Source organism: Ornithodoros turicata, unplaced genomic scaffold (genome assembly GCF_037126465.1).
Source record: "Ornithodoros turicata isolate Travis unplaced genomic scaffold, ASM3712646v1 ctg00001071.1, whole genome shotgun sequence".
Taxonomy (NCBI): Eukaryota; Metazoa; Arthropoda; class Arachnida; order Ixodida; family Argasidae; genus Ornithodoros; species Ornithodoros turicata.
Genome location: NW_026999459.1, coordinates 1 through 143,024, shown reverse-complemented (window position 1 = coordinate 143,024; position 143,024 = coordinate 1). Strand labels below are relative to the sequence as shown.

Here is a 143,024-nt window from a genome sequence, read left to right as displayed (position 1 = left end):
GACAAACTTTTGCAATCTCTTCCTTAGTTGTCCACGCCTTGTTCTGAGTTGATATGGTAAACTTCGCAAGATGAGTTTGAAGTCACTTTCAGGTCCATTGCAATTCAAGTACGAGTTTAATTTTAAAAGGTCCTTGTACATCATCCACTGTATAGTCAAGTGAAATCTCTCAGCTGAGTTCATGCTGATTCCGAGTTTGGGTGGCACCCAAGATATGGCCTGATATTACGATCTAACCAGTCTGATGATTTTGTTGAAATCAATCCACCGCAGCGACATCTTCTCAGATGGTCACCATTTTGTATAAAGAAGCGTCTGGGTGGTGTCTTCAATGTTTGAACAATAGGCAAATCGCCTGTCAGGAGGCACTCGTAATCTAAAACAAAAAATATCCTTAGAGTAAGTGGAATAAGATAAGAAAGCCGTAAACTCACAGTCCTCCAGGGAGAGTGAATAGCACACGTCTGTTTCCATTGTTGACAATAGAGAGAATGCGATGGAAAGGATGCCTATTGGTTATCTGTGGTATGCCATTGGTTATCGATTGTCTATACACAATTTTCGAGTCCGCCCACACTTACTATAAAATAGTGGCTGATGGCTTGTTTTTCCCACCAAGTTCTACTGCCCTGGCTGTTTCATTTGTGCTGCTGTCGAAATCTTCTTGCGTATTATTCCTATTTTAATTTTGGAATATCTGTTCTAGTGCCTCGCTGTGGAATCTGTGGGTACGATTGCGTTGAGGAGGTAATTCGTCGTATGGAGGATGAAGCTAACGTTCCAAATTTAGATCCTGCTTTGTTTTACGAAGAGTGGGGTTTAGAATTTGATCAGGTTTTGATGGATGGAGTTTTTGATGATAATACGCCGGCAGATGCCGTGCAAAATCCGGATACTCCAGAGCCTGTTGTGAACAATCTCGCGGAACATGTTTCGGTGGCTCATCCTGGTGTTAACGTACCATACTTTCCATTCTTTGAAACGGCTGCGGCCTTTGAAGCGTACCTTGGACGTTACGTCCTGTTGGCGTCACCATATGACGACTTTGTCGAAGATCCGTTCGAATACCTGATACATTACCAACACGATATAGTTTCCATATTACAACAACATCCCATACCATTTAAATTTTATATGCGCGTGAAAGTATTGATGGTGAAGCAAGTTGGCGATTCGATGAGCAGCCACTTTGCTTTTCTAAGTGCCGTGTCGCGAGAAATTCATAGTCTCGCGGATATAATGGTTGCGCTAAATGAAATGATTAGCGAGTTAGCGCGCAACCTTGAAAATTATCAGGGTGAAGGTAGCGGTTATGTCTCCCGAGACGTATCCGAAATCGAATTGAATATAAGCATGATTGGAAAAAAGAAGATTGGATGTGACACTGTAATTCCTGCCGAATTGAAAAAAAGAAAGAAAACATTCACAAATGTAAAATGCCCAGACAACGAGTGTTTCAAATACAATACTTTAGCATTGTTGCATCCTCAAAAAAAAAAGGAAATGATTGGAAAACATATCGCAAATATCTAATTGATCTCGAATCGAATCCAGCAGCTAGAGTCAAATGGTGGCCCAACGGTCCGGTATCATATTCGGAGATTGCGGAATTTGAAGAACGAAACCAAATTGAAGTGTATGGGTACTCATATCAGGATGGGAGTATCCACACTTCCCGTGTTCCGCGTCTCGCATTTGACGATAAAGTGCAATTATTAGAATTTGATAATCACTTTTTTGGGATAAGGGATTTCAGTACCTTGTTTGGTTACAACAATAGATTTTTTTGTGAAAAGTGTACGAGGGGATTTAGAACGCAGGAAAACCTAGTGTCACATAGGAGAGTGTGCAGGAATTTTGAGGAGCTTTTTTTGGAGTTCCCTGAGCCAGGTAAGAATGTTCTAAAATTTGACAAGTTTGGTCACATGTTTGCATTTCCATATATTATCGGACTCGATACAGAGTCTGTCCTCGATCCTAATACGAATGTGAAAAGTGCCGTGCAGAAGCATGTTATGAGTTCCTTCTGCTGCATTCTAATCAGAACTTATGATTCGAAAATACTGGCAGATGAAAAATATTTAGGCCCCGATGCCGCTTCCAGATGTGTCGACTGCCTGCTACGCTTTCATAACAAAGTGGTCGATATCAGTCGTTGCCCTGCCCCCATTAAACTCACAGACGAAGAGACTCGTAAACATATGGCTGCAACGCACTGCGAGTATTGTGGTGTGTTATTTAGTGTTCGCAGGAAAAAGGTGCGTCATCACGATCACAGTCGTGAAAGCAGTGTCAGCAACTTTTTTGGCTACCATTTGTAACGAATGTAACATCAGTTGCAGCAATCATGGCAAAATTCCCGTGCTCTTCCACAACCTTCAGTACGACATCAGCTCCTTGTTGCATTGTTTCCATGCTTTGAAGTGGAAATCCCCGCCCAAACTCATCGCGACGAGTTCGGAGAAGATTCGTAATTTTGAATATGGAAATCTCTTATTCAGGGACACCACACAATTTTTAAAAGGTTCTCTTTCTTGTTTGGTGGATAGTTTGAAAGTGTCGGAAGGAATTGATGCATTTAAGTGTCTACAGTGTCTACAGAAAGTGTATGGTAATGATTTTGCACGATTAGCTAGGAAAGGTGTGTACCCTTATTCCTGGGTCAAAAGCTTTGAAGTCTACAATGAAGAATGCCTGCCAGCAAAGGATGGTTTTTATGATGATTTGAATGGAACACATATTAGCGACGATGACTATGCTTTTGCTCGGGAAACATATGATCACTTTGATTGCAAATCGCTGAAAGATTATACTTTGATCTATTTGGAATGTGATGTCCTGCTCCTGTTAGATGTTATGCAGCATTTTAGACAGCTTTCTATGAAGACATATGGCTTGGAAGTGCTGCACTTTGTCAGTCTACCTGGATTCAGTTGGCAGGCTGCTCACAAGTATACAAAGGCCGAGATCGAGCTGCTTACAGATGAAGATATGTATCGAACCATCGAGTCTTCTATTAGAGGAGGTATTTGCCAACAAGGATTGAGGTATGCTGCTGCCAATAACAAATATTGTACAAACTTTGACCCGGAGAAACCGCAAAGTTACATCTCCTATTGGGATGCAAACAGTCTGTATGCCAGTTGCCAAACATTGCCATTGCCTATTGGAAGATTCGAGTGGGTGCCCGAATCCGAATTTTCGAGTTTGGACATCATTAACCATCCTCAGGATGCAGAGTATGGCTACATTTACGTGTGCGACCTCGTCTACCCACCGGAGCTACACCAGAAGACCAGGTATTTCCCACTAGCTCCAATGAAGCAAAAGGTTGACGAGAGCTGGTTGTCTGAGTATCAGTTGACTCTAAAAGACCAATTGAATTACAAACCTGCGGCACAGGGTAAGTTACTTCTCACTTGTAATGATAAAACAGAGTATGTTGTACATTATCGTTTGCTGAGTCTATATTGTAGGTTAGGTATGCGGGTGAGCAAAATTCATAGAGTGTTGAAATTTCGTCAGGGTATGGTCTTTGGTCCGTACATTGAAATGAACATTAAGCGACGCATTGCAGCTCAAACGGACTTTGAGAAGAAGATACTGAAGCTAAGCTGTAATGCCCTTTATGGCAGGACGCTCCTTTCCCCCAGGCGATTTAGATCAATTAAGATAGTATTCAGCAAAGAAGAGGCCCAAAGATATAGCTCCTCAAACGACTGCATTCGATTTGAAATTTTGTCAGAGAATTGTGTGTTGTATGAAATGAAGAAAAGGAAGGTAAAGTGTAGCTTTCCAATACAGATTGGTTTTTGTATTTTAGATTATAGTAAGTTGGTAATGTATGAATTTGTCTATTGCACTCTCTTGGAAAAATTGAATTGTCCTATCACCATCATGTATTCGGATACCGATTCTATCATTGGTGTGTTTCATACGTCAGAGTATGAAGAAGAAATCAAAAATATTGCAGATGATCACCTCGACCTTTCATCCTATCCCACTGATCATCCACTCTATAGCAATAAAAATAAAGGGGCTCTGTTCCGATTCAAGGATGAGACTGGAGGTAGAATAATTGAAGAGGTAGTTGCTCTGAAAGCAAAAATGTATTCTATCCGATTGAGTGACGATAGTCAAATTGCTAGAGCAAAAGGTGTTAAGAAAAGTATTGCTCGTAGGGAATTGCATCACGATGTATATAAAGATGTTTTGTTTAATAGTGTGAAGGTAAGTCACCCCCAAAGGACCATATGTAGTAAGCGCCAATGCATGTATACAGTGGAAACAACCAAGCTTGCACTTATGCCCTAAAGCAATCCACAGACCGACCGCTGTGGCGTCGCTCATGATCTCAGTTGTCTCGCGACGTAAACACCCAATTATAAAAAAAAATTATATAAAATATACTTATGCCCTATGATGATAAGAGATACCTCTTTAATGCTATTGAATCATATCCATATGGAAGCTGTAAAATTGGTAATGAGTAAGTATATTCTTTATTATGTGTCTTGTGTTTCTTCTATTACAGGTGGTGAAGGTTTTTCGGCTAGGTTTTTCTCCTTCACCTGATTGGCATCACAATTGGCAGACATCACAATTGGCAGAATTCCCAGCACTATTGGCTTTACAATTGGCATTACAATTGGCATTAATAAATATATTTTTTCACTCGTACTTTTTGTGTATGACCCTTCTTTGCATGTCTCTGCATGTTATAATCGCGCGGACAAGCCTCCTCACGCGCGCCGCGCAGGGAAAAATACGCGCAGGGCTCAGGGCAGGGGGGGTCGTAGTTTCGCCTGGGGCTTGTTTCTGCCAGACTGAATACTACTCGACTGGACTTCCGAGAGAACGGTACATTGAGGGAGAGCGGTGACAATGGCCTTGAGCGCCGCGAAGAGGACCCGAAGGATGATAGTTGGCACGTGCGCGCCGTGTGATTGGTCCCAAGATGCGCGGTAGGAGGGCCGTGGGTAAGTGCGGACACAGGGGTAAGGGGCTGCTTAGGTGCGGCGGGGGTGGAGGGCGGGTTGGGGGCTTCATCCTGGCGACCGTGGCCCGGTGATGGTAGGGGCGGGAAGTCGCTCTCTGTCCTGGCGGGCTGCTTGCATGGGTCTGGTCCAGACGCATTACCGGATGCGCGCGAGCCAGCTCTCGTGGAGCGGCCACGTGTAACGCTTTTCCTTCGGCTTTTCCGGCGTTCGACGTTCCGCACCTTTTCAAGCGCAACTCTGCAACTGCTGTCCGAGCGAGAGCGCTCCCTGGTGACGCGACGCTGTTCCTTGAACTCCGGACAGTCTCTAGAAGTGGCGGGGTGGCCAGCTCTACAGTTTGCACAGACCGGTTCCGTACCTGGACATTCAGCGTTGTGGTGGGATGATCCGCGTTTCTTTACGGGTGCAGCAGGCAGCGACATGACCGTACCGCAGGCACTTGCCGCATTGGGTGGTGCGGGACAGGAAATCACGGACTTGCATAGTAAGGAGGTGAAAGGTGATTTGTCTTCGTGCCTTCGATCCGAAGAACGTGAGCCTAACAGCTCCCGCGTCCTTCCGTATTCGTCGCACTCCAACGGTTGGCGGATCCGACTTGATGGCCTCCAAAATCTGTTGGTCCGATAGCGAGGAGTCGATGTCAGTAATGACGCCATAGCACGAGTTTGGCGGACGTGGCTCGTAGGACCGTACCGGAACAGAGCAGATTCTGGTGAGTTGCAGCAGCGACGCTTTAGCGGAAGGCGCAACAGCGTCTACTGCAATAATATTCTTAGAGTAGTTTGGGCGGATCTCTTTAATACGCCTGGGCAGCTCGGAGGTGAGGAACTGGGAGACCTTCAGGTGGTTGAGCCGTGCAAGGTTCAAGGTTCTGTCGACTGGGGCAAAAATCACGGTCGTGCCCTCAAGGGGAGGGTAGTGACCGGTGACGCGGCAGCCAGCTTTCCGGGGACGCTTCAAGACATCTTGGAACGGTTCGTCGTCGGATGAGGAGCTACCGCTCGTTGAGGGTACGCTTCTCTTCCCCAGAAGTATGGTGCTGCAGCTCGAGGCGGAATCACTGTCAGTATTACTCGCCTCCTCTGTGGAGGAGGGGTGGCCGGGGGATGCCGCTGCCTCCATCCTGGGGAGGCGGGCGAGTTGCTCCCTACGCCGCCGTTCGGGGGGCTTACGGGGGTTGCAGTACAGGGTGTGGGAGGAACAAAACGCTCTGGACTCTCAAAAGATTTAGAAAAAGAAACAAAATCGGCGGAGCAGCAAAATCGTACGTGTGGACAATTCAGCTTTGTCGTCGTCGCAAAAAACGGAAGCAACATCATGCTCAGTCTCTTCGTGTGACACGAGCGATAATTTTATGTACTATTGCGTGAATTGTTTGTTTACTAAAATATCGCGGGTAATCGCGTTTGCATTACAACCTGCAGGATGGGCCGAGCGTTTTAATGGAATTCCCTCGCGAACCTGGTGAAGTCCTTGTTTTGTGTAGGCTATTTATCACCTCCCGACGCCGCGGTCCTGTTGCGCCCATTTGATATGCTTTCCTGAAGTGGTGTGCTTTGTTCTTATCGTGTAGTTTCACGTCTTTAACTCCAATTCTAGCAGTAGAAGTGAATAGGAGTGTTTGTTTGTTTGTTGTTCGTTAGTATGTGTCTGCCACGCATGTAGCGGTGTCCAAGCCTAGTTTTCTTGGTAAAAATTCATACGTAATCGTATTAAGTGACTTCCCCTGCTCGCTTAAGATAAGTTGTGTGTCCCTCTCCTGTCTTTCTTTGCCTATGGACAATGCGATTGTGTATGTAGCATTATGCAATAATTATCCGATAACAGAATTGAGTGTCTTTTTCTCAGTTTATTAGCGTGTGCTTCGTTTTTTTTCTTTTTTTTGCAGTTACGGCTATTCGAGCACAAGTGCGTCTAATTTTTTGCTGCTCTTTCCTTCTTTCACTGCTTGTACGCAGAAGAAAGCCGCTTGGTGCAGCTGAATAGTGTTCTCTCAGAAGGAGTTGGCTTGTTTGTTTGTTAGATGTTGTCGGCTGCTCGATATGTTCATGAAATAAGCCGTTTGCAGGTACGGGTATTTGAGGAGAACTGCTGCTATTTGAGTGTGGAGTGCAAATTCCTATAAACCACGTCTCCTTGTGCACTCCTGAGCTGCCGTGTGTGTGTTCTTTTTCTCTCTTTTTTTCCAATTTGTGACGTAATCATAGCATGTCTGGGCTTATTTGGGAGTACCTTTGTTGCAATTTTTACCCGTCGCTAGTATCTTCTTGTTGTCACCTTGTGTTAGCCGCTGAGTTTCGTAACGATGTGCGGTGACGCTGCGATTATTCCTCAGCCCTCCGTCTTAAAGCCATTTCCCTGCCGTTTTTCGTATGTGCTGTTGTATGTGTGGACTCGCTTAGCAGTACCTTTGTTATTGCAATTTTCACCCGTCAAATTTCAGCGTCCATCGTATAATGCTGCCCGAGTAGAAGTGATTTTGCGTCATCGCTTACGGGAATTTGTGTACCCTTGTCCTCTATTCTTTTTACTAGGCGACAATGGAGCTGTGTATCGCATTATGCAATCATTTTCAAGCACATGAAGAACATAATTTTCAAGAACATAATTTTCAAGCACAACTGAAGCACGTGAGTTTCTTAGCACGTGCTTCAGTTTTTTGCAGTCATAGCTTTTCGGGCAAAAGTGTGTGGAATTCTTCGCTGCTCTTACCTCCTTTCACGGCTTTTACGCAGAAGAAAGCCGCTTGCTACAGCTGAATAGTGTTTTATCAGGAGAATCGGGTTTGTTTGTTCGACGTTATTGGGTGCTCGATACGTTGATGAAGTAAGTTGATTGCAGGTATGCGTATTTGAGCAGAAATGCTGGTATCCAAGCGCAGGGTAGAAATTCTTAGCACTGCACCCTCAGTGTAAATTAATTACTTTGGATGTGAGTCTGCTTCATTGGATGACAGGAACCGGTAGGCTGAAATGGGAAGAGAGAAAAACTCGGAGCTCTTGATCGACAGTGGTTTAAGTAAGTATAGAACAGTTTCCATAATGAGTAGAATTTTAAGGCTCCTAAAATAGAATTGAGCTTAGTAAGAGTAGTACGGGTTTTTTGTGATAGTTTTTCTAAACTGCAATGCAAGAGTGACAATTAATATAGTTGGAATGCAATCACACCATATATCGGTTCCCGTAACGGCGTTCTGTCTAGTCCCGTCGAGCGCGAACTGAACTTTGCCCCCCGGCTTTTGCGCCGTTTTGCTCGCAGTCTTGCAGGTGTAGCCTCAGACATTGAGTATATGAGCATAGAAAAGGTTGTGCATTACATAAGCCTGGTGATGATGTTGAGTACTCTACAGCCGTACAGCCGCGCGCATCCTTGAGTCATGCAGCTGCATGCCTGGGTAATGCCGCCATGCCACGGCTCTATTATTTCAGGTGGACCTTGTCCATAGTAGTTGCATTGGGCATTAGTAGAAAAAAAAACAGTGTAGCCTTGAGACAATGGGATGACGTCACGACCAATGAGAAAGGCCCAAAGGGGGCAAGGATTCACTTCTCCTTGGCCTCTTGCGAGTATGGTGGTGGCACGCGTTGCTTCCTAGCAATTGCATTGCCCGTTAGTGGAAAAGTGTAGCCTCGGTGCGATTCAGTTTGCCTCTGACGGGGTACGCATCTGTGGCTCGTTGCTGGTGAATTATGTGCGATGATTATCGTGGGTTTTGTGTCAAGCTGATTTACAACGAGGGAGTGCAATCTGAGTGAAAACACTCCGATGCCTTGTGAGTGTTCTTCCACTCTGTTCATGTGTCTTTCTGTGTGTGCTTTCCTCTGTTGCCCAGCAGTCGTGCGATCTTTCCTCGTGTAACAACGCTCGTTGAGCAGTGTCCTGGCGTGCTCTGACCTACATGTTTTCCTTTGTTGACGCATCTAGCCGTGTGTTTTTTTTTCTTTGATGGATAAAACAGATTCTTGTTAATTGTTCTTGTCTTGAGCATTACGCTGGCGCTGCCGCACCCTTGATCTGAATGGGAATAGTGCCAGAACGATTCCTAATAATTTTGGGATTAAAAATTAGTTCATAAAACAACCGCGAGAGGGACAGATGCATGACTTTATAGAGAAGAACAAAGCATTATGATTCCGTTCTGCGCCTGGCTGTCGGAAGGAATGGACGCAGCGTTCTGCGCTCCTCGTGACAGCTTTTGTGGGGGCCACTGGGCGCATTTGTTGCGTAACTAATTCTTTCGCACGTGATGACTTTTGCCCGCTTTGTCTGCGATTAGCAGTGATGTTTCTGTGCATGTCTGGTTGTTGTTGTTGTCTGGGCATTCGCGCCATTTTCTATCTTCCGCAAAAGCCTTGGGAAGGAAAGTAGCGCTGGCGTGATTCTTAATAATTTCGTCAGGAACTTATCTCAAAAAGTAACCACTAGGGGGTGCAGATGCGTGACTTTATACAGGAGAAAAATGCATTACGATTCAGTTCTGTGCCTGGCTGTCGGATGAAGCGGTCGCATCGTTCTGCGCTCCCTGTGACCGCTGTTGTGGTAATTTGTTGTTTGCCATGATGGCGTCCCTCGTTAGCATATTCACTCTTGCTTTCGCAGTAGTTTGCGTTCCCGTGTTTCGTTATTGGGTGGCAGTCATCAGGCCGAAACTCACAAGGCCGAATTATCAAAAGAGCAAATCTCAAAAGGCCGAAAACCAGAAGACCGAAAAATCAAAACACCGAAAAATCACAGGGCAGAAAAAGTCACAAAACCGGATTATCGAAACGCCGACAAATGAGGAACCCAGGATACGAGAACTGGTATTCCAACTGCGATTAAAAAAATGAGCTCTACAGATTAAGTAGAATAAACTTGTTGGGAATTAATACAGCAAATAAATCGTTTTACTGAACATCGCATTAATAAAGTACTTTCGATAACTTAGGGCAAAACAAAAAGGAAAAGTAGAGATATGAACCGCTTATTGCGTGTTTATTGTAAACGGTGACAATCAGGTTCGGGTTACCAAACATAGAGAAACACCATCTCCTATACAATTCAATCAGTGGGTGATACAAGTCATTCACTGGCATTCACCAACCACACACTTTCTCTTTGTAGTAAGCACGTTATAGAGTACAGTAAACCCTCGTTAACTCGAACTCGCTTATCTCGAAATATCGGTTATCTCGAATATTTTTTGCGTCCCGATCCATGTCCCAATGCTTCCTATATATTTGGGCCCTTTTAAGTCGAAGCCTTTTTTTGCCCGAGTACGGATATCTCGAAATCCCATCACCGGTAGGTCAGCGTACCTACGGCTGATAACGTGCATTGTTCGGTCCCCGAGGCTAGGTCAAGGTCAAAGCCTTTCAGTCCTAGTGACTCACTCCTCACGCGCCGCTAACTGTGGCAGGCAGACAGCACTACCCTTTCCACCCAACGTCACTCCTCCTCCTCCTCTGCATTCGTCCGAGCTTCTCTTCGTTTTGTTCTTCGCGCCGCCATGATGGCTGAACAACGCGCATGAAAGTCCCTGCCTTTGGAGCGGAAGGTGGCATTTATCAAAGGCCTGGTAGCAAGTTCATCAAGCCAATAGCATGAACTGTTTCATTCATGGGTAGTCAACCACACTCTTAGAAATGAACTTCACCGCATAGTACGTTCCTAGCCAACCATCACCTGGAATGATATCGTTATCTGTCCTGATTTGTTGAAAACGGGAGGCGTACGCCTTTTTGTGACACTTATGCTGGTCATAATTTCACAGAAAAGGCGCACGCCTCCCGTTTTCAACGTATCAGGGCAAGTAACGATAAACGATATCATTTGAGATGATGATTGGCTAGGGTCATGTTATCCAGTGAAGTTCATTTCTAAGAGTGCATAATCCCGGGCGACATATCGTTCTTTCCCCTGATTTGCCGAAAACGGGGAGGGGGGGCATTTTGTGGTATTATGCAGTTCATAAATTCCACAACAATGGCGTACGCACCAGTTTTCTTCAAATGAAGGGAGAGAACGATATCACTCGGGATGATGGTTGGTTAGGAGCATGCTATGCGGTGGTCTTCTGGGCTTCTGGTCTTCCATCGCCGTACCGGAGCCAGCAGACTAGTTCAGTGGCTGTGATGAATTGTGCAACGACGTGATGCGCCACGCATGTTTTGGGGAGAGTGACTTAGGACTTGAGCATCGAGGACAATGCACTTTACGACGGCGATGTTCCAGTAGCGGTGAACTGAGTGATTTTCACTGAGTGATACAGAAATCGTCGACAGTGCCCGCGGTAGTGACGTGCCGGGAGGAGCGTCTCATGCGTTGCATTGAAGTGCTTGAAGATGCTTTCTTGTTCACAGACGCTATTACGGAGTTATTCAGTGTCAGATGATGTTAAGAAATAAATGGCTTCGGAATTGTTTACGAGCCCTATTACTGTAGGAACACTTCTTTTTTTTTACGTTTCATAACGTAGCGCATTGTAGTAACATCGTGGCAACGTAATTTTCGCTGTTCGCTTAACTCGAAACCCCGCTTATCTCGAAATTTTTTCCGGTTTTTACGACTTCGAGTTATCGGGGGTTTACTGTATTGCTAGATTAGGTTGGCAATATGGGGTTCTAGTTTATTGCTTTTTTTAAATGAAAAGAGCAATTCCCTTTCAGTGGTCATTCACAAGGATGCTTACACTAGGTCTTTTGTTCCTTTGGCCGTTTTATTTCGGTGTTCGGTTTGGTTCGGTGTTCTAATTTTCGGCGTTTTGGCTTTCGGCCTTCTGACACTTCGGCGCTCTGATTTTTCGGCCTTTTGACTTTCGGCCTCATGGTAGTTCGATGTCATGATTTTCGGCCTTTTGATAGGCTTCCGTTTCGATTATGAGCGTTCTTCTCCTTCCACGTCCAGACCTGTCCTCACCTGCCCAGACATGCCATAATGAGGCTACACCTGACGTCCCAGGACGTCAAGAACTGATGGTCAGAAGAAGGACGGTGGTGACACCTTGTTTGATGCTTTGAAACTATGTTGTCACCTGCCTCTGTTCTCCGTCGCCCAGCGATGGTCAGCGGCCATTCCGGACCGCTTTCTTCTTGATGACGTCATTGACCTTCAACTATACTCCTTGTCCCCACTCTATATGGACCTGTTTCTTATTTTTTTTATTACCAGCTTATTACCACGAGTATCCAGAAACATGCAGGGCTGTCTAGACACGAGATAGATGCTCACCGATTAGTGTGATGACTCACTGGATTATCCTAATTACTGTGGAGGGTCCTAATTGTTAATTAACTGCTAGTTAAAGACAGAGAAACCTTGTAGTGTTTCCGGATAGCCATGCTCAGTACGTACTATATCACCCTTTCTCTTTGATATATGCTTCATTTTACGACAGCAATTAAAGTAGTCGCATCAGTGATATTACACTTGACCCGGCCAAGTATCGTAGCTCTAGAAATATCTCTTACTCTCTTACTTACCCTCTCACTTAAATAGCTCTAGAGATATCTGATTTGCAGTTAGCACACGCAGGCTCTCTTTTATTGTTGTGATGTTTCTGATCTTTCGTGAGGCCCGACGCGTATGCCACACCACGTAGAACCTCGCGAATTTCGAGCAATATGGCCAAATCATTGGCAGTTATTGCACAGCATGGGGCCTTCTATGTTCTCGTGAATTGTAAAATACAAGGGCGATTCGGTGGGGAAGAATTGCATGTTTATTGTATTGTATTTATTGTATGCTTATTGTGTATGATTCATTTTATTGGTTGCGGAAGGTTCTGCACCGAAAAATGAGGGTAACCTCAGTGCTCCTTAAAGAAGTGGCCATACTCTGTTGTGCAGGCCTTTTGAAACCATCGGTATCGCTTCAAAGAAGCGAGTACCTCAAAGGTATTATTTTAGGTATTATTATAAACTATATAAAATTATCTAATATAAAATTATTACTATGTATTATGTAAAGGTATTATTATAAACCCTCACGAAGCATTACCTGAAGCATTGGGGGTTTATAATAAAATTTGTAATTTTGATTGTAATTGTATTGATTAAGAATATATTCTTTGATTAAATGTAGCGTTATAGATTTTATTTCCTCTTGTGTTGGTGTCGTTCTTGTCGTTCGTGTCCCATGGTCTTCCAGGGTCTCTGCTGTTCACAATTAATTACATACATCTATCGGCACTTGTAGTTATAATCCTGGAGATTCTCTTTCAGATTATTGTTGCTATAAGCCAAGTACGATTGTTGATATTAAAATGTCTCTTTTTTCAGATTACCCAGTGTCAGTATTGTATGTATTATTGAAAGTAGAATATGCTATTAAATTAGATTCTCTTTTGGATTATTGTTGCTATAATGGGAGTATGATTGTTGATATTGAAATGTATCCTATTTAAATTATTTCTTTTCTAATTCTATTTCAAATTATCCAGTGTGGCCACAGCATTGTACGTATTATTGAATGCGAATGTAGTTTAATATAATAATAAGTTATCTTTCAGGTCGTTAGCGTGGGGCTCCCTAAGTGAACAATTGGTAAAAAATGTGATGAATGTTGATATTATGTTTTCTTTCAGAATCTGATGACTGGATATAGTGAATAAATTATGTATATTATTTACATGTACTGTCTTGTGTTTTTATTTCTTCTGTTTCAGGTGGTTAAGGTTTTTCGGCTGGGTTTTTCTCCTTCACCTGATTGGCACCACAATTGACAACACTATTGGAACAATTCCCAGCACAATTGGCTTCAATAAATACATTTCAACTTGTACTTTTTCTGTATGACTCCTCTTTGCATGTATATACTTGCATGTAAACCGCCCACCGCACACCTGTTGTAGCGGGAAAAATACTTGGGATTGAAGTCGGCCCAGGTGGAAAAATTGCGAAAGAAGTCAGCCCATGGTGAAAAATACGCTACGATAAGCGCACGCGCAGCCCACCCCCGCCGGTAAGCGCGCAGACAACCCTCCGCACACGCGCCGCGCGGGAAAAAATAGCGGTGAAGTCGGCCCAGGCGCGCCCGGGACTCATCCCGCTTTTACTTCTGCCAGACATAGTACTACTAACGACGAAGGGAATTGAAAATGGTGTCATTTCATGTGAGATATCTCATACTTATATTTTGACTGCAGTTTAGCTCCGTGCATGGAACGGCTTCAGGTATAACCTGGAAAAAGTGGCCCCCATAGGGAATGCATTCAAGTGATTCCCCTCTAAAAATTCGGGGACTAAGAAATTACCGCGGTAGAAGGAAGCTTTCTACGGCCCCGGAAATACAGGGAGGAAATACAGGAGCGGCCTCTCCGACGATTTTCCATCTCGACTACTGTAACCGCCTTCGCAATGCATTCTGGGGTGCTCCTGCATGTCTGAGTACCACGTGACCGCTCACCTGACCCCCAGACAGCATGGCGTCTACCAAAGTCGACGACGCGACCGCTGTTGTTGTGTGACAGTTCAGATCTCAGCATTATGTTTAATGCGTTGCTTGCACTTTTATTTCTGTATATTCGGAGGTTTACTCTTCTATTACAAGACCAGTCACAGCCTGCAGAACGCAGGACCAGAAACATCACGCGCGGCGACAGTGACTGCCAACGTACGTACGTTTCTTGCTTCAGCAGTAATGGCTGTACCCAGAACATCGCTAGTCAGACGTGTTCAACAATAGAGGATAGGAAATGAACCTGTGGCACAGCGCTAGCTTCCGAACGAACGATTCAAGGTGACCAGAGTGCACACAGGCGACTAAAGCAACCGAGTGAGTACTTGCGCATGAAACGTGTTCCCGTGACAGAGCTGCTTTCTGTTGAACGAGACTCTCAACCTGGTCAGGAACACGTTACCATAGGTCGCTTCTGCGATGCTGCTCACATTTTAACAATTGGTGACTTTAGAATAGCGACAGCGCTCGGAGAGCAGCGCGAGAAACAATGCATGCAAAGCCTAAACCTTAGAGGTGACCACGTGGTGGACAGGACGCGGTTTTGACTCAGGCAACCGCCAGAGGGAGGCTACGCTCGTATGGCGGGAAGAGCCGCTCCTTGTATCTCTTTCCTCCACGCATTTAGACCCCTTTCTCGCATATCACCAGTACTCTGGCCGTGATAGGACCTTCTGCAATGTGTCCTGGAAAGGTGCCAATGGCTAGAAGCCTTGTGACCGTAGTAGGATGGTTAAGTTTTGCGTTTCGAGTAGCAAAAAGATCAGTAAAACTCACAACTCCCATTTACGGTATTGTTCTTGTGAATGGTTTACTATGGTTTACGGATTAATCGATTATTTTTATTGGAATTTGTAGGCGCCTTATATGCAATTGAAACAAGTTTTTTCGTGTCTAAAAATCCGGGCCCTTCTTATATCTGTAATTAAATCACAACGTTTTACCAATGTATCAGCTTTCAGACATCATTTTGTCGTTCATTAGGAGGTTATTAGCGTGGGAACTTCCTTGTACTGGTTGAAGGAATTGTTCTTTGTAAATAACTTTGGTTTGCATTCAGCTGGCTTGAGCTTACTCATAAGAGCACTGAGAACATACTACTGATTAACTGAAACATGCATACGATGCCCTGCTGCCAATCAATAGTACGAGTGCTACAATGAACGTTTTGCGAGTTGTTTTTACCCGGACTTCGTTTCATGAAATGTTACTGCAAGAGAACTAAGTCACTTTAATGTGGTAACTGTAAACGTAACGAGTTATAATCCTCAAAAGAAACTGCAATAGCAACTAAGTGCTTACTTTCACAAGCTGGCTATCACTATAGGTTGTGTCCTTGTGGCCGCTACAAGGATCCAACTCATATCACATGCTGTGTGCGGGCCAATAATTCTGCGTCTCGTTCATTATGATGAACAACAGAAAGAGAACAGTCTCTGTTCGAAATATCGGCGGCTCTCCTCTTGGGACACTTCCCCTCATATTTTTTTACTGGTTCACTGGATTCTATACTCTTTTTGCATCTCGTTATGACATCCAAGTGGACACATCACTTCAAAGGCAACTACATAAAGTAATTAAATCACACGCACACAAATCCAATTTGTCACTACCGTTTGCAGACAGGCCTGGTTCGTACACAAACATTGATGATGTCAAAGAAATATGTTCCGTAATCTACAACTGCACTGTAATCTGTAATCATAACTGACAAAATAATCTGGAACTTCCGCATTTACTCATTTGTAATAAATGTATGAGTGCCTTGCAAATATATTTTGCTCCGTAAAAGTCTGTTTGCCCCATTCTGCAGCAAAGGGAACGATAGCTCCAATATAATTTTACTTAAGACGGGTCCAATACATGACACAACACTTGACTTCACTTCAATCTGCTCGTGCTTGCAGCTTAACATATAGAAGGCTAGAAAACAACATCTTTATCGAACAACACTGTGGTTCCATGGCTGTCTCACATTTATCTCCACTCTAGGTGAGATGCACTACATGAACATAATCACACGCAACTCTCTACAAGTACTATATGTATGTCAACCGTATACACGCCTAGTAACCCCCTCAACTCATCCAAAACGTGCTGGGCGTCAATAAATTCGCAACGTCATCACTAATGTGACCAGAGCCCTCTTTTAACGTGTGACTTCCGTGCGCAGAATATCGTTGCTGAAGAGCATGCGAAACTAGGACAGTTAACAAGAGGGCGTGGCATGAGGTACCTGAAATAATTGAGTTTCTTAGCTGTTGTGGAAAAAGGGATGTACGTCCGACGAATCGCGAAGGAAGGTGACGAAATCCACCTGGACTAGCCATGTGCAGTGGTGTACTCCCATACGTGACGAAGGGACTTATTCTGGCGCGGGGTAATAACTTTACGACATCCTTTCGCAAGCATACATGTATGTGCGTTTCTCGATCGACATTGATCACGTCCACTGATGTATAGAAAGGAAGAAGCAGCTTCACCACATTCATGTGTCCGTTCAACGCGCTCAAGTGCAATTGATTAATCTCAAATTGATCCGTACAGCAGAAGGATGAACATGGGAAGGGAAGCTCAACAGACTCCACATCACCTTCCCATGCGCCAATTATGCAACTTCGTATTTCCATCGTCGTGGACGATTGCGGTGTCGACATCGTCAACGCGCGACTCGTCGCTGTTCTTCATTGTCCGACCATCGCCGATATAATTAAACAGTGTCATCATTTTGTGGTGCACACGTTATATAATCCAGTATACTGACAATTGAATGCGGCTGTAACAGGTTCCCGTAATTAGTGTAATCTGCTTTGGCTATCTGACGTAGCTTATGTAAGGTCATGTCATACATCAGGTCACGGCCATAGTGATCACCAGCGATGACATCTAAATGGAGGAGGAGGAGTTTCAGACACCAAATTTCATCTTGGAAATCATCGTTCACATACGTATACATCCTATTTTTCTTGATCCTCAGTGCGTGGTTAGAGTCACTGTGAAGCAAATAAGGCCATAGAGTTTGCAGCACTTTCCTTTCACCACCTTTCGCCCAAACGTACAACGGTGATGAGGCGAACGTTTTAGATGAGTTGACCAGAGAGTGTGGGATAAGACACCTCACAACATCCAACTTTGAACTCTGAACTCTGAACGTCTCATTGACAACATCCCAACCTTCCCAAGCAACGTCTAAGCACGTTTTTCCTTTGTAGTTAAGCATATGCGCATTTGTGTGAGGTAGAAGAAACACCACAGCGTTAAGGGAACTAAACTTAGAAGTCACATGAAGCATTGTGTTCAACCTATTTTGACATGTTTCATATATCCGAGTGCGAAGGAGTAACAATTTTGCCGCCTCCAAATAGCCCCACATGGCACATCTATCCATCGGAGTTTCTTGTTCATAATCGAGAGCACTGACTGACGTAGAAACAGGAAGAAGTAGCTTGACGACATCTGGATCCCTACTCAAGTGCAAGGGAGTTTGAAGGTATTTGTTTGTAGCGTCAACGGATGAATGTGCGTGATGAAACTTTGCTGTCTCCAGATTTCCTTGTTTCGCGCAAATATGCAACATTGTGTTTCCATCCTTGTCAAGAATCTGCATATCGCAGTAAGGAAGGAGCATTTTGCAAACAGCCTCGGATTTTCCGTAAAAAGCGACAGTTCTCTTCTCATCGTCGTTAACATCATCAAGATTTCGAATTACCTGAAGCATTGCAGGGCACCTCAAGCTTCGTTTCTCGCGTGCTTCTAATTGGTCCATGGTCTCTTTATCTAGTTCTCCTGTGCTCTCTCTCGGGGAGACATAGCTGAGGTACACGTCTAAAACGTGTTTTAGGTCGTGTCTGACAGCTGTGAATATTGCTCGCTCTAGAAAGCATCTCTTTTTCTCGAGGGTTGTGAAGGTCTCAAGATTTTTGAGAGATCGTTTCACTGCTTCTCCAATGTACCCGGCGCATAATATGTCGAGTCTGTCCCTCGCAGCTGAAGTCTCAGTCCGCAAACATACCCTCCATTTTCCAGCGTATTTATTGTCCCACGGGGAAAAGAGTTCGACGTACTCGAACGGTGACATATTAAACAAATCATGCTGGATTAGTTTATCATCCACCGGGACCTCCTTCAATGTTGTTTTATCAGAATGTAGAGCACCTACGTGTAATGGACTCCTTTTGAGCTTATCAACTTGAAGCAATTCTCCTCTTTGAATATCGTGTTTGGACAAAGCAACATATGAAGCATTGTTGTTCATCACGGCAGAGTGGAGGGGAAGGGACTTCGATGCGAGGGCATCGAACAACAGCATTACACCGTCGTAGTGTTTTTCACGATAGAGTTTGACAATGTTATCCCTAATGACGAAATTTTGTTCTATTTGCACCTTTTGCAGTAGGAAGTCAGCTGCAAAGAATTCGGCGAAAGTATTATGAACGAATTCTGGAATTCCGTCGTTAAGATCATTCAGAAAACCTTCTTTGAAACTATTAATAGCCGCGTCCTTCATTAAACGTCCCTCTGGCTCTAGATTCTCTAATTCATCTTTGTTCAATAAGGATTCCAAGGTTTCCAGAGGGAACATACACTTCATAGCGAGGAGTCCATGGTTTCTGTAAAACTGAAGCGCAACGGCGTCCTCGGCGTCTTGCACGGCGTGTAAGTGGATGCTTTCGTTTCTTTTTTCTTTTCTGTACACAATAAGGTGCTTGTACTCTACAAACATCTTGTAGATGTGTACATTATATATGTTGCTATCATCATAAATCTCAGCACGTTCACGTACCAAAGAGTAATCGCCAGACTCTGTCATTTCCCCGTTTCTCATCTCAGCCATCATACGATTAAGGAGAGGCATTTCAAAGATGGTCTTGTTTCTCTCCTTCATGGATGTGTGCAGTCGCTGGAACAGCTCGAAACTTCCAGCATTTTCATTGGTTGAATGAGCAGTTTCCTCATAATTTCTATGGAACTCCGCCTGGTGTTTGTCAGAAAATGGAAGGAGTTGATATGACACCGTGTGCAGAGCATCTTGCGCATGGGGCTTAAATATAGTACGAGTAAACATATATGTCTTGTAGGCTTTCTTTTCAGATAGAAACGATGTAAGCTTCAAGACGCACTTGCGGCATGTCTCGTTCAGTTCATCGAAGGCATCCAAGATGACGACAATCTCGAAAGGGCTTCCGGTGTTCAAACTTTTCTCGAACAAAGCGAACTCTAGACCATCTTTGTGTACTTCGCAGAGATCCGCTAGATACTTGCACATATCCGTTAGATCCGGCGTCACATTTTTAACCGATGCAATTCTCCGAGGAAGGTCGACGTACATCACCCACCGCTTCTTGTCTTGATTTTTTACTTCTGTGCACAAGCGCTTTGCCAGCGTACTCTTTCCCGTACCTGGTGCACCAGAGACTATGACAACCTTCTCCTCTACGTTCAACAACACGTCCTCAGTGTAACACTCACTTCCCACCATTGGAAGGTGACTGAGAGGACCATTTGATTTCGTCCACAAGAGTCTAGTACGAGATTCGTCGAATGTTAGCAGGTGCACTACTTTGTTTCGGAAATGAGCAGTTTCCAGTAGAGTTTCGTAGTCACCTGGCTCTTGGAGGAGCACAAATTTCTCGAACTTCTTTAATTCCTCCTTGGCTTTTGGCTCACAACCGTGAGGTAGATGTGTTGCGAGTTGACTGTGCGGACAGTCCAGAAGTGCGAATGCCTCACTGTCGTCATCTAGACTACATTCCTTCAAGTTAATTTCCACGGCTCTTCCACACTCTCTTTTCACGTAATAGTTCTGAACATGTTCTTCTAGTTCATGAAGAGGAGGCCCCAGGTCAATGCTCTTCGACTCGCATAGCTTTAGGAAAACCGCAGTGTCAACGCAACGTTTGAAGGTATCTATAGTCGTTGCGTCCGAAAACGTAGAAACGTCCTGGCCCTGAAGTTTTACGTGGGAATTTTCGAAAATCCCTTCTTTGCAGCTATTCGTGACATGCGCAAAGGTTGCTTCGTCGATTCTGTGAACTTCGTGCCTCTCCGTAAAGAATGCATCTGCTTCTACTCGTGTCATCAAGTAGTCTTTATCGCTGTCTTCCACGAGCAAGATGACTTTTGATCCAGTGACACAGGATACTTCACTGAAAAGCCGAATCATCTTTTGGACATTCTTGTTTTGTTGGACCGTTACAAGAACAAACGCATATTTGTAGTCTTGTAACACACCCTCCAGTGCGGAGTCCAGCTGTTTTGCATCGAAAAACATGTATGGAAGTCCCGTAGATTGCACAGCTTTGTGAACCATTATTTCGAGAAGCCTCAGTTCTGGGCCCGTAACTACGTGAAGCAACCCGTTTTCCCAGACACTGTTCTTCGGTTGGTTCTCGAAATTGACGTTGAGTTTGCCAATGTTGAAAGCTTTGTTGAGTCTCTCGTTTACCTTTTCTATCATTGTCGCATCTATCGACGGGAATCCATTTTGAATGTATTTCTGCATGTCCGGGATGACAGTATCATCGAAAAACTTTCGTAGTTCCGGTACCTCCTTTTCGAGAACCCTATTTCCACGATCGCTGCCATATTCAGTTAGTATGTGTGGGATACGAACAATCGCTTCTTGTTCTTCACTTGTGTTCAAAGCTAGTCGTATCAATTTATCCACATCGTTTTCTCTTCGTTTTATGTCATCCAGAATGTCTCTGTATCGCCGTTCCTTTTCGGTATCTTCGCGGAAATATGGCTTGCCATAATTTTTATACACCAGATGAAGTGCCATATGACAAGATTCGTGAATAAACGTGCCCCGGACTTCGGCTTCCGTTGCTCCGCCTCCGATAGAAATTATTTGGTTTTCGTAATCAGCAAGTCCGCGGACGTCGCTGCCGCTGCACCCCGTGATCCCCTGAACGTTTTCACTGTTGTAGTCGAATAGTATATCCAGATGCGGTGCTGTGGCAACAACTTTCAATATTTCCTCGTTTAATTGGTCGGTTGAAAGTTCCCTGAACATCTTCTCCAATCGCTCGTCGAAGTCATCACATCCGACGTGGCTCTTCGATTTGCTTTTCAAGTAATAGATGTAGGATTCTTTGCATTCTTTGGTGTAGTATCGTTGCCGTCGTATTTCAGCTCGATGAACGTGTGACAGATGTTTATAATACGACGATTCTTTGTCGTTCTTGAGTCCACATCCGCGCGAGACTAAGAGGCCATGTATACGGATGGATTTCTTTTTAACAGCTCTGTAACGAGCTGATTTTTCTTTAACAGGGTCCAACCACAGTTTCAAAGCAGGTGCAGCATCCAGGCACTTTAGAACACCAGCCTCGTCTTCCTCCGCAATGGCTTCGTGCATTTCCTTCCTGACGTCTTCCCACTCTTGCGACCTTTCCATCTCGAGATCAAATCCAGATGTCGAAGCCATGCCTTTGGAGATGAAGAGATAAATTCCTGTAATTTTAACAAGGTATTTAGGAACGTAAGCAACACTAATTGAACTGCAAGAAACAGGTCAAGTGCGGTAATTTGTTTGGATCGCGGCCCTCGTTTTCCCGCGTTTGCGCCGCGAAGCAACTGAGGCTACAGGGACTCTTGTTTTTTGCTCTGGGATCATGTTGTATAATAAAAGCAGCAATGATGTGTCGTCGCCGCTGTGTTTTAGGTTGTTGTCTATAGCGCCTCTTAGATTTCAGTGTTTATCGATACTCACTCACTCTAGTTTATCGATACCTCTGCTTGTTTCCTTATTTGACTCTCGAGACCACGATGGCCATTTCACGGGAACAGGTTTGTTTCATCGGACACATATCAGAAGACAGTGGGATGGAAGCGTGAAGCTTCCAGCCGTCGACCGTATCATATCCCTGCAAGTAATCTGAGGTAGACAAAAAATAGACACAGAAGAAGTAGACAAATGCGAGTACAACAAGACAAGATTCAAACATGCAATGAAGCATTAGTACACTTATTGTAAGGAAAACACAGAACCAGAATAAAGAGAAAAATACACATGGACGTCTCGTGGATAGGGAATGCCATGTATGTAACGTGAATTTCTTAATGAAAAAAAAATAGGAGCATGGGAACAGCACGAGGAAGGCATTATGACCGATCAAAGATTGAAACGCATCGTGAAGCAACAATAATATTGTGATAAAAGATCAGTACAAATGATTAATGAATTCAGAACAATGCTAGGACAGAATACGAGTGAAGCAACAGAAGTTTTCGAGTATGTCCGTTCCAGCTAGTAGTGTCTGTTCGTTTGCTTGTGTTGCCTAACACTTGGGTAGGTCTGAGACATACAAGACAAACGGACAGAACAGGACGCAAACAGCAAAGGAATTGTCTTAGTCCCAATTACACTAGGTTGAGGTAAGGAGGTCATGTATAGACCGCGTGGGAGTGTGAGAGAGGGTTGGGTAATGCATTCTGGAGTCGGGGCTAAATAAAAAGTATACGTACCGTACAGCAGAGCAAGGAAACCCTACAAGATGGCGCATATGCAGGCAAGCTGGTGGTAGAAGTATATTATGTAAAAGCCTGAGCCTTGGCACACAGACTGTGTGCTCCTGTGTTGATGTCGTTCCTCTGTGTGCTTTTACCTACTCAGGCTTAACGTCCTGGGCAGCTCAGGCAGCGGAGTACGAGCACGGTATCTGGAACCAGAGAAAAAGAAGAATGTCTTACAAAACACTGTATAGACTGCACTTAAGTCTGGCGACGTAAGTGATTTTCTTTCCAAAGCAGGGAAGTGACCTGATGAATTAAAAAAGGGGAATTCACTTCTCTTTTGAAAGGACGCTCGTATCCAGAAACTCATCTGTGAAAGCGGAACCACTGTGCTCGATATCGGTCGACAACCCATGATCATTTCTCCTTTTTTTTTATCGTACGAAAAGAGCTTCGACATTAAATGAAGGGACTTTAAATCCCTTTAAAGACGTCACGCCACCGGAGCCTCCGCTGCTCCGGCGTCCTCTTACTTCCTACCCAGCTCATACCACACAACATTCATACCAGGACAACTAAAAGTATGATAATACCAAGACTGCTAATTTCGGGACAACTTATACCAGGACTTCATGCAGTGCTAGCATGATTTATCGCTTGGCATGAGTTGTCAAGGTACAGGTTATGCTAGTGTTGCTTGACTATGATACAAGTTGTCTCGTATGGGTTACCCGGCAGGATCTGGAACGCCCCAAAACTATGCGATGCACCTGCACGGTTGCGGCATTCCATTGGCCTCCGGCTGAGGCCATCCATTTACGTTGGCTCTGTTGTAGGAGGGTCGGACGAAGTTCGCAAGGGGTGCGGCCGTCCGGGTGGCTATCCTGCGGTCACTCAGGGGCTCGCCCCATTGTCACGCAGGGCTTTCGAGCAGGTACCCTAGTGTACTGTCGTAGTATTTTTTATTTTTACCGGACTTCCCCGTTAACATATGTGAATTTTGTTAAATCGCGTCTCTAATGAACACGTACCCCGTTTCTTCCGTTCAACACGCATCAATACTGTCACAACGTCTGTGGTAGACGGACCCGCTTCAAACCCGGATATGTGCATTTATGTTAGTCTCTTGGATGAAGACTATCCTTTTCCACGCCAACAGAGTGCGTGAGTGGAAATACATTTGAAGTCCTTGCGCACTGCGTGTAGAGTGAAGAAATCTGCGCCATCCGCCGCGTCCCCGAAACAGTTCAAAACGATTCTTAGGCGGTAATGGCGCATCCTACACTAGTTTTGTACACCGGCCTTACAATTTTGTGGGGAAGAAAACGTTTAAAGGGCACAGACACCTCCTTCGACTCCTCTCGTAGCACCCTCCTCCTTCACTTTCCTCCTCGCGCTCTCCGCACTATCATCGTATGTTCCTCTCTGCTTTCCTTCTCACTCCTCCCATACTTTCATCCTTTGCTTCCCTCCTCGTTCGCTCTGTTCGTTAAGGAGGGCTTAAGGCGGTGTCACACTGGGCCGACAATCTACAGAACCTGTCGACTGACATCCAAAGGCGTCGAATCAGTCACACTGCACATACAAAAGACGGTCGACACAGACATCCGTATGTCGGCCGTCGCCGAATGCAGCTATCGACGGACCCTCCTGACAAAAGAGCCTGCCACACTGAATGACAGCCACAACCGACAAGTTCAACATGGCGTCCCGGATAAGCCTTTTGAGGAAAGTACGGGGAATTCTCGTTGTTTATACTTGGTAGTCATTATCACGAACATCGAGGCCAACACAGACGCAGTTGTATCTCATTTCTTGACGCTATGTCTCCCCTGCTTCAGTTCGCCTTGGAAGGCTTTGCAATGGGCTTCCCGTGGCATATTTGGCCCTTGCTGATTGCGTCAGGTGAAGTGGGATTGTGTGCGCTGTCATGTGTGTTGTTTGCCTTCATGGACCCCTATTCCGTTTTGCGATTCGTCAACGGTGCTCCCTGTAGTGACTTCGTAATTCTTCTACGTACGCTTCGCCACCCCACCCGAAGAGGGACCCCTAGGTTGAACTTCTGGACAATTGGACTCCGCAACCGCAAGTTCAATTTCTTCCGTCTTACTGTTGTACCTTGAACTGTTGAGTCAGCTCTGTCCTCAGAGCTGAGTTTGTTACAATACTTCATGTTCCAGCATAACTATTAGAGTGTTTGTAATAAATTATGCTACCGAAACGAGTGTGTGACTGGATTACTGAACGATCGGGTGACCTGCATGCCCCGTGCTTAGGCTATGCAAGTTTCATGCACGGAACTTTTAAAATAGTTGCTGTTGTTAAGTAAATCCAAATACTTCTACCATTTAATACCGTTCGTGAATAGGCCAAGCCACAGTCTTTGCCCCCCCCCCCCAAAAAAAAAAACCTTTTCGTGCAGTATGTGTCTGTTGTCGGCGATATACTTTGAGCAACGATCAAACCGCTGACGACACATCGTCAGACAGTGTCTGTCTTCCGATTTTGTCATCCAAATGTATCATACACAAGCGACATGTTGTCGAATTGCGTCTGTCGCTGTCGGTCGGCGCAGTGTCACAGCTGTGCTTTGCAATACAAAGTACGGTGACAAAGTCTGTCTTCCGTCGGCGCCGGCGCCATGTCAGTGTCGGTGTCGTGTCGGTCCAGTGTGACAGCGCCTTTAAAGTGAGACGGAGCGGAGCGTAACGACACGAATCGTCAGCCACCGCCGGTGAGTTCATAGTTCGACGGCATTCGGTGAAACGCGATGCGTCAGCAGCCGTTGGGGAGCAGAGCAATGCTCTACATCTGGCACCGGCCACCGAGCTGTGCACGGCGTGAGCTCTGGTGGGCTCGCGTTTCTCATGCAGGAAGGAAACACAAGGAGCGGCTCTCCGCGCCAGGCTAGCGTAGCCACCCTCTAGCGGTCGCTCGAGTCAACATCGCCCATTGCTTCCTGTTCACCACGTGATCCCCTCTAAAGTTTCGGTTTTGCGATGCTTTGTTTCTCGCGCTGCTCTCCGTATGATTTTGCTTTTTGAAAGTAATTTATTGTGAAAACGTGAGCACCATCGTAGAAACGACCTATGGTAATGTGTTACGGCTACGGCTACGTGTTGTTCGTAAGTACACGGTCAGTTGTTTTACTTTTAGTCGCCCTTGTGTGTTGGAGTAATCTTGAATTGTTCATTTGGGACCTCAAACTGTGCCGCAGATTCATTTCATATCTTCTGTTGTTGTACAAATCTGGTTAATGGAACGGCATTCTTTTCCACTTAATCAAGGAACGTACATACGTTGGAAGTAACCGTTGCAACACGTGATGTTTCCAGTCCCCCGTACTCCTTTTGCGTTCTGCACACTGTTACTGGTCTTCTAATAGAACAGTAAACATTCGAATACACAGAAATAAAGCGCAGGCTCAACTTAATACTGCCATATAAGCTGTGACACAACTACAGCTCGCGTCGTCTGCTCTGCTGGCGCCATGCTGTCTGGAGGGTCACGTGAGCGGTAACGTGGTAGACAGGAGTATCCCAGAATACAATGCGAAGCCGGCTACGCTCGTCCCGATGGAAAACCGTCGGAAGGGCCGCTCCTTGTGTTTCATTCCTCCATGGCATTTTCCATTATGGCGTCGCCCATTCTCATTGTCCTGGACTCTCTGCTAATTTGTTTTGCACACACCGGCCTTGTGACGTCACCCGCGGAAACTGGTCTAGAGAATACACGACCGATGGTCTATAGACGCGCGACTTTCTTCTTCAACTGAATGTGCACGTTGGGGGTCCCAACCCTATTACAGCAGTACAAGCAAACATGATGGGAAAACGGATTGTTTTACGTCAGATTCCAGCACGCGTGTACAGTTGCCAGGTATGACAGCTTTCCCTACACGAAGTGAGAAAACCTTTGATAGCTTTTTCGTTATACTATGAGCCCGGTGGGATTAAGATGAGGAAGAGTGGCGTAGCGATAGGTTCCTGTAAGCGCGGAGTGATGGCTGCGACGGGCGAAGACTACGTCTGACTCTAAACCAGCTTCTAAAACGCCGGTGCTTGTCAACGCTGGTGCGGGCGCCTAAGAGCTGCGTTCCAAAATGACACACATTTAGCCACCATGAGTTTGTGACATCATGGCATTCTTCCTGACCCACATGAAAATGAAGGGAAGCGAATTCGACCCGCACATTTAGATATGGGGAAAACAATCGCTTAAATGTGCAAAGACTAAACGCCTACGGGAATACTGTAGAAGTGTTTTTTTTTTTCGCGCATTTCTCCGCAATCGCGAATTTAAGTTCCCGCGAATAACTCTGGCCATATCAGGGCAAAAATAGTGCCGCGTTCCTACGCTGTACCGTGATTACCGTGACCCTTTCTACTCCATGCAGCATAGAAAGTTGAAGCAAGCCGCAGAAGAATGGTTTCTCCCATCATGCAAGATGTAAAGAAATGAAAATTGATGACGCTTTTGTTACCCCTACAAACACATTGCACTGTACACGTATATCCCACCACCCACCCTCTCTTTAGTTCCTTACTTCCATGGTGATAATGAATGAGAACTGGCTGACCTGCAGTACTATGGCCTCCTGCAGGGTCCCAAAAAGGCCATTGTACGGGGCATTTTCTCTCATGTGAGGAGAATAAAGAGATTGACCCAGAACGCCGCCATCCCCGTGAACAACAGATGTCTTAGTAAAGGTCAAGACACGAGCTGTGTATTTTCTCATCGGTACGACACCCTAGCGGCGAGGGTCACAGCCCAATCTGCCGAATCCCAGTTCGTCGAATGCGGATTATCTTTGAGGGGAAAGGTCAACCCCTTTCGGCAAGCTGGGAAATGATATAGGAGCTTTTCGGCGAGTTGGGTATGGTGGAAAATGACCTATAGATAGGAAACGTGCGAGAATCGTTGAATCCCTTAGTGAACAGTGGCTGGAGAACTAGAAATTATGTTGAAACATGACACCCACCAATCACAATATCATTAGCAATATTTATGACGAAAGCCACCGACTAGGGAACGTAGCGGCACATGCAGATAAGGCCACAGCTGAAAAGTTTAATAGGAAGACGATAAGTTTATCCACGGCCAGAGTAACAAAAGGGGACATATTTCTATCAAATTTCTCTTGTGTGTGACCTTTCTATGTTCCCTGGTCTTGGGGGTTTTTAGTATTGAATCGTCGCCACCAGCTCGCGTGTTTTCTCGACATTCTTTCATTAACAGTATGGGTGCTGTTTAGTAATTTGTTCATTTAGAGTAAGAAAACTATCTCTTCGAGGCACTTCAGTCCGTTAAATTTTCTGTGTTTTTTATTAAAATATTTGAAAGGTATTTTATTACGGCTTCAAGACCTAGAAGCCGAAAGCTCTGCGTCACTATCGTGAGAGGTCCTATCGTAGTAACGTTGTGGCTGGCTATGAGGATGAATTACAGCGAAAGCGTAATGCTTGTCAAGGCAATGAAAAGCCCCATGAGAGATGAACGTAGGAAGAACAGAACGTCCCACGAACAATCAAATTGGTTGGTTGACGACGTGTTAGTTACCGAGCGTTCTGCCTGCCGGTGCGGCGGAAGACAAATTACACTGGGGGGGGGGGGGGGGGGTAATGGAGCCCGGCGCCTCTTCACGGGCACGCCTGACGCAATGCCCGACGGTTGCCAACACGCAGGAGACGTGAGGGGGGGGGGCAGGACTCCGTAGTCTAGCATCCCCGAGGTCCGTAATTTCTCTCACAGGCACTGCTGGGAGGACAGTGTGCCCTGGGCCACCTTCATAGGGAACCTTACCAACATCTGAGGAGAACCAGGGGAAAACATACATCCAGACAGCGCAGCCGGGTCACCTCTCAATTTCGATGTGGAAGGCGATGGTCTAAGCCACTAAGTCACGGTGGTAAGGTAAATTCGGCGAATTGGGAAGGGACATGTCGATCATTCGGCCAGTCGAACCAGCACATTTGGAGGTCAAGGGATTACGGCTGTCTCCCGGCCTTCAATGCATTCGGCGAGTTGGGATTCGGCAGATTGGGAGGACACGAGTGGCAAGAAGGGAAGCTGGCCAAATCAGGCCAGTGCACTGCCTCAGAGGGGGTGGACGACTCCGCTCTTAGCGACACACAGCGGTAGTTTCGTTATGGTGCCCGCAAAGTGTGTTGGATTTAATTGTTGTGCTCGCCAATAGCACGTGATTGTTAAGACAGGGAGCTCGCCTCTATCACCGTCATAACAAGGATGAATCGTGGCATCAACACTTTACGGTGTATTGCTTTTATTGGAAAGATGTGATATGTAAACAAGAGAAAGAAAGATATCTTGTAAACAGCTGCTTTATTATGGAACTCCCCAAGCAGCACAATGCACTGAAAGTAGAGTGCAATAGGGGGTGGAAGGTATGTGTGTTATCAGTGTTCTTTAGTTTCACGAATCTGTTCAAGGCCTTCCACCTACCACTCGACTTTCAGTACACTGTGCTGCTTCGGTCAGTGGTGATCAGCTGATAAACAATTGACGCCGATATTGATGATTGATTGATTGCAATCCAACTCACTTCACGGGCACATACAAGAGTATTATTACCGAAACTACCGCAGTGTGTCACTAAGAGAGCAGTCGTCCACCCCTGTCAGGCAGTGAACTGGCCTCATTTCACCAGTTCCCGCTAGCCGCTAGGGTGTCGTGCCGCGGTGAAAGTACACAGCTCGCGTGTTCCATAAACTTTTGTCGTGACCTGTACGGTCCGAAATATGCCCGAGTATTGAACGCGGCACGATACGCAAGAGCAAAACACTCCGGAAAACCTGTGCCGCAAATTTAAGTTCTTGCGAATCACTCCTCAAAGCAGCTTTGTTCGCAAACGCAAAAATACCTTCCAGGCGAAAAAAAAAAAAAAAAAACGACAATAATAGTATAGGTACAAGTTCCCCGGTCTCATATTTTGGTGGAGCGCGTTTTGTCGTCACGCGCCTAACCTATTGGTGTGTACGAGTTCTACAGTGGCGTACTAGAGTGCCACAGTATTTTTATGAAAGTTCCACGTTATGTTCCTCATTTTATGATCCCGGTATCATATACGATATTTTGTGACCTAGTTAAAAACGGAACACAAACAAGGTCCCATGACTTGAAGATAAAGTTTCGTGTGAAGTGGAGCCAGGACACGAGAGCTGTATCGACACGAGCGAACTCTTGCGGGTGGTTAAAAAAATTCTAAAATTGTGTCAACCTTGTGCGAACTTGGTGGATCAATGTTGTCAGACGTGTGGCAGATCGCGCAAACTATGACGGCGCACTTCTCAAAACATAGAAATCAACTTCGTGATACTTAACACGTAGAAGCAACACTTTGAGAGAACACAGTGTGGATACATGGATTTCAATGACATAAGTACAGTAGAGTTCCCAATACTACAGGCTGAGGGAACCTGAGCGATGGGCGACAAAGAAAAACAAACACGACATGGCTGTGTCGCCCATCGCGGAGGCTTGATCAAGTTGGGGTGACTCCAACAGCTAGTCTGCATCTCCGTCATAATATGTATAGGTCCTGAAGACACGTGACTTATTCCGTTGTTTGGTCTGGCAACCCCGGAGTCCAAAGGGGGATTCAGGAGGAATGAAATCGATACTTTCTAGATACGGACGTATAAAGAAGGACTACGGAACGATTGATTGATCGATCGAACGGTAAAGGCAAAAATGTAGATGCTAGTCCCAAAGCAGTCGAGACTGGTTACTCCAGGACGCATTATTCGGGACTCGTGTATCAGTAAAGTAAATTTTTCTTTTAAACTTTATTTTCTGCGAGTTTATTGACACGTCGTAGATACAGACCATCGACTTTGGAAAGTTTACTTTCAAAGTTAGATTTATGAGATCCATTTTTCAATTCAGTCTATCTTTACATTGATTACTTCAGCGTCGTCCCATTGTTCCGATTATGGGTTCTGTATCAAGGTCGACTACTGTATCGCTTTACGGAGGAACCTGCGACGTCAGCAGACATTGATTTTGTTCTCTATCTTGGCAGGGAGGCGTAAGACTCCCATTTTGAATAGATCAGAAGACGAAATAACATTCTGAATGGCAGAAGGACAGAACTTACCTTATTCGATGTTATAGAAGTGTACAAGCGTCGCAGTTCTCCTGGGTGCCCTTGGTTGGATGAGAGAGTGTCTTCGAATGGCTCAACGAATACCTTCTACGCCAAAGTAAAAAATAAAGAAAAAAATGTCCAGGAAATGCGAGCGTGACCAGGGTCACAGGGACCAACTATGCTATGTGGCTCACTGCAACATCGCCACCACGGAGCCTATAGTAGTATTAGAGTCTCACATACCTTTGTTGGACGTCACGTGATGTTTGTCCAAGTACCCCGCGGATCACGTGTCAGTCTTTGGACCCTGCGCTGATGGTTTCCTGGTTCGTCGTCATGGGTTTTCCAAGGTCAGACCAATGTCCCTCCTGTAACGTGCCACGTGACTTACAAACCGCCCTGATGATCTGCCATCGTTAGAGATGACACGTGACGTCACAAGCGTGGCGGAAAGCGTGTTGTCTCAAATTCCATATAAGGCCCGCTCCATGCTTTGTAATTACATACTTCCCTTGACGTTCCAAGATGTATGTGGTAGAAAGCATGCTACGAAACGATGATTGGTGGACGGTCGAGGTTCCCTTTAAGATAAGGGATAATACCGAAACTAGCATAGTGGTTAGGATGATCGCTTCGCCACGCCGAGACTGGGAGGTGACACGGGTTCGAATCCTGTCACCGGCTGTGCTGTCTAAAGGCTTTTCGAAAACTCAGACAAATGTCCCCCACAGTTCCCTCTGAAGTCGGCCCAGGACGCGCATTAACCCTCCTGTCCCCAACTCCTTCCTGCTGTCCTCTCTCCATTTGTTCACATCTGTATGCCGCTCATAGTCACAGTTGCTTCGCGGTGCTCACACGGAATTCAAATAAACACATATAAAAATATTATAAAAATTGCGTTAAATCTTCCGGACACAAAAGACGTTCATAAGGTCATCCCCCTAAACTGTAAAAGATCTCGTAAACTGTTCGTAATGTTTTAAATGCCCCCCTCCCATGTCTATAATATTCTTGAGCTTTAATTCCTCCTAAAACAACCGCTCATAGCCATCTTGTTGGTAGACACACCCTTCACTTGGACATTAATATTCACGAACGACCGTTAGAATTGTAGTATCTTACACTTGACAAAACTGCACAAATATAAAAATGTGTATCATAATATGCATTAATTAAGCTAGAAGGGAAAAAATATTATATATTACAAAGTCTTATACCCTATGTGAGCAACATTTACCCACAGTCACTGCACGGTGGCCAAGAGATAAGGTTCGAGAGGGTACTTCACGTGATGCCTTCATGGATTATTATCGTCTTATCAGTTGTTTTTGTACCTGTGGACCTGTTTTTGTACCTGCGGACCACCTAAGGTGACCTTTCCTAGCGAGGACATCATTAACCTTACACTTTATGTAGTGAACTATGAGAAAAAGCCGACAGCAATTGTCCAGAAAGACACCACCAGACACGAGAAAGGATGGCAAGTGAGATTGTTCCCCACTGCGGATGCAACAGATCGTGTTGAGTCGATAAGGGGATACTGATGAGCTAACTACGCAGATATTTAGGGATAGTAACATTAATGACGAACTTTCGAATTAACCGTAACACACCCGCCGAAAAAGGGGGAAAAAGGCAGACGGCACAGATAGGTGGGAATTCTGAGCGACCATCGGTGAGAGTGACGCTTTATATTAATTGAAGGAGAAGCAAGGACGCGCTTCGGTGATGCTCTGGGAATTTAACGAACCACCTTTCCGGACGCAGCGTACGTTATTTACTGTGACGATACTGATTAATCGATAATGAGTCGCAGAGGAGTTACAGGATCAGCGAAGATAAACGCAAGAAAATCCAGCTTCTAAAAATACGCTATACAGCTGATAAAGAACAATTTACCAACACAGTGAGAACAGTAAAAAAAATCGGGACTACACGGTGAAACGCTACAACGCAGCATAAATAATAGTGAAAAATGTACGCATCGGGGACCTCACCTCACTCCGGACTTGCACTGGGGTTCAATTGAAGAGGTGGAGATCCATCGATCACCTGGCGCACTCTGAAGCGGCGCTTATGGGAAACCAGCTTATGTTGAAGGCTGATAAGGCGTTATCTTTCACCGCGCCTTTGTTTGTCGTGCGAGTAAGTGTCGCCTCCTGGTGTGGGAATGTGGGTTTAGAGTAAGACTGAAGGAATAGAGTTACACCACTACGTGCAAGCAACACTTAAATCATAAATAGTGGCTTAAGTGGTAAAGTAGCTTTGTATAGTAGTATAGCATGGGTTGGTATACGATTTCTTTTAAGTATAGTAGTGTAGGAAGTGGTGAACTCACATTCATAGTCTATGCTTTATTTGAGAGAGCAGAGATGACGTCATCACATATAGTTGCTTTGGAGCGAGTATCTTAGTAAATGAAGGTGGTATAATGCGGGTGAAATTTAATAGAGGAGAGGATATTGTTGCCCCTTTCCCCCACAGTGAGGGCGAGATTCCCTTTTAAGCCTTTTTCTTTAAATTTCTGGATTGAAGACATTACGTAATCTCTTTGGTACAATCACTGATGTCTTCCCAGACTCTTTGCACCTCTGTTCTTCCCTTTCTGGACTATAGAAGGCAAACAGATTTGCAGCTCCTCTGGTGTTATAGGGAAGATTCGAGTGAGTCAATCTGCTCGATGTGGCCGATAAAATTTCGAGACGATGTTCGCATAAGGCACAAGTCTGAAATAGATGGTAATGCGAAGGAGATTATAAATTATAAATTTTAATGTTAGCGCTACCCACACGAAGGTTATTCGTTTGTAGAATGCTCGAATGAAGAAGGTATGAAATGGTGACGCCAGATTTGCCTGGTCTCGGTATGATTTACGACGGAAATGTTCCTGAAATGATGATGAAGTGATGGTATTCAACATAAATTTGTTTGTAGAGTGTGTATTATAATAGAACTGCGTTAAAACCTTATCCGGGTATTTGCTTCTCCCTGCCGATGTCTACTTTAAGAGTGGAATAATACCAAAACCAGCTCCCGTGGCATAGAGGTTAGGATGATCACTTTGCTACGCCGAGACTGGGACTTGACACGGGTTCGAATCTTGTCACCGGCTCTGCTGTCTGATGTTTTCCCTGTGTTTTACCAAGACTTAACAGAAGAATGTCCCCCACAGATCTCCTTGAAGTTGGCCCGGGATGCACATTAACCCACCTGTCCCCAACTCCTTCCTGCTGTCCTCTCTCCATTTGTTCACGTCTGTACTCCGCTCACAGCCACAGTTGCCTCGCGGCGCTCACACGGAATTCAAATAAACACATATAAAAAAGATTATAACAATTGCGCTAAATCTTCCGGCAACAAAAGACGTTCATAAGGTCATCCCCCTAAACTGTAAAAGATCTCCTAAACTGTCCGTAATCTTTTAAGTGCCCCCCTCCCATGTCTGTAATATTCTTGAGCTTGAATTCCACCGCTCATAACAACCGCTTTAAAAACAACCGCTCGTAGACACAACCTTCACGTGGACATTACGTTTATATTCATGAGTGACCGTTACAATTGTAATATCTTATACATAACAAAACTGCACAAATATAAAAATGTGTATCATAATTTGCATTAATTAAGCTAGAAGGGAAAAATATTATATATTACAAAGTCTTATACCCTATGTGAGCAACACTTACACACATTCACTGCACGGTGACTAAGAGAGATAAGGTTCGAAAGGATACTTCACGTGATGCCTTCATGGGTTCTCATCGTCTTATCAGTTGTTTTTGTACCTGCGGACCACCTAAGGTGACCTCTCCTAGCGAGGACATCATTAAACTTACATTTGATATAACGAACTATGAGAAAAAGCCGACAGCAATTGTTCAGAAAGACACCACCAGACACGAGAAGGGATGGCAAGTGAGATTGTTTCCCACTGCGGATGCTACACATCGCGTGAGACGATAAGAGGGCGGGCAATGCTGGGCAAACTACGCAGATATTTAGGGATAGTAACATTAATAAGGAACATTTGAATTAACCGTAACACGCCCACCGAAAAAGGAAAAAAAAAAGTCAGACGACGCAAATAGGTGGGAATTCTGAGCGACCATCGGTGAGAGTGGCGATTTATATTAATCCGAGGAGAAGCAAGGGCACGCTCCGCGGTGATCCCTGGGGGTTTTAAGTAATCACCTTCCGGACGCAGCGTACGTTATTTACTGTGACGATACAGATTAATACATTATGAGTCGCAGAGGAGTTGCAGGATCAGGGAAGATAAACGCAAGAAAATCCCGCTTCTAAAAATACGCTATACAGTTGATAAAAAATAATTTACGAACCCTGTGAGAACAGTAAAAAAAAAAAAAAAATCGGGACTACACAGTGAAACGCTACAACGCAGCATAAATAATAGTGAAAAATATACGCATCGGAGACCTCACCTCACTCTGGATTTCTCTTAAGTATAGTAGTGTAGAAAGTGGTGAACTCACATTCATAGTCTATGCTTTATTTGAGAGAGCGGAGATGACGTCATCACATATAGTTGCTTTGGAGCGAGTATATTAGTAAATGAAGGTGGTATAATGCGGGTGAAATTTAATAGAGGAGAGGATATTGTTACCCTTTCCCCCACAGTGAGGGCGAGATTCCCTTTTAAGCCTTTTTCTTTAAATTTCGGGATTGAAGACATTACGTAATCTCTTTGGTACAATCCCTGTTGTCTTTCCAGACCTTATGCAACTCTGTTCTACCCTTCCTGGACTATAGAAGGCAAACAGCTTTGCAGCTCCTTTGGCGTTATAGGGAAGATTGGAATGAGTCGATGTGCTCGATTTGGCCGATGAAATATCGAGACGAATTTCGCATAAGGCACGAGTCCGAAATAGACGGTAATGCGAAGGAAATTATAAATTGTAAAGTTAACGCTACCCACACGAAAGTTATTCGTTTGTAGAATGCTCCAATGGAGAACGTTTCAAATGGTGACGCCATATTTGCCTTGTCTCTGTATTATTGACGACGGAAATGTTCGTGAAATGATGATGAAGTGATTCCATTCGAAGTAAATATGTTTGTAGAGTGGGTATTATAATGGAACCGCTTTAAAACATTCCGGGTATTTGCTTCTCCCTACAATATGTCTTCTGTAGTCCATCATTCGAGACAACTTCGAGAATATGACTGCAGAACAGATGTCTTCCTTCAACTGCACTATGTCACGGTGGAAGACTTTGTCAAAGAATGTTGTCTGTGAATCCAATAGCGCTTTTTTTTTCTTGATCAGGCATGTTATCGTACAACTAGACTTTGTTTACATGCATCCATTTATATCTGTATGCACGCATGTAATGCGCGTGTAAGATGTGTTTCCTTTTGTTTCGTAAATTCATTCCTCCCTGCTCTAAAGTCTTCGACGATGCAGATATATTAATAAACTAAACAGACATTCTAGCAAGTCCTACTGTCCTCTCTCTAGTTAAAACCGGTAAAACTGTGCAATCCTCCTAGTTGTCGCCGTCTGTTCCCCGTAATGGCAGCTGTCTGTTGTCTTAAAGAGTTGTCAGGAAATAATAGAAAAAATAACACGGCGGCTTCCAAAGTCTTTGATGCAATGATGGTGCTTATCTATTCTCAGAACCTGTTGGAAACGGCGTGTTTGATGGCCTCTTCGCTAGATAAGGTCTCCTCTTGGGTCCCGCCGGCACGAAAACAACTGATAAGGCGCTAAGAACGCACGAAGCCATGAAGAGCAATTCCACACGAGAGTGGTCTAATCGATGAATGTTTTATAAAAGACACCAACATTCAAAGTTCGCACAACGACGTGAAACAACGACGACAATAACAACAACAAGTAAACTAGAGTGAATGATAATATTGGGCCAAACTTAAGACTCAAAAAGCAAACTAATGGTGAGAAAGGATAAATAGGTAACTATAAACTATTTAGGACTACGCATTCATATTAGAGATGGGATGAACCAAGATGGTTCCCAATTCGAATCCAAAACCACGGAAAGTTCTCTGAATCATACGAAACTCGAATCTTTCCAATAATTTCTTTAAAAAAAGGTTTAAGAAACCAGGAAAAAACAATATACAGCAAATTGTTTCGAATCAGCATATGATACCTTTGTTTAATGAAAAACAAATTAAATGATTTTTGAATTTCAGGAGAAAATATAGCCATATTGTTATTCTTAAACTTAATTGCCCGTATTCACCATTCCAACTTAGCCACTGGATTAGTGACGTCTGATTTAAGTTGGTCACGTGAGAACTTCGTCCGCCAATCACGAACAATCCTCCCCTCCAGTTGTTGCGGCCTGTTCGCCGTACAGGGCAACAGTTGTCTTTGGAGATGTCAGGGAATAATACAAACAAACGGCGGCTTCCGAAGTGTTCAATGCAATGCGGGTGGTTATCTATTCTCAGAACCTGTTGTGAACGCTATATTTCACGGCCTCTTGGCTAGATAAGGCCTCTTCTTGTGCGCCGTCGGCACGAAAACGACTGATAAAGCGATAGGAACGCACGGAGCCTTCACTTGGAATTACACACTATGGATCGATATCGTGTGCCCTCAGTATGTGATTACATATGCATTCCGATATATTTGCCACAAAATTCCACCATTTTCTAATTCGCTATTTCACTATCCTCACCTATTTTTGCTGTCACGCAATTAAGAGTCAGAGGCTGCGAACCTACTCAGAAGTGGAACTGTTAGAATTGAAGTTAATGGAACAGAAATGTAACTAATTCATCGGCGATGTTGAGGCCCGTATAGTTATTTCGGCGTGTCGGTGCATTACACATACTACATATCGATAATGCGTAATAGAGACAGTGAACGTTAAGGTCGAGACAGGCACTCTGTTCCAGTAGGCTGATCTGAATAGATGCAACGAACACTTAAAGTGACTTCGACTACAGTCTTGTCTATAGCCGGACCCGTCAGGGTGTCATACTCCCTAGCAGGACGACGCTTTCATAAGACCACCAGCGCCACGGCTCGGCACCAGCGGGCGTAAGCAACCTGCACGAGAGGCACTTCGCTTGGCTCCATGTCCCCAGGATAGAGAACAAGAGCCGAAGCTGTTGCTAGGAAACCATAGTAACATTGCCACGTATCGTCTTTGGGGCGACACACGCAACAACAACAACAGGCACCGAGGCGTCGAACGACGGGCTGGGGCTCGCGACACGTCGCGTTGCATTGCAAGCGGTCCTCCTGGAAGCATCTGCCGCTTCCAGGAGGACTGGCCGGACGACAAGGCTTCCCAAGCACCACATTGTACAAAAAGTTGAGTGCAATAGGGGTGGACGGTACGTGTCTTATCAATGTTCCTTAGTTTCAAGAGTCTGTTCAAGGCCTTCCACCCCTAGGTGGTTCAAGGCCCACCCCTATTGTACTCAACTTTCAGTACATTGTACTGCCTGGGTTCTGTATTTCCTCCTCTCCACCGACGCGCGCTTTCTACAATGTTCACCGCTGTGCATAAAAGTTTGTGAGCTCCCAGTCGGAGCATTATTCTTTTACCTTAGTTCTGTCTAAAAGCTACCGCTCTCGCGTTAGCCAGCTAAGCAGCTAGAATAAAGCGTTCGCCGATTATTCGCCTTCTCGCTCGTCTGTTTTCATCCGTGACAATATATTACTGCGTGTTGGGCTGAAGTAATGAGGTGCTCGCAACGATGTTCCACTATGAGGACCAGGTATTGTGGCAAAGTAATTAGGGAGGCCGCTTTCAATGCCGAGACTGTGAGGTGAAACGGGTTCCAATCCCCGCACCTTCTCTGCTGTCTGATGTTTTCCCAAGAACGCATACCAACCACTCTGCCTCTCACTCCTTCCGGCTGTCCTCTCTCCATCTGTCCATGTCTGTACGCTTCTCATAGCCACAGTCACTTCGCGGCGCAAACGAGGAATTTTCTTTAAAAAATTCCTCCGCGCGAAACGGTTTGAAAGCAGCCCTGGACAGCTGGCGATATACAAGCTGCACGCATAGCTTGGTCCGAATGCACGTGGAAACTGCAATACCGGGCACCAACATATATGAAGTGTGCAGTTTGAGGGATGCTAGCAGACGAGGAGAGAAGAAACCACATAGGACTGGCGTAATATACAGACTTAACAGTACTGAGTACTCGAATACCCGAGGCACTCCTACCATCTACGGACGACATTTTTCGTGTGCGCTGTGTACTAGCGGATCTTCAAAGACTGATACCTCGCCATGAGGAAGGAGGAACGTATGATATATCGTACGCGCCAAATCGACATTATCAATGATGAAAATTGGTCAATCGTAAATAAAAATCATTCACCCTGGTAAATGACAAAGTTACAAATCTCGCAACTTTCGAATCCTCTCTTCAAAAGCGTTAAAAAAGCCAGGAAAAAAAAACTCTTCTACTGAAACCACGAAGGGAGTTCCCTGCCGTTCACTGGATTTCTACCAAACCATGTTTATATTTTTGTAACCCGAAGAAGCGCAGTCTCGTGCACGAAAGTCATGTTTACCGTGTGTAAATAAATCAATCATTCCTACCATATAAATATCACTTTCTGATTTTCTCACCACCGACAACTTGAAATCGCCTATTTTTTCTGCCTTCGTATCGTCTATGTTCTGCCGAGAAGTCATTTGAAAGTATTTTGAAGCATTTTGAAGCTTAACTTGATACCTTTGTGTAATAAAAAACGAAAACAATTTCGGGGCAAGATATGCATATATAATTCTTCCTAAATGTAACTTATTTAACACGTTGTTCGTCGACTACGGGAAATACATAAACTTCGCCTTGTGATTCTGGGACCGCGGGTTCGAACCCGCCAACCGAGGCCGCCAGCAACTTGGTGGCAGGGTACATGTTTCTTAAACATCCCATCTTGTGCGAGGGACGTTAATTAAATTACAGTTACTAACACGTGCATTTAATGCACCTTGTAAAAGGAAAGAAGGTATTTAATTCCAATAAAATAACTGCTTGTACTGAATCGGTATGTGTGAAGGTGGGCGGCAACAGTGAGTAAACAAATGCATGTAAGAGTAACTTAAGGGGAGCATCGCATCCGTCGCGGTGGATTCCAGAACTGTATTGCCATTATAGTCCTCGTTCATCACAGACAATGACGCCGAAAATGCGACGGAAATTGATGGAGTTCCTTCTCTACAATTTAATGTAATAAAATGGCAACAGCAGATGGCGGATACTGACAGCATTCCTGAATACCCTTTCTGTAGACGTCACTTGGGCAAGGCGAATCGGTGAGCGTCCTTTGACACGGACAAGGCCAATCAATCGACACAGAGAGCTTAGTAGTAGACGGAGAGGTCCTACAGCCAACAGTTCTCTCGGATCCAAGGGAAGCCTATTTTAATTCAATTCTAAGCCAAAATCCAGTTCTAATCCAACACAACCCAGTTCTAAGCCATCCAATTGGTCACTATTAGTTCCGCACACTTCACGGTTTGATTGCAGTCTGTCAACGAACGCAAAGACCATAATAAATATTTCGGAGAGACTTCTCAGTCAATACTATGCACTAAACGAATGTGATTTGTTCAAAATTTGTCTTAGTTGTTTTGGAATGCGGAGTAACGAGCGAATAGACATGAAGACCATGAGAAGTCGATGGTAGTCAGGACCGGCCGAAAGGGGAGCCAAACTTACTCCTGATGGGCCAAATGGTATGCATCACCGTGCTTTTTCATTGGTTGCATGCCCAGCGTTGCCTGAATTATCTTGAACTATGGGCTCTGTGGAAGCTGTGGGAGCCTGGTCTGGCTGTCGACGCGAGCGGACGCTCCATGGCTGCTGGGCAAAGGATGAGTCATTTGCCGTAGTGGTTAAACCTTTTCCCTGACGTGTCTGGTCTTGGCATATTTTTGCCTAGCTGTGAGTTCGTTTTATGCGAACATGACCAGTGTATGCACTGCCCCATGTTTAGAGTTGATTTGCAGTGTCTTCTTGAATTTTTACCCGCACCTAGTACTTTTTCTGTGTTCCAAGCAAACCAGAATGAGCCCAAACACTGTAGTTAGGCCTGAGCGCCCCGATGGCTAGCTTCGCGCTCGTCCTTTTCCCTCCCAATGAGTAATATTTTGTACATGGTCTCATACTTGTTCAACAGTGTCTTTCTTGTTGCCATGTTTATTCCCCTCCAGTATTTTGTTGCTCTGTCTCTCTCTTTCGTGCATATCGACATCGGTGGAGCCATCTGGTGTGCTGCCTTGCAACTCTTTTGCCACAGGTCTGTCCCTGCAAGCCTCGTGCACCGGGTGATTTCTTCGAGATGGCGTCGTTGATTTTCAAATAAATTATTCCTCTGTGTCTGCTCTCTATCTTTTTAGTTATTATTTTTCTACAAAGCAAGTTTTATAAACAAAATCTACGACAAGTGTTGCATTGAGTAAGATTGTGCACTATTTAAAAATAAGCAAGTTTTCAGTAATTGGAAAAGTAAAAAGTGCAATACTTGTGGATTTTCTGTGCGAAACTTTGGTTCAATAATAGACCTCTCCTTGTTTGTAAACAAAGGACGTCATAATGTTCGACACTGGCACCAATTTGATAGAGTTGAACTACTTTCAAAGATAGTGGTGAACAAAGTCGCGCACTAAAGCTTCGGTCTTGAGGGGATTACGATGGTCTCTGAAAGGGAAGCTACCTTCGGTCCTACTTTTCTTTCCATAACAGGCAGCGAACATGTGCCCATTCGTGGAACCCAGCTCTCCCTTTCCAATCTGTTTCGGTTTCAGTCTGTCTACCAAAGTCATGATGATGTTTATCAAGTAGAGGTTTATTATTAGTGTACTTCAGGGTTGATTTTGCGTTGCATGCTAACTGGTGCTCGCAGACAACGCTCTGACACAATTTCCAACAATATTCACGACGCGGCCAACGTACTTCACTGACCTCAAGATGCGCAGTGCTGAGGCATCCGAGAAAACTGAAACGCGAGCACAGGCATAAGCCAGAAGCATGCAATACGAAAGCGTTCAAGGGAGATGTACGAGTAGTAGATGTAGTAGCGGATGCCAGCAAAACACGTGAAGTCAGGCACAATTTCACGCAGTGGAACAAAGACAATGGGGGAAAGAGGTGAATCAACTATAACTAAGGCTGTGGTTCTTGTGATTCATACAGGGCAGGTGGTTTCTTTCATTTCACAGTGATGCTCCACTTCTTTCCACAGTAATGCCTCCGTGTTCGTGTCGTGTCCTGCTCTTTCACTCAGGTGGATGTCAAGTCAAGGAAAAGCTGGCACTACCAAGTGAAAGAGGATGGCCCGAGCCATCAGACGAGTGCTCGGTCGTATATTTATTGCATCTTACTCAAGGCCCGTTTTGCCGAACGTCTGGGAGGAGGCGCCCGCGGTTTACGCCGTGGCTGTACTAAAATTCCTGGTTTCTGAAGTGCTCCAGTAGGCGGGCAACGCGGCTTCCTGAAATGAGACGAGGGTCATCCCCCATCACCGCCTCGGGCTCGATGTTCTCTGCTGGCAGTTTTTCGTTAACCTCTCCAGCGTCAACATATAGAGTCGTGGACAAGCTTGCAAGTTGAGCAAAACGACCGATCCGAGTGTCGCTCATGCGCATTACTTGTACGGCGCGTAATTTCGCAGCTACGACCGATTGGTATCGTGAAGCAATCGGCGGTTCTTTGCAGCAGGTGCGGGTGGACCAGTTGACTGCATGTTATAGTGGGATTGCCAGATACGTTGACGGCTTCGAACAATGCGTATCCTCTTCGGGAAAATGTTGGATGTAACGACGTACTGAGTAAGGCATTTCTCACGCTTCAACGCGCGATGTCACACCCGCTCTTCACAACGCACTTTCTTTCGTTTTCTTGTCAGACTGCCAACATATAACTATAAATGCAACGCCCGGCAACCACCAGACACTTTCCATTGGTGACGGCAATACAACGTTGCGGCGAATCGCAAGAGGCCCATTTATCTCGTCAGCAAATACGTCATAGCCACGGAGGAGGGTGCTTGCGTTCCGTGTTGTGGAGGGCCGCCGAGCAGAAAACGATTACATTGGACCACAAAGTACGGCTCACATGTCATATCTGCCGAAACGATATACACATAGAAAGCTGTTCACCATTTTGGGTTCTCCGAAGGCCTGCAACGAAGAGAAACGTAATGCTTCGGCCTTCAGGCACGACCAGACACCTTGTGGCGTTGTGGGTGCGACTGGCAGGCGCCATCGCGCTCACAGCTGGCGATAGTTATGGTGACCATTGCCTGGCATTGCACAACACCGCTGACGTAGTGGGGGCCAACAGCAGAGCCCGCATAGTTGCTCCATCCTCTGGAGAATGGGGAGCGCGTGTATGAACGCGCGTTTCTCATATAGAGTGGAGCGATTTGCCTCGCAAGACATATGTATTAGTTTCTCGGCACGAAGAGAGTTTCCAGAAAAAAAATATATATAGGAGTTCTAGAAATTTCATAGACCCTTTAAGAAAGCGCTAAAAGACGGCACAGAAGAAAGCGCGGGCAAGAGGCTTTGGAGTCTCTTTCGGTCCACCTCGCATACTATCTGCACGTGCCAAGCCAGGTCGGTTTACATTGTCTGAGATTTCGTTGAGGATTTTTTTTTCATACATATGTAACCTTTCTTCGACAAGCACTTTTACTCACCCATATACTGCATTAGAACAAGTATTGCCAGCATTTTCTCGAAGTGTTGATAAGGCTCTTCACTGTAGGATTTCAACACTTCTTCACAAACATACTATTTTGTGTGATTTTCAGCATAGTTTCGGCAGCGGCCAGCCCCTGAGGCTGCATTGCGACAGCAGGAAGTCGCTGATGATGACAGTCCGAACACCTAGTACTCTCGTCATACGGACAGTCTTAAATGATAATTGACAACGACCACTGAACATGTGCCCGTATGCCTGCCAGGGACCATTGGATCTAATGCACTTGAATGAGTTGACACATCACGCGCTCGGTGTCGCTACGTACATTCTCAATTGCCGTTGGTTCCAGTGATCTTGTGATATACATATCAGCGGAGCAGAGTAAAATAATGCAGCGCAGAAAAAGTAGGCTTACATTTCAGAATGTATCCCATTAACTGCTTACCGTACGAAGTTCCGATGGCGCACAAAGACGTGCCGGACGAAAATCGAAAAAAAAAAAATCTGAGTTAACGAAACTCCGCAGGATGAAAAGTTACCAACGCAAACTTTATTTTCCGTGCATCCTGAATTGCCTACAGAGAATGCAACATGGTGGCAGGTCACAGTTCCGTCCAGCTACCGCTAGATGTGGCAGATTGCCAACCGCTAGATGTGCCAACTGGCGCAATCTGTTGGACGCAGAGTGAACTTATAGGGCCTCCTTCGTTCGAGAGTGTTCGGTTAGAACGCTCTTGAAATATCGCAGTGGTTTCGCTTGCTTCTTGCCGTCCGTCTGACTGTTTCTTTGGGTGTTTGTCGGCCAGATCGAGAAGAGTGAGAATTTCTGTCCATGATCGAGAAAGACGGCATCCCGTTTCCGTTCTTGGAGTTCGCGTGGACAGTATTTTTTTAGCATGCTCTCATCCCAGAAGTTCTCACAAAAAGCATCCGCAGCCTGGGAACCTTGGGGAATTCTATCTCGTACAAAAGGTATAGAAATGGGTACTATGTCGTAGACAGTATCAGGGAGCTGAAGATTCGTCTAAGGAGGCTCCAGTTGTGAAATGCAAAATAAATGTATATATTTTAACTTGTAGTCCATACAGTGCAACAAACATTTCCTCCAGATGCGGTTCTCATAACTGAGTCATTTTTATTACTTTGTTCATGATAAGGTCACTTCACAGATTACATTATGATATACGTGTACAGTTGTTTAATACCTTCCCTGTGTCGTGTTAGGCCTCATTTAAGGTATTTGGAAATTACTAAGGTAGCAGCGTACATAAAATATCTATCAAGCAATGTCCACCATGCTGATTGGGAAGGCCCGATCAAGAATGTGAAATTCTTTCACACGTCGGGTCACACCTTCAACGTGCACCCTTTCACTGGCAATTTCTCTTGTACTCTGAACCCTGCTCTTGGATATCGGGGCTTCTCCTCTCACCCTCAATGGTGGATTGTACACTTCAGTTCCTTGGGGAGACACGGAACATTCGAGCCCTTATCTACCATTAATGCATCACCCTCTTCGAGGCGATCTAACAATACTCTACTCTGCACCATGTCCACATCAGATACGGACCAACCCCAAAGCCGGAAAACAAAGCTGATGTAACCGCCCGGCGTGCAGACTACAACTGCTTTCTAGGTGTTGTAATGTTTATAATGCGAAAAAGTTTGTCTCTGTGCATTTAGTGAGGGTGGCCTCCGGATTCTGACTTGAGTCGCATCGAGTACTAATCTTGTGTTGGGAAGCTTGCGAAAAGCTTTGGGCAAATTCGTTTGTGTTTCCTGGACGGTTGGAAATGTTGTCATGTCTCGCAATTCTTCCTGTCTTTTCACAGCCCGAACCCACCGAACCCGTTTTTGAGGGTATAACATATCACACGGAAACCTAAAAAAAGAAAAACGTAACTTCTTGCCCTGCACATAATAATTCGTACAGCCATAAGAGACGCATTTCACAGGCATGGCTTGCAGCAGCGGCGAGATGGCGTCTGTTTTCCAGCCAGTTCGAAACCCGGCGGGAAGCACTAGGGAGAGTGGGATGTGCGCCTGCGCCGTGTTTTTTTTTTTTTTTTTTCGCAAGTGGCGGATTAACATTGACCATGTGAGTCCATTTTATTTGAGATCCTCAGAGTAGAGAGTTGCAGACTAAACACAATTTTGTAAACTGTAACGATTGGTGCCACTAATATAATAAGCGATAATTATACTTGATTACCATTCTCGTGCAGAAAGAAAGAAAGAGAGACGACAGTGAGTTAGGAAGACTATGTACAGAGTGCAGCTCGTACTCGAGAAGGTATTCGACACGTATCCTACATTTGCACTAGTCACTGACAGCATCGCCTTAGTAAATCTATTGAACGTATAGTCAAGTACCGTTACACGGACATTACCTGTATATGCACCCCTCCTGCTACCATGAGCCACCATCCGAATCAAGATATAACACACATTTCCTCGTAACTGCGTTCTTGTAATTCGATTGAACGGTTACCCACCTGAAAGTGAAATGCCGAACCACCGTATCACCATAGAAGAAGATAAGTAGATACCGTTTTGTGTTTCGCATACCCCGATTTATCCCTTTACCTTGTCTGGCTGGAATCCCTGCTCGACGTTGAAGCGTCTCCTCGCTCTTCTCCCTGCCATCATCTGCGGGCGCCTGCCAACGCCCGACGCAGTGCCAATCTTGTTGGTACTGCACTACCGGCGCATTGTGTCGCGCCTCCTCGGGGGCCTTTAACAGCCTCTAGAAAGAACTGGTGACCTGCCACCGCGTCCACGGATACCTGACGGGGGCCATAAATCTCGTCTGCGATGTCCTGCAGGACGAAGACCACGACTTCGTGAGGTTTCTCGTCAGCCACTACCGCAGGCACATGACGACTGGCGACGCCACATGCCTTATCCGCACCATCACCATCGTCATCCACACGCTCACCAATTCTTCCGTCGCCATGCGCAAATATCTCGTGGTGTGCGTGAAATGCCACATATTCTCCTGGTGATGATGAGGAGGAAGGAAGCTTTCCAGCAATAAATGTATGTCATAGTGTCTCGTATTGCAACGGCATTCAGTCACTGTTTCGAATGACAGATCCATAGATGTTAGAATCATCATTTATCATGATGCTGATGACACATCCTTAGCCGGCGTTGACACAGGGCAACTTTTCCCAGCAACTCTAAGCAACTCAAACCAACGTCTTTTGAGCAATTTCGAGTCCGCGTTCACACGCAGCAACTCGGTAGCTCAACCCACAAGCAACCTTATGGCGACCGGACAATGTGGGTTCGAATCGAACTGGTGGAATCTTTTCTTTAGCTGCTGTTTATCAAATTTCAGTCAGTTTTATTGCCCCAATAGATCATTATTGCCTTCCAGAAGTGGCAGCTGATATGTTTCTGTGAAGTTCGTAAAAAAAAGAAAAAGTTATTTTTCAGCTGCACCTGCAGGATTTGAACCCATGAACCCACGAATGAAATCCACAACGCCATCGGGAGTCACGTGGCAATGCTTCCCTCTCTGATTGGCCGATGCACGAGCAACTTCTCAAGTTTTCGGTCGGGGAGCGATTCGCAGCAACTCTGAGCAACTCGAGTTGCTGGAGGTTGCCGTCTGACAGCAACTCCAAAGTTGCTCATAGTTGCTGGAAAAAGTTGCCCCGTGTGAACGCTGCCTTAGTTACATAAGAACTTTGTGACCGTAGTATGCCCATATTCTATTCACCCTCCACTCACTGCTCTACAGTTAGGGGTAGAGTGCGAGTCAAGGCAGAGGAGAGCTGGTGTGAAATGAGAGTACCTGTTCTGCGTAGGTAATGTACAGGACGTGTCACAAACAAAAAAAACGTGGATGCTTAGCATGCATCTGAGCGTGTGTAAGGAGAACAAGTTGTAATATAATTGAAAGTGCACTGAAGTACTATGCTTATGTATATTAGAAGCGGTTACTCGTTTGGTTTACTACCATTTTTGAACTCAGTTATTCAGAATTCGTTCAAGACAGGCACAACAGCCGTATTAGAGGCATTCTGGCATTCGCCATAAATAGGGGCATAATTGCAATGTGGATGCAGGTGGATATGACAAATCGTGTGGCATGACTCCACAGGGGTGTGTTTTTCCATTCTTAAGGTTTACCGATACAGGATATGAGGCCATATAATAGAGAGTGCACAGATCACATCAGTGTAAAGCTGCAGTGTCGTCGAGTAATTTCCAACACTCCTACTCACAAAAAGATGCCGAACAGCAAGCATACATTTTTGTTTGAAAGAAAAGCCTTGAGCTTCAGGAGACACAAAAAGGACACTTTTTTGTGGTTGTTTAGCACTATATTCACACTGAACACATGAGCACATGGACAAACTCTGTGGCCATATGACAGCTATCAACAAAGTAAAAGAAGGAGAGCAAGTGCAACATGGGTGCTTGTTTAGCCTCGTTTACTACTGTTGTCTATATCCACACTCAATAAATGAGCACAGAAAAGCAATGCAGTCACACGGCAGCTGTCAATAACGCAAAAGCACGATAGCTACTGCTAACATATGGCTGCATGTTCTTCCACGTGCTTGTGTGCTCAGTGCACTGTAAACTTTTTCACACCTTTAAACGTGAGCGCTATGCGCATTCAACCTGGTTGCGTAACATTGTACCTCCAGGATGATATTTTAAAAATTCGGAAAGCATTAGAAAAGGTCAAGTGTCATTATGTCTTGGTGCTAATGCATATGTGCATCGCTACCGATAATCGAGCACGTGCAAGTGTCTACAATACTGTTCAACAATGTTGCGACGTTGCAAGGCTTAATTTTTGGAGAACACACAACATTTGATTAAAGAAAATTAGTGCGAAACCGTGCTCCATTATGATCTTACCAAAATTACACCGAAAAAGGCGTACGCATTGCAGGTTATTACACCTTTCAAGACGTGAAAACGGTTACAGTGTGTATATAAACTGCTGCACTGGCTGGACAAATCCGTACTCATGTTAACGTAAGTTAACTTTCTTTTAAGTAGTTGACACGGTCATGTGGCCATGTACAATTTGTTCACGAGCTCATGCTACAGTATGGCAGAACCACACTTCCGTTTTGATGTTGCATGCACCAGCTGACTTCTATTATATTTGTCAATACGATCTATTGATGAGTCTAGCCTATGTTTTGTTATATTTGGACATTTCCACCATCACGATCACATTCAGCAACGCCACCGCAGCTACAATCATTCCAGTCACCTCTCATCGTCACCACTTATCATTGTCACCACTCATATTAGACACCCTAGTTATGGAAAACCTCCCCACTTCATCATCAGAATATGTATATATGTTGTTTGTTATCTTCATCTGTTCTTTAATAAACACGTCCCCCTTGGAAGGTACTATACGCAGTAATTGATTCCATTCAACTTTAAGCGTGGTGCAATGGGAGCAAGGGATCTTCAAAGTTTCTGTGCAATTCAACTCTATTGCGGCACGACATTTCAGATATATTAGTGGAATCAGCATGCGGAATGCTATGCCAAGTTTGTAGAACAGAGAATACTTCTGTATGGTTTCACATATCTGTCTGTGTCTACTTGTGATGCCACAGGCCCACGCTGTGGCTGAACTCTGCAAGACGCACATCCCACTTGTAGGGATCCTCTGTCATATGTGTCTGCTTGTGACATCGCAATTCGTCCAGTGGGTGACCCTGCAGGTCAGAACTCGCACCTGTATGGCTTCTGGCCCGTGTGTGCGCATTTATAATTGTTCAGATTTGTGTTCTGGCTGAACTCTGCACGGTAGACATGGCACTTGTGTATGGCTTCTCCCCTGCACATAGTGCCGCAAGATCATTGCCATGGCTGAACTTTGCAAGAGAGGGGACTGCACTTGTACAGCTTCTTACACGTGCGTTTTCCCTTGTAAAAAGACGTACTTGTGTTCTGGCTGAAGTCTGCAGGAGAGACATCGCGCTTCTGTGGCTTCTCGCCCTCGTGCCTGCACTTGTGGTTCCACAGCTTCGTGCCCTTGCTCAACTCGGCAGGATAAACATCGCACTTGTATGGCTCCTCGCCCGTCCGTGTGTGTGTGTCCACTTGTGCTGGTGTAGGTTCCCGCTCTGGCTGAACTCTGCAGGGCAGACATCGCACTTGTATGGCTTTTCGCCCGTATGTGTACGCTTGTGCTGGTGTAGGTTCCCGCTCTGGCTGAACTCTGCAGGGCAGACATCGCACTTGTATGGCTTTTCGCCCGTATGTGTACGCTTGTGCTGGAGTAGGTTCCCGCTCTGGCTGAACTCTGCAGGGCAGATATCGCACTTGTATGGCTTCTCGCCTGTGTGTGTCCGCCTGTGATACTGTAGGTGGACACTCGTGTTGAACTGTGCAGGGCAGACATCGCACTTGTACGGCTTCTCACCCGTGTGTGTCCACTTGTGCTGGTGTAGGTTCCCGCTCTGGCTGAACTCTGCAGGGCAGACATCACACTTGTATGGCTTCGCACCCGTGTGTGTCCGCCTGTGATACCGTAGCTGGAGACTCGTGCTGAACTGTGCAGGGCAGACATCGCACTTGTACGGCTTCTCGCCCGTGTGTGTCAGCTTGTGCTCGTGTAGGTTCCCGCTCTGTCTGAACTCTGCAGGGCAGACATCGCACTTGTATGGCTTCTCACCCGTGTGTGTCCGCCTGTGATACTGTAGGCTCCCACTCCGGCTGAACCCTGCTGCGCAGACAACGCACTTGTATGGCTTCTCGCCCGTGTGTGTCCTCTTGTGCTGGTGTAGGTTCCCACTCTGGCTGAACTCTGCAGGGCAGACATCACACTTGTATGGCTTCTCACCCGTGTGTGTCCGGCTGTGACGCTGTAGGCTCCCACTCCGGCTGAACCCTGCCGCGCAGACATCGCACTTGTATGGCTTCTCACCCGTGTGTGTCCGCCTGTGATACTGTAGCTGGACACTCGTGCTGAACTGTGCAGGGCAGACATTGCACTTGTACGGCTTTTCGCCCGTATGTGTATGCTTGTGCCGCTGTAGGTTCCCGCTCCTGCTGAACTCTGCAGGGCAGACATCGCACTTGTATGGCTTCTCGCCCGTGTGTGCCCGCTTGTGCTGGTGTAGGTTCCCGCTCTGGCTGAACTCTGCAGGGCAGACATCGCACTTGTATGGCTTCGCACCCGTGTGTGTCCGCCTGTGATACTGTAGCTGGACACTCGTGCTGAACTCTGCAGGGCAGACATCGCACTTGTATGGCTTCTCGCCCGTGTGTGTCCGCCTGTGATACTGTAGGTGGCGGCTCTGGCTGAACTGCGCAGGGCAGACATCACACTTGTATCGGTTTTTGTCTGTGTGTGCTCGTTTCTGCAGCTGCAGGTGCGCAATCTGGCTGAACTCCGCAAGGCGGAGATCACTCTTGTGCGGCTCCTTGCCCGTATGTGCTCGCTTGTGACACCATGGGCTCGTGCTCCGCCGGAACTGTGCAGAACAGAGATTGGACTTGCATGGCTTCTCGTCTGTATGCTTCGACACGTGGTTCTCGTCACTCCAAGACCATGAGAACCCAGGAACAGAGGAACAGATGTCGCACCCAATACCCGTCTCTCCCATCTGAGCATCCGATGGAGGAGTAGTGGGACTCTCTCTTGCTGCTGAAATTTCGGAAATGGGACATTCAGAGGCCTTATCAGCACGGGCGCATCTCTAATTGACAAATATTGGAAAAACCCTACGGTATCACTTTTGCGGTCACACTATGCGTGTCCGCCACAGCAAATAATCCTCCTTGGGACTCCCTGCGGTATTTGCTGTAAGGTAAAGTGAGGTGAGGAAAAACATCTGGGACAAAAACTGAGGTGAAGGCAAATATTGTGAGGGCGTTTGCACACCTCTACCTGTGTTCACTGGGTGCCGACATTTTGGGGAAACTAGATTGGATTACATTGGATAGACTCTTCCGTCACGCCAGGGTGCGTCAACGCGCGACAGCTGGATGTGCGTCCCATTGGAATTGCGGTTACAGCTGCTTTTGCGAAGACGCTTTTGATAGCTCCACGCCACCAGGTAGCACCAGCGCACGTTAACCTGTTCTCTTTTCCGTTGGTCTTCCAGTTTGCGTCGTTTGTTTGCGAACGGTGAAATGGTCTATAGGATATTCCCATACGACGTGCGAACATGACAGATTTTGCATCCGCCTCTATGGGCGACGTGTGGATGTAGACGGGCATGTCGTGAAGATCCAGAATGGCAGAAGTGCTTGCTAGCAGAAATGCTTGACCCCAGAACCGAGTGTTGGAACAGACTCCAGGTATCACGGAAATCCCTGTATTATATATATATACAAGGTTCGCCAAGATAAACTTCGGGGTTTGTAACGAAGATAAAACAAATAAGAACAGTGTCGGGGAGCAAAAGTAGATGTTAGAGGATGTATAATGCCCCCAAATTTTATGTCGATACTGCCATTTGGTCCGTTCCTTTGCGGATAAATCGTGAAAATTAGAAAACCGCCGCTGCCAAGTCCGCTATACCTGTGTTTCAGCTCCTTTCCGTCAGATGGCAAAACGTTCGAACGCGGCGTTGCAGACGACATCGAAATCTGAACAAGTGGAACTGAATGCAGAATCGTACTCTGCAACTCCGCGTTCGACCCTTTCGTCATCTGACGGAAAGAAGCTGAAACACAGGTATAGCCGTTTAGGGCGGCTATTTTTTAATTCTCACGATTTATCCGCAGAGAAACAGACCAAGCGTCACTACTGACATAAAAGTTTGGGGCATAACACGTCCTCTAACATCTACTTTAGATTTCGGACACTGTTCCTATTTGTTTTATCTTCGTTACAAGCCCGGAAGTTAATCTTGGCGAACGTGTACGAGACATAACAAAGTTGAATCAAGAGCGGGCAAGGGTGTTCATGGGGAGGTGTGAGTACAACATTCTGTTATAGCATGATAATTTTTGACCATCCATTGCAGTTTTCTTGATATTTGCTCACGATCGCTGTCTTTCCTAGGCCTAACAAGGACGACAAAACATACTCTTTTCGCCTAAAAATCGACGCCGAAGCACAATTTAAATGTGGTTTGCAAGACAACTGCAAGAGAACGTATACTAAGAGGGTCTGGATTGTTGCCCCTCTCATAAAGTGTATCACTGGACTGCCCTTTGTTCAAAATGGGATAGTGCAAATTTACCCGGCAAAGCATGTCACAGCTATTAAATAACCGAATTAAAGTGATAAATATTGCAGAGCATGCTACAATCTGTATTCACAACAATGAGAATGGCTACGTCGCCCTGCGGGAAGGTCTGTGATAGGATGCAGAAATCGTCTGCTCTTGCGAGCGTCGATTTTCAGAAGCGACTGGGGACCGCGTCACCTCTCGTACATTTTCACTCGGCTCTCATACGAACAACGTTCTAAGAAATGGCTGACACGATTGTTTAGAACAACCATATAAATCTTCAGAGACAAGTTAGAAGTCGCAAGACGACCTCCTCACCCCCATCACAAATCTGAAGTGCCAGCCATCGGCGCACACAGTAGGATTACAGCTCAGACCAACAATTTCCATTACACTCCCCGTTGCACACTGATCGTGTTTCAAAATGAAGTGTCGCTGACGATGTACATCGAGAAGGAGTGAGTGTTTATTTAAAAACTGCATTAAATACTCCCAGAAAGAAGATGCAGGATTTGGCTTCCACGTATCCGATTATGCGCCACATTATCTGAGACCCCCCACAGTCAATGCATGGACTACATTCTCCGCTGGCAAGGATATATGTCCGAGTGTCCCCATTTCGAGAGCAAGGGGGATGACTCAATCCAAGGTCCTTCTACAGGTTCCAATTTCCATGACTAGTTGGTGACTATTTCTGGTTGACTGGAACGAAGCGTCAAAGGAACACGAACAGCAGACGTAAGCCGGCACGAGCGCTTGTGTTATCTTAGTTCTCTTGTCCATGTATCCTTTTGTGCTGCATTAGTCAACCACAATAAGCGTTCATCACGAGAGGAGTAAAAAACAAAAGAGGAACAATATAAGAGCACGTTGCTTATGAAAATAAACCATGCATGGTTACCAGTTCTGAACCTGTCAAATGATGTTCCTTTCGTGTGTGTTTCCCAGACAGTGGTTTTTCTTACATTTCCCACGCATCCCAACCCAACCGACCTCCGATGCAACCCTTTTTGAGCCTCAGTCTGTTCCGCGACCTGCTAGATTATAACCATGTCATAGGCACCCCTTCCCAGCGCCACATTTTTTGGAAAGTAGTGGTGGCGCTACTCATCGTCCCAGTTATTGCTTCCTCAACTTCTACAATACTTTGTACTTCAGCTTACCCCAGTATTTCTGTACAAGCGGTGGATATTCCACAGGTGTTTCATTCTCAGGTTAGTTATCATCATTATTCTACGCATTTTCATAGGAGCTATAGGGTTTATTTACGTGACGTCATCCGTAGGAGACCGCAACTGTCGCTAGCAAGCAGGTGTTCTGCCGTCGGCCGCCCTATTTTAGGTCATTTCCAAGTCATTACCCACATCGCAGTCACCGTATATTTGGAGTTTCAAAATTATTGTGCCATGTGATTTGTAGCATATCCAAGTAATTTCCATGTTTTCGACATTAACAGTCATCCACAAAGCATATGGCAGCGTACGAATGCGGGTAAATAACTTTGAGAGACCTACAGTATGCCGGCGAGGTGACTTCAGTGAATAAACCCTGTTGGCTGTCGTCTGCTACGGTAGTCGTACATACGCTTCTGCGTAGGGTTACCACCTTTCGTTGCGAAAAATACCGGCTGAGGGAGAGGTCGTGGAATAGAGGGAAAGGAGGAAAGGCTCGTGGAAAAGGGAAAGTAGGTGAGGGGTGGACGAGACACACACACACCCCCAAGAACACACATGGTCCTCAGGATGTCCCCACAGTGTCGTCGTGTCCTCGTCCTTCGAGGTGTATCCCCAGAACGTCCTGAGGATAACACTCGCGGACTGTCCGTGAAGAGTCATTCAGGTACGTCCTGTGCCCGTCCCTGTGGGTAGCTAGGGGGACGAGAAATATTGTTTTCTTTAGCTTACCTGCTCAGACTCCCTAAACACATTTGTTTTGTTTTTGGGCCGATCCTGGGACCTGACTGACATTTTTCTTAAATAAAGGGTGGCCCAGCGTAAAATTCCCTGCCTCCAAAAGGAATGACTGTCTATGATACATGAAGGATTTCCCGTGGAAAGAACAGAAACGCGCGATTCTGTCGCACTGCTTTTGACTTTCAAAGGTCCTACCTGAATGCCTCAAACCAAAGGGAGTAAGAAACATAGACTTTGGAATGAAGCAGAGCTAATACTTCAATCAATTCCTCGCTTTGAGTATTTTTTCTTTGCGTAATCGAAAGAAACATGGGGAGCTCACCTTTCGTATTGCGTAGCAGGCGAGCAGGACTCTCGTATTTACGGAGGGTCGCCTTATAAGCAAGAAATGGTATCTGTTTTGGCTTCGGAAGAGAATTCTAGTACCTTTCGGAGTGGGCAAGCTTAAGCTTGTCCCACTCAGACTTGTGTCCTTGACAAGATTCTGTTTCTCACTGGAACAATAAAAATGCTGCCATAACTTTGGTGTCATTGCAATTTGATGTAACTTCTGTAAGCACTTGGCGGATGTGCGTGCCAGAAATGGCAAAATAAAGCAAATCAACGCAGGGAATTGAAGGAAAGCATTGTCCTCCATGTGTACTTAAACTGTCCTAAATTGGTCCCTGGGGATGGACGTGGGACAGCCTCGGGGACGTCATCTCATATGCCAAAGTGGCAGTATTATGACATTCTGAGGATCAGATTTTGACATCCTAGGGATGCCATACCTGTCGCCATCAGACAACCTTAGGATAGCCCTGGGATGACAGTGTGTTCTTGGGGACATAGAGAGAGAGCGCGTGCTCGCTCAATGAATAAGAATGAATAACTAAGAGAACGACTGGTGACTGCGGAGCTGGGTGTGTGTTCCAGATTTATTCAGGCTGTAGCGGAATGTTGAAGGGAAAATCCCGTAAAAGCCCTTATGAAAGGTCTTGAGCCACAAATACCGGCAAAAGGCTGCCTGTATCACCTTCCTACCGGCAACCGGCACAGCACCCAAATACCCGGCCGTGCCGTTATAATACCGGCCTGGTGTATTCTACTAAGAGCGCTATGTCCTCGACCATCAGGACAACACAGAAGGCTCAAGAGTTCTGTTTTCTGCAGTGTTGCATGACAAATGAGAGACAAAAGAAATGGTCCGACAGAACAGATATTTCATGTGATCGAAGCTCACTTGGTCAGTTCCTAGGAGGCTCTCAAGTCGCTGTCCCAGCGACTGTATAATACGCTACAGCACATTTTGCTATGTGTTTGAAGTGCCCGCACTATAGACCTCTCCCTGTTTGTAAAGAAATGACATCGTAGCATTCGACAGAGCCACCAATTCGGTACACTTGAACTACCGTAATTTTACGCGTATTAGCCGTGGCTTATGCACGATTTTTTTTTCTCACGGGCGCTCTGCAGCATATCCACCACTGCGGCTTATCTTGCGACTATTTTTCCCTGGTATTTTCCCCATACGCCGGTTTTAACAAAAGGGACGACAGTGGAACAGCACCGCCCTGCCAATGCACGAACAATGCGTAACAGGGGCGCGTCCATATTCGAGTCGACTGACCTTCCTGGTGCATTCCCTTAAGCGGCTTTAACGAAAACTGGTGACAGTAATTCACGTCTTCTGGAAGGCCACTGACCCATCAACCCATGAAAAACGCCCAACAAGGGCACAATCTGATCGTGGTAGAACTGTAGAGCTGACCCCAGAGTATGGACAACTGGGTTTATGGCCTTCTCAATACATCCTTTGTCACTCAAATCAGTTGCATCGTACTGCCCTCGGCTTATCTGCCCAAAAAATTTTTAAATGTTCGTAAAAACGGGCCCTGCGGCTTATCTGCCGTGTGGCTTATACGCGTGAAGTTATGGTACATTCGAAGCTAGGGGTGAACAAGGTCGTGCCCGAAAGCAACGGTCTTGATGGGATTACGATGGTCCCTGCAAGGGACGAGACGTTCAGTCCTACTTTTCTTTCAATAGGAGGCAGCGAACAAGTGCCCATTCGTGGAGCCCAACCCTCCCCTTCCAATTTGTTTTGGTTTCAGTCTGTTTACCAACATCGTGATGACGTTTCTCAGGCAGAGATCTATTTTGCCAAGAAAAGAAATACAAGTTATTCATCTCGTTCATTTTTACAGCGAAAACTGTTCGTGCCTCCTCTCCAGATGTCAAATCGCCTGTGTTGCCCGTAGAAGCTCTTCCCATACATAGCAACAAAAAGAGAGAGAGAGAGAATGCTCGTCATCTTACACCGCTTTTTCCTTTTCCTCAACGATGCTGGCTTTACATTTCCAACAGATCATCCCTCCCAATAACGGAGTCAATTTATTCACCGGCCACCTCCAAGGAGAACACTAGCTGGACCAGTCTTGGGTAAGCTACTCGTAAAACAAAAAGTAACGGGGCTATAGTTACAGTTGATGGGTCTGGGGTCGCTACGCCCAACGAGACGTTACATCCAACACGGCGTTACATCCATCTGTGGACGTATCGGCGCATTGGATGCAACGGCTCGTTGGCTATAACGGCACGGTATGGATGTAACCGCACGGTGCACTTGGTGGCCCTTTGGACGTAACTGCTCGTTGGATAAGCGGCTTCAGGATATGTCGTGTCCTAACCAATATGGCATCAATGCAGTTTTGGAATCAGCCACTCCGTAACAGATATTTCGTGGCGTATCTTCGGAATGTTTTTGTTTCTTTGTTTGTTCGTTTGTTTGTTTCCGTGAGAGTCCGTCAAATTGCACTGTTTTATGATTTGGTATGTTCACAAGTAACTGACAGAGTTGCTGTCGTAAGAGAATAAATTAGGTGAGGCTCTGAATTACAAGGTTGGTGCGCAAGTTGAAATCCCCAAATCTCAAAATATTCACGAAATAATATAGGTAGTTGTGCATTAGGTAAAAAAGCTGCTGGTGTCATATTCTGCTTGCCGTAGTTGGCCTCGCTGAGGGCGGGCCGCTCGTCATGACCAACGCAATGCGCCATTTAATGGGAGCAGCGCGCGTCCTAGGCCGACTTCCAAGGAAACTGTCGGGGGAAACCTAGGCAAAACCTCCTGGCAGCACGGCCGGACTGGGCATAAGTAAGAAAGCAACCAACACTGCTTTACGACAACGAATGGCGCGAAGACAGCGAACGATAAAGGTGACAGCAAAGCAGTGACAAAGATAACTTCCCGGAATGCAGACGCAGCATTGCGATTTTCTATATTTTCAAAGTGCCCTCCGTTGACAATACAAAAAGCCATCTGCTGTACACCTAACATTTTATTAATATGCACGTTGCGCCACAAATGCGCGTTGCTTAGAACTCAGTAACCTGCCTCACACTCTAATGACCTTGGTTTTGTGGTTGTACCAATATAGCAGCTGTAGATGAACTAATCAATGTCAATCCGTGTTACAGGTCACTTCTTTTTGTTTATTTAGTTAGCTTTTTTCCTATTCAAAGAACTACCCGTGATGTACCGAGTTAGCATCTAGGTTTGACACAGGCGTCTATGTTCAGCTACACCTGCGTTCTTTGCGCTGGCATTGGAACCATAACCACTGTCCCACACTTTCCTATGTCTGTGGATGTAATGGCCCAATGGACGTAACAGCTCGTTCTGTATGGTTTTCCATTGGATGTAACGGCTCGTTGTATGCACTGACTTATGGATGTATCGGCCAGAAATGGACGTAAAGTCTCGTTGCATGTAACGGTCGTTTGTGTGTAAGAGCAGGGTGGATGTAACGACTCGTTTTCGGATGTAAGCGCATGATGGACGTAACGGTGCGTTGGATGTAGTGGCACGGAATCCAGTTGATGTGCCAAAAATAGCAGCTAAGTTGCAGTTATAGTTACTTTCTTGCTCAAGTTACACAGTTACTGTTTCTGAGAGCAAGCAACTTAGTTACATTACAGCTACTTTTCTGAAAGTGACCGTGAGGATGATACAATTGTTGAAGACATACATTTATTTACATTTACTTAAACTAGCGCAGAAGTAATTTTCAACACCCTGTTTTCACGCTATAAAACAGTTAAGTAGGCCAGTAAGATGCACTGTGGGAAGTAACTTACGCCACAGAGTCATGATTATCGCAGAAATTGAATTTAAAGTACGTCGCAAAAAGCGACCGTGCGCAACGGCGGTGAAAAGCAGTAAGAGCCTGCGATCTGCCTAGAACCTCATGCTGACGCTATAAGGAGAACACTCGCTGATTGGTCTAGAGAAATGTCTGCTACTCCTCCGTCGTCTGCTCCTCGGGGTTCCGAAAAAGCCTTTCTCCTGGCCTGGTAAACAAAAGAAAAAGAAAGCTTCATTTTGGGGCAAACCTGAATGAAATGAAAACCTAAACAATACTACATGATCCGGAGGGAGACTGCAAAGATATTTGAATTTTTTTGTTGTTCAAAAGGAAAAGGAAGATCCTCAGATCACTCTGCAGGTTCTTTGGCCCATTTCAGCCGCTGTGTTTTCTTTTCTTTTTTTTGGTAGTGGAAGAAGTGACATCCTTGAGGCTCAACAGTCTTTCAGACTTAACTCTTACAACATTTTCTTCCTACCGAACCGTTACGTAGGCCAGTAAGATGCACCATGAGAAGTAATTCACGCCACAGAGTCATAATTGTCATAAAAATTGATTTTGAAGTATGCCGCAAAAGGGGACCGTAAAACAGTGACCAAACGTGTCAAATACGTTTTTCACCCCAATTCCCAACACTTTGTCAAATAATAAACATTGATAAATAAATCAAATGATTCTATGACATTTTGGGATGATTTATTCGCGTCAAACGTCGACAAATTTGTGACATTTTTGGACAAAGCAGTGTGTTATTAATGCTCGTATTTAACTGACCATTGTATAAGAGAAAGATGAGTTTTGCTGTATTTACTTTGTCCCTATGTTCGAGTGAATCTAAATTTGCTTCTTCCAGCATACGTATGTCAGCGAAGAAGTCCTTCGAAACCTAGACAATATAAGCCGAGGAGCAGATCTTTGTAGTGTCTCTTCTTTTCTTCTTTTTTGATACTGTGCAGATGCATACTCTAAACAAGGTTGAACGAAGGTTTTATATGCCTGATAATTCAATATCTTTCTTTGTACCATGGCGAAATCTCCTTCTTAGCATCCACAGACTTCGGGTGGCTCTCGCGCGCATATGGCTATCCCATTCCAGATCGTTCCCTTTAAATATACCGCCAGCAATGAGAAGTGTGACCAATGAAAGCACGGATTATCGGCTGTGCGCCGAATTGTTCCGCACTGTTCTATTCAACCGTGCTGTTTCTGAAAGACAGAGATACGCAAATAACCCGTGGTCTCCCCTCTTCATCTGAAAAAGCAAAGAAAAGAAAAAAAGAAAAAAGAAAGCAGAGGACACTGGTGGCCTGCTTCGTACGCTCAGAGAGAGTATATTGTAAAATTTAGCCTACTGGAAGTCTTTCACCCGAATTCGCACAAATTTAGCGCACACTTTTATTTGCCCGATCTTTACCCCCCGAATTTAGAAAAAAATATTTCCAGAAAACTTCAGGCTCTACTCATACTTCTCGTCACTATACCCAGAGTGGCAGGTTAATGGGGAACACGCGGAGAAATGTTTATGCGTGTCTTTTCTTTGTTTTTTTTTTTTTCGGGAAGCAAATTGCACGCATCAAGACCTTTCGTGTTATTCGGTAAATTGACATATACTTTCATCAGACGTCTTAATCTGCAAATTTCTGGATGTCCCTCTGTACGCCTCGAAGTATCGACTCTACCCAACGCGCTCGATGCACTCTGTCCCTCGTACTCAAGTGCTTCTACTAAGCGGTCTTTCAGAGACGCACACCACACGGGTGCTCGATACACGCCTCGGTGAAGTTTCCAGGGCGTCTCAATGGTTTTTCGGCATCTCCTTCCTCCATACATCGAAGAGCAAGAGCAGCACTTATGAGCTCCGACATGGAAGCTAGAGCACGAGATACAGCTAGGAGCCAGGCAGCCGTAGGATGTTTTCGTGTCTGTTTGTTTACATTGCTCCAAACTGAAAGAGTTGAGGCAGGAACTGTAACATTGCAAGTTTAAAAGTCTTACGGTCTCGTTTTTGATAGATACTTAGTTTTACGGAAATAATTCAGACTCGAGAGTTTATGTATACTGTAGAAATGTTTTTTTTTGTGTGTGTGCGTGGAAAATATTTTCGCGTTTTCGAACAAAGCTGGTTTGAGGAGTAATTCGCGAGAACTTAAATTCGCGACACAGGTTTCCGGGAGGGCTTTGCTTTTGCATATCGCGCCGCAGTCAATACTCGGGCATGTTTCGGCACGTACGAAGACATCTGTTGTTCGCGGGGATGGTGGCGTTCTAGGCCAATCCTTTTCGTCTCCTCACAGACATGAGAGGAAAGGCCTTCTACAATGCATTTATGGACCCTGCAGGAGGCCGTATTACTCGCAGTGTGCAGGTCAGCCAGTTCATTTCACCAGTTCTCATTCGTTATCACTCAGGGCACTGAACAATTCGGTTGAGACATCGTACTATCGTACAAGCTAGTTTTGAGAAGGCGGGGAAAGGCATGCTGCGGCTTCGTGGTATAATTGTATATAGTAGGTACAGTGCCGTGCGCTTGTAGGAGTAACAGAAGTGTGATCAATTTTCATTTCTTTACATCTTGCCTGATGGGATGGCCAGAGTTATTCGCGCGGGAACTTAAATTCGCAATTTTGGAGGAATGCGTGAAAAACGCAAAAAATAATTCCGCACAAAAAAAAACACACAAAAAAACACTTCTACAGCATATTGTAGTCGTTGAACAATACGTTAAATAAATTACATTTAAGAATAACAATAGGGCTATATTTTTCTCCTGAAAGTGCACTATGATTTGTCTTTAATTAAACGAATGTATATCACATTCTGCTTCAAAACACTTATCAGTAGAAGTTTTTTTGCTTGCTTTTAACACTCTTTTAAAAGAAAGGATTCGAAAGATTCCAGATTCGTAAGATTCATGGAATCGCAGATCCTTCCTTGGATTCGGATCCGTACAATTCTGGATTCGTCCCATCTCTAGTTAAAACTAATTTATTTTCCCCCTACCCTACGTTTGCGGAATGGAAACCAACTCTGTTTGGATAGGCTCGTGGATTGGATAGGCATTTGGATTGGATTCTTGGATAGGCTCGTGATCCGAGTAAGACGTCTCGCAGGAGAAGTAGATCTGTTAGTTATGAGTGAACACTGACTGAAGGCTGGATGAATCCATTTAGAAGCAATAAAACCTCAGTGCTGGGGTAAAAAAAGGACAAAGGACGAACAAGTATGATGATGACCACACTACCTAGCAATGGGGTTTTATCGCTTTTAAATGGATTACCAACCTGCTCAGATTTTAACGTCGTTCAGTACGGGTAAGTGCAGTTGGACATCTTTCAAAACGTTCCTAAAAACGGGCCCTGCAACTAATTTGAGGTGCAGCTTATATGCGTGAAATTACGGTACTCCTGAGACATTTGAAACATATAAATATGGCAGCCGTCGGGGATAGCAACCTGGTTCTGACGGTCAATGAGAACTGTCCATATCTAAACTTCAAGAGAGATATGTTTCAAGCACAATTTTTCTCCCATCATCCAAGGAAGCAACGACTCCCAGTGAATCCTGCATATATATGTGACCTTTTTTAGACACCTGGAAGGATTCTGATGCACTCGCGACATCCCATACTTCGTAAACAACGAGATTTGGCCGAGGCAGACCAACAATTAGGGACGACACAGACAAGTAAGCCTCAAACGCCCAGAAATTAACGAAATGCAAACAACTCAGGGAAAAGAGGTGCTGACGCCAGGAATCGAACCTGGGTCTTCCTGGCGTCAGCACCTCTTTTCCCTGAGTTGTTTGCATCCCATACTTCCCTGAGAATTCATTGTATACTCTATGTAGATGTGGCTGTTCATGCAAACATAGGCTTAACGGAAACCTCCTTTTTAACGTATTATTTCCATTGCACGTACAATTCCACATAAACGACAATGCATATTTGCACTCAGTTTAACGAAGTCCTTTCGTTCAATACGTTCTATTTAACGAAGCCCGTAGGTAACTGACACCTATTTACGGCATCCCATGTGCTGTTCCCATGTGCGTGTGAGAGAGGAGGAATCATGCTCCCCTGGGGAGGGAGGGAGAAGTCACTTTGCTGTAACACTAACAGTGCGATCGGTTATTGGTGTTGTCATATGAAATGATGTAATTGCTGGATCGGGCATGCATAACCGCTGCTGTGAGAACTTTGCGATTGCTCCTCAATTACATTCGTTCTCGACTGTTTTGCTGCGGTGTTTTGTGATTACTGTGTCCAAAAAATCGAGCTTTCTTGAACAGATGAGAAACCTGCGATAATCACTGGCGCGTCCAAAAAGACAAACGACATTTCGATCCGTAACCTACGAACATTCAGTGCTCGCCACATCGGAATGTACGCTTTGCACGAATATAAACTTTTTTCTTTTTTCGTGCCCCTCAATGGCCAGTACGGCAATGGCGTTTGTACTCGAAGATCTCCCGACATCCGAGAGTAGGCATGACGTGAAATATGACAAAGATTATCTACGTCTCTTTTGCTTCCTTTGAGAATCTCCCATGGAACAGACTGTCTGCACTGGAAAGTTGATACGTGTCTGTCTGTCTGTCAGAAAACTAAAGTGCATTTCTGTTGCATCCCCATTTTTGTCCATATCCTGCTATTGAGCTTAGTGTTGACTAAATCTCCTCGACCATTTTGTATTTACCTTCTGATCTTGAATCACAGTTGTGTCCCATCTGGTCCTGTTCTGTCAAGACGGCAACGTCATAAGGTTCTGTCTTGACTTCTATGATTGGATGTTCATTCGAAGTGTCCTCTTGACGGTCTTCTTTAACGTCACATATCCCAGCTGTCATGCATGAAGTAAAACATATTGAAGTAAAACATTGTTGAGGTAAAACATTATTGAAGTAAGCTACTTCAATAATTGCAAAGCTTTGAGGCACGTGATGACCACCTCTGTAGAGAGTGAGGGATTTCAGGAAACAAAATGGATTTAAATCGAATCCAAATCGAGTCTGGATTTAAATTTATTCGAGTAAATCAAATCATTCTAAATCCAGATTTATTTTCAGCAAGCCAAATGAAATTGCTTTTTAAATGCGGATCTTTCAAACGCATCACAAGATCCGGAATAGGAACTAACGCAGCTGAACACCTCTGGAATGGCTTCAGAATCGACGGCGTTTTTCGAAGCTGGGATTTTTTTTTATACACAATACCTAATTAGTAACAGGAATTCCTAACAGTTGTGTAACTAAGAAAAGGAGGCGAAACATACGGAAGACATCTATTATTGTGGAACCGCATGAGCACAAAAAATGCAACTCAGTCATTATCTATTTCCTTATATACTGAGATTCAACAGTGACGCAAAATTTGATAAATAATCTCCACATCTATTTTCAGTAACTTTGAGAATCTTCCATTGAACGGAACGTGTGCATGAAAGCTGATACCTGTCTGTTGTATCCCTCTTTCTGTCAGGCTATTGAGTTTGGTGTCGACTAAATGTCCTCCAACATTTTGTACTTACCTTCTGATGGTGAATCACAGCTGTGTACTATATGGTCCGGTCCAGTCAAGATTGCAACGTTATGAGGCTCCGTTTTGACTTGCACTATTGCATGTTCCTTTGAAGCTTCCTCTGGAGGTTCTTCTTTAACGTCACACGTCCCAGCTGTCACTCCTGAAGTAAAACAAAAAAGGAGAGAAGTAAGCCACATTGCAAGGCTTCGGGTCACACGACGACCACCTCCGTACTTTTTCTGAACCTAGTTTAATTATATATTGCACCCAGATGTGTGCACTGTCGCCAGCAACGAAAAGTCGAGGCTACGCCACAGCCAATGTTGCACGAATGGAAGCGTGGGAAAGGGTTGTTGGGAGAAAGGATTAGGATTTCGGAAGGGTGAAGGGGTGTACGCCCAGCGCAGCACCCAAAAGGGGGCACCACAAGCGAATCCCCTAACGGGAGGTGTGGGCACTTTTCCGGGGACTCCTAGCACACTGCAGGGATGGGCAACTGCTTATACACGTCGTTTCAGGACTTTGCATTTCACACGGCCGCAGCCATTTCACCGATGATGGCAGTGGTCTTTGTCCGTCCACGCTCTGTCACTTTTTGAGAACATCTTCCGGAACAGCAGTCGCATGTGGTCGCTTACGCTCCGCGGCTGGTTGTGCTGAACCAGAAGACCTGTGGAAAGCAACTTGGCACGTATGAGGAACATGTGCAGGTATTTCTCCAGTTTGGAGAATGCCATCGCGGAGGTGAAACTACTGTACAAGACTGAACTGATGATAGGACAACAGCGCGTCTTCTCGAGAAACACGGACAGAATGAAACACGCTATCTGCCACCACCTCCAGCCATGGATGGTCATGCCGCGAAACACGTGTTACGGGCTCTCTGATTCTTCAGGAATACGTGTGCGCAGGCCCCAATTTCCCGGGAGATTGGAGCGCTTGTCCGTGCAATCGGTAGACTGAACGAAATTCGGGGGTCTCCCGGATAATCCGGGAGAGTTGGCAGGCATGGTATTGAAATATAAATGCAAAATACTTCGTTGAAAGGGGTACGTATTTAAATCCTCTTCATAAATACTTTTCGATATGAGCATTTAAATACAAAATATAAATGCGGTTCCATAACTTAAAAACCTGAGACTAGGGGATAAAAAACGACGGCTCGAACGAAAAAAAGGTCTCAATTCGTCTCAAGGTCTCATTCGGTCTCGAGGTCATTCGTTGTCCCCTAGTCTCGAGGTTTTAATTTATGGATCTATACCACCAGCTCTCTTGCTACCTCTCTATCCTCTCGTTATAAATGCAGCGTTTAAATAGCTGAACTACTACCATAAATATTGTGAGGAACATGGCATCTGAAATTACGGACATAATGATGAACGCAACAGCAAATCAGCGCGGAACAGAACATTTATTTCTTAAATTACCGCGACGATTCTAACATTATTCGAAATATTATACATCATTCAAATTCAAGTTATTCGATATATTCGAATCACGCGTAGAACTCTCGGAATAACTAGACACCGAGCCAGCCAAGGGGGGAATCTCAACCTGGGAGCCGTCATGATCGATACGTTAGGAATTAGTGTGTTACGAACGGTCCATTCTTTCATGTGGCAGCAGAAGGTGGAAACCGTACGATACTCCTTCCATAAGGAATCCAAGCGCACAGGTGATGGCAAGCAAAACAAACACACTTTGCACCCTGCATGGCACACGGAGCCCAAGCAGAAGCGACTCGCATTGGACTGGATACCACTGCTCCGAACGCACCTGCGTCTTCACACGTGGAAAGGCTATTGCCGAATCTGGCCTTTAGAAAAAAAAAGGCAAAAAAAGAAAGACTTGTCTCGCAATCAAATTCAAATGTGAATCGGACATTACTTACTGAAACCTCGCTGTGAACATACCGTAAAACACTCACCACCTTACATAATCTATAAAATAATTTACCGTAACTATCGCTTCTTGATGGAGACTCGCTGCAGTACTGTTCCTGTATCTGGCCCTGTTCGTGTAGACATGCAGCGTCAGGAGGTTCCAGTTTTACTCTCGAAAGCCGAACACTGCACTTTGGGGCCAGCAGCATCTCTTGCAGCTGTAGATCCATATGGCTGGGACTCAAGAACTCAAATGTGCAGGTATCGCTTGGATCTTCTTTAATGAGAAGTTAACACCCCTGGTCCCTGAAATGACACAAAAAGAGACATGTGGGTGACAAAATATAAAAAAAATATGCGAGGTTGTTTCACCTAATACGGTAAAAAAATGCAATGAAAAATCTACTCGTTTATTATGAGCTCAATGCTATTCAGGGTGCATCACGAAAAATTAGCCGAAGTTTTAAAAAATGGTTCATCGCATACAAAAAAAAAAAAAAAGGCCGGACTGTATGGTGTTACCTTACCAGTGGTGTTCGGATACTTAAACAATTTTTGTAATTAATTAATGAAGTAAAAACAATTAGTCAGTTTTTTAATTGTAACAAACAGAGCCAAAATGTCAATGGGAAAGTTGTAGTGGGTGATACAACAACAGGTAACCTGTTGATTGCAACTTTGTACCTGCAAGGGACCCTTCTTGTGCCGACTCCAAAGACTAACTTGAGGTGAGCAAAAAAACGAAGTCTGACCCATGGACGGAGAGTTTTCAATCTGCCAAAGGGGGCTGGGGCACAACGTCCACCCTGCCCCCTTCATGCATAGAGGTCAGGCAAGGCGTCCGGAATTCCTTGTTACGACGTCGTGAGGCAAATTTTTACAGGACTCTTACACGATTTTTTTACAGGATTACAGGATTTTTACAGGAGGTCAGGCAGGATGTCCGGAATTCCTTGTTGCGACGTCGTGAGGCAAATTTCTACAGGATTAGCATGATCACTCACACAGAACACGCGGTTCCTAGGAGATCCCTCGAAACTTTCATCTCAATTGTCACCTGGGCAGACTTTCAGGAAGGGGCCTGGCCCCCCCCAGGGAAAATTTCGGTGGGAGCTCAGGCCCCCAAGCCTTCCCCCCCGCGGTCGGACCTGTCACAGTGCTCTCAAGCGTCCCCTTATTGAACGAGGACTACTCGTAGTTTGCACTGACATTTTCGCTTGACTCCTCGCCCTCCCAATACGGGTCCCACATTGGTGGTTTGAAAACCCGAAAGTAAGTCTTTGGAAACAGGAAAAGTTCCACGAAGGTCATGTTGCCGAAGCAAGGCCGCGTTCCTTCGCCACAGCAAGATTCTTCTTCAAATTTTTTTTTCGGAGGATCTAGGTTCTTCCGTTCTGATAAGTTCTAAAAGTTTCTTTTTTATACAGAGTTAAAAAAAATAACTGCAAAAAAGTGGAGCCGTTATGAAATGGGTGGTAATCATAAGGGCAAACTATAAGAAGACCACAAAGCCAGAAGACAGAACTACCAAAAGTAAAAAAAAAAAAAAAACAGCTCTAAGCTAAATTAATCGCAATAAAATAAAGTTGTCGGTGTTTGCCAAAATAGATCGTTTAAAAAATGAAACGCCGAAAACAATTGATGCGGAAAGTCACTTTTCCGGATAACTTTTCGAAAATAAACTCTCTGTATCAACGGCGGCAAGATTAATGTTGAAATAAATTTCACTGCCGACACAGCCGGGAGGAAGTTGCCCGCGGGAGGGACAGGTTAGGGTTAGTTCATTATGACACGCTGCCAACTGATACAGGCGGGTTGCTAATGATTTACTTCATAAATTATTGAGGCGATGGGATGCTCACGATTCCTGTCTGCTGGTTTATTGAGGTCTCACCGTGTTCAATAAACGCATAACCCATAGTGCTTTAAAAAAAAAATATCTCTCCTTAGCACATTATTTCCCAAAGCCTGTCCCAAACTCTACTTTCTTGCTCTACTACTTTATGTAGCAGTTCGAACTTTTCAAAATACACTTTTCATTTCTTGATGGCTCGCGATTGGTCATTGGCCTTTTCGACTTTTCCGCCTTCTGAGTGTTTGGTATATAGACTTTTAGGCCTTTTTAATGGGCTTTTTTATGGAACACCTGAGTGAATAAGTGAAGAACGAATGCACATCTTTCACGAGACACATCTTTTACACACAGTGTGGTGCACACGCTTTGATGTGAATGCGTGTTTTTATTTCGCATTTGAAGACAACCAGCGCTTATAATTCGCTTTTCGAGGCTTCGACGTGTTTTTGAAAAAGAGCAAAAAGTTGGAACCCACCCTCCTTTGTTGGCACACGTTACAACATTTAATTATACTCTAGGCGAATTCTACAGGCGAATGTCACACGGCTAGATAGAACTCACTTGTGTTCTGAAGATGGAATCTTGTTTTACTCAACGGGCTCGAGCATGAGGTGTTTGTGTGTCCTGCTCCTTGCTGTTCTGTCCTGGTTGCTTCTCCAATTGTTATTCGTCCCCGACCATCCTGGAGCACTAAGAGAGCACGGAACAAAGGATGTTATCGATAGTAATAATAATAATAACTGGGAAGTAGATTTACGCGTAATGTGAGACAGCCTCATTGTGTGGCGACGATCCCAATGTCGTTTCCATTGACACAGCACCACATTTACTTCGCCTCGAAGTAAAGAGTAAAGGGTGGTTCTAAGCAACACTCTAAGCTACTTTGCCATTACTAAAAGCGTGCTAGGAGCTTTGAAGTTTCTGCCGCGAAAATGTTTACATGTTTACTTACCGCCATAGGAGAAAGGAGGAAAGAATGGTGTCGATGTCGTGTCATGGCACTAAGTGCAAAGAGAGATAAAATATGGCAATACGTCTAAGAACTATACAATCGCGTTTTCTGGCACGCAACTTGAGGAATTTATTTCCCGATATCACGGAACTCGTGCTAATTTTGCCGTTAATTAATTTTGAGTGCGTGTGTCCCGCGAAAAGATTCAAGAGATGTATCGATGACCTAACTAATTGCACCTAAGGAATACACACAACATGAAAAGACAACTCAAATGACCTCTAATTTGATCCTGTGTGCACCACTCGTATGTAATTCGTTGCAGCTATGTCTTTGATGTATACAGTTTGACGTAAATAACCGTAGCAGACGACGTCAACCATCGTCATATATCACGCTTTTTCTGTTGCGCATACGAAAATTAACGTGACTTCAATATTCGGGGAAATAAATTCTTGAGAAATACCTGCCATACAGTGCAATTTTATTATTCTTTGACATATCGTTATTCTTTTTTACAGTTAGCGCCACGCAAGGATATCAGCAGGGCACCATTCTTTCCTTCTCTTCCTTTCCTACATGGCGGCAATCAAACATGTAAACAAACATGCTCGGCACAAAGTTTAAAGCTTCAGCGCGGTTCTAGCAGTGGCAAAATAGCCTCGAGTGTTTACTTTTCACTTCGAGGTATTTGAAATGAGGTACTCCGTCAATGGAGGAGCTATTGCGATCTTCATTATCTTGAAAACATCCTTTATTGCGTGCTCCCTTAGTGCACCAGCATGGTACAGGACCCAGAACCCAGAACAGGACCTGAAGGAGCAAGACACAGGCCGCATGCTCAAGTGAGAACAACAGGGCTTCATCTACGGAAAATAGTAAGTTATATCTCGACGTATAACCATTAGCCCGCATAATTCAACTTGGATGAGTTATGAAATGTTGAAGGAAGTGTCCAGAGTGTTGTTTCAACATCACTGTACCCCCGTGCGGGTCTTGACAACTATGTGCTCGCTTTTGCCAAATGGGCGCCTAACTTGATGCATAATGGTGAAGCATAATGCATCGGCTGGGCATTCTTTTGTTGGTGTAACCATTCCGCAAGTCTGCTTCCTTCATGCAGTGTCGTGGTTGTTAGATTAAGTTAGTTTAGGTTCCGTTAGTGTTTAACTTATTCTAGTCAGGGTAGTGTAAGATAGCTTCGTTTGCAACGTGAGACAATTGATGTCCTGAGGCTGGAACAACATAGAAAGGACAAATACATACGAAGCCTCAAGTACCTAAGAAATTAATGATGAAAGATGGATAACCTTTTGAGTGACTTCCATCTTTCATCATTACTTTGCAAATTGGTACAGCTCTAGGTTAGGTTCCGTTAGTTTAGGTAACTGAGTCTGTAGTTGGATAAGTCCAAGTTACCTTTGTGCAGCTCGTCCTATGCCTTCCTATGCACCGTCTGGACGGTGCCGGCTTCAGCCGCCCTACCGCGTTCCTCATATCACGGACAGTCCGACGAACTTCACTGCATAAACAATTGGGTCCATCCGGCAGATGCTATAAGACCCCGTCATTTATCGGGAACTTGAGTAAATTTTTCAAGTGCTTCACATTTGTGTTTATTTTTATTTTTTTTTGTGGCGACATACTTTTACGTGACAATTTTTTTATTTCCATTCGTAATAATCTGCTTAATAAAATTTGATTTAGGTGACAATCACATCAGCAGACGGCAAAAAGCTAGTAACAAATTCCGTTGACCATGTGATTTCTAGGTGGTGTAGTTTTCTTAAATTATATATTATTATTATTATTAGTTATAATTCAATTAGACATTTTCTTGGACACCCTGTATGTGGTCTTCCTACTTAGATGGTACTTTGTCATATACTGGGAATATATGAATTAAGCGAGTGTTCATGCACGCACACATTAACAATTCTATTTACATAATAATTGTTATAAAATTGCCTGCCAGCTAAGCAGATGTTGTATACTGCACAAAACTGCCCATGGCTTCTTGAACCTGGAAAGTAGTTAAATACTTGTATCATGTTTCTTCGGAAGGAAAAAGAAGTCCACGCAATATTTCTTCAGGAACTTCTTTCCGGCACCTCTTCTGTCTGAACGTAGTTGACCCTCTGACAACGGTGAGTCGCCGTTTTCACAAATATACTGTTCAGGGATTTCATGTTCTGTGAGCGTACGAAAACCGTCGCTGTATTTGTTTCACTTCGGGACCCAATTTTCCCTTTCCAATTTACGTGGGATGAGGACAGCACTGCGCATTAAAGAAGAGGCAAGAGATTCTTGTGACTTCGAGTCATCACGTGCCAGGCCCTTTGGAATCACAACTCCAAGAAAATGCAGTTCTCTCTGGAGACCCGCAATCAGCCCATGAGAGTGAAATCAGAACCACCTGATGTTGCATGCCTGCCACAACCGGGCCAGGTACATCAACAGCACTGCAGCGAACATCCTTCAGGAGGTGATGCTTACGGTAAAATCCTCGTAAACTATGCACTCAAGTGGGGAATGTTTGATAGATAGTGTCTGACCTTTTTCGGGTTAAGTGCCCAAAGCAGATTTGGGTGGGAAAAAAATGTCCATTATCATTGTTCCCACTGGTCCTTGAAACACATGAATACCCTAGAATTTCAAAATGCAATTTTCAACGTTTTGGAAGTCCCTGGGATTTTCCACAGTCCTTGAGAACCCTCCATTTTGCATCTTTTTCTTATTGTCATGGGGCTGGTTGTGCAAATTCCACTTATGCTGAGCTATCCGTGGTTTTGAACTATGCCTGAATTTCACGATTTTTTTTTTCCCACTTGCCCTCTGTGGCTTATCCAGCAGTGCGGCTTATCTGATGACTTTTTTTTTCTGGTACCTGTACCATACGCTGGTTTTAATGAACAACAGTGTCTCTGGAACAGCACTGCCCAGCCGACGCAGGAACAGTGCGTAACACGAACGGGTCCGCATTCGAGTAGGTTTGTCTTCCTGGTGCATTCCCCAAAGCAGCTTTAATGAAAGTGGTCACAGTGATTCACGTCTTCTGGAAGACCACTGACCCATCAATCCATGAAAAATGCCAAAAAATTGCACAATCCGATCTTGGTAGAACTCTAGAGCTGACCTCCTTTGTTGTACACCATGATGACCCCAGAGTATGGACCAAAGGGTTTATGGCCTTCTCTATGGCCTCCTTCGTTGCACAATTCAGTCATCTCGTAACACCCGTGGCTTATCTGCAGAAAATTTTCGAAAAGTTCCAAGACGCGTCCTGCCGATTATCTGCAGTGCGGCTTATCTGCCAGAAAATTTTCAAAACATTCCTAAAGACGCATCCTGCGGCTTATCTGGGAGTGTGGCTTACCTGCCAGAAAATTTTCAAAACTTTCCAAGACGCGTCCTGCGGCTTATACGCGTGAAATTGCATTAGTTGCAAAACCTTGGGGGTTACCACTGTTTGCAATAGGAATCTAGCCTTACAATTCACCAAATTAATTTGCGCAACGTTACCACTTGGAAGAAAAACACACTGAAGACAGAGCCATCTGGCAACAACGAATGGGATCCCAGAAAGGATGCAAAGGGCGACATCCAATGAGACAGCAGGAGAAGAGCACGCATCCTATCGTGACTGTCCGCGTTTGGAATGGGTCCGATCGTAGTGTTCTGAATGTGCACGGCATGACGCTGCATTTTTCAATAGCGATTCACTCAACTGCAGCCCACTATAGTTCTCATAAATTTTCTACTGACAACAATTATCGTCCTGTCCTTGGGACAAGGACGCCAGGCCACTTCACAACGCGCATTGTTTTTTGCCAATCTCACACGTGATTGGAATTCAGGGCAGGGAGAAATCTGGTTCAACGGGAACCAGCCATAAAGTGATTCTCGCAAGGGGATCATTGGGGCTAATCGGGTCTAACTCGAAAAAGTAAGACCCTGTTTATAGAATGCTCTTGGGGAACATGACACGGTAATATTCTATAGATGTACCGTAATTTCACGCGTATAAGCCACACTTCAGATAAGCCGCAGGGCCTATTTTTAGGAACATTTTGAAAATTTTGCCAGCAGATAAGCCACGGGAAATACGACGCGACTGATTTGTGCAACAAAGGAGACCGTAGGGAAGGCGATAAACCCTGCGGCCCATATTCTGTGCTCGGCATGGTGCTCGGCACAAAGGGGTTCTAGTGTTCATGGAAGATCGGATTGTTCCCTTGTTGCGGGTTCTTCATGGGTCCGCCCTCATCATCGGCCAAGCCCCGTTGTCTAACTCACTGCAGTATACATCATCGAGGAAACTTACATGTCATGGGGTGTAAATTCGAGGCTGTGTACAATATACTACAAATTATTACTACATCATTGTACTTCACGGTTATGAGGTAAATCGTCAGTTAGGAGGGAGACTTAAAGGAGTTGATTGAATCAAATCAATCGAGTTTATTTGAATTTTTCATCCCAATTTTTTTTTTGCAACCCTGTGAGTCCCACGCAGTCATGGTACACTCTAGAATAAAGTTAGAAACCTTGCATCACATTTTCTATTTCCCAAAACATTATTAATTACGAAACAATTGCAGCAGTTTCCAAGGTCTTCAGAAGGCTGCATTTTATCACAAAGCAAAATTGCGCCGTGTATATGAAATACAACGAGCACTTTTAACAACACAGCAGTAGTCTTAGTTGCATAGCAGCTTCGCTAAGGATGTGCACAAAGCACGTAAAATAAAACTCTTCGAGTCTGGGAACAGCTTCACAAAGAAAGCTGCCATCTCGCACGCCTTGAATACCGACTTGCTGTTTTGTCGAATACACATAAAAAGAGCATTTCTTGAGCCCATGCTCATACGGAGTGTCCTAGAAAACGTGTCCTTGAATCATAATAAAAAAAATTGCGCCACCTAGGATCATGAGGCCAAAGGCATTTGTGCTCGCCAGGTTTTTTGCCACCTCCTGATGTGGATGTCAAGTAACGTAAGATGTGTTATGTAAATTTTTGGGAACTGAACCTGGACATTTACTAAGTAACGGTAACTTTTTTGATCCCGCCAATGTGAACAGTGTGCCCAATTCCCTCGAATTCACGATAATTGAGAGGGATATCGAGGAGCTATCCCATCGGAAAAAAATAGCCGAACATCGTGCTTTTCGGGGTACCAAGAGCATATCGCTCAGCAACTCTTTGATCGCAATTATCGTCAGTCAAACAAAAGGAGATTGCAAACTCAGCCCACAGAGGGATAGTAGAAAGAGACAACACAGACATGGCTCATCTCATCTGGCTTCTGCTGGGATCTGCTGTCTTCCCTCTCCCAATTTGAAGAACTGTCACTTTCTTTACTATCACTCTGTAGGCTGGGCTTGCGACCTCTTTTCATCTCACTGACAACGATTGCACTCAAAAACTCTTCGAGCATTACGCTCTTGATGCCACGAAAGGTATTATGTTTGGCTATTTTTTCTCCTCAATATAGGGATAGCTCCCCAATATCCCTGTGAATTACCATGAATTTCAGTAAACTGGGCACGCTGTTTGCATTGAAGGGCTAAAAAAGTGACCTTTACTTGGCAAATTTCCGAGTTCGGTTCGCGAAAAAATACGTAATAAAACTTACGTTACACGAGATTCGCATCAGGAGGTGGCATAAACCTAGTAAGGACAAATGCCATTGAACGCATTGTGAAGTTTTAGACTTGCATTTTTGCCTGGTCGAAAGCGATATAAGAAATATATAATGTCCTTCTATTGCGCTTCACTATGTCAATTTTTGCAAGTGAGCATGGACCCGCCATCTGTACATGTAGACATCATACGTCATTGTCTTTCACCATCAGGCATGCAAAACAGCCATGACTGGTGCACTAATATTATACACGTCTCTGCACTCTACTGTCATAGTCGTTCAAAAAGTGGATGATAGCACACTGCTCCACATACAGCCCATAGCTTACCGTAGTTTCACGAGTATACGCTGCACTGCAGAGAAGCTGCAGGACACGTTTTTAGGAACGTTTTGAAATTTTTCTGGCAAATAAGCCACGGCCAATACGAGGCAACTGATTTGTGCGACAAAGGAGACCATAGAGAAGGTCATAAATCCTGTGGTCCATACTCCGGGGTCAGCTCTAGAGTTTACCAAGATCAGAATTTGCCCTTGGTGGGCGCTTTCTCATGGATTGATGGGTCAGTGGTCTTCCAGAAAACGTGAATCGCTGTCACCACTTTCGTTAAAGCTGCTTGGGGGGAATGCACCAGGGAAGACCAATCTATTCGAATGTGGACCCATCCCTGTTACGCACTGTTTGTGCATCGGCAGGGCAGTGCTGTTCCAGAGACACTGTCCTTTCTTTAGAAATGGCATATGGAAAAAATAGTCATCAGATAAGCCGCACCGGTGGATAAGCTGTAGAGCGGCCCTGAGAAAAAGAATTGCGCATAAGTTGTGGTTAATACGCGTGAAATTACTGTACTGCTTTACGGTGCTTTCGTGTTCCAAATATTGAGGTGCTTACGGTAGACGTGATGCAGCAGGCCGCATATAGGTAACACCGCAGAGTGTGCTACGAGCCCCGGGAAAAGTGCCCGCTCCTCCCACTAGGGGATTCGCTTGTGGCGCCCTCTATAGGCGCTGTACGGGGCGTATGCCCCTTCACCCCTCCGAAACCCAAATCCTTTCCCCCAACAACCCTTTCCCACGCTTCCATTCGTGCACCATTGGCTGTGGTGTAGCCCCGACTGTTCGTTACTGGTGACAGCGCACACCTCTAGGTGCAATATATAGTTAAACTAGGTTCAGAAAAAGTAGGGAGGTGGTCGTCGTGTGACCCGAAGCCTTACAATGTGGCTTACTTCTCTCCTTTTTTGTTTTACTTCAGGAGTAACAGCTGGGACATGTGACGTTAAAGATGAAACTCGAGAGGAATCTTCAAAGGAACATCCAATCATGGAAGTCAAGACAGAGCCTTACAACGTTGAAGCCTTGGCTGGACAGGAGCAAATGGGGCACAACTGTGATTCAACATCAGAAGGTAAATACAAAGTTGTCGAAGACATTTAGTCAACACTGACAGTGTGACAAATTGAAGGATACAACAAAAATGTACTTTAGTTTTCTGACAGACAGGTATCAGCTTTCATGTACACGTTCTGTTCAATGGAAGATTCTGAAAGTTATGGAAAATAGACGTGGAGATTCTTTACCAAATTTCACGTCACCGTTGCATCTCAATATAAGGAAATAGATAATGACTAAGTTGCATTTTTTGTGCTCATGCGCCTCCACTATAATAGATGTCTTCCGTATGTTTCGCCTCCATATCTTATACCCAAAACGCACTGACGCAAGATCTACATCATGTGCATTCGTGATAGGCAGCGATTGCGAACGTGCTCAGGTGCGGACAAAGCGAGTCTCGGCGACAGAGATCCACAACACAAACACTTGTCCCGCGTTCGCGAACATGATTACACACTTCAAGGAGGGTTGGCACACGTGCAGTGGCATCCTTTCACTTTTTCATCTTCTCTCTACTCACACTGTTGGATCCCGTACTGATTCCAGTGGCCCAAACGAAGAAAACAACATGGACAAACGCTGAAACAGCCTAAATAGCATTTACATTAATGTGTGTATATTTCAAGTAGACATCCTGGACCAATGCTTTCTTTTAATTTGAAACTTCAGTAGGCATTGTGCAAAGCTCTCACTAGACGGCGTCAAATGAAAACCTGGATCACGGACGTGAAGTGCGGACAGCGCCGCGTGTCCAGCGGGATTACGCACACCATGATTGCGGGGCGATCCAGATCGTGTGCGACAGTGCGTTTTGGGTATTAGCTACGCAACTGTGAGGAATTCCTCTTATTAATTAGGTATTCTGCGTAAAAATCCCAGCTTCGAAAGACTGCCGTCTATTCTTTGTTTGTCTGGATTTATTTATATCGTGCCTACCAACGGCTGACAACAGTCTACTGGGCAAAAATATTCCAAAAGCCGGGAGGCGACATAACTACACAAAAAAGTAGAGAACTCCGACTTTACAAAACAAGGTAACAAGGTTTACTCAGACGTTTCGTCTGTCATGCGACCGATATCATCAGTGCCAAATTGAATGAGGGATTATACAACCGGTCGCTATTGAAGGAGATGAGAGTATTGTTCGGGAAGGGGGCCACGGTTTTTGTTACAAACCGAGGGGTCACCGCTTATGTGCCAAGACTCCAGTGTTCTCGAGCCAAGGTCATTGTGTTGTCAAAGTCGAAACAATGTCCCGTGTCCCAACAATGTTCTGTAAGCTCCGTCTTAAACCGTGTGGCGTGCGTCGTGCTCTCTATGTCCCGCTTATGTTCTTTGAAACGAGTGTTCCGTTTCCTGTCTGTCTCGCCAATGTAGCACATGTCAGAGTCTTGGCATTGTAGTTTGTAGACTACTCCAGACTGGTCTTCCGGGCGACGGGGTCCTTTGGTTTCAATATGAGACTTCGTTTCAAAGAACATAAGCGGGACATAAAAGCGCGATGCATGCTACACGGTTTAAGACAGAGCTTACAGAACATTGTTGGGACACGGGTCATTGTTTCAACATCGACAACGCAGTGACCTTGGCTCGAGAACAAAGATGGGGACCCAGAAAGCTTCTAGAGTCTTGGCACATAAGCGGTGACCCCTCGGTTTGTAACAAAAAGCGTGGCCCCCTTCCCGAACAATACTCTCATCTCCTTAAATAGCGACCGGTTGTATAATCTCCCATTCAGTTTGGCACTGATGATATCAGTCGCATGACAGACGAAACGTCTGAGTAAACCTCGTTATTTTGTTATGTGAAGTCGGGCAGAACATTTGAATTGGTGAAGATTCATGTAAATATCAATGTTGAGGTGGTTAAAGCCATTAAAGAGAAACTGCATACGAAATGAAGGGATCATTTCCTCATTAACCGGTGGGTGGAATAATACGAGTTTTCTTCTAGGACGAATAGTACAATAAAAATGTAGCATAGATAATAGGTGAGAGCAGTTAATACGGCCATTGACCAGCTTATACAAGAACAACAGATCGTTCATAAGACGTCTCCTGCTCAACACAGGCAAACCTAAATAGACCAAAAGTCTAGGATAGGAATAATCCAATCGTCTTCCGATATATCTATAAAAAAGTACTCTAATAAACCTTTTTTGAATCCTCTCGATATCAGACGACCTCGTCGATGGTAATGGTTCCAAACGATCGAGGCAGATTCGACCTTAGACCTAACAAGGGCAAGATAAAGTTGCATAAAGCAAGCTGAATATTTAAATACTACACGCGTAACTCTAGATATCAAACCGAGCAGTTGCAGACAATTACAAACAAGCGAGCAGACATGATCAATGAATGACAAAGAAAAATCAAATGTAACACCCAGGTCACTTCTAATGTGATAATATCCATAGAGTAGCTATGAGAGATGATCTCTCTTTTACGACTGAAGGACACAATTTTGGTTTTTCAGAGGTTCTAGACAAGGTCATTCTGTTTACACCAAGTACTGATCGCTTGAATATCACTTTGCAATAAATAACAATCCCGGTGAGTCCGAATTTCTCGAAAAATCTTGATATGGTTGGCAAATTGTAAAATGTTAGTGTTTAAACGTATGACGTCAAGTCGTTGACAAATATCAGGAAGAGATGAGGGCCAAGGTTGGAACCTTGAGGCACTACTGAGGTGGATGAGTATCATGAGGACATAACATTTTGTATTCTGACACAATTACGGCGACCATGTAGGTAGCTTAGAAACCGGGAAAGGTAACTGTTGCAGGGGCCATATAAGAATAGCTTCTGGGCCAGTAGTGTTATATTAGCTAAATTTAAATTTAATTCTGAATTTAAAAATAGTGCCCAATTTTTATCTAAATCAAATGTGATACATGAGATTGAATGTCCCACATGTGAAGATTTCCTCACAGAGAAAGCCTGTGATAATGATACACGCTGTGACTTCAAACTCAACACGTTTAAAATATTTCAATTAACCCTCCCCCCCCCCCCATATCTGAGAATGGCATTTAACCTGTGTAGGCGTTTGACCTGCTGCAGGCTGACCTTAATAAAGTATCCGAATGGTGTAACAGCTGGGCAATGGAACTTAACCTAACAAAATGCAAGCTTCTAACGGTGTCCCGCAACAATGTGACTAGTCAGGCCTATGCTATTAACAACACCCCTCTTGAGTCTGTCTCCTGCTATACATACTTGGGCGTCTTCTCTCTGACATCCTTGAATGGCGAAGACGCGTATTGAGTACATAACTAATAACGCGTCCAGCACCCTGGGCTACATTCGTTGAAACTTCTCATCTGCCCCGGTTCACGTGAAGACCACGCTATATAAAACACTTGTCTTGCCTAAACTGGAATATGCTGCTTCAGTCTGGGATCCTGATCAAGATAATCTCATCAAACTAATTGAGTCTGTTCAGAACAGAGCAGCCCGTTTCATATTAGGCAACTACGATCGCACTGCCAGCATCACCGCGATGAAAACTAACATGCGATTGCTTTACAATGGAAAATTATCCGCCTCTGCCTGTTCCATAAAATTTTGTATCACAATGCGACTCTAAAATCTTCTTTGATCACACCACCATCGTACATTTCCCTTCGTGTTGATCATCGTGAAAAAGTAGGTGTAGTGCATTGCTCAACGAGATCATTCCAGGGCTCATTGATTCCCGGCACCTCATCAGAATGGAATAGTTTACCTGGTTCTGTGACTTCGATTACTAATATTATAGAATTCAAAAAGAGTTTGTGCGACCTCCTTCACTTATAATGTCATTGTATATTGTCGCGTTTATCTCGCTAATAAACTTGTACTCGAGAAACGTCATCATGACGTTGGTAGACACTCCGAAACCAAACCAGATCAGAAGGGGAGAGCTGGGTTCAACGAATGGGCAATTGTTCGCTGCCTCCTATTGAAAGAAAAGTAGGACTGAAGGTAGCTTCCCTTTCAGAGACCATCGTAATCCCCTCAAGACCGTGGCTTTCGGGCGCGACCTTGTTCGCTACTAGCATTGAACGTGGTTCAACTCTACCAAACTTGTGGCGCTGTCGAACATTATGACGTCATTTGTTTACAAACAGGTAGAGGTATTTTCCGGATTCTAACGCGCACTTTTTTTCGGGAAAAAGTCGGCCTACAATTGCGTGCGCGGTAGAATCGAGTGCAAGCAATTCACGAAGAGCGAACTTTGAAAACCCGACGCAGGCAGGAGGCGCCATAAGCGTCTGGAAGCCCATAGCATGCGTAGTCCCTACTGGCCTGGTCCATACCACGTGGTCAGGCACGTGGTGTATCTTGAACAGCCTAAAACCAGGCTCCAACAGCTCCCCATAGAGCCCATAGTTTGAGAATTCACACAACACTGGGCACGCGACCAATGAGAGTGCAACGTTGTAGAAATTATGCAATGCCAGTCGGCCAATCAGGGGCCTTAACTTTGGCTGAGCTTTCGGCCGGTTCTGGCTACCATCGACTTCTACCGGATTTCACGCCTACCGCCGTTACCCGATATTCAAAATAACTGAAGCTTCTTTTGGCTAAAAGAAATATTTATTTGACACAAAGCACTGAGTCAAAGATCTAATACATGGGTGCACTGTGAATACAAAGTCCACTGCGTTGTTGACGCACTGTAACTAAGTTCGAACTTGAAACAAAACGAACAGCCTTCGAAATGCGACATGGCCCGAGCGTGTTCTTCACTCTCCAACCGCTCCAACTCACGAAGCATTCCAGTTCCGGAGTTGATAGACTGTTCGTGGGATAATAGTCGTGTCCAGGAACAGCAGAACACACGTTGAGTCACAACGACGCATGAATAAACCAGCGAACACTTCTACAAACTGTTCTGCCGATTGACATCACTGAAACACGGAACACAAGAGGACGCCGTGCCGGCCGATGAGCATCTTCTTTCGTTGCTTGCAGAGCAGAAGGCACTTGTATGGCACGTAATCGTAATCCTGTCTTTGTTGTCAGCCCTCAAAATCCAACGGCGCCCGAACGCGTTCTTCACTCTCCAACCACGCCAACCCACGAAGCATTCCAGCAGTTGATAAACTGTACGTGGGGTAATAGTCGTGTCCAGGAACAGCACAACACGCGTAGAATCAGAAACTGTTCTGCCGATTGACATCACCGAAACACGGAACACAAGACGACGAACGCCGTGCCAGCCGATGCGAGCTATTTCGAAACTATGCTGAAACTTGAAACTGCCGCCGGCACGCTGCACGCAGATGCGCGTGAAGAAAATGCGATTTCAAAACATTGTCGACCAATCGGAGCGCGCGCACAGTCTAGGCCAATGAGCTTGCAACGTTGTAGATTGGCGTAGTGGTACATACTCTACAGCCGCATCCTCGGTTACCTGAGGAGGACTGCTAAAACCAGGCCTCCACAGCTCCCCGCATTTGCGGCAGTAGAAAAATAAAAACACGTCACAGTCACGTGGTACTACATCGTCAGGCATCATGACGGATGCCCATTGGCCAAAGGAGGATGCGCGCTCCGGGATTGGTTGATAAAGTTTCGAAATATCTCACAGCTCACTTTTCGCGGGCAGTCTGGGCAGTCGGCCAGGCGGGCAGCTCCAAGCAAGGTCGCTGCGTCTCCGCGGCTCGCCGATGTCGGTTGACCACAACGACCAAAGAGGAAGTGTACGCGCGGGTTTGTTCGTGAGCTATAGTGACTCTGGCCATGTACTGATCTCCGATAAAGTGTCAACCTACGGACATTCTTGCCGGGTCGGAACTGGAATGCTTGGTGAGCTGACGCCTGAGGAACACTCTCGAGCGCTGTCGCATTTTCAAATACAGTGACTAAGAAGAGAGTGTTCGTAACGACAAAAGTATTTCCCGTGACTGTGTGACCTACGGTGCTTCGCCAGAATGAGAAGAAGATGCTCATCTGTGAAACGCACGCACTCGTGGACTTCGCTCGCCTCCAGAAGTAGACTGTATGTGTGCTTTGCAAGTTCGAACTTGGTTTGGTTGCTGTCTATTCAAGGAACGAAACGTCCTGTACGCACGGTGAATATATGAGTCAAGCATTTGAGTTTATACGTTGCATCAATAAATATGTATTTCGCCTATCAAAAATGTCTTAGTTATTTTGGAATAACGGGCGCCAGGTATGAAAACCAGTAGAAGCCAATGGCAGCCAGGGCCGGCCGAAAGCCGAGCCAAACTGAGAGGTTGCTGATTGGTTGGCTGCTAGGCATCACGACGCATTTTCATTGGTCGTATGTCCAGTGTTGCCTGAATTATCTCAAACTATGGGCTCTATGGGGAGCTGTGGGCGCCTGGCTAAAACCACGCCGCTGCGTTCATCAACGCAGTACTGCTGATAGCGCTGATAGTGCACAGCCGTGTCATTCTCGCGACGCTAATCCGCATCTTAACCGATGAAGCAAAAGCGTATTCACTACGAGGCTTCGTTCAAGCGACGGGTGATTGCCTATGCGGAAACAGAGGGCAACCGTGCAGCATCAAGGAGATTTTCTGTGCCGGAGACCAACGTCCGGGACTGGAGAAAACAGAAAGTGCAGATTCTGGCTTCAAAGTCGACGTGCAAAGGATTCAATGGGCCGAGGCACGATAGGTACCCCCACGTGGAGGACCTTCTTGTCCCTTTCATAAAGGATTTGCGAGCACGACATTTGCCAGTGAAGTCAGAAATCATAAAGGTGAAGGCCCTGGAATTTGCAAGGGCTGCGGGCATCCCACGCTCAGAGTTCAAAGGCAACAGGAGCTGGAGCTGAAAACAAGGTTCATGAAGAGAGCAGGATTCTCATTACGACGCCGGACCACGATCTCACAGAAGCTGCCAGAGGAGTACGAGGAGAAATTGGTTGCTTTTCAGCGCTACGTAATCAACGTCCGCCGTACCCACTGCCATTTGGTTGGCCAGATCGGGAATGCAGATCAGACCCCGATTTTTTTTTTACTTCCCATCAAATTACACAGTCGAAGAGAAAGGTGTGAAGCAGGTCGCCATTACTTCGACGGGAAACGAGAAGAATCGAGTCACGGCTATGCTGTGTTGTACTGCCGACGGCTTCAAGCTTCCACCGTACCTGATTTTTCGCCGAAAAACTTTGCCAAAGAACGAGTCCTTCCCGCCTGGCGTGATAGTGAGAGTGAATGAAAAAGGGTGGATGGACACTGATCTGATGATTGACTGGGTAGATGTCGTGTGGCGGAAACGACACGGTGCTAACATGGGCCTCCGCTCCATGCTTGTGCTCGACCCTTTCCGTTGTCACATTTCGGAACGCCTAAAAGAGAAGTTGCACGCTTGCAATCCGGACCTTGTGATCATCCCGGGCGGGATGACTTCACAATTACAACCGCTGGATGTGTGCCGTAACAAGCCACTGAAGGACAATATTCGGGCAGCGTATAACAACTGGCTGATCGATGGTCATCACGTCATGACACCCGGAGGAAGGATGAAGTGCGCTTCGCTTCAAAATGTGTCTACATGGATTAATGATGCGTGGAGAAGCCTTCCCCAGACAATGGTTCAGAACGCTTTTAAAAAATGCGGTATCTCAAACGCGCTTGACGGGACGGAAGACGATTGTCTGTGGACCGTGAGCAGCGACAAAGAAACTTCTGACGATAGCGATGCTGAATAAACGCTTGTTCATTGTTTGTTTCAATGTTTGACAGGGGTGCATTTTCAACTTTTTTTGCGGCTAAGTCGTAAAAGTCACCTGCGCGTTAGATTCGGGGGCGCGTTAGAATCCGGAAAATACGAAGATGATACTAGTATATGTTCTAGTCGAAGTTGCTCGTTTATTGTCATTATGTTGCGCTCGCATGTTCCTGTGCTTTGTCATTGCATTGTGTCCTGCTCACTCCCCTCTTTAGTGCCCTCTGGGCCTTGAGGGTATATGTATCAATATAAATAAAAAAATAAACCTGAAAAAGTCACTCCCTACATATAATGCCCTGCTATTGCGCTCCATTATGTCAATTTTTGCACGTGAGTATTGACACTCCAGCTGTACATGTAGATGTCATACATCATTGTCTTTCACGATAACCATCGGATGTGCAAAACAGCCGTGACAGGTGCAGTAGTATTACACATTACACACGTGCGTTACACATCTCTGCGCTCTACAGTCGTAGTCGTTCTCAAACTGGACTATGGCACGCTGCTCCACATACAGGCCATAGCTTACTGCTTTTGTGTTCTGAAGATTGATGTGCTTACGGTAGACGTCATGCAGCAGGCCGCATATAGGCAACACCGCAGAGTGTGCTATGAGCCCCAGGAAAAGTGCCACTCCTCCCACTAGGGGATTCGCTTGTGACGCCCTCTATAGGCGCTGTACGGGGCGTATGCCCCTTCACCCTTCCGAAACCCAAATCCTTTCCCCCAACAACCCTTTCCCACGCTTCCATTCGTGCACCATTGGCTATGGTGTAGCCCTGACTTTTCATTACTGGCAACAGCGCACACCTCTAGGTGTATTACATAGTTAAACTAGGTTCAGAAAAAGTACGAAGATGGTCGTCATGTGATCCGAAGCCTTGTCATGTGGCTTACTTCTCTCCTTTTTTTGTTCTACGTCAGGAGTGACAGCTGGGAAGTGTGACATTAAAGAAGAACCTCGAAAAGAATCTTCAAAGGAACATCCAATCATGGAAGTCAAAACGGAGCCTGATCACATTGAAATCTTGACTGGACAGGACCAAATGGGATGCAAGTGTGATTCAACATCAGAAGGTAAATACAAAATGGTCGAGGACATTACTCAACATCAAACTCAATAGCGTGACAAAAAAAGGGATACAACAGAAATGCACTTTAGTTTTCTGACAGACAGGTATCACCTTTCATGCACACGTTCTGTTCAATGCAAGATTCTGAAAGTTATGGAAAATAGTCGTGGAGATTCTTTATCAAATTTCACTTCACCGTTGAATCTCGATATGTATAAGGAAATAGATAATGACCAAGTTGCATTTTTTGTGCTCATGTGGCTCCACTGTAATAGATGTCTTCCATATGTTCCGCCTCTATTTCTTAGCTCCGCAATTGTTAGGAATTCCTGTTATTAATTAGGTATGGTGCGTAAAAAATCTGAGCTTCGAAAACTGCCGTCGATTCTGAAGCCATTCCAGAGCTACTCAGCTATGTTAGTTCTTCCGGATTTCTGATGCGTTTGAAATATCCGCATTTGAAAAAGGATTTCATTTGGCATGCTGAAAATAAATATGGATTTAAAATTGTTTGATTTACTCAAATAAATTTAAATCCGGATCTGATTCGGATTTGATTTAAATCCATTTTGTCTCCTCAAATCCCCCACACTTTACGGAGGTGGTTGTCATGTGACTCGAAGCCTCGCAATATGGCTTACTTCTCCCCCTTTTTCTTTTACGTTCAGGAGTGACAGCTGGGACGTGTCATGTTAAAGAAGAACCTCGAGAGGAATCTTCAAATGGACATCCTATCGTAGAAGTGAAAACAGAGCCTTACAACATTGAAATCTTGACTGGGCAGGACCAAATGAGACACAACTGTGACTTAACATCAGAAGGTAAATACAAAATGGTCAGGAACATTTAGTCAACACCAAACTCAATAGCATGATATGGACAAAAAGTGACATGCAATGGATACGCTTTTCAGTTTTCTGTTCGTTCCATGTCAGCTTTCCAGCTTGTATGGAAGATAATCAAACTAGGCAAAACAGACCTCTGGAGATCCTTTATGCAATTCCACATTACTGCAACTATTGCAGACTTTGGCTGCATAAACAACTGCACATAACAATGTTTGTGAGCGAGAAGATAAGGAAAAGCAGGCAAAACCAGAGGAATCAGGTGCAAAATAATCCATGGTGCACAGTGTGTTTCCCTTCATGTGCTCCCACAAAGTTTAGCCCTAACAAGTACACTCTACAGGGTGTTACCCTATAAAAGTCTACCCGCGTCGGCATGCCGTGCTCGCCAATTACTCAATGCAGGCGGTACAATGTGTTGTCTACGTATAAACCTCATAAGGACATTCATCCATGGCAAATATCGAAGTGATTGAGCACCGTTACGCAAAGTTATAACGCAAAACGTGAGGTTCCCGTAGGCAAAACAGCCAAGATGGCGCCTCTCAGTAAGCAGACGACATCCCTTTTGGGTGTCGTCTGCTGAGTACGCCGGCATTTTTCGTACCTCACTTGCTTACGTCTGAGCAAAATACGACAGTTACATGAAAGCGAAATGAAAACTGCAGTTCCATCCGGCTGGCAGGATATGCGACACGTCGTCGTCTGGGGAGCAGCATGGCAAGAGATCTTCTCAACGCCGCCATCTTGATTGTTTTGACTACGGGAATCTCACGTTTTGAATTATAACTTCGTGTTGCGGCGCTTAATCACTTCGAAATTCACCAAGATTAAATGTCCTTATGAGCTCTATATGAAGATCGCACAATGTGCCACCTGCATTGAGTAATTGGCGAGTACGGCATGGCGGCACGGGTAGACTTTTATAGGGTAACACCCTGTACATCTTCTATATCTACTGTATTAAAAAAGAGTGCTGGACAAAATTTTACAAAACACGCTTGAGTGCATTCTTCTTCGAGAGTGATGCAGCGAATAGGACCGTCTGTAACTCTGTACAGTCCAATTGGCTACTGGCATGGAGGAAAGAATGTGACAGAGTGGGTTTCAAAGTCCAGCACTATATGAGAGAATGATTATGTGTGGTCAGGGTCTGTTTATGGAAAAACATTCATAAAATTCTCACTTAGTATTTCATTTGTGCTTCTACCATACAAGTGTGATGTCTGCCCTGCAGAGTTCTGCCGGGTCTCGGATCTACGGGATCACAAGCGGAGGCACACGGGCGAGAAGCTACACAAGTGTGATGCCTGCAGTGCAGAGTTCTGCCGGATCTCGCATCTACGGGACCACATGCAGAGGCACACGGGTGAGAAGCCACACAAGTGTGATGTCTGCCCTGTAGAATTCTGCCAAATCTCGGATCTACGAGCTCACAAGCGGAGACACACTGGCGAGAAGCCACACAAATGTGATGTCTGTCCTGCAGAGTTCTGCCAGGTCTCGAGTCTGTGGGATCACAAGCGGAGGCACACGGGCGAGAAGCCACACAAGTGTGATGTCTGCCCTGCAGAGTTCTACCGGCTCTGGAATCTACGGGAACACAAGCGGACACACACGGGCGAGAAGCCATACAAGTGTGATGTCTGCCCTGCAGAGTTCAGCTGGAGCCAGAGCCTAGTGCTTCACAAGCGGACACATATGAGTGAGAAGCCATACAAGTGCAGTGTCTGTGCTGCAACGTTCACCCGAAATGACTGCCTACAGCAGCACAAGTCGACACACTCGGGTGAGAAGCCATACAAGTGTGATGTTTGCCCTGCAGAGTTCAGCCACAGTAAGCGTCTAAAGGTTCATAAGCGGACACACACGGGTGACAAGCGACACAAGTGTGATGTCTGCCCTGCAGAGTTCTACCGGCTCTGGAATCTACGGGAACACAAGCGGACGCACACAGGCGAGAAGCCATACAAGTGTGATGTCTGCCCTGCGGAGTTCAGCCACAGTTCGAGTCTAAAGGTTCATAAGCGGACACACACAGGTGAGAAGCAATACCAGTGCAATGTCTGTGCTACAGCGTTCAGTCGGAATGACTGCCTACAGCAGCACGAGCAGACACACACAGGTGAGAAGCTGTACAAGTGCGATGTCTGCCCTGCAGAGTTCAGCCAGACCAGGTACCTTAAGCATCACAAGCGGACACACATGGCTGAGCAGCCATAGACGCGCGACCTCATCCTGCAAAAATCAGCCAAAATTTACTCAACTGCAGCCCACTACAGTTCTCATAAATTTTCTAGTGACAACAATTATCGTCCTGTCCTTCGGACAACGACGCCAGGCCACTTCCCAACGCGCATTGTTTTTTGCCAATCTGACAACGTGATTGGAGTTCAGGGCAGGGAGAAATCTGGTTCAACGGGAACCACTCATAAACCGATTCTCGCCAGGGAGTAACTGGGGCTAATCGGGTTTTAACTCTAAAAACTAAGACCCTGTTTATAGAATGCTCTTGGGGAACATGACACGGTAATATCCTATAGATGTACCGTAATTTCGCGCGTATAAGCCACACTTCAGATAAGCCGCAGGGCCATTTTGTAGGAACATTTTGAAAATTTTACCAGCAGATAAGCCACACTTGCAGGATAAGCCACGGGAAGTGCGACGCGACTGATTTGTGCGACAAAAGGAGACCGTAGGGAAGGCGATAAACCCTGCGGCCCATATTCTGTGCTCGGCATGGTGCGCAACAAAGGAATTCCAGTGTTCTAGCGAGATCGGATTGTGCCCTTGTTGCGTGTTCTTCATGGGTCGGCCATCATCATCGGCCAAGCCCCATTGTCTAACTCACAGCAGTATACATCATCGAGGAAACTTACGTGTCATGGGGTGCAAATTCGAGGCTGTGTACAATATACTACGAATTATTACTACATCATCGTACTTCACGGTTATGAGGAAAATCATCATTTAGGAGGGAGACTCAAAGGAGCTCTGAAAGCCATCTGAAAAATTTTTCGTTCCGAACGCGTTGTGGAAGCAGGTAACTTAACTTGATGATTAACACGAAAATCTTCTCTATATGCGATGTGTTTCGCAGAAAAAAAGACAGTTGAACATCGGCGCGCGTGTTCCCACTCGACTCACTCCTCCTGGTCAAACGAGGAGCAGAATGAAAAAAACATAATTGGTGACGTAATAAAAGTTGGAAGCGGCGACCGCGCTTTTATCCGGGTCAGTGCTGACTGGTTTTCTTTTCTTTCTTTCTGTTTTCTTTCCCCCTGCTTTCTCCCTGTCAAGGGATGAATAAGGGAGGACCTCGATATTCCGGGTCGTGAAACCCCCGTTCTCGAAATTCATGTTCGGGAAACAAGGAAAGCCAGGGGAAATGCTGCTTCGTAAGATGATATGCCGCGATTAAGAACATCACATCACTATTTAACCACTCAAATGTGGGGGTTTTCTATATGTGTCCAAGTCGTCTTAGCGAACGAAAGACACATTTTAGCAGCCATTTGGCTTAGCAGGGCGGCATGTTGGTTGGTTAGTTGTGTGCTTGCAATATTATGGCTGGGTTAGTCACAGTTTGCCGTTGGCAGTTTTCCGCGCGCGACATGTGCATTTTATAGTCAGCTAAAATTTACGCTAGTCACGTGTTGTTTCAGTGCACGCCGATATGTCGGCGGACGCAAACTTACCCGCGTTGTCGGTCACTATATGGGGGATAAAACTGATGCACTATATGGTGACAAAACAAATGGCGCCGAATTAGTGGTCATAGCGATGCAGCGATAATTTTGAGGCGTGAACTGAAGCAGCGCTTAGTGGTGCACTGTATTTATATATACGTATTGCCACCAACAACACAACAAGAAACAGTCGCCACAATAACGAACAGCATACAAAACCTGGCACCTGAAGTTTATTTTCATAATCCACCTACTTCGGAAGGTCGCTTTAGGGAAAGCAAGATTAAGCGTAGAGAGGTTGACCGATTTTTGGTTGACTTCGCTCGGGGAGTTTAATGAGGATGGCCTCTACGATCTCACGGCCTAACCTTCAACAGTGTCTGTAGACTAATCTTCGTTTACTGTATCTGATAAACCAAAGAAAAAGCAAAAAGAAACTTCTCCCAGCGTTGCAGCGGGGTTCCGAGTGAAAAAATAGCGGACGAGGTTCTTCGAAACCAATCAGCGGCTCCACTTTTCTGACGTCAAAATGATGCAAGCGGCTCGACGGCTCGTTCCGGGTATTCCCACCGTTGCGCACGGTCGCGATTTTCAAAATCGAATTCTGCGATATTTGTGCATCTGTTGATAGAATTACTTCGCACGGTGCATTTTAATAAGCTTACGAACCCCTTGGTTAAAAAAAAATGGTAGTGATTAAAGTGCTTTCCGAGCTCCTTTAAAGGAGTTGATTGAATCAAATTGATCGAGTTTATTTGAATTTTTTATCGCAATTTTTTTTTTCAACCCTGTGAGTCCCATGCAGTCATGTTACACTCTAGAATAAAGTTAGAAACCTTGCATCATATTTTCTATTTCCCAAAACATAAAATAAGTACTAAGCACGCAACTATTAATTACGAAACAATCGCAGCAGTTTCCATCTTCTTCAGAACACTGCATTGTATCACAAAGCAAAATTGCACCGTGTATATAAAATGCAACGAGCACTTTTAAAAACACAGCAGTAGTCTTAGTTACATAGCAGCTTCGCTAAGGATGTGCACAAAGCACGTAAAATGAAACTCTTCGAGTCTGGGAACAGCTTCACAAAGAGAGCTGCCATATCGCAAGACTTGATTACCGACTTGCTGTTTTGTCTAATACACATAAAAAGAGCATTTCTTGAGCCCATGCCCATACGGAGTGTCCTAGAAAACGTGTCCTTGAATCATAATAAAAAAAATTGCGCCTCCTAGGGTCGTGTGGTCAAAGACATTTGTGCTAGCTAAGCTTTTTGCCACCTCCTGATGTGGATGTCAAGTAACGTAAGGTGTGTTATGTAAATTTTTGGGAACTGAACCTGGACATTTACTAAGTAACGGTAACTTTTTTTACCCCGCCAATGTGAACAGTGTGCCCAATTCACTCGAATTCACGATAATTGAGAGGGATATCGAGGAGCTATCCCATCGAAAAAAATAGCCGAACATCGTGCTTTTCGGGGTACCAAGAGCATATCGCTCAGCAACTCTTTGATCGCAATTATCGTCAGTCAAACAAAAGGAGATTGCAAACTCAGCCCACAGAGGGATAGTAGAAAGAGACAACACAGACATGGCTTATCTCATCTGGCTTCTGCTGGGATCATGTCTTCCCTCTCCCAATTTGAGGAACTGTTACTCTCTTTACTATCACTCTGTAGGCTGGGCTTGCGGCCTCTTTTCATCTCACTGACAACGATTGCACTCAAAAACTCTTCGAGCATTACGCTCTTGATGCCACGAAAGGTATTATGTTTGGCTATTTTTTCTCCTCAATATAGGGATAGCTCCCCAATATCCCTGTGAATTACCATGAATTTCAGTAAACTGGGCACGCTGTTTGCATTGAAGGGCTAAAAAAGTGACCTTTACTTGGCAAATTTCCGAGTTCGGTTCGCGAAAAAATACGTAATAAAACTTACGTTACACGAGATTCGCATCAGGAGGTGGCATAAACCTAGTAAGGACAAATGCCATTGAACGCATTGTGAAGTTTTAGACTTGCATTTTTGCCTGGTCGAAAGCGATATAAGGAATATATAATGTCCTTCTATTGCGCTTCACTATGTCAATTTTTGCAAGTGAGCACGGACCCGCCATCTGTACATGTAGACATCATACGTCATTGTCTTTCACCATCAGGCATGCAAAACAGCCATGACTGGTGCACTAATATTACACACGTACCGTATCTCTGCACTCTACTGTCATAGTCGTTCTCAAAGTGGATGATGGCACACTCCTTCACGTACAGCCCATAGCTTACCGTAGTTTCACGAGTATACGCTGCACTGCAGAGAAGCTGCAGGACACGTTTTTAGGAACGTTTTGAAAATTTTCTGTCAGATAAGCCACGGGCAATACGAGGCAACTGATTTGTGCGACAAAGGAGACCATAGAGAAGGTCATAAACCCTGTGGTCCATACTCCAGGGTCAGCTCCAGAGTTCTACCAAGATCATTTTTTGTTCTTGGTGGGCGCTTTCTCATGGATTGATGGGTCAGTGGTCTTCCAGAAAACGTGAATCACTGTCACCACTTTCGTTAGAGCTGCTTGGGGGAATGCACCAGGAAGACCAATCTATTCGAATGTGGACCCATCCCTGTTACGCACTGTTCGTGCATCGGCAGGGCAGTGCTGTTCCAGAGACACTGCCCTTTCGTTAGAAATGGCATATGGAAGAAATAGTCATCAAATAAGCCACACCGATGGATAAGCTGTGGAGCGCCCCTGAGAAAAAGAATTGTGCATAAGTCGTGGCTAATACGCGTGAAATTACTGTACTGCTTTAGGGTGCTTTCGTGTTCCAAATATTGAGGTGCTTACGGTAGATGTGATGCAGCAGGCCGCATACAGGCAACACCGCAGAGTGTGCTACGAGCCCCGGGAAAAGTGCCTGCTCCTCCCACTAGGGGATTTGCTTGTGGCGCCCCCTATAGGTGCTGTATAGGGCGTACGCCCCTTCACCCTTCCGAAACCAAAATCCTTTCCCCCAACAACCCTTTCCCACGCTTCCATTCGTGCACCATTGGCTGTGGTGTAGCCCCGACTGTTCGTTACTGGCGACAGTGCACACCTCTAGGTGCAATATATAGTTAAAGTAGGTCCAGAAAAAGTACAGAGGTGGTCGTCGTGTGACCCGAAGCCTTACAATGTGCCTTACTTCTTTCCTTTTTGTTTTACTTCATGAGTAACAGCTGGGACATGTGACGTTAAAGATGAAACTCGAGAGGAATCTTCAAAGGAACATCCAATCGTAGAAGTGAAAACAGAGCCTTACAATATTGAAATCTTGACTGGGCAGGACCAAATGAGACACAACTGTGACTTAACATCAGAAGGTAAATACAAAATGGTCAGGGACATTTAGTCAACACCAAACTCAATAGCATGATATGGACAAAAAGTGACATGCAATGGATACGCTTTTCAGTTTTCTGTTCGTTACATGTCAGCTTTCCAGCTTGTATGGAAGCAGGGGCGGATCCAGGGGGGGGGGGCGTGGGGGCCGCCCCCCCCCCCTCGAGACATACCTCTACCCCCATTCCGGCAGATTATCCTGCCGCACGGCGAATTTTCATGCTACATAGCGACGATAGGTCTTCTCTCTTTTTTTCAGTGGGCGCCCCCCCCCCCGCCCCAGGATCTTCCCTGGATCCGCCTCTGTATGGAAGATAATCAAACTAGGCAAAACAGACCTCTGGAGATCCTTTATGCAATTCCACATTACTGCAACTATTGCAGACTTTGGCTGCATAAACAACTGCACATAACAATGTTTATATATGAGAGAATGATTATGAGTGGTCAAGGTCTGTTTATTTCGTTTGTGCTTCTACCATACAAGTGGGATATCTCTCCTGCAGAGTTCTTCCAGAGCACGGACCTGCAGCATCACAAGCGGGCCCGCACAAGCCAGAAGCTACACAAGTGTGATGTCTGCCCTGCAGAGTTCTGCCGGGTCTCCGATCTACGGGTTCACAAGCGGAGGCACACGGGCGAGAAGCCACACAAGTGTGATGTCTGCCCTGCAGAGTTCTGCCGGATCTCGGATCTACGGGTTCACAAGCGGAGGCACACTGGCGAGAAGCCACACAAGTGTGATGTCTGTCCTGCAGAGTTCTGCCGGGCCTCGGATCTACGGGATCACAAGTGGAGGCACACGGGCGAGAAGCCACACAAGTGTGATGTCTGTCCTGCAGAGTTCTGCCGGATCTCGGATCTACGGGATCACCAGCGGAGGCACACGGGCGAGAAGCTACACAAGTGTGATGCCTGCAGTGCAGAGTTCTGCCGGATCTCGAGTCTGCGGGACCACATGCGGAGGCACACGGGTGAGAAGCCACACAAGTGTGATGTCTGCCCTGTAGAGTTCTGCCGAATCTCGGATCTACGAGCTCACAAGCGGAGACACACTGGCGAGAAGCCACACAAGTGTGATGTCTGTCCTGCAGAGTTCTGCCAGGTCTCGAGTCTGCGGGATCACAAGCGGAGGCACGCGGGCGAGAAGCCACACAAGTGTGATGTCTGCCCTGCAGAGTTCTACCGGCTCTGGGATCTACGGGAACACAAGCGGACGCACACAGGTGAGAGGCCATACAAGTGCGATGTCTGCCCTGCGGAGTTCAGACAGAAGGGGAACCTACAGCACCACAAGCGGACGCACACAGGTGAGAAGCCATACAAGTGCGACATCTGCCCTGCGGAGTTCAGCCAGAAGGGGAACCTACAGCAGCACAAGCAGACACACACGGGTGAGAAGCTGTACAAGTGCGATGTCTGCCCTACAGAGTTCAGCCAGACCAGGTACCTTAAGCATCACAAGCGGACACACATGGGTGAGCAGCCATAGAAGCACGACCTCATCCTGCAAAAATCAGCCACAGCGTCGAGTGACAAGCCATACAGGAGCATTCTATGTTCCGCAAACTCAGGCAAATCACAAATCTGCCCCTTTGTGTGGGGGCCTTTTATGGGCGTGAAGCCATACAATTGCAACCTCTGTCCTGCAGAGTTCAGCCACTGTACACACACACACACACACACACACAAGCCACAGAACAAGCTGCTAACAGAGCAGGAGCTACTTTAGCCAGTGCATAACTCCGTGGTTTCACAAGTAGCCACGAGGTGCCTGGGATAGCAACAGTACAAGTGTGGAGACTATGTACACAAGAAAGAGGCAATCCAAGCATCAATTCTGTTGTCCTGAACGTGGAGGCCTGAAGAAGCATGTGGTCATACGCATAGGGGGAAGGCTGTACAGACGCAGTTTGTATCCTACATCATTTTATTTCTGTCCGATGATGTGAAACTCACTCACATGAACAGACTGAGGTTGAGAAAGAGTTGGATTGGGTGGTGATGCATGTGAAATATCAGGAAACCCAGTGTCAGGTGTCTATAGAACAATCACAGTGAGACAATTCTGTGTGCCAATAGAAATTAAAACCAGTTGTGGTGTTTGGTGTGTCGGGTAGCATTAGTGTTATAGAGAATGTGCGACAAACTTGTGGTGCTGTGATGTGACCTCTGGAGAAAGTAGCTTGCGTGATAGCTGATGTGTCTCTTGCTTTGGTTGCATGTGAAGTGCATCTCTTCCTTGCCACACTGGAACTGTTGCGTCGCTAAGTCTGCAAGCACCTAAAAGAACTCTTATGTTTTGTTTCTCGTGATTTGTACACTTCCAATCAGGGCTCGGAACCGTTATTTTAGGGGGTTCGGTTCAAGTTCCGGTTGATGGTTATTGGTTCGGCTTGGGTTCAGTGCAACCAAAATAATGGTTTGAACCGACATTAATTGGTTTGAATCAGTTTACATGTGCTGTTCTAAACAGTGTAATTATTCCTGATTGGCACCGCTGTCAGAGACACTATTCTGATTGGCTGACTCTTAGTAGTCAAATATGCAGGCTTCCTGTGTGTAGGTTGTGTTGGCCACATAGATTTTTTGCGTACCACAAAGCATCCTAAAAACAGGTCCCAGCTTACGTCTGTACCTTGAATGCAAGTTTTGAACATATGACCTCTGTTTTTGAAACAACCTGAGCATGGGCCCGCATAAACAACTGCACATAATGATGTTTGTGAGTGAGAAGATAGGGAACAGCATATGCAACCAGAGGAATCAAGTGCAAAATAATCCATGCTGCACAGTATGTCTCCCTTCATGTGCTCCCACAATATTTAGCCCTAACAAACACGCTACACATCTTCTGGTGCTACTGTATTGAAAAGTACAGTGCTAGACAAACTTTACTAAACATGCTTCGGTGCATTCATTCTCCAGACTGATTCCCTAGTAGCGAATAAGACCATGGAGACTTGCAACTAGCCTAGGTGACTGGGTTACCCAGGCACATGGCTGCAACTCTCTATAGTCCCATTGGCTACTGGCATGTCACTCTGAGGGAGGATTGCACGAGGGCATGTTTCTTAAACTTTCGTCCAGAACCGTATGAACAGCTGATTATGCATGATCAAGGTCTGTTTACTGAAAGAAATATAAGCTTTCATAAAATTCTCACTTTGTGTTCCGTTTCTGTTTCTACGATACAAGTATGGGCCAAATTATACAAGTGGGATATCTGTCCCGCAGAGTTTTTCCACAGCACGGACCTGGATCGTCACAAGAGGACTCACACAGATCAGAAGCCATACAAGTGCGATGTCTGCCCTGCGGAGTTCAGCCAGAAACCTACAGCACCACAAGCGGACGCACACAGGCGAGAAGCCATACAAGTGCGACGTCTGCCCTGCGGAGTTCAGCCAGAAGGGGAACCTACAGCACCACAAGCGGACGCACACAGGCGAGAAGCCATACAAGTGCGACGTCTGCCCTGCGGAGTTCAGCCAGAAGGGGAACCTACAGCACCACAAGCGGACGCACACAGGTGAGAAGCCATACAAGTGCGACGTCTGCCCTGCGGAGTTCAGCCAGAAGGGGAACCTACAGCACCACAAGCGGACGCACACAGGTGAGAAGCCATACAAGTGCGACGTCTGCCCTGCGGAGTTCAGCCAGAAGGGGAACCTACAGCGCCACAAGTTGACGCACACAGGTGAGAAGCCATACAAGTGCGACGTCTGCCCTGCGGAGTTCAGCCAGAAGGGGAACCTACAGCACCAAAAGCGGACGCACACAGGTGAGAAGCCATACAAGTGCGACGTCTGCCCTGAGGATTTCAGCCAGAAGGGGAACCTACAGCACCACAAGCGGACGCACACAGGTGAGAGGCCATACAAGTGCGATGTCTGCCCTGCGGAGTTCAGCCAGAAACATACAGCACCACAAGCGGACGCACACAGGCGAGAAGCCATACAAGTGCGACGTCTGCCCTGCGGAGTTCAGCCGAAGGGGAACCTACAGCACCACAAGCGGACGCACAAAGGTGAGAAGCCATACAAGTGCGATGTCTGCCCTGAGGAGTTCAGCCAGAAGGGGAACCTACAGCACCACAAGCGGACGCACACAGGTGAGAAGCCATACGAGTGCGACGTCTGCCCTGCGGAGTTCAGCCAGAAGGGGAACCTACAGCACCACAAGCGGACGCACACAGGTGAGAAGCCATACAAGTGCGACGTCTGCCCTGCGGAGTTCAGCCACAAGGGGAACCTACAGCACCAAAAGCAGACGCACACAGGTGAGAAGCCATACAAGTGCGACATCTGCCCTGAAGATTTCAGCCAGAAGGGGAACCTACAGCACCACAAGCGGACGCACACAGGTGAGAGGCCATACAAGTGCGATGTCTGCCCTGCGGAGTTCAGCCAGAAACATACAGCACCACAAGCGGACGCACACAGGCGAGAAGCCATACAAGTGCGACGTCTGCCCTGCGTAGTTCAGCCAGAAGGGGAACCTACAGCACCACAAGCGGACGCACACAGGTGATAAGCCATACAAGTGCGACGTCTGCCCTGCGGAGTTCAACCAGAAGGGGAACCTACAGCACCACAAGCGGACGCACACAGATGAGAAGCCATACAAGTGCGTCGTCTGCCCTGCGGAGTTCAGCCAGAAAGGGAACCTACAGCGCCACAAGTGGACGCACACAGATGAGAAGCCATACAAGTGCGACGTCTGCCCTGCGGAGTTCAGCCAGAAGGGGAACCTACAGCACCAAAAGCAGACGCACACAGGTGAGAAGCCATACAAGTGCGACGTCTGCCCTGCGGAGTTCAGCCAGAAGGGGAACCTACAGCACCACAAGCGGACGCACACAGGTGAGAAGCCATACAAGTGCGACGTCTGCCCTGCGGAGTTCAGCCGAAGGAGAACCTACAGCACCACAAGCGGACGCACACAGGTGAGAAGCCATACAAGTGCGACGTCTGCCCTGCGGAGTTCAGCCAGAAGGGGAACCTACAGCACCACAAGCGGACGCACACAGGAAGCTACAGCACCAAAAGCAGACGCACACAGGTGAGAAGCCATACAAGTGCGACGTCTGCCCTGCGGAGTTCAGCCAGAAGGGGAACCTACAGCACCACAAGCGGACGCACACAGGTGAGAAGCCATACAAGTGCGACGTCTGCCCTGCGGAGTTCAGCCACAAGGGGAACCTACAGCACCAAAAGCAGACGCACACAGGTGAGAAGCCATACAAGTGCGACATCTGCCCTGAGGATTTCAGCCAGAAGGGGAACCTACAGCACCACAAGCGGACGCACACAGGTGAGAGGCCATACAAGTGCGATGTCTGCCCTGCGGAGTTCAGCCAGAAACATACAGCACCACAAGCGGACGCACACAGGTGAGAAGCCATACAAGTGCGATGTCTGCCCTGCGGAGTTCAGCCGAACGGGAACCTACAGCACCACAAGCGGACGCACACAGGTGAGAAGCCATACAAGTGCGATGTCTGCCCTGAGGAGTTCAGCCAGAAGGGGAACCTACAGCACCACAAGCGGACGCACACAGGTGAGAGGCCATACAAGTGCGATGTCTGCCCAGCGGAGTTCAGCCAGAAACCTACAGCACCACAAGCGGACGCACACAGGCGAGAAGCCATACAAGTGCGACGTCTGCCCTGCGGAGTTCAGCCAGAAAGGGAACCTACAGCACCACAAGCGGACGCACACAGGTGAGAAGCCATACAAGTGTGACGTCTGCCCTGCGGTGTTCAGCCAGAAGGGGAACCTACAGCACCACAAGCGGACGCACACAGGTGAGAAGCCATACAAGTGCGATGTCTGCCCTGCGGAGTTCAGACGGAGCCAGAGCCTACTGCATCACAAGCGGACACACCCGGGTGAGAAGCCGTACAAGTGCATGGTATGTGCTGCAGCATTCAGCCTGAATGACTGCCTACAGCATCACAAGTGGACACACACACTGTTACGGTTCGAAGAACGAGCCTTTATTATGATGAGGATGGGAACGATGGGTCTGAAATCCTTCTCACAACTGCCCCCCCCCCCTCTGGATGATCTTGTGGTGGGCGAGAAGTGTCGAGAGGTCGTGCGATGTATAGTTTGAGGCGTGAGACGTGCGCAGACTCAGTGGACCGACGGCGCCGGTCAACGGGATTGTCCAGTGGGTCGCATGAGGTACGCTACATCATTGAGCGCTCGGAGTACCTTGTAGGGGCCAACGTAGTAGTAGAGGAATTTTGACAAAAGGCCAGGCTTCCGCAGAGGAACCCAAAGCCAAACGAGGTCCGCAGGACGATAAACAACGTTAGCGTGGGACGCGTCGTAACGCTGTTTGGCTGACGCTTGCGTGTCGAATGTTCGGCAGCGGGCAATCTGTCGGCATTCTTCTGCACGGTCCTTCTATGTTGTTCCAGACTCAGAACATCAGTTCTCTCATGTTCAACAGCTGCCGCCTGCGTCGATCCCGTCGTATGAATGTGTGTATGAGTGAGCAAAAATGTAAGAGTGAAAGGAGGATGAGTGAGAGAGTGTGGCTGGTTTGTCCCCTTCAGGTGACGCACCCTGGAAGTCGCTGAGAAGGCGTGTTAGCTTAGCTCAATTGTTAGAGCTCTGGACCGGCAATACAGAAGATGTGGTCCTGCTGCTGGCTAACCTTTTCAGTGACTTTCGTCTTCCAGCGCTTGCAAGTACAGGGTTGGAGATATCATGCACGTAGGGGAACAAGGTATCAATACGTAGTATGGACTGGATCACGGCCGTAAAGTAGGAAGAAGGGGCTGAAGCGAGTTGTCGATTGTGTGGCAGTGCTGTACGCGTAAATGAGGTATGGAAGGAGGTCATCCCAGTTGTATTGTTGGCAAAGGTGTGGTTGAAACGTTCCACGAGTCCGTTTGTTTGTGGATGGTAAGGAGACGTAAAGTGGTGGGTGACACAGCAGCTGGAGAGGACCTCCTTGACAATCTCAGCCACAAACTGCCAGCCTCTGTCCCTCAACAGGACTCTGGGAGCGCCGTGCTGGAGAAGGATACATTGAATAAAAAACTGGGCAATATCAGCAGCTGTTGCGGAAGGCAGGGCGGAAGCAACGACGTATCTGGTGGAATGGTGAATTGCCGTTACAAGCCAGTGGTTTCCAGAAGTGGACAGGGGGAGGGGGCCGAAGAGGTCAACTCCGACTCGTTCAAAAGGATGGAGTGGGGGTGGCAGAGGATGTAGGCGACCAAAGGATGTGGTGGTAGACTTGTGTTGTTGGCACAGTTGGCATGACAACACATAGCGATGGATGTTCCTGTACATGTCCAGCCAAAAAAAACTTGCGACGGATCCTCTCGTAGGTCTTGAAAAAGCCGAGATGTCCCGCTGTCGGGTCGTCGTGAGAATGGAGCAAGATCGCGTTGCGCAACTGAGACGGAACGACCAAGAGAAGTCGAGAGCAGTCTGGGCTGTAATTGCATTTTTACGGCGTGCCTTCTTGCAACACGAAGTGTTTGGCTTTACGTATAAATTTCTTGTCTGTAGAAGGTGCCGTGCCGTCAAGATGACGAATGAACTTCTGGGCGGCTTCGCCGTGAAGCTGTTCTGAGGGGAAAGTGCTTGGGTCCAGCTCGGAAAGGCACATGACATCCTCATAAGAAAGTACCGGGGCGGAGTTCTCATCTTGCAGTGGAGATCGGGAAAGGCCATCAGCGTCTTGGCGCTTGCATCCAGACTTATAATGCACAGCAAAACCAAATTCCTGGAGTCTTAGTGCCCAGCGCCCAAGACGCCCAGACGGATCTTTCAAGGACGCAAGCCAGCAAAGAGCGTGGTGATCGGTTACGACTGAGAAATGACAACCGTATAGGTAAGGGCGAAATTTGCCAATGGCCCAGGTGACGATGAGACAATCCTTTTCGGTGGCTGAGTAGTTTTTTTCAGCTTTAGTCAATGTGCGACTGACGAAGGCAACTGCTTGCTCCATTGGCGCATCCGGGTGGCGCTGTGCTAAAACTGCACCTAGTCCTGCCCCACTGGCATCGGTATGCACTTCAACGGGAAGGGAAGGATCGAAGTGCCTCAGAATAGGGGCGGCGGTAAGCAAAGCTTTGAGCCGCTCAAAAGCAAGCTCGCAGTGGGAGTCCCAGTGGGAATTGGATTTGCAGGAGAGGAGAGCTGTGAGAGGGGCTGCGATATGGGCGAACCCCTTGATGAATCGACGGAAATACGATGCCAACCCAATGAAACTGCGCAGCTCCTTGACACAGGTTGGCTTCGGAAAATCGGAGACGGCTTTGATTTTATCAGGATCTGGAGAAACACCGTTTGCAGAGACAACATGACCCAGTATTTTAATCTTCTCGAAGCCGAAATGGCACTTTTTCCCGTTGAGTTGGAGACCCGCAGACTGGAATGCGGAGAATACAGATTCAAGGCGAAGTAGGTGGTCTTCAAATCTTTCCGAGAAAACGACAACGTCGTCCAAGTAACATAGACACGTTCGCCAGCGGAGCCCCCGAAGCACAGTGTCCATCATCCGCTCGAATGTAGCTGGAGCGTTACAGAGGCCGAACGGCATCACATTGAACTCGAATAGCCCGTCCGGTGTAACAAAAGCGGTCTTCGGTTTATCCTGCTCAGCCATAGGGATCTGCCAGTAGAACGGAGGTCAAGAGAGGAGAAATACTTGGCGCCTTGCATGGAGTCTAGAGCGTCGTCAATCCGGGGCATGGGGTACACGTCCTTCCGGGTTATTTTGTTGAGACGTCGGTAATCAATGCAAAAACTTATAGAGCCATCCTTCTTAGGAACCAGGACGACTGGTGAGGACCAAGGGCTCGAGGAAGGACGGATTATTCCTTTGGACAGCATTTGGTCGACCTCTTTATCAATTTGTTGCCGTTCGGCGGGGGAAACACGATACGGTCTCTGTCGAAAAGGCCTTTCAGAGCCAGTGTCAACTGAGTGTTCCATGTCGCGTGCAACCCCAAGAGGTGATTTGTCGAGGTCAAATAAATGTGCATAATTTCGTAATAAGGACAGAAGCATGCCTCTACTCCGATCGTCAAGCGAGGGAGAAACAGTTTGACATAGGGCCGAGTCGTGCACTGGATGAGGGAGAGTGACCGCGGCTTCGGGGGAATTTCCGAGAGCATGCACGGCGCCGAGCTTCACGGGTTCCAAGGTGGCAACGACAAATCCGCACGGCAACAGGACAGGCTCCCATAAAGTGTTGCTGACAGGGAGAGACGTCTTTCCGCCGTCAATTCGTGAGAGGGAGAACGGAGCAACGAGACCCTTGCGTGCGAGCGGAGTATGGTGAGTAGACGATGCTTCAGAGGAGACGGCATCTATGAAGATGGTAGTACGGGGGGGGGGGGAAGTACGGTATCGTGCTCAACGTGCAGTTTAAGGACGCCGCAGTCGGCCTCACTGGCGTAGACCGGTTCCTGTAGGGAGAGTGATCTCACCGCGAGAGTGATCGATAATGGCGTGATGCTCTTGAAGGTAATCGCAGCCCAGTATAATGTCATGCGAGGTAACAGGGAGGACTCGGAATTCCACAGGGAAGCATACATCAGGTACCGCTATACGGGCGGTGCAGGAATCAGTCGTGTGAGAAATGTGGTTAAACGCCGACTTGAGAAAGGATCCATCTTTGAACGTTACTTTGCGCAGCTTCTTGCACATCTTAGCAGACAAAATACAAACACAGGAGCCGATGTCAATAAGTGCTGATGAAGAATGGCCATCAATGGAAACGTCGATGCAGTTTCGAGGGTGTGGTGGGGGGACATTTGAAAACGGTGCAGTCGATGCAGGACGACCCCCAGCAACTGCAACTACATGTTTCCCCGCTGGGGAGGAGGGGATGTAAGGCGTATGGGGCTACGTGACAGTGACCTGCGGCGACCGGCTGGAGACCGGGAGCGACGCGAACCGGCGTGATCGTCATTCCGGAGTCTGTCACCAGATGTTGCGGTGGGAGGCGCAGAGTAATAATAGCGATCACCGGCATAACGAAATGGGCGGTCTGAGGGACAAGCATCAGTGTAGGGCGCCGAGGGCGTAAATTGTGGACGGCAACCCCAGAAAGCCTCCCGTTGACGTTTCCTACAGAACCTTATTGTATAACCGGTAATGATGCAGTAGTAGCATGTTGGGCAACGACGGGGCCGGTCCAGGGACATACTGAGAGGAAGTTGAGAACCTGGAGGCATCGACGGGGAGTACATCATGGACTGCTCTCGGGCTTCTGAGACTGCAGCTGTCGCCGGACTCGGGTGGATATTTGACCGAACAACGTCAGCGTACGAGGGCTGAAGCTGGGCTGTGGTGCGCTGTCCAATTACGCTCGCGAGTTCTTCCCGTACTACCGACTGTACAAGCGCAGTTGTCTCAGTAGGTTGACTCAGTAGTTGACCCGTAGGTGATGAAAGCCTGGAAAGTTCTTCCCTCATTATCTCTCGGATCAAGAGACGCAGATTATCGAGGGACACGATTTCAGAGGCGCCGTACTGGAGATGGGCTTCCTTCGTGCGCCGGTTTCTTCCGTCCTGTAGTTTCTTACAGAATGCAAGAATTTAGGCAACTGTAGTGACGTCCTTTGCCATGATAAGTTGGAAGGCATCCTCCCGTATTCCCTTGGGTATGAAGCGAATTTTTCGCCGTCAGGCATCATCTGGATTGTAATGCTTGCACAAAGATACAATGTCTTCGACGTATGACATGTACGACTCATCGGGATGTTGGGCACGCGAGGGCAGCTTCTGCTCAGCATCTGACTTCCGGAAGGCGGGCCAGCCAAATAAATCCCGTAGCCGAGACGAAAATCGTTCCCAGGCTTGGAGTTCTGCCTCATGGTTCAGGAACCAAGTCTTGGCGACCCCGGACAGATAGAAGGCAACGTTATTCAGCTTGCTGTTGTCATCCCGCCTGTTGTGACGGCAGACGCGGTCGAATTCGTCGAGCCAATCATCAATATCCTGGCCGTCGATGCCGTTGAATGTGGGCGGGTCACGTTGCCGGAGTACTGGTGCGGGATAGTCGACGCAGTCGCTTGTCCTCCCGAGGCAGAACCGTTGCCGGCTGCGGATGGGGGTGCATAGCAATAAGTACAATGCGACGGCTTCGGAGTTCCAGATTTACTGGCTTAGAAGGAAGGAAATCGAGCGCACCTCCACCAAATTGTTGCGGTTCAAAAAACGAGCCTTTATTATGATGAGGATGGGAACGATGGGTCTGAAATCCTTCTCACAACAGGCGTGAAGCCATACAAGTGCGATGTCTGCCTTGCAGAGTTCAGCAAGAAGTGGAACCTACAGCACCACAAGCAGACGCACACAGGTGAGAAGCCATACAAGTGCGATGTCTGCCTTGCGGAGTTCAGCAAGAAGGGGAACCTTCAGCACCACAAGCGGACGCACACAGGTGAGAAGCCATACAAATGTGATGTCTGCCTTGCAGAGTTCAGCAAGAAGTGGAACCTACAGCACCACAAGCGGACGCACACAGGTGAGAAGCCATACAAATGTGATGTCTGCCTTGCAGAGTTCAGCAAGAAGTGGAACCTACAGCACCACAAGCGGACGCACACAGGTGAGAAGCCATACAAGTGCGATTTCTGCCCTGCAGAGTTCAGACGGAGCCAGGCCCTACTGCATCACAAGCGGACACACACGGGTGAGAAGCAGTACAAGTGCAAGGTCTGTGCTGCAGCCGGCATTGCCACCTACAGAATCACAAGTGAACACACGCAGGAGAGAAGCCATACAAGTGTCATGTCTGCCCTGCAGAGTTCAGGCAGAGCCAGGCCTTACAGCAGCACAAGCGAACACACACGGGCGAGAAGCCATACAGGTGTGATCTCTGTCCTGCAGAATTCACCCAGAGTGCAGGTGTACAGCGTCATAAGAGGATGCACACAGGTGAGAAGCCATACAAGTGTGATGTCTGCCCCGCAGAGTTCAGCCGACACGGGTACCTACGGGTTCATAAGCGGACACACACGGGCGAGAAGCCATACAAATGTGATGTCTGCCTTGCGGAGTTCAGCCAGAAGGGAAACCTACAGCACCACAAGAGGATGCACACAGGCGAGAAGCTGTACAAATGTGATGCCTGCTCTGCAGAGTTCAGGGAGACCAGGTAACTTAAGCATCACAAAGGCACACACATGGGGCGAGCAGCCATAGAAGGGCGACCCCTGTCCCGCAGAAATCAGCCACGGCGTCGAATGACAAGTTATATAGGAGCATTCTCTGTTGCGCAAACTTGATGGAAATCACAAACCTGCCCCTTTGCGAGTGGGCCCAACCACACCCCTTGGATCTGCCACTGCCTTTGTGTCGTCAAGCGTATTCGTAATGCAACATTTCTTGAAAGGGTTGTCACCATGATTCCCGTTTTCTTCGGTGTTGTTGGGGGATAATGAACTATTGCGGTAAGTCACAATAAGTGCACTAGCCCACTTCCATCTGCCACTAGGCAGTCGCACCGCGGAGAGAAAATACACTGCTCGCGCGTTCCATAAACTTTTGTCTAGCACTGTATACACACAACACGATAGGTGCTGTTGTGTCTGTTTGGAATGTGTGGGACTCTTGCTGAAAATATTCTGAAATGTCAATTTTTGCGGAAGGTCTGCATGGGTTGCAACACAACCAAATTGGTGCTCATACACTGCAGCCACCCAACTAGCCTGATATGCTCCAAATGATGGTCACACCTATGAGCTTTATTTATTTATATATATTTATTTTTTGCTCGCTGAGTATTTGTTGTACATTCTATTTGGGGCAGTTATGTATGCTAGTGATGCCAGCTAAACCAACTTGACGTAGATACAGAAGTCTTACTTATTGCCTTCTCTCCCTGCTATGTGGACGTATAAAGTGAGAATTCGTCTGCAATTCTCCATTCTGCGAATTCAAGAACTCGCATATGACTGGGGCTCACTTGGAACCTATTCACGTGGACCGCTTGCACGAAACTTCCGCTAGGATCCTAATCGTGAGGAATTTCCTTTAGCACTTGCTTGTCGTAAAGGAAATTCTTGTGTGTCTTGCTACTGACGTAAACTTTCCTATCAGCGAAAAGCACCGTGCCGAAAGCGCTGTGCCGAAGGAAATGCCTCAAGGGTAATCCTAGCAGAACTTTCATGCAAGCGGGCCCTGAGACTGTAGTAAAAAAACATGCTTTCCAGAAAATCAGTTTTGAGAAAGACAGATATTAGACAGCTCTTCGCTTTGCTAAACGTTTCCCCCATCTAGTACACGGGGACATTCAATCACAACTCAGAGACGACGGTGGTTCGGTTCCATGGTTACGACCGCTGAAAGCACGTTCGTGATTGGCTGCCGCCGTTGAAAACACGGTCCTGATGACTGGCTGACTCTTGGTTGTTACGTCACATGGGCCGCCACTTGAAGCCAGGAATGGCTGGATGCTGCTATTGGTTCGTGAGTGTGACGTCACTTTGCATTACTCCCGCAGTTGGACCATGACCTACTAGATTATAACAACCCTATCGTAGGCACCTCTTCCTAGCGCCGCATTTTTGGAAGGTAGCGGTGGCGCTACTCATCGTCCCAGTTATTGCTTCTTCACCTTTTCACTGTGTACAATGCTTTGTACTTCAGCTTGCCTTAGTATTTCTGTACAAGCGCTGTACAAGTTTCATGCTGAGGTTCATCATTCTACATGTTTTCGTAGGACTTATTGCTGTCGTCTGCTACGGGAGTCATACATACGCTACTGCGCGTTCAGAATTCAAATTTCCATCGTCCAATCGTGATGCGGATGGCTGGATGGATAACGGCCTTCCCTTTGCATCGGGCGGTAGCGTACGGCACCTAGCCCGCTAATATAAAAATAAAGTTACAAATTGGTTGAGTCATAAAGTATTTGGCATTTTTTGTATTTAGTATTTAATAAAATCCTATTAGTTATTCCTCTTCCTATGCCACCAGTCATTCAATCGAGATTTGGTCGCCGCCACCGCGTCTTGGTCCACCCCTCCCCGTTATTTTCAAAACCGAAGGTCTCGCGTGTCCCACAGCTCAACGCCCTCATTTGGTGACGGGTTGAGTCCCCTACATCTCAAGATGACATGTTCCGCTGTTTCATCCTCCCCCTCTGTGCACCAGCTACATCTTGTGTCGATATCCAGTTGGAATTTCGCCGTAATGAGTTTTGGTCCGTAACAGACCCGTTCTTGCCTCAAACAATAAAGTGCTCCCGTACGAATTATTACAAACAGTTCCTCGATCTCGGTCTTTCCTTCCCTGTACATCTGTAGTGCTGGTTTCCCCTTCATACGTTCCTGCCATTTTCTTGTCTCAGCTTCCATGACCCTGGTTCTCGTACTCTTCTTATCCTCCTCTTTGGTGCATGTAAGATATCTGGCTGTAAGCATTCTCATTCTCCTCCCCAACCGAGTGCCAATATTTTGAAGGTATATGTAAGACAGTGTCTTCCTTGACCAGCTGTTTTCCCACAACCAAAGCAAAGCCAATCGAAACCCCAGGGAAAGTGACCAGGAAGCAGCACACGGGAAACCACCTAGCGGCAGCCAAGTTCTTTGCGTCTGTGGTCTTTTTTTTTTTCTTTAATTTTATTTTCTTCTTTTCGTTTTTTTTTTTCCGCCTGCGGCACCTCAAGGTGCCTGCCCTGTGTCGAAAGAGATTAGGCGAACCTGAACCGGGGTTGCTGATTATGACATGGTCGTTATAATCTAGCAGGTCGTGAGTTGGACTTGGACCGTCGCTCGAGAAACCTGAGAATGTGCCCGTTCGCAATGCAGTGTTCGTGACACGGCCTTTGGAGGCGGCTGTTGACGGCTATTCATATATTCTATTTTCAGTGAAATGAATACAAATGAACATTCATCACGCCGTTGCAAACTTATGCTATGCTGTAAATGGGGATTGACACACTTTGTGTTCTGTTCACTTGGTCCTACATCCTTTTCTTCAGTCTCCCGGATTTCTGTCACCGTATTCTTTGTACGTGCCCTCGTGTGCCTTCAGGCTATAGCAGTTTTCCCAAGGTCCGGACAGCGCAAACGAATGTCCATGGAGGCAGACGGTAGTGACCCGTGCCATAGCCTTCTATATATGGAAGTACATTGGAGGCAGTGGCGTGGCCACGGGGGGGCTAGGGGGAGCTCGAGCCCCCCCTACCTGCCACGGACCGACCAACGCAAATCGTGCGACTCCGAGGAGAAAATAATATATGTTGGGACCAGTGTGACGATAGCGAAAGTTCTTGCAGGCCATGGCGTCTATCTAAGCAGCACTCTTGAATGGTTTTTAAAGTAGAGCTTTTCAAAATACTTCAAATCCCGTGACACCGCCTCATTTGTCATGACAGCCTACATGTAATCGTATTGTGAACGCCCAAATCTTTTTTTTATGCGCATTTTGCGGTGTGCACAAGTATGTGTGTGTTGTCGCACCCAGGATCAGCGGGTGGGGTGGGGGGGGGGCGAGTTTTCGTATCGAGTCCCCCCTACCTTGGAGGTCTCACTACGCCACTGATTGGAGGCTATATGCCCGTGCGCTCTACGAAATGCCGCGCAAATTCAAACACTGTCCAGGTTTCTCGTAAAAGTGACATAAAATCCCTTTTGTACAAAACTTCCACTGATGTTAACATTGCCTTGAGCTTAGCTTGCCTGCTTCTACTATGTTCATCGAGACTTCCACTACTCGCTCTCTCATATGGTGAAACGTGAACTGCAGTCTGGATTCGCCTTGGATTATGGACGATTTGGCTGCCATTTACCGTACTGCAATACGCTTATGGTGCAAAAAACAAAACAAAAAACGCCATAATATATCTTTGATATAATAATAATAACCTTTATTCACAACTCTCGTGGATGGGAGTTGGGACAAAAAAAAAACAACCTAAAGTACTCAACAAGGGCCCCAACACCCGGCAGCATTATAAATACACAAATAATAAACATATTTAGAAACCTATGTAAAAATCATAGGGTGCAACTCAAAAAGAACAGACCGAAAGGAACAAAAAAAAAGAAAGACATTCCGCAATTACACAGAGCAATATACCCCAATATAGTGTCCAAACGAGTTCATTATTAATCAAAATAGATAGTAATCAAACAATTCTTCTTTCGGTAATAAACATAGCTCGTACTTGCTATTGAGCAACTTGACTGCATTATATTGTAATGTTTGGTGGCCATATGATGTTCTAAATTGTGGTACCACGTAACATATTGGGTGACAATAATTGTACGTGTGGCTTTTGGAATGTAGATCGTTCGTAGTTAGAAAATATGTGAGGTTGTTTTTTACGGATCTCGTATAACATAGTGAGAGTGTGTAGTTGTACAAGTTGTGGATTTTAATTATTTTGTGCTTTTCAAATAGGCCCCAAGTTGAGTATAACGTATATTTTCAAAAGTGCGCAGGAATTCCTCCTGAAGCGCTAAAAGATTCGATAGAGATATAATTGTTACATATCTTATGAGAATGTATGGCACCCCACTGCATAGCATATCACATTTCTGAAAAAAAAAACACACATTTATAGATTTATAGCAATAATATGTGCAGGTTTGAGAAGATCCCGTGAATATCCAAATATCCCGAAGTTGCGTCTCTGGGACGTTCGTGGAATGTGGAAAAAGTGGGACAAAGCATAGTCGCCAGGACATACATGCGATGTCTACGGGCTCTCTGCAATGATCCATGGGATAAGGCCATTAACCATTAAGGCCTCTGGCTGTTGGCAGGTACCGAACAAAAAATAAACTCACTTAAAATAAACTCACTTATAGATATCCAAACATCCAATTTGGGATATCAGCTGGACATCTCCTGGACGTCTATGGTTTACCGGGGTCTTTTACCACCAATTGCCTGGGATCGCACTGTGGGACACTATGACCACCACTGACGTTCTACCTTATTCAGGCGAATGGACTGACTCTCATTCGAGTGGTATCTGCGACTGCTCTCTTTCTCTGTTAAGGGCAACCTCCATGGAGCGAATTTTTTGCAACGAAGTTTGCGCGGCAGACTGGCACGCGCGTCCGCCGCCAGTTTTTCGCCGTCAACAGCTCCATGGAGCGAAAAACCAGCGGACGGCTCATGCTGTGATGTCACTGTTGCCAGGGTATAAGGTGAAAGTTTAGTGAAATCAGTTGCTCGAAAAATTGTATTTAATGTCACAAATTTTGCAACTAAATGCAACAACTGTCTGAAAAGGTGCGCCCGGTAACGTATCGAAAGGCATATTCACTACTGCGACAGGAAAACATGTTTCTTGGCAGAGTGCCTCACGTTCTAACAATGCAGATGGCGAAACAGCGAGCAGACGACAGCACCCAGTTGCAAGAAGAGGACGATGACGATGATTCACGAGAGCAGACGACCACGTGCAGACGATCTGGCGTAGATTCGTAGCGGAAGAGCACTTTGATTGGTTCATCTGCAGTTGACGCTTCCGGAATCGCGGACGCTGGGCGAAAATATCTGGCATGGGCAGATCGGCGGCGGACGCTCGCGCAGGGCGTCCGACGCTGAGCGAAGTTCGCAGCTTTTTCGCTGTACATTCGCTGCATGGAGGTTGCCCTTTATCCAGTTGGAGAGGAAGCGCAGCTACCGATGTGAAAGATGTTTGGTAGGCCAAGGTTCCCAATAACGTTACGATTAGCCTTGGCACGGGAGCTCGCGGCGATCCTTGGTCAGGTTGCGCATTAATTGTGCGTTATGGAATAGGGCCGAGACTAGGGCCCCCAAACCTTGGAGCGGCCTGTCCATCTGAATATCTTGTACTACTGTACTCTCGTACAAACCCCATCCGGCCGGGCCTGGAGCGTCAGAAGAACTTTGCTCCCCACTCCAGGTTCGCCTTGACCTCCGATGTGAGCGTAACCATGCTCTCGTAAGAACCCTGATCCAGAGCTTGGTTTACGAGAGGTTTTAGAGACATTGGGTGACTATGTGAAAGAGCTTTGATAGCGCGCATGCAGCAAAAACGGTTTTCATCCTTCCCTTTCCAGTGATCCAGATGCTGAACTGACTGCATCCCACTGACGTACCCTGTCGGCAACAAAAGTATCATGCAGCATCGAGCTAGGGTCACAATAAATAGGGATACAGAGTATCGCATTCCTTTTCTTCGCCGGAGCCGCCGTTCGGTGTCCGCGATTGGGCCGATCGTGTCACGTGGTTTCTCCTTCCAAGAACGCGCCGTTCATGTTGGGTCACCACCACGCAAAACCGATTTCCTGGGTTGCGAGCTGGATCGACTGCGCATTCTTCTTCACCTGAGAAGGGGGAGATGGGCGTCCCATTGCTAGGCGACGCAGCCGCGCCTGATACAAAATGTCGGACTCGCTGGTCGTCGGCGTGGCTGAGTGTCGCTGCTCTGCTCCCTGTTTTGTGACTCTACATCGAGCTGCTGCAGCGTGCCGCTTAGGGTCGTCATCTTGGATCGGGAGCCCATCGAGTGTCTTCCAATGTCCACTCCTGGGATGTCATTAAGTGCCACTACCAACTATACGAACATAATCTCGTGCCTTCAAAATCCTATCAGTTATGTTGCTGAAAAATTCTTGTCACACTTTACATTCCTGCAAAATATTTTGGCACTACGTGAGCCGAAAGCTAGAGAAAATGGTTATTATTAAGGACTCTGACGTCATGCTAGGCTCTAACGGAGCGCCTGGCTCTTATCTGGCAACGTTGTTGCACTTCGCGTCCTCCGGAGGGCGCACTTTCTGCACTCAGAGGAGCCCCACGTGACATATCCTCCGACCGCTCCGACCATCGTGAAAACACAAAGGAGGGAGAAAACATCTCTCCCATCTTTCAATCAGCGTCGCGTGACTTCCCCATGTGAACCTCCCCAGACGCCGGCGTCGTTGCTAGGAGACAAGTGCCCTCTCCAAAACATGACATCATTGCAATTCGTGGGCATTTATGATTACTGCACCCGCTCCTCGTGTCATCGAAACTTGTGGAGGCTCAGCAGATCTTGAAAAGCTGACGGAAATGCACAGGATTCGTACAGGATTGAAATTGTGCCTATAGAATCCTTGAGGCACCGATTTTTTTCATGGACTAAATAAGATTAACTCTGTTTTCCAGAGTCCGGAGCAGTATTTAACAAATTGTAATGGATTCAACGACAGATGCTCGTGACACAAAAGGTAATTTTCGGGAGTTTGGTTATAAGTTGAAAGATGAAAGTCACTGAAAGAGTGAGCCAGCTGTAGGACTCGAACCCACATCTTCACAATTTGAGGCTTTGTTCGTATTTGTCCTTTCTATGTTCTTCCAGCCTTAGAACATCTGTTCTCTCATGTTGGTTATAAGTTGTTACATCTTGCAGATTATACACATATATGTATTTTTAAGTTCTTCGGGTTGATTGATTTATTTATTTCATCAGTTTTGCAAAATAAGTAAAAATAGATCAGTGTTTGTCACGGTAATAATGAAAGAAAGGGGAATAATTTATTCGTCGAAAGAAACCCTGGTTGGCAGTTTAGAGCCTGCGTGGTGCCATAATGCATGACACCTACAGTGTATTGAGGCAGACGTATACAGAACGTCCGACGTACATTTCTACATGTGTTTCAGACATACACGCAGTAGAGGGGAAAAACATCCACCTCCGCAACGTGATCTTGACAAGCATTTGATTCGTACGTCTTTTCAGCCTATACTGGACATATCCGGACATCTTATGGACACACTAAATGTCCTAATCAAATCATCCTCTGGACGTCTAAAGGACATCTGTGCTTTATTGGGCCCTGAACTCGGTCCAGGACGTATAACAAACCCCCAGCCCCTCACTCCTTCCTGCTGTCCTTTCTCCATCTGTGTTGAGGTTGAGGACACCCAACAGAAAAGAATCGGCAGCACTTGTACAGCTCCTATCCCAAGTGTGTTGTGTTCACTTACTAGGCCACAGGTCAGTGATCTGCTGGTCCTCCGGCTGGTGTGTGTTTGTGCTGTGGCTGAAATCTGCAAAAGAGAGGTCGCATTTCCTCATGCCCATGAAGGTGCACTTACAGCAACCCTGGAGGTTTGTGCTCTGCCTCAAGTTTATAGCACAGAGACACTCGTCCATGTGTGTCCGCTTGTATTGCACCAGGTCTGCGCAGTGGCTGAATTCTGCCGGACAGGGATAGCACTACTAGGGCCCATCGCTCATGTGTTTCCGCTTGTGATACCTCAACTTCATGCTCTCGATGAACTCTGCAGGACAGAGACCACACTTGTAGGGCTTCTCACCTGTGTGTCTTCGCTTGTGATATAGTCTCGTGCCCTGGCTGAACCATGCAGCACAGAGATCACACTTACTCTGTATTCACACGAGTCAGTTTTCTGCCGGCTGACGCTCAGTCGTCAGGGAACGTCACCACTTTCTGATCTCCGGAGCGGCAGTCGGAGGCAGCTGGATATCTTGTCCTCCCGGCACAGATTCTGACGACCGGCGGCGTCTGCTGTCGGCAGAAGGAGGAGGTGACGCAACGGATCCTTATCGCGCTTGCTTTTTATTTCATCAGGATTGTTCTGCATGTGTCCCATACAACGGCATTCACTGTACTATGGCAAATTCTGAATTGGAACGCCAACGATGCTTGGCTTTACTGCGAAAGTGGTGCAATGACACACCAGCGCAGCAGCTTCGGAACAATTATGCAATATATAGAGAGATACCTACAATGTAGTGTTGCATAGTAACCTTTTTCTCTACGCGAGACGAAACAGACACGGAATACAAGCATGAATTTTATAAACGTGGATATTTCTTTCGCTGGACAGATGTTGACTACACATAATCGTTTGCATGCACGTTTCCAATACATGTATAAAAACATAATAATTGGAAGCTACTCGTCCTACCGAAAGGAAAAGAAAAGTTGATCTGATTTAATTTAATTAATTATTGACTACCTGTAGTTCGACACCACAGCTTCATCGCCAATCCATCACTTGTCGGCACGCTGTAGCGCCTATATTGATGCTCAGCATCGAGATACGCTTCATTAGTGGAAAATAAAACCGAATGTGACAGCGTCTATTCTCAAAATACTCCAACAGGCGTTTGGGTCGTCCACATGGAGATTTGCGTTAACGCTGTTTTACATTCCGTAGCGCTTCTTCGGAATCTATCCTTTGGCCCATATCCTGTCCCGTTTCTCACGTGAATGCACTCTGAATCATCCACAAGGAGCCCAAGCGCAATAAGTTTTTTCTTTCATTGGTCCATCCTACGCTAGACACAGACGATATGCAAGCGCGAATACAGAAGGGATCGGAAAACTGACAGCCGCCGGGAAAATGACTCTTGCGAATGCTAGAGAATGAGCGGGCGTCTTCAGACGCATAGTGATCACGTTTATCTCGGATATCCTCTCACTCCTTCCCGACTTGCTGCCGGCAGAAAACTGACTCGTGTGGATACAGGGTTACAGGGCTTCTCGCCTGTGTGTTTTCGCATGTGATATGACAGACTCTTCATGTGGCTGAACTCCAATGGGCAGACATTGCACTTGTATGGCTTCTCTCCCGTGTGTGTTCGCCTGTGAGAGCGCAGGCCCGCCCTCTCGCTGAACTCTGCAGGACAGAGATCACACTTATGGGGCTTGTCGCCCATGTGCGTCCACTTGTGGCGCAACAGCATCGAGCTGTCGCTGAACTCCGCAGGGCAGAGGTCACACTTGCATGGTTTCTCTCCGTGTGTGTTCTCTTGTGACGTTGTAAGTCGTACCTTTTGTTGAACTCTGCAGGACAGAGATCGCTCTTATGGGGCTTCTCGCCCGTGTGTGTCCGCTTGTGGACATACAGGCTAGAGCTATGACTGAATTCTGCAGGACAGAGGTCGCACTTATAGGCCTTCTCGCCTGTATGTTTTGCTTGTGACACTTCAGCGTCGTGCTTTGCCTGAACTGTGCAGGACAGAAGGTGCATTTGTATAGCCCCTCACTCATGTGTGCTTTCTTGTGAGACCGCAGGCCCGCCCTCTCGCTGAACTCTGCAGGACAGAGATCACACTTATGGGGCTTCTCGCCCATGTGCGTCAACTTGTGGCGCAACAGCGCCGAGCTACGGCTGAACTCCGCAGGGCAGACGTCACACTTGTATGGTTTCTCTCCCGTGTGTGTTCTCCTGTGACGCTGCAAGTCGTACCTCTTGTGGAACTCTGCAGGACAGAGATCACACTTATGGGGCTTCTCGCCCATGTGCGTCCACTTGTGGCGCAACAGCATCGAGCTACAGCTGAACTCCGCAGGGCAGACGTCACACTTGTATGGTTTCTCTCCCGTGTGTGTTCTCCTGTGACGCTGCAAGTCACACCTCTTGTGGAACTCTGCAGGACAGAGATCGCACTTATGGGGCTTCTCGCCCGTGTGCGTCCACTTGTGGCGCAACAGCATCGAGCTACAGCTGAACTCCGCAGGGCAGACGTCACACTTGTATGGCTTCTCTCCCGTGTGTGTTCTCCTGTGACGCTGCAAGTCGCACCTCTTGTGGAACTCTGCAGGACAGAGATCGCACTTATGGGGCTTCTCGCCTGTGTGTGTCCGCTTGTGGCGCAACAGGCTAGAGCTATGACTGAATTCTGCAGGACAGAGGTCACACTTATAGGCCTTCTCGCCTGTATGTTTTTGCTTGTGATACTTCAGCATCGCGCTTCGCCTGAACTGTGCAGGACAGAAGGTGCACTGGTATAGCCCCTCACTCATGTGTGCTTTCTTGTGATTGCGCAGCTTGTACCTCTTGTTGAACTCAAAACCACAGAGATCACACCTGAAGCTCTTCTTGCCCACGAGCGTGCGCTTGGGACGCTGCAGGCACATACTGTGGCTGGACTCTGCAGGGCTGAGATTGCACTCGTGTGCGCTCGATGCGCATGCAGGTGCACTTACGTTCGACTTCTGCGAGCCTAGTCCCGTGCAATGTCTTGCGTGCACTCGCAGAGTTGATGCATGACGGAATGTCACTGAACACTTGTCGCAGGTAAGTGTCTTTGTTTTGTGAGTTTTGGCATGAACCTCCAAGTGGCCAGTGTCGATGCATGCGTCTAAACAAATGTTGGACTTATAAAGCCTGTCTTTCTCATGTCCGAACGTCGATGACTTGCTTGCCACTTGAGTCTCGCTCTGGTCTGAAGATTGCTCTGTGGGTCGACCGTCAGTGGTGACTAATGCATCGTTTTGGCACTGTGGTTCAACTCTTGTTGTGCCGATCTCGAACTGTGCACTTGAAGAGGAGAGACCTGAAGATGCGTGATCGCAGGTGCCTCTGAACTCGTCCTTGATGTGAAGTCCATCGCTGCTTTCTTTTGCTCCTGAAATTGCAGAATGTGGACATTGAGAGCGCAGACAGTTTTGTAGTCGACTGACATAAGCATAACGTTTGCTCACGGAGCTAAGGCACAATATTGCACAAAAATATAGGGCCATATCAGAGGCCACATTATTTACGAGAGAGCGAAACCAAACAGTCATCTACCATTCATCCCACCTTCTCCCACCAAAGAACGGCAGTATCGTCAAAAACTTGTTTTTTCTTGCATTGTGCAGGGCCCAGTTTTTAAACTCTGTCAGCTGAGCCCCAAGACTTGGCCCAATCGTGTGATTTTTGAGTGGGTGGGCAATCGCTGCTGTATGCCGGCAACAGTTCGGCTGCCTGTGAGCATGGTTTGAAACGGGGTTTCACTTCCCCTATTCGCAGGTTTGATGCTAGGTGGTGGTTACCTTGCTGCTTTGCCTCGTGCGAAACAGTGTTTGCCGACTGAGATTCTGACGAGACCATCCACTCTTAACAAACAAACCAATACCCACGAGAGTGCCCAAGGCAGGGGCTCCCTCGGGATCCTTTAAAAATGTATTCAATATATCATGCCACACAAGGGACATTACCTACCGCTATACATGAGTACCGCTCCTATAGCAATATACACGGTCAAGGAGGCAGTGCAGCATCTAATATTTCTCAGCAACAAAAGTGCTCCTCGTGTTTAAGATGTTAATAAAAACCACGTTGATCAACGTGTCCGCCTCTCCATCGGAGACATTTCCTCCGCCAAGGACAAACAAAAATTGCACACTGGCACTTGATGTATGTGGAATGGGTCACGATGGTTGAGTGGGTGTTGAGGAAACAATAATTTTATTGACTTCACTTGCATGACTCTATCTAGAGGGAGTTGCGGAGATGCAGGCCTGCCCGGGAGAACCGCAGTGTCACTCCCAAATTTTTCATCAAAGGAATCACTGAATCACTGCTGCACGTACATGTGTGCTGTGGCTGAACTCTGCGGGACAGAGGTTGCACCTCGCACGCCACGTAGGTCCCCCTTGTGGTAGCCCTGGAGGTTTGTGCTCTCGCTCAAGCTCGCAGGAACTGAGGATTGAACTTGTAGGGCTTCTCGTCCGTGTGTGTCCGCTCGTGACACTGCAATTCCATGCTGGTGCGTGAACTCTGCAGAACAGGGGTTAGGGCTTATCGCCTGCGTGTTTTTGCTTGTGACGCCGCAGCAGTCCTGATATGACTAACTGTGCAGGACAGATTGCACTTGTGTCGCTTCTCGCCCATATGTGTGTGTGCACCTGTGGCGCAAACATGATCCCACTACAGCTGACTACAGACACGCACTTGTAGGGGCTTCTCACCTGTGTGTTTTCGCTTGTAGCGAGTCAGGCTGCCCTTCAGGGTGAACTCTGCGGTGCAGAGATCGCACTTGTGGGGCTTCTCGCCCACACGTTCTTGCTTGTCACATGACAGGCTTGCGCTCTGGCTCAGCTCTGCGACACAGGGGTCGCACTTACCGGGATTCTCGCCAGTGTGTTTCCGCTTGTGATACAACAGCCTCTCACCCTGGCCGAACTCAGCAAGACAGAGGTCGCACTTGTAAGGCTTCTCGTCCATGTGTGTCCGCCTGTCACGCCGCAGGCCTGCCCTTGTGCTGAACTCTGCAGGACAGAGGTCGCACTTGTGCGGCTTTTCTCCCATGTGTGTGCGCTTCTGATGTGACAGTGCCGTCCTGTGGTTGAACACTGCAGGGCAGAGATTGCACTTGTATGGCTTCTCGCCTGTGTGTGTCCGCCTGTGGCGCGCGAAATTCGCGCTACAGCTGAACTCTGCAAGACAGAGGTCGCACTTGAAGGGCTTCTCACCAGTGTGTTTACTCTTGTGGCACGACAGTCTAAAACTCTGGGTGAACTCCGCTGACGAGATCACACTTATAGGACTTCTCGCCGATGTGTTTTCGCTTGTGATACAACAGCCTCGCACTGAAGCTGAACTCTGCAATACAGATATCGCACTTGTAGAGCTTCTCACCCGTGTGTTTTCGCTTGTGACACGTCAGAGCTGTCCTATGACTGAATTCTGCAGGACAGAGATTGCACATAAAGGGTTTCTCGCCTGCAATGTTTTCGTTTGTGATACTTGAGCATTGTGCTTGAGGATTGAGATCGCACTTGTATGGCCTCTCACTCGCGTGTGTTCTCTTGTGGTCTCGCAATTTCCTGCTTTTGCCGAACTCTGCAGGGCAGAGATCACATCTGTATGGCCCCATGCATGTGTGTTCTCGCTTGTGATGTGACAAGCCCACGCTTTGGTTGAACTGTGCAGGACAGAGATCACACTTGAACAACTTCTTGCCCATGTGTGAGTGCCTGTGATACCGCAAGCACATATTGTGGCTGGATTCTGCAGGGCAGAGATTTGCACTTGTGCGTGCTTGATGTGCATGCAAGTACACATATCGTGGAATCGTGCAACCATTCTCCGGCTCAACACTTTGCATGCACCCGCAGAGTTGATGCACGACGGAATTTTGCGGAACACGCGTCGCAAGTAAATCTGTTTGTTTTACGAGTTTTGTGATCCAAGTGCCATGTGGTGAGTGTCCACGCATGTGGTGAAGCAAATGCTGCACTTATACAGCATGGTTTTTCTTGTGGTCTAATGTTGATGATTTGCTTGCCTCTTGACTTTCACTCTGGTCTGAAGGTTGCTCAGTGTGTCGATCGTTGGTAGTGATCGGTGCAGCGTTTTTGAGTTGTGATCCAACTGTGGTTGTGCTGATCTCCAACTGTGCATTCGAGAAGTGCAACCAGAAGATGCTTGATCGAAAGTGCTCGACCTTAATATGGAGCCTACCACTCCTTTTCTCTTGCTACTGAAATTGCAGAAATCTGGCATTTACAGCACAGACAGTTTTATACAGTCCACAGCCGTTATTATGCCACTCGCTAGTATGATTTTGGATTTAGGATTTTTAACGAGCTGCCCAATGAAATTTTCACCACCCAACGCAAGCAAGACTTGACAGCACATTTAAGAAATCTCCATTTGAGGTAGCCTTTGTGAAGTTTGTTTCCGTGTCTGAAGACAGTTGTTGGGTGCTTCAATTTGCTTTCATTTACTTTGTTTCGCTCCTGATCATCTGGAACATATGAGGTCAATCATGCCGGTTTTATGTATTTTATGTAACATACAGCAATGTCACGTGTTATAGTTTTCATGCTCCAGGTAACCGCTGCTGATGTCGGTCCCTGTGTCGCAAGCCCCACAGACTGAGGCGGGCCTGTTAATATAATGTTGTGTACTAAGTGAGAGCTGATGAATAAGTAAAATGAAATGAAATGAAAAATGAAATGAAGGTGACGTCCTCACTTTGAGACTGCTTTTCTAGGGAAACGATTTCCTCCCCACCGGCGCACCGTGTATTTTCTCCCTCGTTATCATGACAACTTGTAAAGGTAAGATAAGATAAATTTTAAACTCCTACTATGTTTTACCTTTCCTTTCAGAGTTACACGGAGACTGAAAGGTCAAGCCCACAACACAGACCTGCAATAAATACACGTAAAATAAAGGTAATATAACATAAATAACCTTAATCTGACTGTGACCAAACTTTTGAGGACGGATCAGTACAACGTGTTATATTCTGTCCCCGTCATTACGACCACTGACGGACTTTCTAGACGAATGTCGGCACAGTTCCCCTGAAGTCGGGCCCAGGATGCACACTAACCCCCCCCACACACACACACTCCTTTCTGTCCCTGCTGTCCTCTCTGCATCTGTCCACGTCTGTTTCGTCGCCCATAGCCACAGTTGCTTCAATGTGCTAATGTGAAATTCTTTAAACAAAATATTGACCACTGACCGTCGATCTCACAGACTATGAACGAACTCTTGAGGACAGTCAGGGGGGCAAACAACGGCGTTCTGCTTCTTTTACGACCACTGACCTTGCAGCCACTGCATAACACAAAGTACAGAGGGAGGGGCCTACGCGATGCCTGTGCAGATAGCATCATCCAGAGCACAACGCCATTTTCATGTGAACCCATTGTGAGACACAGCTGTTGCACGGAAAGCAGCGTCTATTAAAGGGACACTAAAATGCAAGAACAAGGTTGCACGCTACACTGATTTCGTGCACGTTACTACGCTACGGAGCCACAAACCACGTCAATGCTCGACTTAACCTTCTTTGCTGGTTTCCTGTTTTGTTGTGAACTCTCCCTGAAGTTTTATTTTCCAGTCCAGTGCAACCTTTCTCTTGTCAACTGTGTGTGACGCTCCCTTAGTACTCGAGGCAGAGCACTAAATTCCACCAGACTCTTTATTGGTTCAGTGTTCCAAACCTCGTTTCTGCTCATGCATCAGTGTTTTTAGACCATTCTGCATGTGCAAGTGTCATGCCCACACCATGGAGCAGTCCTGTCGAAAAATGTGGTGCGCATTGAAAAGCAGACGGGCGTCGCTGTCCGAAGATAAATGTCGTCAGCAGGACATATGCGAGAACTGTTTCGGGTACAATTCAGGAATCGGTACTGAAAAATGAGCAGTGGACACCATGCCACTCATATACACAACACTTCAACCGGACCAGTTCCAAATACACGCACCTACAACACATATGCGCCTGCTTTCATGCTGCCCCGCTGCTAATCCTTGCCTCCTGGGATACCATTCACTGACGCCAAAGACGGTTCTGCTTTTCGTTGCGTTTTCTTCTAAACAGTAGCGCGTGTGAACTAATCTTGCTGGCATTATACTAATTGAAACACTGACCTTCTTTCGATAGCAGTTTTTGCATTTTAGTGCCCCTTTAAGAGTACAGGACCATCGGACACTTGACCATTGTGGTCATCATCGACACAGGTAGCAGACTGAGCACGGCAGGAACGAAGAGCAAACGGACAGAATATGCAGTTGATAACACATGCAATATGGGGGGTGGGAGAGGAGGGGAACAGTATTTTCCGGCTGTTCCCGCGTTTGCGCGACAATTCGCTCTCCGATCAAAATCTGCGGGAACGGACTTCAGTGTATCAACGAGTCAGGCCGCAGCAGCGTCGTACAAAAATGTGGCGCGTGCGTTGGAGGTGGCATTATTTTATGGATGACTGAAACCCAACAGTCATCTACCAATTCGTTCAGCCACGCACAGAACTGAAGCATTCCTCAGGCTGTCCTTCGACGGAATCCCGCCCACTCCCGACAGGGGACGGCAGCAATGCTGAAAGATTGCTTGCTTCGAATTCATTCCCCCTGGTGCAATCAGCGGACCCCTCTCGCCTGCACTCTCCTTGGTGGAAGAAAACTCTCGAGGAAAAACCTTCTCTGCTGTTTCTCTCGCTCACGTGCTCTTGCTGCGAGATACGAACCATTTCGCTGCCTTTTGTCTCGCTTTTCCATGAAGATGTTCTCCATTCATCTGTCTTTCCTTTCTCCATGCTGTTCTTTTTCCTAACAGCATGAGGTCCGAAAAACATCATGTATCACCTTCACATTTTGAATACCACCTGGTAAACTTTCTACGCTTCGTAGCCGAGCTTTTTTTTTTTAAACTCAGTGCACGCTGACAAACAGGAGAAAGCACAACGCGCACGAATGTACTTTTAGGGAAGGCCTCGTCTTTATGCGGTCTTTTGTGCCATCAAGAACGTATCGCTCGAGTGAAGGTGAACTAGGTAATACGCGTTCCTGCACAGGCAGAGAGCGAAAGCTGCTAGAGTGCCGGCAATCTTTTATGCCATTTCACTTTTTCTTCTTGGATATTTTCCACTCCTGTCACTAAAGACCCCCCCCCCCTCAAAATTGAAGACGCAATCCGCTTCTGAGGCTTTCAAATAACTTGGAGAGAAGCAGGCACAGCAAAACAAATAGGTGGACCATCTACATTTTTTACCAACCATGTTTTGGGCAACCATGCACCAGCCAACTGTCTGGAACGGAAGTTTATGTGCTAGATAAAGCAGAAGTGCACGATGAACAGTCCAGACTTTTATTTGCGAAATAAACCAGTTAGTGAGTTTTGCCTTTGACTGTTACAACAAAGCACGGTCAAGCTCGTTTGCATGCATGTGCTGTAGTGCTAGTCTTGGTCTCCCTCAAAGCTAAAAAAAAAGTACATGAAGTTCAGTGCAACTCCATTCTTAATGGCCACACTCGCAACACCTCCCCTTCCTCATCCGTGGCGCTGTCCGCGGGTCCATCTCATGACAGTTTAGGACTTCTTATGGTAGTTTTAGAACAGGCAGTTCCCAAGCATCCTGGAACACATCGCGCATGGCTGTAGTAACTATCCCTTCTGCCTTGATGTTGGAGTCCTGTTGGGTGTGTTCATCCACACTTTGGCAACAAATCCACAATGGGGAAAAGAGTTCGTAATCGTTGCTGGACTGACTTTTTGAGACTCCGTGTTGTGTCTGTCCCCTTTTGCCCTAATCTCGGGGTTTATATATGCACGGACTGACCTGCACTCTTGCGCACTCACCAGCATGTGCCAGCAATGAGCACTGTTCCCGCACTCGATACTCCCTCGTGAGCTAATAGCGACACTGAGCACGTGGAACGATGACAGCAACGCAGCCCACGATTCCGAAAAAAGAAAAGGAAGAGAAGGAGAAGATGCATTCCAGTGGAGTCCTGCTGATTGGCAGAAATAGTAGCTTGGTGGCACAGTTTTGGAACTGGAAGAGCTGACATGCGGCAGCGTGCAATTGTGGGGCGCGTCCGTTCAAATTCTCCGGTAGCGAGCTGATTTGAGTGTGATAGATATTGCATTGTACTATATGCGGCTACCTTTGATAACTTTGCCTCCTCCAATTTGCGGACTTTGGCCTCGCAGACTTAGAAGTCGACCATGATGACTTTGCGATTATCCAGCAATTCGAATAAATGAGGTGCAAATTAACTAGCTTTTACTGTATCTCCAATGTGCCCCCTTATCTCGAATTTCCCCATCTTCTACAATGCAGTAAGCGTAGTAAGCCAGCGTAGTAAGCTAGACGTGGTAAGCCAGCGGAAGGGTTCACGAAAGATGTAAACTGTCTCTAGCAAGGAGAGGTCTTGGTGCAGACACATCTAATGAATTCAGGAGCCATTATCGCTTTGTCCTCTGTGACAGCCTTCAGTATAAGTAGGGAGTGACTTTTTCGGGTTAAACCCGGCTATCCCTCCCCCCCCCCCCCCCCAAACAAACCTGCGGACCAATTCCGGTTAAACTCGAATTCTCCACGAATTCCAGTCGCCACGTAATCCTGAAGTGACATTTCCGCTGAATACGAGCAGAGGTTGCCACGCGTAACACATATAAGAATGAGTCACTTGCGTTCCCTGAAATACACCCATGTGTGTCAGAACTGCCGCTGCCTAAGAGGATTAGCGCTGGGAGGCAATTGTAGTTAAAAAGTTGTTATCAACTACTTGCAGAAATGCAGTGGCACTACTAGTTAAACTACTATTCGAGTAGTTAGCTACAGTAGTTAGGTTAGTGCAGGCGCCAACTACTTCGATTTTGTCGCAAGCTTTACGGCGCGATTGTGCTTCCGACTTTTACTCGAGTACTTGTTTGATGAGAACGGAGGTGCAGTGCAATTGTGCCATGCATGGTTACTAAATCTTCACTTTTATCACTGCTTGTCGTTCACACTCGGGATGTCCAAGAACACTACAGAATGGGATTGGTGTTGGTGGTCAACGTTAAGTAGTTACAGATGTTACATTGTAAAATACATTGTAGTAGTTAAAGCAGTGGTTTTAACTTCCTCACTGAAAAAGTAGTTGGACTACTACTTAAACTACTCATTGCAAAGTAGTTAGTAGTTATAGTTAAACTACTGTAGAAGTAGCTAGTGGCCATGACTGCTGGGAGGTCACAAAAAAAAAAAACTTATAAAAGGACTGAAGGGTCACTAAAATGTGAGAACAAGTTCATTTCAAATTAAGTTATATGCCACGTTAACTTCATACTTGTCATAAATAGAAGCTTGGATTCCAAGCAATTTCGTTACTAAGGATTCTGTTACGAAGCCAACAACAATAATTTAACCAGATTATTTTTTGCTTCGCCGCTAAGCAGTCAATGTTCCTTTAACTCGCGCATCGGGTGCTCTTAGTCCACGCTGAGTGCGCCACGCGTGGAGCAGTTTTGGCGAAAAACATGGCGCGAGTTACAAAGCGGACTTACGTCGCTGTTCAAAAGACGATTGCCAGTGGAAGATTTGTGATAACTGTCGTGAGGATTCCGTAAATCAGTATCGAAAAATTTGAGACTAAAGCATGTGGCGCAAGTACGGAACAGTACAACAGGCCCCATTACAAATCCATACGTGCACAACGACAGACATGTGTTTCTCGTACAGTCACAATGGATGCCGCCAAAGACAGTTATTTTCACTGCGATGAAAGCTGAAAGTCACTGAAAAGGATAGCCAGCTGTAGGAGTCGAACCACATCTTCTGGATTGCCGGTCCAGGGCTCTACCAAATGATCAACTGCTAACACGCCTTCTCCGCGGACTTCCAGGTGCGTCATCTGAAGGGACAAACCAGCCACTCTCTCTCACTCATCCTCCTTTCACTCTTACATTTCTGCTCCTCCCATACACACATTCATACGACGGATCGACGCAGGCGGCAACTGATGAACATGAGAGAACTGATGTCTGAGGCTGGAACAACATAGAAGGAACAAATACATACAAAGCCTCAATAAGGCTTTGTATGTATTTGTTCCTTCTATGTTGTTCCAGCCTCAGAACATCAGTTCTCTCATGTTCTTTTCACTGCATCTTTCTTCTAAGCGGTAGCGTTGCGTGAACTAGTTTTGCTTACACCCTACTAATTAAAACACTCGCTCTCATTTGAGAACAAGTTGCATTTGCATTTTAGTGCACCTTTAATAGATAAGATGAGAAACAAAAACATCCCATAGCCCACGGATGCCCAAGTGATGCCGATTTCTCCCCAAATTGAAGACAGCGCCAGATTTTTACTGAAAAATTCACAGCCCAAGTATGAGCGAGCATGACAGGAAAGATGATACGTGCTTGAGAGGAACCTCTCCAAAGCATATCTGTTGCATCACACTTTTTTGTAGATTTTTTTTTGTAACTAAGTGAACTAATCATTTTGTATCACCTTCTGACGTTTGAGTCATGGCTGTGTCCCACCTGGTCCAAAATTGCAGTGTTGTAAGGCTCTGTCTTCACTTCAATGATCGGATGTTCGTCCGAAGATTCCTCTCGAGGTTCTTCTTTAATTTGGATCATCCCTCGAGTTGCCCCTAAAGTTAGACAAAAAAGGTATTAGTAAGTCACAAGGCAAGAGCTTCAAGCCACGTGATATGTAGTCATCTCTGTCCCCTTTCTGTGAATCTCATTATGCTGTGTTACAATTCATGTGTACACAATCAAACACAAAAACACCAGTCCAGAAAAACTTCCTGGGATCCTTTTGTTAAAGGGCTATCGGATCTGAGAACGTACGCAAAACCCCGATACAGTAATGCTTGTCGCCGCTAACAACCAACTTGGTCGTGTCTCTCTTCTGAAGACAGCTTCAATAGTATTAAACAAACGAGTCTTAAAAACGTGTCCTCCTCCAGCTAGGCACACAAATGGGAGCAGGCGATTATCTCTGAAGTCATCTACTCAGCTTTCGCTTCACAATATACTAAGTGGAGAGACGTCAGTAATATGCTGACTTTCGCTCACCACTGCGAGTTCTTAAGGGGGAATCCCTTCTGCGCGAGACAATAGAGAACGTTTGTTCGTACAGCGCTCAGAAACGGCGTAAAATATCGTCCGAACGTGAAGTACTGGAGGGTTCTCCTTGCTTTGCCCCTTGTCAATGACGCATTTTGTAGAATTCCAGGACTATCCGTCGATTTGTATTGAGCCGAATTCGCAAATATTTGCGCGACACTCTACCGAGATGGCAGCACATGTTTCGAGACGCGCCAAACTTTAATTTATTAAAATCAACGGCTCAACCTTGTCAAATAAAAAATACGTCACTGACTAGAGAAAAGCTAAGAGAACACGCCAGTACAATCTTATGATGATAACTGAGTATTCACTGTGTCTTGTTGCGAAAGAAAATCATCCATCGTACTTCTGAAGAAGTGATTCGCCCTTAAGTGACTTAGCTGTCTGGAACAAGCTGTGACGCCCTGGCTTTATGAAAACGTCCGACACCATACACAAACAACTATACACATGCGAGACGATCAAAGAGCAGACGCATTCCACTAGTACTCCAGCCAGTCAACTGCATAGGAACGACACCACCAATTTGTGTCGGATTTTTCCCGTTATTATCAACAACCAACGCGGAGTAAAACTGCACTGTAGTTTTAGAATCAACCGGGACGGATGCGACAGCCCCTTTAAATGACGTGAGACAGCCAGATGTAAGACATTCACCAGAACATTTGGTCTTAGTAGCACAATGCTGGACAAAAGTTTGCGGAAAACACTCCGTCGCCTTCCTTCTCGGAGGACCCGGCAGCAGAAGATGGAACCCTGTTACCTGGGCTATCTCCATAACTCCGTATGTCCATTCACTGCTAGCTGTCGCTCTGGGGATGGAATGTGCTGAAGCGTGTTCCGTAAACTTTTGTCCAGCACTGTACATAGTTTAGACTATTTCATGTTCCTCAGGAATATTCCAGAAAGCAGTCACCAACCGAGTACAATGTCTACAAAATTTTACCGTATTGTTTTCTCCCCGTGAAGACTCGTTGCATACCTGTTGCTGGCCCTGTTCTGGTAGGCTAGCGTCAAGAGGCTCCATTTTTACTTTTGGGAGTTGACCACCGAACTTCAGGAGAGCTCCATCTCTCGGGGTTGAAAAATCCCGAGGGCTGGAACTTGACGTCCCAAACACGCAGTTCACTGTCTCTTCTGCTTTCTGTTAAAGAGAAGCCAAACTGTTGCCACCCTTTCCAAAAAAATAAAAGAACATCAGCAGTTGTCACACGCTCACAGAATGGTAGAGATGTAAGCTTTATGCAACACCAGTGTGGCATATATCTAACCGCGATCAAAGTACAGCTGAACTTTTGGAGCGCTCGCAACTTCCCCCCCTGTCGGAGAGATCTAAAATGCTAGATTAAAGTTCTTTTCGCGTTGTTGGGAGAAAAACAGTAAGCTCGAAGTGCACAAATATGTATCTTACCATTCAGAAGAATTCAAAGAAACAAACATTCTAGGCATATTACACCCATAAGCTATCGCAATGACTGCTTCAGGTACTCTTACTTTGTACGGTTATTAATGAATGGAATGAATTTCCGGACAGTATTGTCACATCCCAAACGGCATCTGCTTTGTTTCAGAGCTTCAATGATATTTGTGTAATCTGTGAATGGCCATCTTAGCCAAGTATAATGTATATATTTGATGTTGTGTGTTGTTGTTGTTGATTTTTCTTGATGATACATGTTGTTTCTCAATGTATCCACTCCTACAATAGTAGTATCTGCAATAAATAAATCAATAAATAAATACCGAATTTTCACGCGTATTAGCCGCGCTTATGCGCGATTTTTTTTTTCTCACGGGCGCCCCTGCGGCTATATCCACCGGTGCGGCTTATTTGATGACTATTTTTTTTCTGGTATTTTCCCCATACGCCGATTTTAACGAAAGGGCCGACAGTTTGTCTCTGGAACAGCACTGCTCTGCCGATGCACGAACAGTGAGTACAGTAACAGGGGAGGTCCACATTCGAGTAGATAGATCTTCCTGGTGCATTCCCCAAGCAGATTTAGGATGTGGTGACAGTGATTCACGTCTTCTGGAAGATCACTGACCCATCAGTCGGACGAAAAACACCCGACAAGGGCACAATCCGATCTTGGTAGAACTCCAGAAACTGACCTCCTCTGTTGTACACTGTGCCGATCCCGGGAGTATGGACACAGGGATTTATGGCCTTCTCTATATGGTCTCCTTTGTCGCACAAATCAGTCGTCTCGTATTGCCCGCGGCTTATCTGCGGGTGCGCATATCTGCCAGAAATATTTTCAACGTCCAAAAACGCGTCCTGCGGCTTATCTGCGGTGCGGCTTATACGCGTGAAATTTCGGTACTCATTACCGCCAAGTCCTTGCTCCGGTACTTCAAGCCAACGTCGCCGCGTCCTCCAGCGACCACGTGCATGGACTGCCGACATTGCCATCCTCCATCCGATGGGCCACGACAAACTTTTTCTGCTGCCAACGAATATGTCTCTCGCGAAGTCGCTAATCGGCACAACCGGAGCCGTAACGTGGAAACTACAGCCCTGAAGTCAGGTGCAGAACTGAAAGTGCAGTATAAGGGCCTAATAAACCGCGTACGTAAGATGTATCAGCGTCCGGGCCTAATTTTCTTTCTCGTATTTTTCTATATTTGCTTCGAATATTTCGCGGGACTTTAAATTCGCGAGAAAAAAAGGGCATGAGAGAACTGATGTTCTGAGGCTGGAACAACATAGAAGGGACAATCACATACAAGGCCTCAATTTGCCTAAGAAATTAACGATGAAAGATGAAAGTCACTGAAAAGGTTAGCCAGCTGTAGGACTTGAACCCACATCTTCTGGATTACCGGTCCAGGGCTCTCGCAATTGAGCTAAGCTAAAAGGCCTTCTCAGCGACTTCCAGGCCAGCTGGCTAACCTTTTCAGTGGCTTTCATCTTTCATCGTTAATTTCTTAGGCAACTTGAGGCCTTGTATGTGATTGTCCCTTCTATGTTGTTCCAGCCTCAGAACATCAGTTCTCTCATGTTCTAACATTTGCTGCTTGCGTCGATCCCTGTCGTATGAATGTGTGTGTATGTATGAGTGTGCCAAAAATGTAAGAGTGAAAGAAGGATGAGCGAGAGAGAGTGACTGGTTTGTCCCTTCAGATGACGCACCCTGGAATGATTGATGACTGATTGATTGATTGATTGATTGATTGATTATGTGTTTATGGCACAAAGGGCAACAAAGGCCATAGAGCGCCAAAACTATGGTGAGTGTGTCGGAGATGATTATGGGAAAGATGACGTGAGAGAGAGTGTGTGGTAGTTAAAACCTATCTACAGGTATGAGCGATGAGATTGACCAGGATAAGAGAGAGAGGAGGATGACGATAACAAGCGAGCATGGCAGTTAAAAGCTATCTACAAGTGTGACAATGAGATATTTACATGAGGAATTCGGTGATATTGCATAAAAGCGGAGCAATGCTTATCATCTACATCTGACTAAGAAACCCACACGTGGTCAAAAATGGTCGCTATGGAGGCGTGTCAGCTTAGCTCAATTGGTAGAGCCCTGTATTGGCAATCCAGAACATGTGGGTTCGAGTCCTACAGCTGGCTAACCTTTTCAGTGACTTTCGTCTTTCACCAAAAAAAAGGGCGTTCGCGAATTTCGCGAAAAATAGGCCCTAACGAAAATTACTACTTATACATAGGCCTGACTTTTTAGGGTTTAACCCGTATCCGCCCGATATTTACCCCCCGAACGAAATCTGTAAAATTCGGGGTTTAACCCGAATCTACCCGAAAACATCCGGGTCGCGTGGCACAATCATAAGCGTGCATTAAAATAAAGTTTGATAACATTGCTAAACATTAGTTGCATGTTAAGACAAATTGTTATTAAACACAAAAAAATCACCGAATACACCCGAATTCCTGACGACAGAATATGCCCGTAACGGGATTTAACCCGAATACACCGAATTTTCAAATGAAAAATATTCACCGATATTTACCCCCCCCGAATTTAGCCAAAAATAAAACCCGAAAAAGTCAGGCCCTACTTATACAGTAGCCCCCTTTTGCCTCTCATAGTTCTTAAGGGTATAAAGTAGCTGTAAAGGAGAGGGCATTGCTCCCTATGCAACGCAATGTCCTACTTTCAAAGTCCTCCCGTAGAATGTGGAGAGGGGCCTGCCCTCCGTAACCGATACCGTACGTAATAACGAGACAAAAAATACATGGGCTACATGCAGGTTTGTACCTTGCTGGACCGTCCCTTGTACGAAAAGCGAGTTTCCATACTACAGTAGAATCTCGATGATACGTACACGGATTATACGAATTTCGGGATGATACGAATTCTTTTCCATTCCCGGCCGGAATGCCTATTCTTCCCATGTACTAGAGTTCGGATGATACGAAACGCGTTATCATGCCTATACGGATGATACGAATGAGCCGAGGATGCGACAGAGGGTTCGGTCCCCCGTGTACACGCGAGCGCGCGAGTCATGCTGCTGAGGCCATTCGAAAAGGGAGGGGCGATCCTCACCACGAACTCCCTACATACATGTAGCGCAATGCGCAGAACACGTGGAGGGAAACATAACAGGACACTAGTGGCCATCATTACGCGTCACCATTCCGCAGGTCGGCTTCACTAACATCCTGCGTGCTTTAGGAGAAGCTCGCTTTAGACCGCTGTTGCGCGACTCGCTGGGTGAAAAGCACGTGCTACGTCTTTTGAATCAACTCGCGTATTTTGGCAGCATTGGCCAAAAACGGAGACACAAAAGCCGTTACAACCGACCTCTTTCATTGACAGTGATGGAAAATGAACAGTCACTGTCTATTTTTCTCGCTCTCAATTTTTTTTGGTTTAATTCGTTTGATACGAATTTCGGATGATACAAATTTTTTCCGCGACCCCGTGAGATTCGAATCATCGAGATTCTACTGTAACGAGGCGAAATATCGATTCATTCACAAACTCGAGTAGTCCATATACCAACGGGTCCATGTTAACGAGGCACAGAGTGTACACAGTTGGCCATGCATGTGGAGATGAGTGCCTTGGAGCTAAGAGAAATTGAGTGCCTTTATCAAAAGTCACAAAAACTTGACATGTGGTTTACAATGAAAGATACATTGTTTTCGTCCCTACTGCAAGGAGGGTCGACAAGCCGTCTATCAACCTTTCCTTCCGTCAGCTTCTTTCACTCGACCTCTTCTACGCGCGACTGTGATGAGGTTTTACAGTTGTGGGCCGTTGTGTAACACCTGTCACACGGGGAGTCTTATAAGGACCCTTGAAGGAGCACTGGAACCAGTTCTTCCAGAGAGGTTGACATGTTACACGTTGGGTGGTGCTGAAGTCACTGAATAGCTTCGGCCAGGGTATCGCATTTCTTTTCCCCGGCACTATATGCCGACAGCCGTCTGGCAACATTGAGGGCGCCACTCTCCCGTTGAACAAAATCTGCAACTCTGCGGCATCTTGTTGCACGCCAGTGGAACTGCACACTCCTAAAGATGAACTTCACCGCATGGTACGCTCCTAGCCAACTACCATCCCTAGTGACATCCTCCTCGCCCCTGATCTGTTGAAAACGGGTGGCGTACGCCTCTTTTGTACCAATTATGTACTGCATAAGCGGTACAAAAAAGGTCTCCTGTTTTCAACAAATCAGGGGAGAGACCTGTGTCATTCAGGGTGATGGTTGGCTAAGAGCATGCTATATTGTGAAGTTCATTTTTAAGAGTGCAATTTCTTTCCTCCCAGGCAAAGCTACTGTATGTTGCGACAAACTTATTTCACATCGCGAATTGCAGCTTGTTGACCGTAACACCACATACAATTTTGTTTAGTGGGCCTAGGCCCATTCGTCGTCAAGGGAGACGCGAGAGCGTGGTCGAATAAAGAAGAACGAACTAATGTCTACGGATAGCATCAGTCATTAACATAGCCGATGAACTTAACGGAGTCAATATGGCGTCCTCACGTGGCGCCCCCTGGCGTAGAACTTGCAGTTGCACATCAGTTGCACGAGTGTGAAGCTATTCAGTGACTCCGGGTGGTGCTATTCAATGGTCATTGCTTCCAAAGGTCATTGAGGCCATGCAATGATGTGCAACTTGCACATCGGTTGCACTACTCTGAAACTATTCAGTGACTCTGGGAGGTCCTATTCAACAGTCACTGCTTCCAATGGCCATTGAGTCCCCCCATGTAACTTGCAGTTGCACATCAGTTGCACTACTTTGAAGCTATTCAGTGACTCTGGGTGGGCTCTTGAGCGACTCTTGGCTCTTGAGCTCTTGGGCTCTTGAGGGCCCCCGTGTGACCGGGGTACACAGGGTTGCGTACGGAAATGAGACCAGTTCCCGTCGACATACAGACAGTCCGAAATGCCCTTTCCAGAACGGTCATGTACAGGAGTGGTCTCAAGCGACCAACAGCTGCCATGTGTCTCTGCACATGCAGTCCCACTTGCAACGTGCGACCACAAGCGTGTTCGCGCTCAAGTCTCTCTCACACGTGAACTGTCTTCAAATGTTTCGTCAAGGAGCACTTTTGTGAGAAGCCCCTTGAGCAGACCTCGCACACGTACGGCCTATCTCCAGTATGAGTTCTCTCATGTTTCCGTATATAGTCTGCCCTGTCACTGGAGTAGTCGCAGAACTGACACTGGTGCTTGCCTCTCTTTGAGCGGTGCTTGGTGTTCCGGTGCTTCCTGAGCAACTCCTCCGAGGGGAACAGACCACTACATTGATGGCAGTTGAAGGAATCTTCCTTATCCTCCTGGGTGTTACCTGTGGGACGAAGAAATGGCAATGGCCCTGTCATTCAATACCAGCAAATACAGTGCAATTCCGCTAATAGACCTCTCCCCGCTTGCAAACAAATGATGTCAACAGCGCCGCCAACCTGCTAGACTGGAACTACTACAGTAAAACCCGCGGATAGCGATATCCCTCATAAAACGATGGTTCATTACCGTCAAAATAAACATTGGTTCTATAGGGAAACGACCCGCGTATAGCGATGGAGACCGCGGTTCCGAGTATTCGTATAACGATGTTGGACGCTGTCTCGTGCGCGTAACCACGCGGCGATGTTCGCCGCGATACGATACAGTAGAGTCTCGATGCTACGAATCTCACGGGGTAGCGGAAAAAATTCGTATCACCCGAAATTCACATGAAAAGAATTAAACCAAAATAAAAATTGAGGCAAGAAAATAGACAGCGACTGTTCATTTTCCAATACTGTCAGTGAAAGAGGTAGGTGGTAATGCTTTTATGTCTCCATATTTGGCCAATGCTGCTCAAATTCGCGAGATGATTCAAAAGGCCTAGCACGTGCTTTCCACCCGCGAGTCGCGCGACAGCGTTCTAAAGCGAGCTCCTCCTAGAGCACGCAGGCGTTAGGTGAAGCCGACTTACGGTATGGTGACGTGTAGTGTTGCCAGAAGTTGTCCTGCTATGCTGTCTGGTTCCCTCCACGAGTTCTGATCGCTGTTTTCCCAAGCCACTGTGATGTCACACAGCTTCGCGTTCATTTTTTTTTGTTTCTTTCAGCATCTGTTTCTTTTTTTTTTTTTTTGCTACACGCGAGGACGCGCTATTTAGGTCAGCCTTCGTTTAACGATGTACCCCGTATAACGATGGAATTCACGATTACCGTCAATATTGTTATACGCGGGTTTCACTGTATAGCAAAAATCAATAACTCACAAGAAAGCCACGTTTAAGCATAGCTTTTGATATTGTAAGGTTTTTATGCAATTCCTTACAAAATATTATTTGTATGCCCTTGTTTTTAGTATAGTACCGTTCTACCTAGAGATGCGGAGCCTCAGAAAAAAAAACCCGGAAATTTTGGGGGAAAACCATTCTTTTCGGGTTTTTTCCTCGTCTCCGGAAAAATAGTCCAAAATTTCCAGGCGACAAAATTAAAAAATGTAAATTTTCGTGCCTTCGATGGGTTCCAATCCACCAACAGTGCCTTAGGTGCGTCTAATCCGCCAACAACCACCAACTTAGAGCTCCTTCCGGCTGCTCCAAGCGATCGCCCTCGCGTTCACGTAATGTTGGAGTTCTGGTCGGAGTGGACGGGTTGTTCCAATTACCTATCGCTGAGTAGACAGCAGTGTCATAGGATGCTCTGCTCTGCATTTATGCCTAGAGGGTGAACACTATTGAAGATTCTAGCTCATTGTATGCTGTGGCTTGGCCAGCAATGCTTCGACTCAGCAGTAACCGCGTTTGTTTCCATTTTTTCAAATTTTTCGGGAAAAAACAGTTTTCAAGCGATTCAAAATTTCCGGAAATTTTGCATGTCTAGTCCTACCATAGTATAGGTGGGGTGCATGTGACGTCAAGCAGAATGCTATGCGTTGCACATTGAGCATGACTATTTCACATCTTTGTGTTCCTACAAAACGCAAGGAGCAATGTTTCGTTTCGTTTTTTACTGATAAAAGTGCTTTCCCACCTGATGTAACCCGATTTTGCCGTTTTACGGCTCCTGAAATAAAACCCGATTTTCGAGAAAAATAAACGCGAAAACACAAGGCCCTGCATATATGTCCACAATGTTATCTCTTCCAAAGCTTACGACGTTCTAGTTGGAATGTGCACCAAGAGGTGGAGACGTGAGCAGATTATGTGGAGCGTGGTCGCGGTGAAGCGCAAAAGGACGTAATTCAGTGGTGTAATTCATTGGTGCAAGGACATAATCCATTGGTGGATAAGGGAATGGAAGAGCGTCCTTTTGTGCTTCACTGCGACCAGCCGCGACAAAAGTACGTAAACCGAAACCAATTAATTACTGCAACAAATGACCCGCTTCGGTGGCAGATTTTTCTCTAAAAGGTGTCCACTGAAGGTCCCAAAAGAGGTAGTACCCATTTTAATGCCGACAGCACCTTGCTTTAGAAGTTACGCTTTTTTACAAAACTCATTTGCATTTTTATTTTAATAATGAGCGCCTCCCACTCATTCACACGGTGTGCAGCTTGTAGGTGGTATCGGACAGATACTTGTAAAAAAGAAAGTTCATCGATTGGTGCACCTGTTCGCGCATTATTTAGCCCGGGGATTTAACTGAAACACCCGGTATAGAGCCTGAAGTTTTCGGGAAATATTTTTTTCTAAATTCGGAGGGGTAAAAATTGGGCAAATAAACATGTGCTCTAAATTCGTGCGAAAAAATTTGGGTGGAAAAACTTCCAGTATGCTAAATTCGGGCTCAGTTACTCAAACTAACTGTCCTGGTTTGGTACAAACGGTGATGTAACTGCATTTTTCTGCCAAACAAGCCAAGTGTGCATTCCCACAGACTTCTCAGTGAGGGCGATTTGCCGGGTAAATATCGGGTTCCACCCTAAAGAGGCAACCTTCAATTCGCGGTGCAAATTTGGGGAAGAATAAGGTTAAACCCTAAAACTTCAGGCTCTAATTATATATTACAGGAAAAAGAGCACTTAAGAGTCGTGCTATCGTCACATCCTTACGCTTCTGTTAGCTAGTTTCGCCTTTTCCTATTTGTCTGGAAGCACGTAGTGTTTTTGACTTACGAAAGGTACAACTTGCCGTCCTTGCGTATAAATTCATAAATGTGGTCTGCAATTCATCAATAATCTCTTTCCAACTTTATTTGTCAGCATACTCACTTCATACTGACAGCGTTACTCTGACACTTCCAATTTCCAGAACCAATTTCGTGTAGTTTACGGTTGCCAAGCTGCGGAACGTTTCGCCCTTGGCCAGACTACCTCCATTCGTAAATTTAAACAGGGAGTCAAAGTGTTCCTTTCTACTGGTAATGGCATTAACTAATTTTTTCGACATCGTCAGATTTTTATTTCTAGTTTCAAAACGTCTTTATCGTTACTTTGCTCTATCTTCACAAGACGGTGACACTTTGTAACATTTTTCCCACCAGCTCCCATGACGTAGTGCTTAAGATAGCGTAGGTTTCATTAAGCATTGTAAAGTTTAAATAAATTCAATTCAATTCAATTCAAGATGATCGCTTTCCACGCCGAGACTCGGAGGGTGACACGGGTTCGAATCCCGTCACCGGCTATGTTTCCAGACTTTCCAGACGAAATGTCGGCAACAGTTCCCTCTGAAGTCGGCCCAGGATGCATATACTAACCACCCCCTGTCCCCCACTCCTTCCTCCTGTCCTCTCTCCATCTATCTACATCTGTACGCCGCTCATAGCCATAGTTGCTTCACGACGCTAACACAAAATTAAAAACAAAAAAAAGTTCTTTTGTATCTGGGACAGTGTCCGGAGGGCGGTTTATCCTGCAGTCCCGTTTCTTACATGTTTAATGCTAATTAATAAATAAAGAAATATAGAAAGGACATCCACTGTGTCCAACTCACTCGATTCCTTGGAATCCTCCTTTCCCGAAGGTGCTTCCTTTGGTGATCCCGTAGACGGTCTTCCTCGCGAGAGAAACCTCCGTAGAGCAAGCAGATGCTCCCGTCTCCGCAGCTGACGTTTCATGTGCGCTATGAGGGCATTCCTGTGTGCAAATCTCGCGGAACATGCTTCGCAAACGCAAGAGTTCTCTTCTGTGTCAGTGCTCTGGCGGACCTCAGGGTGGGCCGTCTCCACGCCGGAGCGATCGTCGAACGGACACTCCGACGTCATTTCCTTGGCCTCGTGTCGCTTCCTGGACTTGTCCTCCAAGTCCGGGGAGACCCTCGGGAAGAGTTCGGGAAAACGTTCGGACGAAGAACGTTCCCGCTTTTCTTTTTCGCCTGTGACACAAAGAAGATGCAGTTTTTGAAGCTTTTTGGCTGTATCCTCTCACCAGGTGTCATTGGTGAAATAAATTATTATTATTATTATTAAGATCACGTGCATCAAACAGTATGGTATATTCTATATCAGAACAACAGTGGAGACTGTACGCCAATTGAAATATACTCACTCAAAGTGCACATACAGCAGTAAAATTATGAAGTTAAATCATGAAATAGAAACAGTATTAATTTAGGGCCCGACTTTTTCGGGTTTTATTTTTGGCCAAATTCGGGGGTAAATATCGGGTGATATTTTTCATTCGAAAATTCGGGTGTATTCGGGTTAAATCCCGTTATGGCATATTCTGTCATCAGGAATTCGGGTGTATTCGGGTGATTTTTTTTTTTGTTTACTAAAAATTTGTCTTAACATGGAACTAATGTTTAGCAATGTTATCAAACTTTATTTTAATGCTCGCTTATGAGTGTGCCACGCGACCCGGATGTTTTCGGGTAGATTCGGGTTAAACCCGAATTTTACTGATTTCGTTCGGGGGGTAAATATCGGGCGGATACGGGTTTAACCCTAAAAAGTCAGGCCCTAAGAAATTATTTGCTTGTCCCCATGCACCATATTTAAAGGTTGCAAAAGTCCACCTGATCCATGCATCATTCTCTGCAAGGATACCATTTAGTATACTCAGTGATGAGCAAACTTCCTCAAAATTCTACTTAAAGTAAAGTACCAAGCCCTGTTGTTCTTTAAGTGCAGTACAATGTTGCATAGTACAAATGTACTTAAAGTGTGAAGACATTAGCAAAGTACTTTAAAGTGCTCCTCAAGTACAATACAAATTTAGATTGTGTCACTGGTCGCTGAACCGGAACCGAAACAAACCGAAAAACGTTTTTCGGTTCGACACTCTGCCTTTGACTCTGATGCTCCACCTCAGCGCCTCCTCATGAGTGAACACGGACCAGCACAATCGGGAAAATTCTCCCCACTCAGTCCAGGAGGACACGTTGATGAAGACTACACTTGTTTACGTATATATTGTTTACAGTATATTATATATTGTATATAGAAATGATTTTGCAACATATTTTGCGTTTGTAGTGCCGCTTGGGGTACTTGAAAGGAAAGCACAGAAGAAAAATACTGAAATTTAAATGTACTTTAAGTAAAGTACAAGCACTGAAATATGTACGTATAGCAGTAATTGGTACTTCAAGTACATCCCATACAACAGTCTTACTTATTCACACCCTCGCCTCAAAAAACATGGTTCAGGGCAGGGGAGAACACAAGCCAGCACGATCACAAGGACCCCCCCCCCCCCAGTCAGTTCAGGAAGAGGACATATCACACATGTTCACGCATACTGTTCAGCACATCACATCTGCAGTCACATCACCTATTACATCATATCATATATTTCACAGCAACACACACTGTGGAGCTTTAAAAGATCTCATGTAAGCTGCACTCTGCGTAGACGATGTTTCAGATGAAATGCACGCTGAAGCGTTCGAAGGAATAATCTTCTCGCCCGTCTTCGGTGCCTGTAAGACAAAGGTGCTCACGTGATTATCAACCAGTGCAGTACTACACTCTTAAAAAAAAAAAGGGCGTACTTTAACTCCTTTCCTTGCCACATATATCACTCCCTTTTTGAGAGTAACTGTATTCTCTAGTAGGGAGTGATATATGTGGCAAGAAAAAGGAGTTAAAGTACACCCTTTTTTAAGAGTGTAGGTGATCGTCTTCTCAACAACACTTACACTTGCAAACTATAGTGAATGATATCATATAGCTCTATAAACTTAATATTGTAAACATAATTTTCCACACTGTGATTAAATTTTCTGCAGCCTGTCAACAAGCGCAGGTGTAATGGAGACTTCATTCCAAAGTGGAAATGAATAGAGATGACAGCTCCCTTCTTATCAGCTGTGGCCCCGGGGAAAAGAAATATTCGCTTATTTGTCATACCTTGTCATACGATGTCCTTGCTTCACCTGTAGACAAAAGTACAGATATGACTTACATATTTGGTGCGGTAAAAGTGAAGTTTCACGCGAAGTTCGAGGCATGTTATTGTGCGAAAGCACGTGTAGCAACGCAATGCGTGAAGTCCTAAATATCACTTCGGCTGCCTCCTAATTCACACGAATCTGCAGCGAGACGACGACACATCAGAAAGGTAGTTCACACTACATAAATATTGGGTCACTACCTACACCGTAGTTCGGATTTGGTTCCTATGTCCCGCTTGTACCTTCTCTTGGTTCGGCCGGCCTTCAACTGGTTACTTTGAAGATACTGCGCGTGGCACAGTAGCTTGCGTCACAGATTCACAGATATTCACAGTATGAAGAGATGAAAGGATGACACAACTCCGACAACCACCAACAACTGACACATTGACGCCAACTGGCCATGCCGACTTACTTTTCAAAACCTTCAAAACAGACAAGAGTACAGACAAACAGACAGACAAGTTCTGATGCCGATGGTGCTCGGTAAGATATCGCTTCATGTTTCGGTTTTGTTATGATTGCGCATTTTCCATGATACTCCGCTATCAGATGTTCTTTCGAGACTTATCTTGTTGACATGTTTTTATCTACCTGTTTCCTGTAGCCGCAAGGCGGTTTCCGTCGACGGATTCCCTGAATGGAAGTTTTGAGTAATAAAGGGTTGCGGTTGGTTTGGAACGAGGCAGGATGGTCCCTCATATTTGATCGGCGGCATAACAGGTTTCAATACTGATATTTATATATTGTGTGATATTTAACAAAAAAAGGAATTCTACGCTCCAACGGAATTATAGTCAGCGACACAAGGACCACAAGGACCGTGATCGGACCACGGTTTTTCTGGCAGTAACACCGGGTGCACGTACTGAGCGGCGAACGTCGCAACAGGATGCCGAGATTGTTGTCATTCTGTCAGGGGCATTCTAGAGATTAAAACATACACATGGGAAGGTATGCAACTGTTAAAACACTTACATATTATCTATGTGATCAGAATATAATCGGACGAGATTAATTAATGCGGTGTATTCTTGCAACATTTTCGAAAACTTGTGCATGCGTGTGCCGTTTCAGAACTTTATAGCATGACCATTTGCGTCGAGCTTGTACTCGGTGGTTTATATACGAATTTCCGATTAAAAGCACTAGAATGGAGAAATTTCTTCGTCCATATATTTCACTTCACTTTCTACTTTTGCATACATTCTTCAAAATTTCATTCGTCAAAAATTTGGATTTAGTATGAGAGAACTGATGTTCTGAGGCTGGAACAACATAGAAAGGAAAAATCCAGAAGGTGTGGGTTCGAGTCCTACAGCTGGCTAATCTTTTCAGTGACTTCCATCTTTCACTGGATTTAATAATAATAATTGGGTGTTTACGTCGCGAGACAACTGAGATCATGAGCGACGCCACAGCGGTCGGTCTGTGGATTGCTTTTGCCCACCTGAGGGTTCTTTAACGTGCAATGAAAGCTCATCACACGGCACCCCGTATTTAACGTCCCTCGCGGAAGACGGCGTGTCTAAGCAACTTGTACCCTGCCACCAAGTTGCTGGCGTCCTCGGCCGGGTTCGAACCCGCGATCTCGGGATCAGAAGGCGAACACGCTACCGACTTAGCCACCGAGGCCGGTTTTCACTGGATTTAGTTTTTCATACTCTCCAGTCAATAGACCTCTCCGCGTTTGTGAACAAACGACGTCATAGTGTTCGACAGCGCCAGTTGGACTACCCAGTTGAACGCCAGTTGGGGTTGAACTACTCTCGAAGCTAGGTGCAAACAAGGTCGCGCCCGAAAGTCACGGTCTTGAGGGGATTACGATATGGTCCCTGAAAGGGACGCTACCTTCGGTCCTACTTTTCTTTTAATGGGAGGCAGCGAACAAGTGCCCATTCGTGGAACCCCGCCCTCCCCTTCCGATCTGTTTCGGTTTCAAGTCTGTCTACCAACGACACGATGGTGTTTCTCGGGTAGAGCTTTTGTAGCCCTGGAGGCTAAAAACGTTCCAGATGAGAGAACTGATGTTCTGAGGCTGGAACACCATAGAAAGGACAAATACATACAAAGCCAGTAAATCCAGCCGGTAAGCCAGAAGACGTGTGTTCGAGTCCTACAGCTGGCTAACGTTTTCAGTGACTTCCATCTTTCATACTTCCATGAATTGCCTCTTGTAAGCACTTTAGTGGACCTATTTGTGTATTTAGAGTACTGTATTTAAAATACCGCGTTTTAAATATGGTTTACGGTATTTCGGTACCTTACCTAGTATTTTTCTTAGATGTATTTGTACTTTTTTGTGGTATTTTCTACTGAATACTCTAATTACTTTATCGATCTCTTTGTCAAACGTTTCTTTGTCTGGTCTTTTCATTCCCCTGCTTACTTGGGCAGGAAAAATGACCCAAACAGAAATTAAGGATCCGTATGGCAAAAAAAAGACCCACCAGTGGATCTTCTTCCCCTATGGATCTTTTTCCCTCTGTCACGTGACCCTGTTGGAACTTCTTTGCGTTGTACAGTTGGTAGTTCGTATTGAGACTTGGGGCACGCGCGTTTTCATAGCAATGTGCTGTGCAATATTTGTGTAACATTTTCCTTCCTGCTAAGAAGCAAGGTAGGGCCTATATTTATATTTATTTGCCGTATTTTCCGGTGTATAACGCGCGCGTTATACAGTAAAAAAGTGTTCTGAAGAGGTCCTGCGCGTTATCTAACGGTGCGCGTGATACACGGAAATATTTTCCTGCAGAGTTCCTTTTCAGGTCGGTGACGTACAAATTCTATCCTCTTCCAGAGTGTGATGTGGCTTTTCTCCCCATATCTCTCAGGGTCAGTTGACAAAACTGTCGAAAGGGCACTGAACTTCATAAAAGGTTAATGATGCTGCTTAAAGTGACAGTCCGGTCGAAAACATAGGTCTGGGAAACACCGCCTTATGATTTCTAATACTCCTCACGACAACTGTGCAAAAGATTTCAGAAGAAATCGTATCGCACGATTTATAATCGACTTTTTTCTATGCCGCAGTTGGTCCCGAGTAAAGGCCGCAGCGAGCTCTCGCGTGACGTGCATAAGAGCAATGCCGCACGTGACTTGCGCATGCCTGCTTGCGCGATAGTTGATTGTTGCGTGCTAGCATTTGTCCATTATGATGTTTTTGAGTAGCAATCACGCGTTATGTAGACGCGTTATGTCCATGTTTAATGCGTGTGTTGATGTGTCGGACAGATTGCTATCATTCCAATGCACACGTCAGCCAGTGTAGACAGGGGGTGTATAAAATATGATATCGCGGATAGCGCAGGCTTTTCGTGTTTACTGCGTGTTTGGACGGCGGGGCTGCGGCAAAATTTCGTCGTTTAGGCTTATCACGCGCTGAACTGATTCGAACTGTGAAAATATGATATCGCTGATAGCGCAGGCTTTTCGTGTTTACTGCGTGCTTGGACGGCGGGGCTGCGGCAAAATTTCGTCATTTAGGCTTAGCCCGATCACGCGCTCAACTGATTGGAACTGTGAAAATATGATATCGCAGGCTTGTCGTGTGTACTGCGTGTTTGGGAGGGGGGGGGGGGTAGGGCTGCTGTTGCAAAATTTCGTCGGTTAGGCTTAGCCCGACCACGCGCTGAAGTGATTGGCACTGTGCCAAAAAGATATCCAGGGTAGCCCAGGTTTTTCGCGTACGTGTTTTGACGAGGGGACTTCGGCGAGATTTCGTCGTTTAGGCTTAGCCCGATCACGCGCTCAACTGATTCGAACTGTGAAAATATGATATCGCTAATAGCGCCCGGTGTTCGTAATTGTTGTACTGCCTTCGCGTCATCGCGTTCCCCTGGTGGCGGCGGTGCTGCGAGCGGCACCACACGGGAGAGATGGCGATCCGATAACCAGGCATCGTCTGCTAGCGCCGAATTTCTATTCCTCTCCGCATTCCTATGAAAGCGCTGTCACGTCTACGCATTTGGAGCTAGCAGACGACGCGCAGTTATCGGATCGCCATCTCTCGCGTGTGGCGGCGCTCGCAACTCCCCCGTCAGCAGGGGGGAACGGAAGTGATTTGCTTGTCGGTGGTGGTGAGCGCCCTCTCCCTTTGCCGCGGAAACCAGTTATCGCCAGTTGCTCCGGAGAATTGGGGGTGGAAGAGGCGGTCGGGCCAGGTGCAATGTTTCCCGTCAACCGTTCGGTTCTTTCTAACGGGGTGAAAAAATTTCCGCGGTAATTATGACTCTATTGCGGTGAGTGCGTTCTGTTCATGTTTAATGCGTGTGTTGATGTGTCGGACAGATTGCTATCATTCCAATGCACACGTCAGCCAGTGTAGACAGGGGATGTAACCTTTGGCGATGAAT

The 143,024-nt window shown here is 46.1% G+C and overlaps 8 protein-coding genes and 1 long non-coding RNA gene across 17 annotated transcripts; 3 read left to right on the top strand and 6 right to left on the bottom strand.

Moving 5' to 3' along the window:
- Positions 1-15,646: 15,646 nt before the first annotated feature.
- Positions 15,647-33,103, bottom strand: LOC135376399 (uncharacterized). Of its 4 annotated transcripts, none has more exons than XM_064608905.1 (5): positions 32,997-33,103; positions 31,243-31,367; positions 31,009-31,104; positions 22,150-23,098; positions 15,647-21,890 (listed from the first exon to the last, which is right to left on the bottom strand). In XM_064608905.1, the coding sequence occupies exon 5, from the start codon at positions 21,862-21,864 to the stop codon at positions 17,146-17,148; it is 4,719 nt and encodes a 1,572-aa protein (XP_064464975.1). In that variant the 5' UTR covers positions 21,865-21,890; positions 22,150-23,098; positions 31,009-31,104; positions 31,243-31,367; positions 32,997-33,103; the 3' UTR covers positions 15,647-17,145. The 4 variants fall into 4 exon arrangements, with proteins under 4 accessions (XP_064464975.1, XP_064464976.1, XP_064464978.1 ...); XM_064608906.1 differs by having other exon boundaries at positions 22,154-23,098; XM_064608908.1 differs by having other exon boundaries at positions 22,905-23,098.
- Positions 33,104-44,778: 11,675 nt separating this feature from the next.
- Positions 44,779-69,148, bottom strand: LOC135376391 (zinc finger protein 883-like). 2 transcript variants are annotated; one of them, XM_064608893.1, is made up of 6 exons: positions 69,095-69,148; positions 68,704-68,832; positions 66,361-66,593; positions 64,412-64,564; positions 63,581-63,724; positions 44,779-51,310 (listed from the first exon to the last, which is right to left on the bottom strand). In XM_064608893.1, the coding sequence occupies exons 3-6, from the start codon at positions 66,515-66,517 to the stop codon at positions 49,698-49,700; spliced, it is 2,067 nt and encodes a 688-aa protein (XP_064464963.1). In that variant the 5' UTR covers positions 66,518-66,593; positions 68,704-68,832; positions 69,095-69,148; the 3' UTR covers positions 44,779-49,697. The 2 variants fall into 2 exon arrangements, with proteins under 2 accessions (XP_064464963.1, XP_064464962.1); XM_064608892.1 differs by lacking the exon at positions 69,095-69,148 and adding an exon at positions 68,900-69,074.
- A 489-nt stretch (positions 69,149-69,637) lies between these two features.
- On the top strand, positions 69,638-95,985 carry LOC135376392 (zinc finger protein 271-like). Of its 5 annotated transcripts, none has more exons than XM_064608895.1 (10): positions 69,638-69,781; positions 69,868-69,972; positions 71,159-71,241; positions 71,371-71,591; positions 75,992-76,144; positions 84,752-84,904; positions 85,569-85,721; positions 86,983-87,786; positions 92,658-92,801; positions 93,327-95,985. In XM_064608895.1, the coding sequence occupies exons 4-10, from the start codon at positions 71,456-71,458 to the stop codon at positions 94,310-94,312; spliced, it is 2,529 nt and encodes an 842-aa protein (XP_064464965.1). In that variant the 5' UTR covers positions 69,638-69,781; positions 69,868-69,972; positions 71,159-71,241; positions 71,371-71,455; the 3' UTR covers positions 94,313-95,985. The 5 variants fall into 5 exon arrangements, with proteins under 5 accessions (XP_064464965.1, XP_064464968.1, XP_064464967.1 ...); XM_064608898.1 differs by having other exon boundaries at positions 69,638-69,795; positions 71,371-71,579; XM_064608897.1 differs by having other exon boundaries at positions 69,638-69,795; positions 76,001-76,144.
- A 74-nt stretch (positions 95,986-96,059) lies between these two features.
- Positions 96,060-100,052, top strand: LOC135376397 (zinc finger protein 235-like). Its single transcript, XM_064608902.1, has 4 exons — positions 96,060-96,753; positions 96,829-97,186; positions 98,630-98,736; positions 99,834-100,052. The coding sequence occupies exons 1-4, from the start codon at positions 96,127-96,129 to the stop codon at positions 100,050-100,052; spliced, it is 1,311 nt and encodes a 436-aa protein (XP_064464972.1). The 5' UTR covers positions 96,060-96,126.
- A 3,620-nt stretch (positions 100,053-103,672) lies between these two features.
- On the top strand, positions 103,673-104,964 carry LOC135376396 (zinc finger protein 782-like). The gene is made up of 3 exons (XM_064608901.1): positions 103,673-103,913; positions 104,076-104,558; positions 104,609-104,964. The coding sequence occupies exons 1-3, from the start codon at positions 103,673-103,675 to the stop codon at positions 104,962-104,964; spliced, it is 1,080 nt and encodes a 359-aa protein (XP_064464971.1).
- Positions 104,965-113,591: 8,627 nt separating this feature from the next.
- On the bottom strand, positions 113,592-125,405 carry LOC135376398 (zinc finger protein 239-like). Its single transcript, XM_064608904.1, has 2 exons — positions 125,298-125,405; positions 113,592-116,159 (listed from the first exon to the last, which is right to left on the bottom strand). Exon 2 carries the CDS (start codon positions 115,666-115,668, stop codon positions 114,523-114,525), a length of 1,146 nt encoding a protein of 381 aa, XP_064464974.1. The 5' UTR covers positions 115,669-116,159; positions 125,298-125,405; the 3' UTR covers positions 113,592-114,522.
- Positions 117,093-117,826, bottom strand: LOC135376395 (zinc finger protein 70-like). Its single transcript, XM_064608900.1, has 2 exons — positions 117,487-117,826; positions 117,093-117,295 (listed from the first exon to the last, which is right to left on the bottom strand). Exons 1-2 carry the CDS (start codon positions 117,824-117,826, stop codon positions 117,093-117,095), a joined length of 543 nt encoding a protein of 180 aa, XP_064464970.1.
- LOC135376387 (zinc finger protein 492-like) lies at positions 118,020-118,484 on the bottom strand. The gene has a single exon (XM_064608888.1). It carries the CDS (start codon positions 118,482-118,484, stop codon positions 118,020-118,022), a length of 465 nt encoding a protein of 154 aa, XP_064464958.1.
- Positions 125,406-137,784: 12,379 nt separating the features above from the next.
- On the bottom strand, positions 137,785-139,104 carry LOC135376388 (uncharacterized). The gene is made up of 3 exons (XR_010417673.1): positions 138,874-139,104; positions 138,626-138,651; positions 137,785-138,195 (listed from the first exon to the last, which is right to left on the bottom strand). It is a non-coding gene; the product is annotated as an uncharacterized LOC135376388 (long non-coding RNA).
- Positions 139,105-143,024: the final 3,920 nt, after the last annotated feature.

Coding starts and splice junctions, on each gene's coding strand:
- LOC135376399 (XM_064608905.1), bottom strand. CDS start 21,864: ATGGCTTCGACATCTGGATTTGATCTCGAGATGGAAAGGTCGCAAGAG.
- LOC135376391 (XM_064608893.1), bottom strand. CDS start 66,517: ATGGATCTACAGCTGCAAGAGATGCTGCTGGCCCCAAAGTGCAGTGTT. Junction 64,565..66,360: donor ATCAAGAAGCGATAGTTACG/GTAAATTATTTT, acceptor GTTTTACTTCAG/GAGTGACAGCTGGGACGTGT. Junction 63,725..64,411: donor CTGTGATTCACCATCAGAAG/GTAAGTACAAAA, acceptor CATGCATGACAG/CTGGGATATGTGACGTTAAA.
- LOC135376392 (XM_064608895.1), top strand. CDS start 71,456: ATGCAGTTCTCTCTGGAGACCCGCAATCAGCCCATGAGAGTGAAATCA. Junction 87,787..92,657: donor TCATAAGCGGACACACACAG/GTGAGAAGCAAT, acceptor CATGAGTAACAG/CTGGGACATGTGACGTTAAA. Junction 92,802..93,326: donor CTGTGACTTAACATCAGAAG/GTAAATACAAAA, acceptor TCTCTCCTGCAG/AGTTCTTCCAGAGCACGGAC.
- LOC135376397 (XM_064608902.1), top strand. CDS start 96,127: ATGTCTGCCCTGCGGAGTTCAGCCAGAAACCTACAGCACCACAAGCGG. Junction 97,187..98,629: donor CCACAAGCGGACGCACACAG/GTGAGAGGCCAT, acceptor GGACGCACACAG/GTGAGAAGCCATACAAGTGC. Junction 98,737..99,833: donor AGAAGCCGTACAAGTGCATG/GTATGTGCTGCA, acceptor GTCCCTCAACAG/GACTCTGGGAGCGCCGTGCT.
- LOC135376396 (XM_064608901.1), top strand. CDS start 103,673: ATGGTTCAGGAACCAAGTCTTGGCGACCCCGGACAGATAGAAGGCAAC. Junction 103,914..104,075: donor GTTGCCGGCTGCGGATGGGG/GTGCATAGCAAT, acceptor TTCTCACAACAG/GCGTGAAGCCATACAAGTGC. Junction 104,559..104,608: donor TGCCACCTACAGAATCACAA/GTGAACACACGC, acceptor TCTGCCCTGCAG/AGTTCAGGCAGAGCCAGGCC.
- LOC135376398 (XM_064608904.1), bottom strand. CDS start 115,668: ATGTGCCTGCAGCGTCCCAAGCGCACGCTCGTGGGCAAGAAGAGCTTC.
- LOC135376395 (XM_064608900.1), bottom strand. CDS start 117,826: ATGGGAGAAAAGCCGCACAAGTGCGACCTCTGTCCTGCAGAGTTCAGC. Junction 117,296..117,486: donor CTACAAGCGAAAACACACAG/GTGAGAAGCCCC, acceptor CCTGTTCTGCAG/AGTTCACGCACCAGCATGGA.
- LOC135376387 (XM_064608888.1), bottom strand. CDS start 118,484: ATGGGCAAGAAGTTGTTCAAGTGTGATCTCTGTCCTGCACAGTTCAAC.